The 116,961-nt window shown below is 38.1% G+C and overlaps 4 protein-coding genes and 1 pseudogene across 6 annotated transcripts; 4 read left to right on the forward strand and 1 right to left on the reverse strand.

Moving 5' to 3' along the window:
- Positions 1-5,280: 5,280 nt before the first annotated feature.
- LOC144977378 (charged multivesicular body protein 4b-like) lies at positions 5,281-18,142 on the forward strand. Its single transcript, XM_078922532.1, has 5 exons — positions 5,281-5,815; positions 6,371-6,548; positions 9,519-9,633; positions 9,938-10,070; positions 12,606-18,142. Exons 1-5 carry the CDS (start codon positions 5,638-5,640, stop codon positions 12,656-12,658), a joined length of 657 nt encoding a protein of 218 aa, XP_078778658.1. The 5' UTR covers positions 5,281-5,637; the 3' UTR covers positions 12,659-18,142.
- A 3,110-nt stretch (positions 18,143-21,252) lies between these two features.
- Positions 21,253-30,519, reverse strand: LOC144977379 (charged multivesicular body protein 4b-like; annotated as a pseudogene). Its single transcript, XR_013646298.1, has 6 exons — positions 30,382-30,519; positions 29,675-29,877; positions 28,920-29,097; positions 28,355-28,469; positions 27,910-28,042; positions 21,253-25,871 (listed from the first exon to the last, which is right to left on the reverse strand). The product of XR_013646298.1 is annotated as a charged multivesicular body protein 4b-like (transcript).
- A 50-nt stretch (positions 30,520-30,569) lies between these two features.
- LOC144977388 (small nuclear ribonucleoprotein-associated protein N-like) lies at positions 30,570-90,973 on the forward strand. Of its 2 annotated transcripts, none has more exons than XM_078922553.1 (5): positions 30,570-30,889; positions 43,037-43,300; positions 44,244-44,433; positions 47,837-47,920; positions 90,045-90,540. In XM_078922553.1, the coding sequence occupies exons 2-5, from the start codon at positions 43,058-43,060 to the stop codon at positions 90,077-90,079; spliced, it is 552 nt and encodes a 183-aa protein (XP_078778679.1). In that variant the 5' UTR covers positions 30,570-30,889; positions 43,037-43,057; the 3' UTR covers positions 90,080-90,540. The 2 variants fall into 2 exon arrangements, with proteins under 2 accessions (XP_078778679.1, XP_078778678.1); XM_078922552.1 differs by lacking the exon at positions 30,570-30,889 and adding an exon at positions 31,889-31,991 and having other exon boundaries at positions 90,045-90,973.
- Positions 90,974-100,737: 9,764 nt separating this feature from the next.
- LOC144976557 (uncharacterized) lies at positions 100,738-112,330 on the forward strand. Its single transcript, XM_078920851.1, has 2 exons — positions 100,738-100,870; positions 110,544-112,330. The coding sequence occupies exons 1-2, from the start codon at positions 100,738-100,740 to the stop codon at positions 112,328-112,330; spliced, it is 1,920 nt and encodes a 639-aa protein (XP_078776977.1).
- A 161-nt stretch (positions 112,331-112,491) lies between these two features.
- On the forward strand, positions 112,492-112,878 carry LOC144976558 (uncharacterized). Its single transcript, XM_078920852.1, has one exon. The coding sequence runs from the start codon at positions 112,492-112,494 to the stop codon at positions 112,876-112,878; it is 387 nt and encodes a 128-aa protein (XP_078776978.1).
- The last annotated feature ends 4,083 nt before the right edge of the window (positions 112,879-116,961 follow it).

The following is a 116,961-nucleotide window of genomic DNA, read 5'->3' on the forward strand; positions in this document are numbered from 1 at the left end:
TTCCCTATCCTAGGCCCCCACGACGATCTGTCCTCTGCTTCCCTCATGTGTGTTGGGATGTTGCTTGTTGATAGAATCAAACTGGTCAAAAACGTCAACCTCTGATGACCATGAGCTCTTTTTCCCTCTACATGAGTCAGTCGACTCGACTGGAGAACGAACCTCAGACCTTCTAATTACCGTGTAATGATAGAACGTCTGTTCAGTAATCAGAAGGTCTGAGGTTCGATTCCCAATCGAGGTCGAATGATTTTTATGGGATGATTTTTTTTTTTTTTTTTTTTTTCTTGTATTTTTTTTCTTGCTTTGTCTGGCAGCTTTCATACACACTTGTTCAGATCTTTATTTTGCACCGTTGCCTGCTCCTTAATTTCTTAAATTGATATCTCTACATAGAGGGAAAAAGAGCTTGTGTTCTTTTCAAAGCTGTTATATTCATATTTGTTCATCACTTTTTACAGTCCAAAGCCTCTAGCAGCTTTGTATCTTTTAAACTATAATGTAACTTTAGTGGTAATATCTGGCTTCAATTACTAATAAATGCATTTGGACTGATGATAACCCTGGGTGGGGTTCCTGATCTCCCGTATTGGGCAGGGAGGCACTTACTGTGTCTTCTATCCCTATATCTGTTTTCCAACATGCTTTCTGTCTTTGTCTTGGAGTGAGATTACTTGGTTTTGTCCAGGCACTGGCCGGATACCCTAGCTGGGGGTAAACAGACAATTGTATAGTTATAATTTTGGGAGATGATATTTTTTTACTTGTAAATCATCTCTCTGTTATGTACTGTATTATGTTTTGTTTACATATTATATATGATTTGTTAACATTTGAGTGTATTCCTCTTAGTGGAGACCTGTGCTTGTGTCTGGATGAGACTTTCAATTGATCTCGAACGAAGTACTTTGATCGTGTGCTCTTGGAATCTACATCTAATCTGTTTCCTATTTTAACCAATTCCCCTTTGTCTTACCTTTTCTTGGGTGCTTTAATTGTAATTCTAGAACTTTTTACTATCACATTTTCTTCCTTTTTACTGGTGCTGATATGACCTTAATGTGTTGCAAGCGCCGTAAAACCCTTAAAAACACAAAACACATAAGTTGAGTGGTACTATCTGGCTTCAATTGCTAATTAACACATTTGGATCTACGATAACCAAACGCAATGTATGGGACTTGATTTAACGTTGCTGTCACGGACATTCAATGTGTTGGTTCAAGAGAATAGAAATCCATCAAACCAATGAGACCATAACAATTTGACTTGTAAGACTTGTATATAAGTATGCAATGATTTCGAATAAACGGGGATGTTACTTTATCAAAAGTTTATTTATTGCAGCATTTTATGATCTATTGCATTTGAATTTTAATGAGATTTTTAATTCATGCATTTTCTCGGTAATAAAGAATTCCAAACATAAAAATTCAGTGTATTTTTTTTCTAATTTATTTGTTTTTTGTTTCTAAAGTTCATTTTGATTATTCTGGGCAGCCTCCCATTTCATCATAAACTAGTGGTGCCTAAATGATAAATGAGTCAATAAAATGGATATAAAGATAAAAGGAGTAAATCTGACTCATAAATAAGGGAACAACACAAAACAAATGACGTTTCGGCCTTTGGCCTTCTTCAAGTAAACACAAAATGTATGTATCTATATCCCATAACATCCCTTTGTAGGTATACGTTTTCTTTTTTTTTTCTTTTTGGTTTGTTTGTTTTTTTTTTTTGTTTTTTTTGTTGTTTCTTTCGTTTTTGTTTTTTTTTTTGTTGCAGGGGAGGGATTGTTTGTACTTTTTTTTAAACCTTTATATTTGTATTTTGTTCAATACTTCAATCAGATTGGTACACTACTTGCTTTCACTTATTTTTCTAATTAAATTCAAACAGGAATCAGAAGATTCCTCAAGCAAATCTATTAATGTACCTATTTTGATATTACTTTAAGTCCCATCCAGGCGCAAGCGAAGGATCCCGAGATGAAGGATACACTCAAATGTTTACAAAGTACATATATACAGGGATGCCAATTCAGGAGGCAAAAATTTACCGAACTTTACTCAAACACATCGACTGGCCCCTTTCTGAGCGCTGAACCCCAGTAAAAATACATTATGTTACTTACTTTTTTCCCCGCTTAGCAGGCGATTGGAAAACATACTGAGAGTTTATAACATACTGAATTCCGTAAATATACGGGAAATTGGCAATCTTGAATATATTCAAAACTGAAAACGAATAGAGTACATAACAGAGATGATTACAGAGGAAAAGAACATCATTTCTAAAAACAATAAAAGGAACTACATATACATTCAACTGCTTGCTTCCCTCTCAGCTAAGAATTCATGCCAAAAATTCTTAAAAATAGGAGTCTGATTGTTCCCATACACTGGGTGGGGTTTCTGACCTCCCGGAACCCCTCCCATAGTGGGCAGGGGGTACATACTGTGTCTTCTATCCCCTTATATCTGTTTTCCAACATGATTTCTGTCTTTGTCTTGGAATGAGATTACTTGGTTTTGTCCTGGCCCTGGCCGGAGTCCTAGCTGGGAGGGAAACAGTCAAATGCATAGTTATTGTTTTGGGAGATAACTTTTTCCTTGTAAATCATCTCTCTGTTATGCATTATTATATTATTTGTTATTTTGAATGTATAATGTAAGCATTTGAGTGTGTTCCTCTTTCTTGGATTTTGCGTTTGTGTCCGGGTGAGACTTATATAGGTGATCTCAAACTGGCGATTTTAGAGTCGCCAAAATATCACTTCGGTGGAATAAAGGGACATAATCGAAGAAAATAATGATGAGGAGGAATGAGGCTGATGATGATGTTGGTGGTGGTGGTGGTGGTGAGGATGAAAGATAACCACGACGACGACGATGATAATCATGATTATGATGATGATAATGATGGAAGTTGTAAACATGAATATTCGGGCGTCTTTATCATAGTGGTGACGCATTCGGCACTTTATTTACCCCCCCCCCCCCCCTTTTTTTTTTTTCAGACTACATTATGTTAACGATGGCTACGGGTAAAGACAACTGGAATGCATCGCATAATAGAAAGCCTACCATTGTAGTCACCTGATGACTCACGTGCGGCCTTGCGGTCCTAAGTCCTATGGTATGACACTTACCTACTTTTATTCGGACAGGTCTGTCACAGGTTCGAATCCCGCTCTGAGCGGCGAGAAATTGAATCCTTGGAAAAAGGCTCTTTCTTACATTCACTCGTCGTGTTCTAGGTTGAACGTTTATAGTCTTAATTGGTAACAATTCTTGAGAACATATCACCTAAATTGATATGATATATTTTAAAAAATGTTAAATAACAAAAATACTGAATAACGTCTATTTCGTTCTTTCTATAGGGTTGGGAAACTTGATTTTTAAAAAAAAAAATTAAATTATGCCCTTCCGCCACGACCAATGCCTAGCTAGGCATTCCATGAAAGAATGTACCTAGATAATTCATCAAACAAGATGTCTGATGTCCGGGACCTTCCGGGTCACAGTGTAATGCCTTAACCACTCGGCCTCTTCGGGAAACTTGATAATCTAAAATAACAGCTGAAAGGGAAAAGAGCAGCTGTCCTGTAGTGACAAGAAATATAATGATGGACAGTGAGTGTGTCTGCCTGGCTGGGAACTGGTGAGGGACAACGACACGGCACAGAAGATAACAACAACAACAACAACAAAAGAACAACCCCAGAGCATTTATTTAGTGCAGTATCCATTAAACGTGCTCAAAGCGTTTTACAAGGGGTCCATAGCCAACAGCAACACTTAAACTTTTAGAATGGACATGACGCCTGTTAGGCGATAGTATAGGAGAAAGTAGGGTGGATAACCTTGATCGTCAACGCTGTGGAGAACTGCATCAGTCTTCTGCGGAAGCTGGCAGGAACAACATGGGATGCTGATCAAGCACTTCTGAGGACTTCCGCCATGCACTATGCTATGCCACCGCTACAGTGTGGGATAGGAGCAAGAACATCGAGGAGGGTCGGTGTAAAATGTCGCAAGTCCATGTACATAATATAGTGTCGGGAACACTGGCAACAACGCCTAGAGACGATTACATCTGGCTGGCTTAAAAAAATAGAGAGGGGACGTGGGGGGAAAACCCCGCTCTAGCGCACAATGGACGATGTCCTCGTTTCGAGACGAAGTAAGTTCCGGCAACCCTTGTACTTGGCTTTCCTGAAAGTCCTTTTGGACGAATTCAATCCTTCAAGGGGGCGGTTATATGGTCTTGTGGTATGACACTCGCTTTCGGATAGGACGGTCCTTGGTTCGAACCTCACTCGGCGCATTGTTCGGGGTCTTGGAAAAGGCTCTTTACTCACAATCTCTCACCGTACTCAGACGTAAAATGAGTACCTGGCCGTTAACAGCGTTGTAGCCTATCTGTCGGGAAAAAAAATTTGTAATATCGCCTAACTGGCGTCATGTCTCGTTCTACATGGTAACAAAAGGGCTATAACCGCCACTAAAAAAGAAAAAGAGGTGTTGGTGGTGGTGGTGGAAGAGGAGGAGGAGGAGGAGTTTACACTTCCCCGCTCAAGAGTGGATGCCCCTTTGTACTCGTTCATACCACCGACATTGAGACAACAGCTTCTAATGGTTCTCACACTAGACCTACCATGTTATGACGATCTATCCAGGACACAAACTCATCACCGCAATGACATTGAGACAATCGAATAGTCTCACATTTATTACTGAAGTCACAGAAGAAGAAGAAGAAGAAGAAGAAGAAGAGAAGAAGAAGGAGGAGTAGGAGGAGTGAGGGGTTTATCAGACCTGCCTACTATTACGAAAACTTAGTAGAATTGCGAAATTTTGTTTCTAATTTCAGAACTTCACCAGCATCTCAAAGTCATTAAAACGTTGAAACTGAAAGTCAATGCCAGAGTGAATAATTTAAAGGATTTTGAAGTGTTATCTAATCCTTGTGAGGGTAAATTGTTGATTTTAAAAGATAACTAGACTCTATAACGGCTATTAACATTACAACAGGTAAATAATGTCAATTCATTGTGCGCCTGCCCAATGGCCAAGACAATTAAAAGTAAAAGGGTTACGCTGGATATTATGTTCGACTAGCCATAAGTCTCAATCTGTATCTAGTGAACGATTTTTTTTTTTTTTTTTAATGTATTGCAAAATATCTGAAAATAAAGCGGGTTAGTCAGTCTCAAGTAATTACGTATTCTCTTAAAATAGCAAGTCACATGAAAGCAACAACTTCCGTTTTTTTAGTTACGGCCGAGGAACTCTTTTGTACGTAAACATTGGCTAATAACAGCCTTCATTCTTCCTTCTTTGGTCAGGATTGAGAAATAAACACAAACACAAATAAAGCCAATTTTCATAGTTTTGAGGGGTTGGAATCCAAAAGTTGTTTTAGAACAAGTTCACGGGTAACTTGCTTTTTTCAAAAAGCTAAAGTAGTTGTAAGGAAACTCTAGGTAAAAATTTGTTGGACTCGCCCAGTAGGACACAGTCACTTCGACTTCGTTGACTTCACTCACTCAAGGGGCCCACAGCCCAACAACTGAATCTAAACTTCTTTCTTAATTTTTCCTTTAGACATACCTCGAGACTAATTCTGAAGATGAGTTTTATTTCTAAAATTTTCGGTGGTAGCAAGGAAAAGCCTCCTTCTACACAAGACGCCATACAAAAATTAAGAGAAACAGAGGAGATGCTCATGAAGAAGTCGGAATTCCTGGAGAAAAAAATCGATCAAGAAGTTTCAACAGCCAAAAAAGCTGGAACCAAAAATAAGAGAGGTATTTTATCATCAATTTCTATATCATTTCTTAAAATACTGAATCAAAAATAGATTTTGAGGTAGCACTAATGTGCGCGTGCATTGTGAATATACAAATACAAATGTTATTGTTACAACAAAACGAGGTAGTCCCTTGCTTAACATTTTTATTAATTTGATTTCAACACACCCAGACACTCAGAATTTTGATTTAAGTATTTCTTTTATCTACTTATTGACTATTTTAGATGGATTTGCTTATTGCTTATCCTGTTTGTCATTCGATGTCTTTCTTTTTATTTTGTGTTCCAAATTTTCAATGTTAACTCTACACAATTTCAATATTTTAAAATATATTTTCAGGATTCTTTTTTATAAAAATCAGTTTTACCCGTAATTATTCACACACACAAAAAGCACCAAATGATCATCATCATCATTGGTATTATTATTATTATTATCATAAAAATAACATTTTAAAAAACCCCAATAATGATCAATTTAATGCTGTCCATTTCTTAAATGGCTGACATTTTGTATTCAAGATCTTGAACATTAAATCTTCCACTTACAGTGGCCTTGGCTGCCTTGAAGAGAAAAAAGCGTTTGGAAAAGAATCTTCAACAGATTGATGGCACATTGTCCACCATAGAGTTCCAGAGAGAAGCCCTAGAGAATGCCAGTACAAATACTGAGGTCCTGAAGGTCATGGGCCACGCAGCCAAGGCCCTCAAAGGAGCTCATCAAAATCTGTAAGTATTGATGCTATGCGCTTAGGTAATTACTCATACACTCCACCAGCCAAATATAACGTACCAAGACCCAAAGCTGTGCGTAACCTTAACCGTTTATAGTCCGATCGATACACAAACAATAACAAAGAGCTAGGTGGTGTCAATTTCGTTCCTTCTATTGTTGGATTAGCATGAGGTGGAAAGATGGAACATATGTTACCAATCATTTCAATCAAAATTAAACTTTATTGGCATCGCGGAAAATTGCCATGCCATTTGAAATCCCACATTTTGCCATATTTTGCCACCAAAAAAAAAGACATTTTTGCCACAAAAACAGAAATTTTGTGACATTTTGCAAATTTCAGGCCTTGAAGTGGGCCGGGAAAACCAGGAAAAGCCGGGAGTTTTATTTTGAAAATTCCTGATCGGGAAAATCAGTGAAAATTGCCTTGGGCCGAGAAAAGATCTTGAGAAAAATCCAGGTGAACAACACAGATCTGCCAACCAGTACGATTTCGTAGCGTATTTTAGTGTACGATTTTTGGACCCAAATACACGGATACGATTCCAAAGGATTTATGTGATGTGAATGACGTTGATGATACATTTGATGCAATGATACACACATGTCGTACACCAACTGTTGGCATGTTTCTGAATGAATGATGCATCACATTTAGTACTATAGTTATCATTTCAGTTAGTTATATGATGCCAGTTTTCACCAATACTTTTCTATACATTTTTGAGGATTTGCATAGAATTATGCATATAAGCTTATTTTATACTTTAAATAGTCTCAGACCAAATTTAAGCTTTTGCCACTTATTAAATTGAAAATTCTAAGTGAAAATTAAATTAAACTAGCATCTTTTACTCTGAAGCCTTCAATTAAAAACTGTATTGCTCATAAGCTTAAACATAAATGGATTATTTCCCTTTATAATAACTAAAATTACTCTCTTTTGATTTATAAAATTTATAATGATCTTTTTTTCCTTAATTGTTTTGTACGAGTCTTGAATTACAAAGTGGGCGGCTTTAGGAACAGTATTTGGTTCAAAATGAATTCTCTAGAACCGTTTTAGTATTTAACTTGTCTTTGCATATTACATGCTTTGGTAAAAGTAGTAGTAATAGTAGTAGTAGTAGTAGTAGTAGTAGTAGTAGTAGTAGTAGTAGTAGTAGTAGTAGTAGTGAATGCTCAAATAAAAAAGAAAAGAAAAAAAGAAAGAGAGAGAGAGATGGATAATTATATAACATATATACATGGAAAATATCTTGCCACTTGCAAAATGCCATGTATTGAATTGAAGACCACTCTATTATATCTCAAAACTTAGTCATAACTGATTTACTGGGCTAGCAGATATCACCATCACAAGTTCATTTGGTACATCAGCATCATCCCCACATCATCATCTCTTACCACCACCGCACCATCATGGCATCATCACTTCTACAACCGCCATCACAGCATTGTCACGGCCACGACCACCACCACATCACTTCTACCACCATCACCACCACCACTAGAGCACCATCGCTATAACAACCACCACTTCTTCCACTGACACTAGCATCAATACTACCCACATGTTTAGGGCCTTTTGGTCATTTCTTTGAGTGTTTCGAAAGCAATTTCCTTAGATATTTCAATTTTTGAGCCTTATGCTAATTTAAAATAGGCATTAAGTTCCAGAACCTGGAAAAAGCAGGGGAAAATATTTTCCTGAATCACTTCTAGGCCTGAAATTTAGTTAACTCTTCGTATTCAGATTCGGATAATTTATTCCCAGAGGCCAGTTCAATATTACACGATATAAAGATGCAAACTAAAAGTCACTCAGGAGCAAATCAGAAAGAAAAATGATTGAAAACATTATCTTATATCAAAACAAGATTACCGAAACCTGCAAAGAGAAGCTTCAAATTTTCATTACGGTACCTAGCATCGCGGAAAATTGCCATTTGAAATCCAAAATTATGCCAAATTTTACCCCTGGGGTTCTAAAATAGTAAAAAAAAATTGTAAACTTTGCGGTAATAAATAGCGAAAAAGTGTGAATTTTGCGGCCGAGAAAAACCACGATGACAGATTAAAATTTGACAATTTTTTTTGTTGACTGAAAAACGTTTGAGCCCAAAACACTCCATGACTCCATGTTATTTATTTTGTCTTTTTTTTTTTTTTTAACCCATTGCCGCCCAAATCGCCCGTAAAAGGCCGCTAAAAAAACATCTGCATAAGTCCGGATCGCCCGATATCGCCCGCCAGGTACCCAGTGTCATTGAACCCGTATATTAAAAATGTGTGTAGAACCACTTCTTTTTAATTGAAAAACGAAAGTAGAGAAAGAGTAAAAGCGAAACTAGCCGTTTCTCGATTGTTTTTATCTCAATTCGTTTGTCTGCTGTGATTTTTTGAAGTTTGTCGACCAAATCGGTTGTGGTAACGTCCTTTTTTTTCTTTTTTTTTTTTTTGCTGAAATGGCGTTTGAATGGATAGTGATGATGACAGTACTCATTCAGACACTGAATCAGACATTGAGGTTGAGTTGGATGCGTATTTTGATGACATTGACAGTGGATTTCATGTGTTTTAATATTATTACATATTTTTCAACTTTAACATTTTTTTTTTCAAATCAAAATATGAATCAATAGTCCAAAACAATACATCAAATTAAAGGCCATTCATTCTTCTTTCCAAAACAGCTTTTATTTTGTTTCTGGCATGCCTCACATTCTTGCAATTAATTTTTTAATGAAGTGTACTATGACATTTGGAAGAGTTATCTCCCCTTGCACGGTCTGTGAGAGACATTTTTTCAGATTATGCCCGGGCAGTAATGGGTTAAAGCTATTGTTATATTTGTTTTTCATTCAATGCTTTTCATGGGTGGTCAGACTTAAGTCTAAAGTTTTAGTCAACTGATGATTGGAAGTTGAAAGCTATTGTTTTTTTTTTCCTTTAATTCTCAGGGATGTTGACAAAGTTCACGACCTTATGGATGACGTCGCTGAGCAACATGAAATCTCCAATGAAATATCAGAGGCCATCTCCAACCCTGTCGGTTACAACCAAGATGTTGACGAGGTTAGTTTAATGCAAGTCACAGGAACCAATATTTTATTTGTGCTGAATCCCCACCCCAACCCTATACAGTTCTTTAGCACATGCGTTTATGAAATTCTTTAACTCTCTCTGTATCAGGCCATGTTCAGAATTTTCTCCGAATCTCCACAACCACCCGACAAACAAAATTAGACTTTTCTTGCTCAAACAGAGAAACAGCAAGTTCCATTCTATACATTATATTGTTCAGCTAAATGAGCTCTACAACACAGTGTCAATTTTTTCCCCATCAACTACAGCATATTTCTTTGTCCTTTTGTTTCAGGATGACCTATTAGCGGAGTTGGAGGAAATGGAACAAGAAGACTTGGATAAACAGTTGCTGGAGGTCGGTGGAGAGACCGAGAACTTGCCAAGCGTTCCCACTGCTGAACCCAGTGAGAGAGTTCCAGCCAGAGGTAGGAAGGTCAATTTACAAAACTTAAGCTTTTATAGAAGACAATAATATTCACTAAATGTTACAGTGAATGACATTATCAGTCGGATGGTGAAAATGTTTGAACTGAGATTTTGCCAAGTTTAGTTAGAAGGTCAATTTTTATCCCCAAAAAATGAGTACTTGTCATAAATGATTAAATCAACCCTTTTTGTACATCTTCAGGAAATATCAAAGCTTAATTTCACTTCTAAATATTTTTTACAGCTAGTCAAGTTGAAAAAGTATGAAATTTGAGAAAAGTTGCGGGGTACCTTTCTCATACATCTGACCAAAACTTTATGAAAAATCACCCAATGTACTTCAAATAAACATTAAAATTAAAATGCTCTGGAGAGCATATTCTTTCAGAAAATGCAAAAAATTGCAAATCCAAAATTTCACCTTCCGACTGATTATGCCATGTGCTGACACATATGTATGGAAATGACCATTGCTCAAAGCACCGTTAACAAGGGGTCCCTGACCAACAGGAAAATTTAACATGTAGGATATGACATGGTGCCTGTAGGGCGATATTACAATTTTTATGGGACAGAGACAACACTGTAAACGACCAGGTACTCATTTTACACCTCAGTACAGGGAGAGAATATGAGTAAAGAGCCTTTTCCAAGGACTCAACTATGCACAGAGCGAGGCTTGGACCCAGGACCTGTGAAAGCGAGTGCCATACCACCAGACCACGTAGTTGCACTATTGGGTAAAAGTAATTACTCTTAGAATTCAACTCATTGAACTTATTCTCAGTTTCCAAAATGGCTCCATCAGAAAGGTAAGAGCTCATTGAATACATATTGGCACGAAGCAGAATTTATATAGCTTGTTGGAGAAATAACAAAGTACAAACAAATCGAAAGAGCTTTTTTTTTCTTTTTTTTTTTGGACCTTACTTAATATTTTGCGAATTGTTTATATTCAAATGTTTTATACATCGATGGAAAAGCATTCGTAGAATGTCTTACTTTTGCATATTCTTCTTGAAAACTTGATTGCAATGATCTTTTTCTGTCAACTTCCCTCAAAATTGTGCAGTTCATAATCGTAGAGATGACAGAACCAGTGGTTTCATTCCAGAGGGAAAGAGTTATGAATATCGTCCATCTCTTATATTATATTATGCATCACCACCAGAATTGACCAATATTGATAATATGGGAACCATTCAACGCAGCACTTGATGCATATCAGAGAGCTAACATGAATGGTTTATGTTAGTTTAATTCATGGCTGATTTGTAATTTTTAGGCGATGGGCCCCGTAGGTGATGTTTTGGGGCCCCATAGGGGAGATGATGGGCCCCGTAGGGCCTTTTGAAAAAATACTTGAAGATTTGGAAGATGCTCAATCTGGCATTTTTAATACAATTTGTCAAACAAATTATATTATCATGGAAAAAAGTGATAAGAAGGGGGTGGGGAAGGGGTAAGGGACACATGCAAAACACTCATCCTTGCCCTTGTTACCAGCCGCTAGGATAATTGTAACTCTCTCCTGTACGGCCTACCAAAAACATCGCTGAATAAACTATAGTTGATGCAAATCAAAGCTGCTCGTATAGTTACAAGGGCAAAGCCTTGGGACTATATAACATCGGTCCTTAAATCACTACTCTGGCTTCCAATAAAGAAAAGAATAATATACAAAATCGCATGTTTTGCTTCCAATTGCCTTCAACATACATCACCTAAATACCTTGAATGCCTTGTGAGGGAATATAGATCAACTCGATCTCTTAGATCTGCCAGTTCTTCGCTAATGGGGAAATACATCCCAAGAACAAAGTTTGCTGAGCGTGGCTTTGCATTTTCAGCTCCAATCATATGGGATTCTTTACCACCTAAATCTGACCATGTGAAGGTCTACCGGTCTTCAAATGGTATTTAAAAACAAATCTTTTTCATTCTTCTTTTCGTGATTCTATGTGAACTTCGAACAAAATGTGTGTGTGAATTAATGAATGAACTTGTACGATACCAAAAATACTATTGTAAAGCACCTCTGAGCACTATTTGTGGATACTGGTGCTGTATCAAATAATAATTAATTTTTAGTATTATTATTATATTATTATTATTATTATTATTATTATTATTATTATTATTATTATTATTATTATTATTATTATTATAAGGGAAACAAATTTATTCATCAATAACTTTTTTGTTGGAAAAAATATATTGTGTTTAATGATGGCTCAGTTTGTAGAGCTTTCGCTTCTCAAGCAAAGGGGCCGAGATTGATCCTGGGTGCAGTCAAGGTTTTGTTTTTTTTTCTGATCCCCCTTAGCACCCAGTACAGATTGGGTAGCTGGGTCTGTTAGATCTGGTGGGAAGTACCTGCGATAGAATTGTGTCCAAAGGATAGCAAGCAATTGCTATTGTCTGTTTAAACTGGGATGAACTCTGGCTCCATGGGCCTAATAGATAGCTCTGAAGGACTACTTTAAAAAAAAATTATTATTAAATGATAAATTTTTGTTTTTATTCTTTAACAGCTTCTAAAGAGGAAGACGACGACATGAAGGAGTTGGAGATGTGGGCATCTTAAAGCTGCAGTGAGATACACGCCGCTAGTAGACGAATGGCTATCGCTATCACATGCAATTCTTGATAATAATAATGTATAGAATGTTTTATGTGTGAGACTACAGCAAGTCTTGATTGATCTATTTAGAACAACAGCCTATAAGACAATACATGTCATATAACTATTTTTAAAAGATATATGTATGTTACAGTGAATGACATCATCAGTCAGATGGTGAAAAAGTTTGAACTGAGATATTGCCAAGTTTACTTAGAAGGTCAATTTTGATCAAAAATGAGTTCTTGTCATAAATGGTTAAATCAACCCTTTTTGTACATCTTCGGGAAATATCAAAGCTTAATTTCACTTCTAAAATTTTTTACAGCTAGTCAAGTTGAAAATGTATGACATTTGAGAAAAGTTGCTGGATACCTTTCCCATACATCTGATCATAACTTCATGAAAAATCACCAGATTTACTTCAAATAAAGATTAAAATGCTCTGGGGAGCATATTCTTTCAGGAAATGCAAATTCAAAAGTTTCACCTACCGACTGATTATGTCATGCACTGACATATATATCTATATGATATGGATACTTTTCTATACAGTTAGGTGTTGCTTAGGATTACAAGTTTAAGTTAGATTTTGATTTTGAGTTGCCTCATCATATATATTAACGATTTTGTAGTGGGTTTACGCTAGTTACTGAGGTTAAAGTTAGCTTCAATTTCAAGTACATCGATGATATCCAATAATTCATTTAAGACGTAGATGACGATTGCCGTGTTAGAGTGATATGGATTGTTTTGGACACAATTTCTCATACTCATGACTCATACTGAGTCATACTGAAACGAGATAGGATTGCCACTTGTGATTTTTTTTAAACGTTCTTTTTTTTAAAAAATTACTACATGGCGGCCAACAGCTGTCCTGATAAAATCTCAACTGTCCCGATTTGGCAATCTGAGATAAATATTTGGACTGTTTACATGCAGACCTGCCTTGTGCTACGAAAAATTCTTAGAAAAACGAATTTTTGGCTCCAGCCATTGAACTGCATTCCCCTCTTTGACTCAATAAATCTTGTTGAAAAGAAAAGTTTAGTTCCTTAGAACCAATATTTAGGACTTTGGGCAGTTTTGGATCTTGCTAAGGGCAAATTATTTATTTCTAAAGCTATTTCAAGTAGGCAACTCTGTATGTGTTTGGAAATGACCCTTGTATGTCCCAGGATTATGCTTTTTTGTCCAGCATATTAAAACAAGGAACAGAAAAATCTCTAAATCTAGATTATATTATATAGTAGTCTAAGCATACAGCTGTTTTGGGTCATGACGGTATTGCATGTTAGAGTGTCCAGTTTTAGCCCTTTGAAAATTTGGCTGCTGTGATACTAGATAAAAAGTCTTGTCATTTATTTGTCAGTTATCAAATTAAAATTTTACACAGAATGAAGCGATATTGAAAATAAATAAGGTAAACTACTCTTTAACTTATTCACAGACGTGAATCAAATGGTGCTTTTTTGTGTGAAATCGATAACAATTGGAAAGCACTTTGAGCATGCTTAAATTGGTACTGAGTTGCTAGAAGCTGTGGACTGTAAAAAGTAATCATCAAAAATGAATAGAACAGCTTCAAAAAAGAACAAAATACCAAAACACGGAACGTTTTGGGCTCAAAACACTTCTTCAGCCAATAAAAACATTGATAAAACACTAAAATCCTGACAGACATCAGACAACTCTGTCTGAATTTTAAGTAATGAAATACTGTCTTTGTTTTTTGTTATTGGCTGACGAAGGATTTTGAGCCGGTAACATACTTTGTTTGGAATTTTGTTCTTTGTTTTTGAAGCTGTTATATTAATTTACGTCCAATTCTTGAGCACATTTAGTGAATATTGCACTATATAAAAGCTCAAGTTTAAAAAAATAAAACAATGTACTATGCTTCACCAGCTTGCTGTTGACTGTAGCAGCCTTTGATGTAGTTTATGATGATATAAAGAAATAGAATAAATTAAGGTTTACAGGACAAGTCTGTTTTCTAAATGTTTTAATGGTGATGAAAAAATTGTTTTAGAAACCGACTTGCTATCTGTATTTATTTTTTTTCTTGTTTTTCTTTTTTTTTGGTCTAAACCTGAAGATGTGATGCTGTTTTATATAAAAGGGGTGACTTTATTATTCCTGTTGGGTTCTGTTCTAGTTATGTTTTGGAATATGAATGTTATTGATAATGTTTTAATGCTTGTGTGGATGTTGTGCTAAAAATTTTCAAAAACATTTTTTTTCACGGTGTAAATAATGAAGTTATGAATGTTGATGATAATATGCAGACATTCTTGTATCGTGTGTTTACTCTGATAGTATTGTATTTGAATGTGTTGGAGATAGAATATGTATCAATAGAATCTGACTGTACTGTATTATCATCATCGTTATTATTATTATTTTTATTTTTATTATTATTAATTTAGTTAGGCTACTCACACTGTTTTGTTTTTATTGATTGATAAGTTATTGTTCTGAAACATGTGTGATAATCAGTGCTGTCAACTCATCTAAAATTACGTATTCGTACATATTTGTTCCAGTTGTACGCTTGTATGTATTTTGCTGCGTCTCTCCTGCATTAATCAATTTCTATTATATAATGTTTTTAAAAAAACATACACAGACCTCCCTCCTATTACGAAATATTAGTAGAATTACGAAGTTTTGGCTCCAATTTCAGATGTTCGTGATAATCTCTAAGTCATTAGAACTTATTGAAAATGAAAGTTGATGCCAGACTACATCATTTTAAGGATTTTGAAGTGTTTTTTAATCCTTGTGGTGGTAAATTGTTGATTTTTAAAGTTAATTAGAACGCCGACAATTTTGATATCCTAAAATCACGAATTTTAAAAAATTTCAAGTAGACTGGTCTGCATACAATTTTTTTTTTAGTGTTCTTCAATATTATAATTTGTTTAATGACCAGGCAGTTAATATTGAAAATTCAATAAAATATTATCTGGCTGGGTCATATCAGATTTATAAGTCGATATTACTTATACCGTCAATAAAGAGTTTAGTTTATTCATTAATATAAATATCGATGATAATACTGCAATCTTACTCATTTTGGCTCTCCATTGTACATGCTTTCATGGGCTTGGGAAAGGCAGCACTGGGAAAGCTGTTAAATTGAAAGTACTGGATCTAACCTTTTAAGGTTCTATGACAATGCGCAAAACTCATTTGTTGCAGAGATTATTTTAAAATGTTCAAAACGGCATTTAGCACGTTGGCACTTTTGTCAACCAAGATTGTATGAATGTGATAAAAATCCCTGCATTGGGAAGAATGTATCACAGGGATAGTTGGTTTTGAAATCCCAACCAACAAAAAAGATGAAAATGTTTATTTTTACGCGCTATTTTTAGAAATACTTGTGACTTACTAAAAATTGTAGAGATTTTGTTCTAATCAATGTCTGATTTCTCCCATGAAACAACTCCAATACAATTCAATGCAGGATATTCGCATTAGGAAATGAATTTTGATTGAGTCATAATTTCACAAATTACGAAGTGTTTCTTCTCATCATTTTCTTCATTATGATATTTATTGATATTTGTCTATGTTGTGATATTTTATTACGAGTTATTTGTTTAGGTTACAAATGCAGTTTTTGGACCTTCACTGTTAGTTACTATGAATTTACTCAGATGTTAAAATGTGTTAAAATTACAGGCATGTAAATGCAAAGAGAGCAATGGCGTGTCCTTACCTGTTCCAGTACACTGGGTGACACGGGTAACTAGATGACGACGCGTCAATGGATTTTCACATGAGTCGATGTTTGGTCTTAGTCTCAGTCCAATCTCTCTGTTTATGTAATATTACAAAACAAAACCACCCCAGGATGCTTGGATGACGCTTAACTGAATGTCATTTTATGTGAACTCGTAAATGTAATGTGTTAAGAAGTTAAGGAGCAGGCACCGGTGTAAGATAGAGAACTGAACAAGTGTGTATGAAAGGTACCAGACAAAGCAAGAAAGAATAATATAAGTAAAAAGCCATCCCAAAAAATCTGTCGACCTCGACTGCAGATCAAACCTCAGACCTTCTGATTACTGGTCAGACGTTCTACCACGGTGAAGTAGGGAGTTGGAACTTGCTCATTGCTACCTTTTGATCACAAAGCAAGGCCAATAATGTTGAGCCCCCAGGGATGGATTGGAAGTTCAGTGTCGTTGTTCACATGTAATAATTTTTTTCCACGTCATTGTGTTAAGTTGCGGGTGGTTGGATGGGAGCATCACCCTTGAATCGTATACTTATGATGTTGGCATGGGTGTACGATCCGATAGTGATGTCGTTTCTTCTTCTCTTTACTAGCCTATCCTGCTTCTTTGGTTTGTGATTGTATTTTTGACAGGGGATATTTTTTTTTCTGTAAATCTTCTGCCTGTTTGTTCTTGGTTATTTATAATTTAGCTTATGATATCTTAAGGTTATGATTTTGATTTACATTTATACTATTTTTGTTAGATTGCTTGTTTTTTTGTTTCAGCGGTCTCTCATATAACCTCAATTGTGTTGGAAGAGACCTAAAGCAACAAACAAACAAACAAAAAAATCTTCTTTATTTTATCATTTGTAATAGCCGCGCATTTTTTCTCTCATGAATTATTTTATAATCTCTCATGCCTTTTTTTGTTTTTTTTTATTCGTAATTCAAAATAATCAAGCTTCCTCATCACAGCATTGTGTGATTGTCACAGGCTATTAAAGACATCTCTCTTTTTGTTTACATTTCCTGGTTTATCTCTCTCTCTCTCTCTCTCTCTCTCTCTCTCTCTCTCTCTCTTTTCTTTTCTTTTCTACCCTCTCTCTCTCTGTTTTGTTTTTTTCTTCTAAATTTCTTATTTCCAATTTAATTAATTAATTAATTTGGATTTGGACGGAATGAATGCATTTTGTCTTCTGATTTTAGACCATTTCAATGTTCTATGCGCATTCATATGTACGTACGTACGTAATTTTCGTATGATGTAAATGTTTTATAACCATAATGGTTGTTTACAGTTACCCTTTAGCATTTTAAGTAAGTTTCATCCTGTGATTTAGTATGTCGTTATTTATAAATACTTTTCAAAAATCAATTCTTTCTCTTGTACTTGTATTGTTCCTGTTTTGTTGAATTTTCATTAATTGAAAAAAAAAATCGTTTATCCACTAATCATGAATTTGTTAAATACAGTTCTATTTTTTTTTTCATTGTTTTTTTTTTTTCTTCTATTGAATGTTTTTTTTTTTCATGTAGTCAGTGGTTTGAAAGATGAAATATTTGGTCTGTTATCAACTATCTTCTTTGAAATGTGTATGTCCGATCATGTGTGTGTGTGTCGGAGAGAGATTATTTTAATGGTTATTGTCATTGTCATCTGTTTTTTGAAATTATTTTCCTTCATCTTGATAAATAAAACTGATATAAATCAATTTCATTGAGAAGACTTGGTTTCTTTAAATATGAATATATCTGAGTGGGGTCTCCTGGAACAACTAAAAAAGACGTCCAACTTCTACATCATGTCATAAGACCAAAGGGCTAGAGCTCAGGTGGTTGCTGGTTCGGATAAGTAAGTAAGAGTGGGGTCTTTTGACCTCCTGAGTTAGGCAGCAAAGTCACAACTGCTGTCTGGGTGGGGTTCCTGACCTCCCATAGTGGGTGGGGAGGCACTAACTGTGTCTTCTATCCTCCTGTATCTGTTTTCCAATTGCTTTCTGTCTTTGTCTTGGAATGAGGTTATTAAGTCGCCAATAAGTCTCATCCGGACACAAGCACAAAATCCAACAAAGAGGAATACACTCAAATGCTTACATTATACATTCAAAATAACAAATATAATAATACACTTACAGAGAGATGATTTACAAAGGAAAAAAATATCATATCCCAAAACAATAACTATGCATTTGACTGTTTCCCTCTCAGCTAGGACTCCGGGCAGGGCCAGGACAAAACCAAGTAATCTCATTCCAAGACAAAGACAGAAAGCATGTTGGAAAACAGATATAAGGGGATAGAAGACAGTATGTAACCCCCTGCCCACTATGGGAGGTCAGGAACCCCACCCAGAGAGTGAGAAATAAACCAGGAAATACAGAAAGATGTCTTTAAAAGCCTGTGACAAGCTGTGATTATTTTCAATTACGAGTCAAAAAAAAAAAGAGAAAAGGCATGAGAGATTATAAAAAAATTAATGAGAGAAAAAATGCGCGGCTGTTACAAAAGATAAAATAAAGAAGAATTCTTAACACACTGACGTAAAAAAAATAATTATTATTTTATAATAGGTAAACAACGACACTGAACTTCCAACCCATCCCAGGGGGCAGCGTGGCTCAATGGTACTGGCCTTGCGTTGTAACCAAAAGGTAGCAAGTTCCAACTCCCTACCTCACTGTGGTAGCACATCTGACAGGAAGTCAGAAGGTCTGATGCTCAATCTCCAGTCAAGGTCGACTGATTTTTTGGGATGGTTTTTTTCTTGTATTGTTCTTTCTTGTTTTGTCTGGCACCTTTCATACACACTTGTTCAGTTCATCTTACACCAGTGCCTGCTCCTTAATTTCTTAATACATTACAAAAGATGACTTTCAGTTAAGCGTCATCAAAGCATCCTGGGGTGTTTTTGGTTTTGTTTGTTTTCTAATATTACATAGACAGAGGGATGGGACGGAGACCAAGACCAAACATCGGCTCATGTGAAAATCCATTGACGCGTCGTCATCTAGTTACCCGTGTCACCCAGTGTACTGGAGCAGGTAAGGACACACCACTGCTCTCTTTGCATTTACACGCTTGTAATTTTAACACATTTTAACATCTGAGTAAATTCATAGTAACTAACAGTGAAAGTCCAAAAACTGCACTTGTGACCTAAACAAATAACTCAAAATAAAATATCACAACGTAGACAAAACAAATATCAATAAATATCATAATGAAGAAAATTATGAGACACTTCGTAATTTTCGAAATTCATTTCCTAATGCCCATATCCTGAATTGAATTGTATTGGAGCTGTTTCATGTGAGACATCAGACGTTACTTAGAACAAAATATCTCCAATTTTTAGTAAGTCACAAGTAATTCTAAAAATAGAGAGTGGCGGGGGCTGTCCGAAGCCCGGGCTTGTAAAAATAAACATTTTCATCTTTTTTGTTTGTTAGGATTTCAAAACCAACTATCCCTGTATTAAATTCTTCCCAAAGCCGGGATTTTTATCACATTGTTTTTGTTTGTTTTTAAGGGTTTTACGGCGCTTGCAACACATTAAGGTCATATCAGCGCCAGTAAAAAGGAAGAAAATGGGATAGTAAATAGTTCTAGAATTGCAATTAAAGTACAAAAGAAAAGGTAAGACAAAGGGGAATTGGTTCAAATAGGGAACAGATGTAGATTCCAAGAGCACACCGTCAAAGTACTTAGTTTGAGATCACCTAAAAGTCTCATCCAGACACAAGCACAGATCCCAACTTAGAGGAATACACTAAAATGTTTACCAATCATATAATATAAAATGTAAAATAACATAATACAATGCATATAAGAGAGATGATTTACAAGGAAAAGAATATCATCTCCCAAAAACTATAACTATACATTCGACTGTTTCCCTCCCAGCCAAGGAACTCCGGCAAGAGTCAGGACAAAACTAAGTAATCTCATTCCAAGACAGTGACAGGAAACAATTGGAAAACGGGTATGGGGGGATAGAAGACACAGCATGTACCTCCCTGCCCACTATGGGAGGTCAGGATCCCCACCCAGTTGCCCATTGTCATAGAACCTTTAAAGTTAGAAGGTTAGTTCCTGTACTTTCACCTTAACAGCTTTCCCATTGCTGCCATCCCAAGCCCATGAAAGCGTGTATAATAGAGAGCTAAAATGAGTAAGATCTTGAAAAACAAACGATAATGAACACTATTTCTGGTGAACGCAACTTAGACCGTACTAGCAGTATTATCATCGATATTTATATTAATGAATAAACTAAATTCTTTATTGACAGTATAAGTAATATCGACTTATAAATCTGATATGACCCAGCCAGATAATATTTTATTGAATTTTCAATATTAACTTCCTGGTCATTAAACAAATTAAAATATTGAAGAACACTAAAAAAAAAAAGAGTATGCAGACCAGTCTACTTGAAATTTTTTTAAATTCGTAATTTTTATGAGATAAAAATTGTCGACGCTCTAATTAACTTTAAAAATCAAAAATTTACCACCACAAGGATTAAAAAACACTTCAAAATCCTTAAAATGATGTAGTCTGGCATCAACTTTCATTTTCAATAAGTTTTAATGACTTAAAGATTAACACGAACATCTGAAATTGGAGGCAAAACTTCGTAATTCTACTAATATTTCGTAATACGAGGGAGGTCTGTGTATGTTTTTTTTTAAAACTTTACATGATAGAAATTGATTAATGCAGGAGATACGAAGCAAAATACGTACCAGTGTACCAATGGGAAAAAATATGTACGAATACATATTTTTAGATGAGGTTAACAGCACTGATTATCACACATATTTCAAAACAATAATAATAATAATAATAATAATATATACTTTATTCATCCAAACAAATGGAAATACGTTTACAGACATGGCATACATAAAAATGTATAAACACAAAGTTGAGAATCTATGGCGACAATTTATACATATATATATGCAAATGTACAAAAACGTAAAAATATACAACCAATAACCAATAGCAACACTTTATATATAAATTTGATAAATTGAGTCTGAACTTGTGTGTATACTTAAAAGATAGTATTTAATTTAAATCACAGTTGCGCATTAAAAATTCGAACACCATGTGGCAAAAATGAATTAAGGTGATGTGTTGTCATTGTTTTTCTAGATGTAAGGCGACGGCTCCTCAATCAATAAAAAATAAAACAGTGTGAGTAGCATAACTAATATAATAATAATAATAATAATAATAATAATAATAATAATAATAATAATAATAATAATAATAATAATAATAATAATAATAATAATAATAAAATAATAATAATAAACATAATAATAATAACAATAACAATGATAATGATAATAGTCAGATTATATCGATACACAGTCTATTTCCAACACATTCAAATACAATATTAGCAGAATATACACACGATACAAATATGTCTGCATATTATCATCAACATTAAAAACTTCACTATTTATCACAACATCCACACAAGCATTAAAACATTACCGATAATATTCATATTCTTTTTTGTTTGTTTGTTTGTTTGTTGCTTTAGGTCTCTTCCAACACAATTGAGGTTATATGAGAGACCGCTGAAACAAAAAAACAAGCAATCTAACAAAAATAGTATAAATGTAAATCAAAATCATAACCTTAAGATATCATAAGCTAAATTATAAATAACCAAGAACAAACAGGCAGAAGATTTACAGAAAAAAAAATATCCCCTGTCAAAAATACAATCACAAACCAAAGAAGCAGGATAGGCTAGTAAAGAGAAGAAGAAACGACATCACTATCGGATCGTACACCCATGCGAACATCATAGGTATATGATTCAAGGGTGATGCTCCCATCCAACCACCCGCTATTCATATTCCAAAACATAGCTAGAACAGAATACGACAAACATAATAAAGTCACCCCTTTTATATAAAACAGCATCACATCTTCAGGTTTAGACAACAAAAAAAAAAAGAAAAAGAAATCAAGAAGAGAAAAAAAATACAGATAGCAAGTCGGTTTCTAAAACAATTTTTTCATCACCATTAAAACATTTAGAAAACAGACTTGTCCTGTAAACCTTAATTTATTCTATTTCTTTATATCATCATAAATTACATCAAAGGCTGCTACAGTCAACAGCAAGCTGGTGAAGCATAGTACATTGTTTTATTTTTTAAACTTGAGCTTTTATATAGTGCAATATTCACTAAATGTGCTCAAGAATTGGACGTAAATTAATATAACAGCTTCAAAAACAAAGAACAAAATTCCAAACAACGTATGTTACCGGCTCAAAATCCTTCGTCAACCAATAACAAAAAAACAAAGACAGTATTTCATTACTTAAAATTCAGACAGAGTTGTCTGATGTCTGTCAGGATTTTAGTGTTTTCTCAATGTTTTTATTGGCTGAAGAACTGTTTTGAGCCCAAAACGTTCTGTGTTTTGGTATGTTGTTATTTTTTTGAAGCTGTTCTATTCATTTTTGATGATTACTTTTTACTGTCCGCAGTTTCTAGCAACTCAGTACCAATTTAAGCATGCTCAAGGTACTTTCCAATTGTTATCAATTTCACACAAAAAGCACCATTTGATTCACGTCTGTGAATAAGTTAAAGAGTAGTTTACCTTTTTTTTTTAACACGCTTCATTCTGTATAAAATTTTAATTTGATAACTGACAAATGACAAGACTTTTTATCTAGTATCACAGCAGCCAACTTTACAAAGAGCTAAAACGGGACACTCTAACACACAATACCGTCATGACCCAAAACACCAGTATGCTTAGACTACTATATAATATAATCTAGATTTAGAGCTTTTTTTTATGTTCCTTGTTTTAATTTGCTGGTCAAAAAGCAAAATCCTGCAACATACAAGGGTCATTTCCAAACACATACAGAGTTGCCTACTTGAAATAACTTTAGAAACAAATAATTTGCCCTTAGAACAATCCAAAAATGCCCAAAGTCCTAAATATTGGTTCTAAGGAACTAAACTTTCCTTTTCAACAAGATTTACTGAGTCAAAGAGGGGAATGCAGTTCTGTGACTGGAGCCAAAAATTCGTATTTCTACGGATTTTTTTGTAGTACTAGGCAGGTCTGCACGCACACAGTCTATTTCTTTTCTTTTTACTTTAAATTTATCCCAGATCGTCAAATTGGGACAGTCATGATTTTATCAGGACAGCTGGCTGCTATGTAGTAAGAAGGGACTTTCTTGATGGAAATCAATTCCTTTTTCCAAAACAGCAAAGTGAGAATAACCCAAAGCAGACGTAGCCAGAGATAATGGATGGCCCAGCAGATTAAAAAAAAAAACCCCAAAAAAAAAAACAAACCACATGAATAGGAACCAAGAGATGTCCTTTTTAAGTGACTCTTTTTTTTTTTTTGTCATTGGTATTCAGTTTTTAATTTTTTTTAAACCAGAAATTTTGGAGTCCCCGCAAAATCTATTGCATCTCCAAACAACCAATGAAAAACTTTGTGATTGATTACAAAATAATAAAACAGAGACTTTAACACTTCATACCGATAGATAAACCCTGCACCTGAAATAGGCAGGGCTATCAGCCATATCACATTACCATCCATTACATTACTTTTTAAATTATTTTCATAAAATTTTGTTTCAGTCTAATTATGGCAAACCAATAATTGGAATACAGGATATGTACGAGTACCATTTATATATAATACAGTAGAACATGAAAGTAACGTACTCGGAAATAGCGAGAACTCGGAAATAGCGAGTAAAATCTAAATCCCCGTTTTTTTCCCTTATTTGAGTCAATAAAATTAGCATGAAAGTAGCGAGTATGAAAAAGAGGTCAACTCGGAAATAACGAGCATTTCCTGCCCAGCCTAGGACTGCGAACGAAGTAAAGCAAAACAAGAGACAATGGCAATTTAAATATTTTTAGCCTAGCCTCTTTTCTTTTCTTATTTTTCGTTAGAGTAATATTACATAGTAGCCTAGTCTGTAGTAGTACATAATAGGCGAAACAAATTTGGGTGGGGGTTGGGTTTGTGTGCGTGTGTGTGTATTGGGGGTGGGGGTCAATTATTCACCCAATGTGGTGCCACGCGACGTGCGAGGTAAGCACATGTCAACAACATGCCTCACTTCGCAGCATCGGTCAGCGAGTAGCATCGTTAACGAACGACACGATCAGCGAGAGAGGGGAGTGTGGAACCATTATTTCAATGGGTCAGTGATTGAGTGATGCGCTTGCTTACCTCATCAAACATGCCGAGTGCATACAAACACTCGCGCGCGCACACACACACTTCTATGTTCTTGTTTTTTTTCTAGTCATGATTTTACTTGAAAAAAAAAAAACACAAAAAAACAACAAAAAACCAGGCATTCTGCCACTTCTGTGAAGAAATTGAAATAGGGGCGACGGCTTTTACTCGAATTACACACTGAGGGGAATAATCAGCAATATTATAACCTTTCCTGGCAACTTGGGAATAGCGAGAACTCGGAAATAGCGAGTAATCAGGAGTGGACCCGTCAAACTCGCTATTTCCGAGTTCTACTGTATAGATATATTATATATTTAAAAAAAGAAAGTTTTCAAAAATCAAACTTGGCAATCATAGCTCGTTTCAGTAAGAGAGAAGTTGTGTCCATAACAATCCATATCACTCTAACACGGCAATCATCATCTACGTCTTAAATGAATTATTGGATCATCGATGAACTTGAAATTGAAGCAAACTTTAACCTCAGTAACTAGCGTAAACCCACTACAAAATTATTAATATATTTGATGTTAAGGTATCCATATAGATATATATGTCAGTGCAAGACATAATCCGTCGGAAGGTGAACATTTTGGATTTGCATTTTCTGAAAGAATATTATGCCCCCCAGAGCATTTTAATCTTTATTTGAAGTAAATCGGTTGATTTTTCATGAAGTTATGGTCAGATGTATGGGAAAGGTATCCAGCAACTTTTCTCAAATTTCATACTTTTTCAACTTGACTAGCTGTAAAACATATTTAGAAGTGAAATTAAGCTTTGATATTTCCCGAAGATGTACAAAAAGGGTTGATTTAATCATTTATGACAAGAACTCATTATTGATAAAAATTGACCTTCTGAGTAAACTTGGCAATATCTCAGTTCAAACCTTTTCACCATCTGACTGATTATGTCATTCACTGTAACATTTATATATCTTTTAAAAATAGTTATATGACATGTATTGTCTTATAGGTGCGCTGTAGTTCTAAATAGATCAATCTAGGTTTGCTGTAGTCTCACACTTAAAACATTCTATACATTATTATTATCAAGAATTGCATGTGATAGCGATAGCCATTCGTCTACTAGCGGCGTGTATCTCACTTCCGCTTTAAGATGCCCACATCTCCAACTCCTTCATGTCGTCGTCTTCCTCTATAGAAGCTGTTAAAGAATAAAAACAAAAATTTATCATTTCATAAATTTTTTTGGCAGTCCTTCAGAGATATTTATTAGTCCCATGGAGCTAGAGTTCATCCCAGTTTAAACAGACAATAGCAATTGCTTGCTATCATTTGGATAGAGCTCTAGTCTATTGTAAGGCACTACCCACCAGATCTAAAGACCCAGCTACCCAATCTCTGCTGGGTGGAAAGGGGGGATCAGAAAGAAAAAAAATCTCGACTGAACCCAGGGTCGATCTCGGTCCCTTTGCTTGAGAAGCCAGTGCTCTACAAACTGAGCTATAATTAAAACTATTTATTTTTTCCAACAAAAGAGTTATTGTTGAGAAAATTCTTTTTCCTTACCCCCTCCCCAACCCCCTTCTTACCACTTTTTTCCATGATAATAAAATTTGTTTGACAAAATGTATTAAATGCCAGATTGAGGATCTTCAAAGTTTTCAAGTTGTATTTTTGCAAAAGGCATTACGGGGACCATCACTTCACCTATAGGGCCCATCACCTGACCTCACCTATGGGGCCAATCACCTGACCTCACCTATGGGGCCCATCACCTAAAAATTACAAATCGTCCACGAATCCAACTAACATTAACCATTCATGTCTGCTCTCTGATTTGTGTCAAGTGCTGTGTTGAATGGTTTCCATATTCTCAATATAAGTGATGGACGATATTCATAACTCTTTCTCCCTGTTTCTCTCTGTAATGATAATGGTTCTGTCATGTCTACAATTATGAACCGCACAATATTGAAGGGAGTTGACACAAAAATAGTAAAATAGTAAATTAAATTAGTAAATTTCCCTTTATTCATCTCATATGGGAAATTTGTTTCTAGGGTCTATTCCAAGGGATGACTGGAATAACCCAGGCGTTAGCCGCAGTGTAGCGCCACAAATTGAGCTAGGGTGAGGTGACTTGCTCAAGGCCACACAGAGCAGCAATGGATAATCGAACTCGGTACCTTTCGGGTACAAAGCAAAGACCGTACTGCTGAGCCATGCTGAACATTTTAATCAAGTTTTCAAAGAGAATACACAAAAGTAAGACATTCTATGAATGCTTTTCCATTGATGTATAAAACATTTGAATATAAACAATTTGAAAAAATATTAAGTAAGGTCCCAAAAAAAAAAGCTCTTTCGATTTGTTTGTTCTTTGTTATTTCTCCAATACGCTATATAAATTCTGCTTCATGCCATTATGTATTCAATGAGCTCTTACCTTTCTGATGGAGCCATTTTGGAAACTGAGAATAAGTTCAATGAGTTGAGTTCTAAGAGTTATTACTTTTACCCAATAGTGCAACTATGTGGTCTGGTGGTATGGTACTCGCTTTCTGATGCCATCAGATGGGAAGGTCCTGGGTCCAAACCTAGTTCTCTGCATAGTTGAGTCCTTAGAAAAGGCTCTTTACTCACATTCTCTCACTGTACTGTGGTGTAAAATGAGTACCTGGCCGTTTACAGTGTTGTCTCTGTCCAATAAAAATTGTAATATCGCCCTACAGGCACCATGTCATATCCTACATGTTAAATTTTGTTGTTGGTCAGGGACCCCTTGTTAAGTGCTTTGAGCACATTTGTGTCAGTGCATGACATAATCAGTCAGTAGTTGAAAATTTTGGATATTTTTTGTGTATTTTCTGATAGAATATGCTCTCCAGAGCATTTTCATCTTTATTTGAAGTAAATCAGGTGATTTTTCATGAAATTATGGTCAGATGTATGGAAAAGGTATCCAGCAACTTTTCTCAAATTTCATACTTTTTCAACTCGACTAGCTGTAAAAAATATTTAGAACTGAAATTAAGCTTTGATATTTCTCGAACATGTACAAAAAGGGTTGATTTAACCATTTATGACAAGAACTCATTTTTTGATAAAAAATTGACCTTCTAACTAAATTTGGCAATATCCAAACCTGTTCACCATCCGCCTGATTATGTCATTCACTGTAACATATAGTGAATATTGCCCTCTATAAAAGCTTAAGTTTTGTAAATGGACCTTCCTACCTCTGGCTGGAACTCTCTCACTGGGTTCAGCAGTGGGAACGCTTGGCAAGTTCTCAGTCTCTCCACCGACCTCCAGCAACTGTTTATCCAAGTCTTCTTGTTCCATTTCCTCCAGCTCTGCTAACAGGTCATCCTGAAATAAAAGGACAAGGAAATATTCTGTTAGTTGAAGGGAAAAAAATTGAAACTGTGTTGTTGAGCTCATTTAGCTGAACAATATAATGTATAGAATGGACTTGCTGTTTCCCTGTTTGAGCAAGAAAAGTCTAATTTTGTTTGTCGGGTGGTTGTGGAGATTCGGAGAAAATTCTGAAACTGGCTTGGTACAGAGAGAGTTTTAAAATTTCATAAACAAGAAGACGCATGTGTTAAGGAACTGTATAGGGTTGGGGTGGGCATTCAGCACAAATAAAATATTGGTTCCTGTGACTTGCATTAAACTAACCTCGTCAACATCATGGTTGTAACCGATAGGGTTGCAGATGGTCTCCCATATTTCATTGGAGATTTCATGCTGCTCAGTGACGTCATCCATAAGGTCGTGATCTTTGTCAACATCCCTGGGAATTAAAGGGGAAAAAAAACACAAAAACAATAGATTTCAACTTCCAATCATCAATTGACTAAAACTTTAGACTTTAGTCTGACCACCAATGAAAAGCATTGAATGAAAAATAAATATAACAAAAGCTTTTTTAAAAAAAGAACAAAATAAATAACATGGAGTGTTTTGGGCTCAAAACGTTTTTCAGCCAACAACAAAAAATAGTCAAATTATAAAGGTTAATTTTGATTGAAATGACTGGTAACATATATTCCATCTTTCCACCTCATGCTAATCCAACAATAGAAGGAACGAAATTGGCATCACCCAACTCTTTGTTATTGTTTTTGTATCAATCGGACTATAAATGGTCAAGGTTACGCACAGCTTTGGGTCTTGGTACGTTATATTTGGCTGGTGGAGTGTATGAGTAATTACCTAAGCGCATAGCATCATCAATACTTACAGATTTTGATGAGCTCCTTTGAGGGCCTTGGCTGCATCGCTCATGGCCTTCAAGACCTCAGTATTTGTACTGGCATTCTCTAGGCCTTCTCTCTGGAACTCTATGGTGGACAATGTGCAATCAATCTGTTGAAGATTCTTTTCCAAATGCTTTTTTCTCTTCAAGGCAGCCAAGGCCACTGTAAGTGGAAGATTAAATGTTCAAGAACTTGAATACAAAATGTCAGCCATTTAAGAAATAGACAGCTTTAAATTGATTATTATAATTATTGGGTTTTTTAAAATGTTATTTTATTATCATTATCATTATCATCACCATCATTATTATTACAGTTTGGTGCTTTTTGTTTGTTACTTTTTGTGTGTGTGTGAATAAGTACCGGTAAAACTGGTTTTTAAAAAAGAATCCTGAAAATATATTTTAAATATTGAAATTGTGTAGAGTTAACATTAAAAATTTGGAACACAAAATAAAAAGACATCAATGGCAAACAGGATGAGCAATAAACAAATCCATCTAAAATAGTCAATAAGTGGATAAAAGAAATACTTAAATAAAAATCTTCCAAATTCTGAGTGTCTGGGTGTGTTGAAATCAAATTAATAAAAAAAATTAAGCAAGGGCCTACCTCGTTTTGTTGTAACAATAACATTTGTATTTGTATATTCACAATGCACGCACACATTAGTGCTACCTCAAAATCTATTTTTGATTCAGTATTTTAAGAAATGATATTGAAGTTAATGATAAAATACCTCTCTTATTTTTGGTTCCAGCTTTTTGGGCTGTTGAAACTTCTTGATCGATTTTTTTCTCCAGGAATTCCAACTTCTACATGAGCATCTCCTCTGTTTCTCTTAATTTTTGTATGGCCTCTCGTGTAGAAGGAGGCTTTTCCTTGCTACCGCCGAAAATTTTAGAAATAAAATTCATCCTCAGAATTAGTCTCTAGGTCTGTCTAAAGGAAAAATTAAGAAAGAAGTTTAGATTCAGTTTTGGGCCTGTGGGTCCCGTTGAGTGAAGTCAACGAAGTCGAAGTCGAAGTGACTGTTGTGTCCTACTGGGCGAGTCAAACAAATTTTTACTTAGAGTTTCCTTACAACTACTTTAGCTTTTTGAAAAAAGCAAGTTACCCGTGAACTTGTTTTGTTCTAAAACAACTTTTGGATCCCAACCCCTCAAAACTATGACAATTGGTTTTATTTGTGTTTGTGTTTATTTCTCAATCCTGACCAAAGAAGGAAGAATGAAGGCTGTTACTGTTGAGATATATCATAGAATAGTTTTGATCTCTCTCTCTCTCTCTCTCTCTCTCTCTCTTACACTGCACACACACACACACACTCTCTCTCTCTCTATTTCACACACACACACACACACACACACACACACACACACACATTTACAAATTTTCGCCTAATCTAATAGTAATAGTATAAATATATATGTATTTTGTGTTTACTTGAGAAAGGCCAAAGGCCGAAAAGTCGTCTATTTTGTGTTGTTAATTCATGAATCAGATTTACTCCCTTTTTAATCTCCATTTTATTGACTCATTTAGGCACCTCTATTTATAAGTTTTACTAAGAGATTTTTCCTATTTCGATGGTTTTACTACTGTTATTTAACGTACAAAAGAGTTCCTCGGTCGTAACTAAAAAAAAAGGAAGTTCCACCAGAGAGATTGTATAGCTAACGTTAGCTTCTAAACTCTCTGGTTCCACTGAGTTACTTTCATGTGACTGTTGCTATTTTAAGAGAATACGTAATTACTAGAGAACTGACGAACCCGCTTTCAGATATTTTGCAATATAGTTTGACGTCAGTTTTTTAAAATTTTGTGCACCGTCTCGTGAGTTGGCGTTAATAATGCTCAAGGAAACAAGTGATCTCATTGGTTGAACAATTGAATACAACTCACGATTTGTTTTCTTTTGAGGCCAAGACTTGTCTTTTGGCGTCATTTTCTGGTCAGTGTCAGGCTATAACGCTTTACCAGTAATTGAGCATTTAATTTTTTTTGCAAAATATCCACTAAACGTGCCCAAATCGCTTTACATGGGTTCCCTTAGCCAACAGTAGGACGAGACACGACACCCGTTAGGCGATATATTTCGGAAAGAGACAAAGTTCTTAACGTTAACAGTCAGGTTCTCATTTTCCACATGAGCACGGTGACGGAATGTGAGTAAAGAGGCCTTTTCCAAGGACTCATCTATGCACAGCTCAGAGCAAACCCTGGACCTTCCGATCCTAAGGCGAGTGTCATATCATTTGACCACATAGTTTTACCGCAATTTGTGATAAATCTCTGCACGTATTTACTAGGTCTTGAATACTTATTTTACGTGTCACGTGTTGCTGTTGGCCAGGGACCCTGTGTAAAGCGCTTTGAGCACGTTTAGTGGATATTGCGCTATGTAAAAGCTGATTTTTAAAAATAATAATTTTTTAAATACTCTTACAAGGCGGGCATCCCTTGTTGGAACAATCCGCTCTGCGTAAGCATACGCCAGGCGCTTTTCATAGTATAGTAATGATAGAAATAAGCTAGTATTTAGTATCAGTTTATATTTTAATTTGTACGCTGATACTTGTTGCGCAGCACTCTTCTCAAATCAGAAGGGGGAGTAGGGGGGGGGGGGAAGCATAGCTTTTATTTTTATATGTTGAAGGGGGAAAAAAAAGGGGGGGGGGAGGTGGGGTTAAGGGGTAGGGGGAAAAAAAAGGGGGGGGGAGGGGTTAAGGAGTAGGGGGGAGGGGGGGTAAATAAAGTGCCGAATGCGTCACCACTATGATAAAGACGCCCGAATATTCATGTTTACAATCTCCATCATTGTCATCATCATAATCATGATTATCATCGTCGTCGTCGTGGTTATCTTTCATCCTCACCACCACCACCACCACCACCAACATCATCATCATCAGCCTCATTCCTCCTCGTCATTATTTTCTTCGATTATGTCCCTTTATTCCACCGGAAGTGATATTTTGGCGACTCTAAAATCTCCGGTATAAAACTGAATAGAAGTGACAATACAAATCTGCGATCATCATTATATAAAAATGGTAAATTTTCTAATACATAGGTTATATTTATCACACATATTGTTTGCGTCGTCGAAACACATGTATTGCTTACTTATTTAAAGTGTAACCTTGGCTGGCCCTTATTCCTCTTTGTTTACATTGAAAACGAAAGTTGAACGTTTATGATAAGTCCCAACTACAAAATCTCTTAAATATTTCGATTCTTTTGCGCCTCGAACCTTGTTTTTATGAATAACAATGCGTTCTAAGTTATTTTCGAGCTATACCCCTTCTCACTATCCGTTTTCATCCACTTGCATGGGCAGGGATTGTCTTTTTAATTCCTCCCGCAACCTCCGGCTTTTTTGTAGGCACTTGCAAGAAGTAGCTCTGGCGAGGATTTCTGTTTCCGTTTTTGAGGGGAAAAAATTTAGGAGTGATTTTAAAATGTTCATTCTTCTTTCTCAGTGGAATGAAATGGCATGTATTATATTTCATTGGAAAGGGCATAAAATTCTACATACAATGATGCTAATATTATTATCTTTTTATATCATGATTTTGAGAAATCTTTGTGTAAAGAGAGTATAGAGAGCCTCGCCTTTGGCCGACCAACCTCCGCTGCACGTCCAACTCGCCTTGAGCATGCATTCACGTAAAATATAAAGATTTTTTTTAAAAACCTACCTCTGTTTCAAAAACTAGCATCTTTCACCTTTCTAAGAAACATTTTGATTTTTCAGAACTTTAGTTCGTTAAAAAAATACCGGCCAATCTGACCCGTTGAGTCGAATGAAAACGAAATTTTGTTGTTTACACGGTTCAAAGGAAATGCCGTAAATAAGCTTTCATGGACTTCCTGTGTTGTTTTTACAGTGTCACGTGACCGTTTTGAGAAATTTGACGTCTGCTACAAATAATTAGACCGGTAGGGGGTAGATATTTTCGTTGGAGCAGAGAAAAAGTGAGTATTATTTCTTGGACTTGTAGAGAGGCCTAGGGTCCACCAGCAGTCAAGTTGATTGAATAAAAGAAAAAAAGGCCTTTTTTATCCGCCGCCACCACCACCATGAGAGTGGAGGGTGAGGGGGGGGGGGTGTTGCATGAAGACGAAAGGGAGACGTGGTGACCTTGGATGACGTAGAGCATCTCAAGGATGCTGGCAGCAGTTGCAGGTGTTCTTAACCCCTTAACGGCGAAGCTAATTTTTTGCTTTTAGATAATAGTTTGCTTTTATCTTTATTATTGTTAACGGGGAATACAGAGTAAGATTGATATTCGCCTTTAAAAGGTTAAGTTGTTTTGGGTTTTTTTCAGGTTTTTGTTTTTTTTTCAAATGCCTAGTGAGAGAAAAAACAAAACAATCATACATGTATCTGCAAACAGCAGAACGTTTTCATTTTACAATGAGATGGGAAGGGGAAGGGATAACATTATGACAAGAGAGAGAGAGAGAGAGAGAGAGAGAGAGGGGCGGGGGAATGGGGGGGGGGGGGGGGGGGATAGTAAGGGGGAATGGGAAAAGATGAAAGAAACAATGGGTTGCCTGATGATGTAGATCAAAGGAATGTTACAGCGGTGTTCACGGAGCGTACTTCGTGAAACTTTAACCTTTTACAGTGACAGTTTTTTTTTCTGCAGATTGCTTATGCAGAATAAATCGTTTCCACCAAGAGAGCAGTAGTAAGAGTATATTTCGACTCGGGCTTCAATTAAACTATAAATCGCAAAGCTTGTCTTTTAATGATAATATTAAGACTAAGATCTGGAGTTTGGGGAGTGTAAGATGGAATCTCGCCAATAATGGTTAAAATTGTTTTGATTTTTAAAAATATAACACACACACACACACACGAGCGCGCGCGGTCACGACAGCGAGGACCATCTATTGCATGTGTTGCAACGGTAAATCAGTTTACGTGTACGTAGATCCTGAGGCGAGATGCCCCGTTACCGTGTACGCACCCCCCCCCCCCCCAAAAAAAAAAAAAAAAAGAAAGAGACACACACACATACACACACACGCACACACACACACACGCACGCTGTCTCGCATCCGCTACGAACTAATTTTGCGCACCAATTTTTACTGCACTAATGCACCAAATTGCATTTGGTTTGGCCACTTGGCCTCCTGTAACCAACTGTTTGGCTTCCTCTGACTTTCCCCGTTATATCGTGTTACTCTGGTACCGGTAAAACTTATTTTATTTGGCAATCTAAATATCTAAATGCAACACGTGCTAACGCCACAGATTGCATTTGCTAATGCTTCTATATATACGAATTTTCCTTATCCCATCTAAATTGTTTAACAAATCTAAAGAGTTTTCGCGAGGCTAAGGTGGGTTTGGTGGTATTTGGGCTCCTGCCGAGGAATCTGGCCTCTTGCTATAGCTAGTTTGGTCTCTTACTCAAAAATGATCTGGCAACCCTGCCTGGCTAGGCGGAACCTTGATAACAGAAACGGGACCCAGGCGATTTCGCGAGGAATTAAAAATGAAAACAATTAGGTTATAATTTCAACACAACTTTTGAAATTCATCAAGGATTGTCCATTACCGAATGTTTTTTGATAGAAAACAAATGCATCTTCAAATCTAAACTGCTTTTGACGGTAAGCGGTAAGTTTTTATTTATTTTTCTGTCCAAACGAATGATTTGTCCTGGTTATAGAAGCTAAGTATTGGTAACACCGGCGCAGCTCTCTATGTGACCCTCCGCCTCGAAACGGTATTAAGTCGGATTTTTCAATTTTGGGTTTTTGGTACCCAATCACAGCTTATTTTATGCTTAAAATTTGATACCAAATTTATACAATTCTGATTATTCATTGCCGAGATATGACCGTTTGAAGTAGGGAGAGTGTGAAAACCAAGTTTTAACCCTCTCGTGTTCAGATTCTTTTTGGGGGAGTAGATAATGAGTTCCCTATATGGCCATGTCAATCATGTAGACATCCTTTGATGATATAAGCCTACTCTTTGATATCTGTAGTCGCCTTTTCGTTTTCTACGGTCACTCATGGCTAAACTCCGCCCAGAAACGATTTCATAGGTCCGTCCATCACCAAATTTCAAACTTTTGTTCTCGTGAGTTCATAAGTTTTTTGACCGAAGAATGATTGGCTACTGAGCATCTTGACCCTTCAACGATTGGTCGTTCTGGCAGCTCACGTGTCAACAGCCGTCAACAATGAATTGAATCATCGTCGATGCAGTGGAAGACGGCCATGGAATAGTTGCGTCACATCGCCACGTTGTTGAATAAATTATCCAGGCATGGTCGATAGGTAAAAAAGCCAAATTATGTTCTAGTTACATTTGAAACAAACAAAGTATATCACTCATCCCGTCTCATTGAGATATAAAGAATGATATAAAAATCAAGAAAATCGGCCGATAAATAAAAAAGTTGCTTAAAAAAGCTAAAATAAACAAAAGCAATTTTTAAAATCAAATTTATTCGTAAAACAGTTGGTTTTCAACCGATTTTTATGAAACAAAGACCAATGTACTTCTTTTTTCAAGCTGATTTCAGCAATGTGACTTTCAAATTCCTCAGACTTATATTTTTTACTTTTGATTTTAGCTTTTAGGCCTACTCCATAAGGTGTTATATTCCTTGCATAACAATAGCGTAATACATCGACGGGGAGAAGCGTCTTTGTTTCGGCCAGCTGGATAGATAGCCTGTGATTGGTCGAAGACTTTGAGACGCTTGATTCACAATTCTACACGAACGGACCCCGGCGGTCTATCAAAGAGGTGTAACAAATTTATTTACCGACTATTTTTCTTGGTGCTAAAATTACAAAGTAATAATTTCGCATCAGAAAAAATAACTCTGAAGTTCCTATCTCTTTATTACAATAAAATTGATACCACGAATGACAAAATCGACCCACAAATAAGGGAGTTATAAATTATTCATAATATTTTTAAAAGTTTACAATAATGGTCTTCAAAGTCATTTTTCATCACCAAAGTCGTAATTTTTTACCGATTTTTACCAAACAAAGTGCAATGTCAATGATTTTCACCCGCAAATAAAATAGGATTTAAATCGCAATTTCTGAAACGTATTTTCTTTTCTGTCGGCAAATTTATAAAAATCAAAGCTGAAAACACCCTGCGGCAGTGACATGGCCTGTCATTTCCTTCACAACGATTGGATTTTACTTACTGAGGCCAGTCTTGACTACCCCGCCCATGAATATTATGCCGTTGTCGGTTTTTGTCGGGTTGAATCTTAAAGAGTTAAGAAAACCAACTTTGAAGTGAGGCACCGTTTTCACGCACAGTTAAATCAATGGGCAAAGATAACTCCTTAGATACGGACATCGAAAATTTGACGAGAATAGTGAAATTTGGCATGAGCTTAGCTTATACATTTAATAATGTACATACAAATTTTTGAAACAATCCAATTATTACTGTGAAATTTGTGTCTTATTTAATAGAGAAAATACGATTTCAAAATGCCAAAAGTTAAAGAAGGTTGAAATTTGAAAGTACAGTTTTGAAACTACGTGAAGCCGGGTGGGCAGGGAAAGAATTATCAGGAAAGAGGATTAGAGAGGAAGTGAGAGAACGAGAGAGTAAAATACACACACACATACACACACAAAAACAGACACACGTGAGAGACAGAGACACACACAGAGAGAAAGAGAGAGATATAGAGAAAAAGAGGAGCGAGAGGGGGAGGGGAGAGAGACTGCTTGTGTTAAGAGGACGCGAGGGAAATATAATAAAGATTGAAACCGGTATGTGTGTGTGTGTGTTTGTATGTGTGAAAGAAACAAAAGGGAGGTGGAGAGAGTGAGGTAGACATGAAGAAAGGGATGGAGGCGGAGCAAAGAATTGTAGGGATAGTTTAAAGAAAGCATTTTGTTACAAAGTAAGTCATAGTCAATCAACTGGAAACATATTGACCATTGAGATTGCAATTAAAGAAATGGGCTGGTCAAATCAATCATTTCATTGTTTCCATTTTGAGTCAGATGACAGCTCGAGGAGGAGGGGTGGGGCTTATTGTGTAGTGACTTACATGAAAACCGGTTATTGAATCTCTCAAGTTTTCCTTAGCGTTTCACCACATTGTTCATTGTCTAAAAAGACCCCCCCCCCCTTTCTTTCAGTATACAAAGAAAGCACAACAAAACGAGCATCCATCCATCCATCTCTCTCTCTCTCTCTCCTCTCTCTCTCTCTCTCTCTCTCTCTCTCTCTCTCTCTCTCTCATTCTCTCTCTCTCTCCCTCTCTCTGTTTGTCTCTCTCTCCCCTTCATCTACCTATCTATCTATCTATCTATCTATCTACCTATCTATCTATCTATCTATCTATCTATCTATCTATCTATCTATCTACATATCTATTTATCAATTAATAGGTTTGTCTGTCTGTCTGTTTATCTATCCATTTCATTTTTTAGTTACAGTTCATTAATTGTTGAAGGCTCTATCTATTATTCTGCTTTTGTACTTAAAATTAAATGTTTATCCTACAACAATCTCTGTAAGTGTAAGATTAGGCAACTGTTGTCCTATTAAGTCTTAGCATATTATCCTATAATTTCATGAATAATTAAAGAGGGACAAAGGAGGACCTCCACATCAATCATTACCCAATGCAACTAGACAAAGATAAAAAAGCACGTGGTGTGTATCAAAATGCACAAACACACACGTATGTAACACACGCATGCTGACGTCATGAAGCATCGCCCGAGCATTATGGCCTACAGCCACAGCGCATGTGATGAGCGTTGACCAATCAGAATCATTCATTGTAAGGTTGTCAGGGAAAAACCTAGACTTGTTTACAGTTTTTAAAGTTCATTATTGGTTGAAGCATGAAATTGTGGAAACAGTCATGCTTTCTCTGAGATAGATAAAGACACGCCCTTTGCTGTGATATCTTACATCTTATTGGTGGAGAAAAAGACTCGGTATTATTAAGCTTTGGAAAGGGTGGCTCTCTGAGAGAATGTCAACTCTCGTTTTGAATGTGTCACTGATAGTTGCATTTTTAAACTTGAAATTTATATAACTTATCGTCAATGTTTATGTTGAATTATTATGTTTTCATTTAGAAAAATGATTGTAGTTTCTGAAACAACCAAAAACTGAAATTTGATAATTTTGACCATTTCCACTTTAAAACCGGTTTTCTTCGTTTTCCAAATCCCGACTTAATACCGGTTCGAGGCGGAGGGTCACATATGTGTTTAAACGCTTATAACTTTTAAACCAGAGATGGTCCTTCTTAATAAAAACAAGTCCTTCTGAGATACATATTAAAGTAGCTTCTCTAAAACTAAAAATTTCAGAGCAAAATATGTTTGCACTCAAAAGTTAGAGCTCCCCAAAAAAACAGTAATTGGCCTCGATTGTTTACAGAAGCTGCCATTTTCTTATACTGATTCACTTCCTGTCGTCTGCTGCGTTTGTGAGATAACTTCGTCAATCACCACATCAAAACTTTACATTTTTATATCTTACAATATATTCCATTTATGGAAGTTATTTTTGTTTTAAATTATTTAATAAATTGGCGTTTTCATGTCCATGCATTCATTTTATAATTTACAATTCTCTTCCTTTTTTTCCGATTGATTTTTCACTGTTGATTTTGACGTTTTTCATCCTTTGACGGACGTCTGTCCAATTTAGGGGAACGGGGGAGCGGAAGTTTTTAAAATCACCTATTTTCGATCATTTTAAACACTAATACACCACCTCAAACATTTATCAGTCCATATCTCTGCTTTTATGAGGTCTATTTTCATTTTGAAAAGTTCAAAGTGAATAACTAAATGACGCCGATTCAGTGGTGTATTTGGTCTATCTACAAGTGAATAAATATTTAATTGTCGACTTTTCCAAAATTCCAATCGGTCATTCATTTGCATGTCGTGATCTATTTTTCCTTGATTTCAGCTGTTTCAGCTCTAAACTGTACCTTTCTCTCTCAATAAATAATTATTTTTCTGTTTGCAATGTATTACAGAGATGTTGAATTACCACATGTAAAAATTTCAAAGTTGTATTTGAAGCCGTTTATGAATTATACTTGATTATCCATTGGGTTGCTGTGTTTTGGTCACATATTTTCCTATAAGCTTCTATAGAGATTTTTCACAACATAAAAGGTCATAACTTTTTAACTAGTTGAGATAGAGCGATAATTTTTTCACTTTAGTAAATGTTTCACTCCCCTTTATTTTTCTACGCTAAATTAATACCGATATCACTATTTTGAAAAATTCTTGCAAGTGCCTATTTTTTGCATAGGAAATAGCTGACTGATACACTGATGATAGTGATAGTGATAGCGACAGTGACTCAGTCAGTGACAACTTCTTCTAACTTCTAACTTACTGTATATCACTATCCACTCCCTCCACTTAATATGTTGTGACGAAGAAGTCTAAGATAAAAAAGAATTCATCTCTAAAATATCGGGCTGTCATTATCCGATTATCCCCGCCCAGACAGTGTCTGGGGACCGGGGATAATGAAAATTCGTTATCCCCTTTAAGTCTGGTAGCAGTAGCGTCAATTGCCATGGACTCGTCAATTGCCAAGGACCATGTCAGTTCATCAACTACGCATATATTATTAGTACCATAACTATAACTGCCATTAGGGTACCTAACGTTAGTAGTAGGTAGGCCTACTCTGGTAAAACATTAAAATTGGATTGCGCTCAATTGTTGACCAATGAAACCTAGGCCTATATCATTATAATTATAATGGTAGGTACTTTGGTAAAAAAAATTCGAATTGGATTGAGCTCAATGAAACCTATATCATTAAAAAGTGATAAAGTGCTTTTCAACACGATTCTAATGATACCAAAATTGTGAAAATCAGATAAGCAGAAGACAAGTTATGTTAGTTTAAAGTAAGGTTGAAAAATGGTCTTCTATTTCTATTTGCCTTTGTTATATACTGACGTACTTTGTGACCTGAAACTGTTGCATTTCCTGTAGTAACTACCAGTTGGTTTTCTAAAAATGGCCGCTAAGATTTGAGTAAGGATTTAGCTGGATCGAATTTCATGGATGCTGTATACAGCTTTGCCCTGAATTTAATTTTATAAAACAAAAATTAAGATAAATAATAAACATGCCGTCACGAAATTTTGATTCACAATTTTCTATTTTTTTAATTATCCAAAGCTAAATTATACCCTATTTTATCCATGATCCTAAGATATACTAAATTGTCATTGATTTTAAAATAAGGTTTAGGTACTTTGGTAAAAAATTGAAATTGGGTTGAGCTCAATGAAACCTATACCATTATATTTCAACATGATTATAATGATACCAAAATTGTGAAAATCAGAGTAGCAGAAGAAAAGTTATGTTAGTTTAAAGGCTGAAAAATGGTCTTCTATTTGCCTTTGTTATTTACTGACGTACTTTGTGACCTGGAACTCTTGCATTTCCGGTAGTAACCACCATTTGGATTTCAAAACTGGCCTAAAATGGCCGCTAAGATTTTGAGTAAGGATTTTGCTGGAACGAATTTCATGGATGCGGTATATAGCTTTGCCCTGAATTTGATTTTATTTAAAAGTTAAGATGTTAACCTATCGTGCCATCATGAAATTTTGATTTACCAATTTCTTGTTTTTTAATAATCCAAAGCTAAATTATACCATATTTTATCCACAATCAAAAGATATACTAAATTGTCATTGATTTAAAAATAAACTACACCAAACGATAGAGTAATTCCTCCTGAAGAAAATAAGACATAAATCATTAAAATCCATCCATGAACATAAAATCTATGGAACTTTTTCTGAGACCCATCACTCAAAAGTCCAAAAAATTGGGTCATGGCCACTAGGCCATTTATCAGCTCCCTGCTGGAGGGCCAAATGGACGTTTACCAAAGTACCTAATAAGGTGGGTTTTTATGCACCTTCGTTGGAGGTGTACAAAAACGCACCGTTTTTATGCACCTCATTGGCGGTGATGGTAAATTAATGAAAATATTGCTGCATACGTCCATGAGGTTTAACTAGTTTTAGATTGTAGTTTAGCACGTTGCTTAGCGATTAACGATGTATTATAGAATAATAACAATAATTTATAAAATCAAAGGTAAAAAGAAACATGGCACACAAATAATGATCTCAAATAAATAATTTTAGAAAATTAAAATCAAATTTTTTCTTTGACATGATATAAAGATTTTGAAAAACAACCAAAAAAAAAAAAGTAAACTTTAAAAAAAATATGTCCACAACGGAATCGAACCCAGTACTTTCAAAGTTAGAGTCTGACAGCTTGTCCACTGCGCTATGGAGCCACCTGACTGTTCATCACATTTAATGTCTTTCTAAAACATTATTTTACAATAATTATTATTGTTATTATTATTATTATTATTATTATTATTATTACAGTAGACTCCGATAAGACGATGCCCAAGGGAACCGGGGAAAAAATCGACTTATCTGAAAATCAATTTAACCGGAGAGTAACCAAATGAGCAAAAACGCATGTGAACAAAGCAAACCAATCTAGAATAAGTATGGCCCTTCATATCGCGCGCTATTTGCAGTCGTGTTGAATTAACCAGAGAAGTAGAGGTCCCTGTAGTGGTCATCAGAGGCTCCTACCCCCAATAGCCCCAAAGAGGAATCAGAATACATAAAAATTGAAATTTGAGATAATAAAGCGGAATCAACTTACTGTTATTGACTATGACATGCTTTGCAACAGAAAATGTAATAGACAATCCAAAAGTACTCAAATGATAAAATATAAAATGTGTAAAAATGCACAGATTGTGTAAAGACTAAGAATGGTGTCAAATGATAATAGAGAACACACAGGTCCTAGAGCAAAGCATTGAATGGAATGGATGGATTTAACCTTGTCAGGACCCCTTCCCCCCTTCCCCCCCCCCCCCCCACACACACACACACACCTAATCAAACAAACTACCCCCATGCACACACCTAATCAAACAAACTCCCATGCCGGTACACACACGCACAGGGCTAGAATTATATAGAGAAAGAAGCTGACACACCACAGGGCTAGAATTATATAGAGAAAGAAGCTGACCGCACTCAATAATATTACTACCTATTGAAGCCAACATATAATATTACCAAGGTCATTGACCTCACAAATTGGAGTCACCATAATAATAGTAATACTTCAGTCAACCCCCCTCCCAAACATATAATAATAATTTTCCTTGATTCATACCAGTTAAGTGATATTATTGATTCATACCAGTTAAGTGATATTATTCCGAGAAAAGCTGAAGGGTAGGAGCCTCTAGGTCAAGGTCATGCTTCTTGTAAATCGTGGAGACAGAAATAGCTGGTATGCCAATTTCCTATGGGATGATTTGATTTTCTGTTGCATGCCAGACTTTCCAAATGCATCGAATCTACCTTTTCCGCGATAGGTTTGCCATTGTAGTTGTAGACTTGACTTGAATTCTTGATAAAATAGATACTAATTAAGAGGGCCATTACATAGGATGGCCTGGGATTAGAACCAAAAAAAATCTTGAGCTTGAAGATGCGACAATGTAAAATTTGAGATGGAGAAATTAAAGTTTTTCAATACTGTTTATGTATATTGAACACGGATGTCAGGCAAAGCACCTACATCACATCGATGTGCGCCAATCATTCGCGGATATTATTAACCACTGGAAATTCTTACTCGTAGCTTTTTTAACTAATGGAAATACTTATTTATTTGTGATTTTATTGTAGTCATGAGTGATAAGAACATCGACTTAAGCGACATCGACTTATGTGGAGTTTTTTATATTTTTTACTAATGTTATATAGGAAGGAGGGGGGGGGGGGGCCAAGAAAAATAATCGACTTTGCCAACGTATCCAGAGTGCACTGTATTATTATTATTATTATTATTATTCATTACTATTATTCATTGCTATTATTACTATTAAATTCATCATCTTAACACATTACTGTTCTGAAGTGACGGGCCTTGTGTATATGATTCATTATCTTATGAATGCTCCAACTAGAATAATTGACATTGAAAAATTGACATGTTCATTTTTCAGTCAGCGCCAAGGAGTTCCAAGATGTTGGCTCACATCAACTACAGAATGCGTTGCCAGCTGCAGGATGGACGCATCTTCATTGGGACCTTCAAAGCCTTTGACAAACACATGAACTTGATTCTGGGTGACTGTGACGAGTTCAGGAAGATCAGACCAAAGAATGTGAAATCAAATGAGCGGGAGGAAAAGAGAGGTTTGGGTCTCGTTTTGTTGAGGGGAGAACACCTGGTCTCGATGACCATTGAGGGTCCCCCTGCTGCAGAGGTGAGTCATTTTTGTGTTGAATCCAACATTTGGGGCTGGGTGGGGTTCCTGACCTCCCAAAGATAGTGGGCAGGGAGGTACTTGCTGTGTCTTCTATCCTCCCCATTATTGCTTTTCCAATTGCTTTCTGTCTTTGTCTTGGAATGAGATTACTTAGTTTTGTCCTGACCCTGGCCGGAGTCCTTGGCTGGAAGGGAAACTGTTGAATGGATAAATTATAGTTTTGAGAGGTGATATTTTTTTCCTTGTGACTCATCTCTCTGTTATGTACTGTTACTGTTATATTTTTTTTTAGCATATGATTTGTAAACCTTTGAGAGTATTCCTCTTAGTGGGATCTTTTGTTGGTGTATTGGTGAGACTTTAAGGTGATCTCAAACTGAGAACACTGATAGTGTGCTCTTGGAATCCACATCTGTTCCCTATTTGAACTAATTCGCCTCTGTCTTTTAATTAATTGTACCTCTAGAATGTTTTTACTATCCAATTTCCTTCCTTTTCATTGGTGCTGATATGACCTAAATCTGTTGCAAGCGCTGTAAAACCCTTAAAACACAAACAAAAAACCCAAACATTTGGGGTGGGGGGGTGGGGGGGGGGTGTCTTGGGTTCTTCTGCAATTTCAAAGTGAGTGTGAAGAAGAGATTTACTCTTATTTTCTTCAGATTAACTCCTAAATAGATTCTACAATCTGGTTTTTGAAGGAAAAAGGTTTAAGTTAATAACTTTACTTAATTTAGATTTAGAGAGAAGTTTATCAAAATCTGAATTTCGGGGTTGTTAGTTCTATTTCCCATGGACACAAGTATCCAATCGATTAGCAAAATTTGTGATGATTATGGTTCTATCAATGAACCTGATTTGTTCTGTTTTGTTTTCTCTTTACATTTAAAGATAAAGTATTGTTGATTAAGTGGAAAATACCTTTGTTTCACCATTGCAGGAAGGCGTTGCAAGAGTACCCTTGTCAGGTGCCAGCCAAGGGCCAGGAATGGGCAGAGCTGCTGGTAGAGGAATGGGTGGTGGTGCAGGTGTCGGCGGTGCTCCAGGCCTGCAAGGCCCAGCCAGAGGAGTGGGTGGACCCTCACAACAGATGATGACCCCTCAGCCTAGGATGGGAGGACCTCCCATGGGTAAGTAAAGTAGAATTGAAGGCTGGTCCTCCAAAACTTGATCTACTACTTTTTGAGATTTTCCACCCATTAGATAAATTGAAATGTAAATTTTATTTAAGCATCAATAGCCTTCAACAGTCTTGACATCACTTCCCTCGTAATGAAGCATAGTAACTTAGTAAGTTGCTCTAAACTATTGGAAAAATGGCGAACGCCCTTATGAAATATTTCTCTGACGAGCATAAATGTGTATCCAGAGGAGAAGTACATTATAAATATGATCGTGTTTTGACTTGTATACATCCTGATCACATGACATGAAAAGCTCTTGCCAGCATGAAGAATAAAATGCACAGATTTTCTTTGTTTAGAACCCCGCTGCTCGCCATTGCTGGGCAACGTGACATCAGACTATTGAATCCAATTGACACAAGAACTGCCCCAGATTTGTGTGAATTTGAACGTTAAATATGATAAAATAATAGTCTGAATGAGAAATTTTAGAGGAAATGCGTAATCCACAATATTTCAAAATAGGAAAAAAGGGTCAGGGAGTTTTGGAAAACTACTTCAATTGATACAAACAGCTTTTTATCTTGGAAGGAGTTTGGTTGGATATGGAAGATAAAAACTCAAAGGTTCTTTACGTTTTAAACCTTTTGTTGTTGTTGGTATTTAGGTCTAATTTTAATCTGGCAGTTAATATTGTAATAAGTATAAGCAAAAATTAATGTAACAGCTTTAAAAAAGCCAAATCCCCAAATTACCAATCACAGTACATTTTGGTCTCAAAACCCTTCTTCAGCCAACGAGAAAAACAATAGAAAGGCAAATAGGGTACCATCTATCTGGTGTAAAAGTAATGTATTTATATTTTCATTTTTGTTGTTGACTGAAAAGGGGGGTTTGAGCCCAAAACTTTCTGTATTTGTTAATTTGTCCGGTTTTTGAAGCTGTTATATAAATTTTTGTTCATTGCTTTTTATATTCCACAGCTTCTAGCAGTTTTGTATCACGTTGTCTAAAGATTAGATAGTAATATTTTACTTTTTGAATTATTTTTTTAATTGATGATAGTGTCTGACAAACTCTGGTTCCACTATCCTTTTCCCATTCATGGAACTGACATGACCATAATCAATCATGAAGGGTGAAATATGTCAAAAAGCCCTTTAAATACCCTGTTGTTTTTGCAAATATAAATATATTATATTAATGCAAACAAAAGAAAAGATCAAATTGATGCATGGATGATATTAAAAAGTACTTCTTCTTTCAGCTTATCCCGCATTTTGCAGGGCTGCCATGCCATAATGAATACTACATCTCCATGCATTCATCATCTTCCTCCAGGCCCAGTTCTTTCATATATCGTCCTTTACCCAATCCATCCATGTGGTCTTCAGGCATTCCTTTTTTCTCTTTCTCCGCTGATTGTATATCCACTACTTTCTTTCCCACGCACTCCCTCTCTCATCTCTTAACTTGTCCAAATATAAGGTCAAGTTGCAGACCTGCCAATAGGTACGATTAATCGTATTTTAGTACGATTTAGACTCAAATTCGTGGATACGTTTCCAAAGGATTTAGTACGATTTTTGTTGTTTTAATATTTTGATTTTTTTTTTCTCAAGCATGAATGATGTTGAAAATGCAACATGTCATACATCAATTGTTGACCGTGTATCTGAATAAGGCATCACAGTTAGTACTATTTACTATTGTTATCATTTCAGTTAGTTATATGTTGCCGGTTTTCACCAATATTTTTCTCATAACTTTTTGAGGATTTGCATAGAATTATGCATTTAAGCTTATTTTATATTTTAAATGACCTCAGGCCACATTTAAGAATTTACCACTTGTTAAATAGAACATTTTAAGTGAAATTTAAATTTAACTAACATCTTCATGGGTGCAAGAGTGCCGGCCGATTGGATTACCGAAAAAAACGTCACCGGCTTTTTGCAATTTGGATTTGATTGATTTTTTATTTTTTTTTGTGACAAGAAACTTAACAAATTACTCCATTACAACCTTTGGATTAAGCATACAACAATTGTGGACGACAATTATGAAGACTAGATGCTGAGAACAAGACTTCAAATGACGAGGTGAAGTCCGTGAATCTTGCAGGCTTTTTCAGATTATTTGTCTGGTCATAAGTAGACTTGCAGGCTTTTTGAGGTCCAGTTGCTTGCACCCATGCATCTTTGGCAGTGAAGCTTTCAATTTAAAAACTGTATTGCTGATAAGCTTAAACATAAATGGATTATTTCCCTTTATAATTACTAAAATTACTCTTATTTTGTTTTTAAAAATTTAATGATCTTTTTTTTAAAGATTTATTATTTTGTATGAGTGATTTTTTTTTTTTTTCATTACCAATTGGGCAGCTTTAGGAACAAAATGGTTCAAAATGAATCCTCTAGAAGTATTTAACTTGCCTGTGATATGTGTGAATTTCCCATCATTTGACCAACAGTAATAGTATCAGTATGTAGTAGTAGTAGTAGTAATAGTGGTAGGAGTAGTAGTGGTAGTAGTAATAGTACTAGTCTAGTAGTGGTAGTAGTAATAGTACTAGTCTAGTAGTGGTAGGAATTGTTGTAGTTGTAGTAGGAGGAGGAGTAGTAAATGCTATAAAAAAGGGAGAGAGAAACATGGATCATTTGATTACATAATGGAAATTATCTTGTCACTGCTGCAAATTGTCTTCTCTGTTAGATTGAAGACCACTCTCACAAATATTTTATCTCAAAACCTTCAACTAATTTACTGAGCTGGCAGATGTATATCACCATCACAACTTCATTTGGGACATCAGCATCATCATCTCAAACCATCACCACCATGGCATCACCACGGTTACAACCACCATCACAGCATTTTCACTGCCACAAACACCACCACCATATCACTTCTTCCATCACCACCACCACTAGAGTACCATCGCTACAACCACCACCTCCTCTTCTTCAGGCACTAGCATCAATACTACCAACATATTTGGAGTCTTTTGGTGATTTCTTTGAGTGTTTCGAAAGCAATATCCTTAGATATTGCAATTTCTGAGTCTTATACTGATTTAAAATGGTGGTTAAGTTTTAGTTCCTCGATAAGCCGATAATTTTGTAATTAGTAGTGATTGCTGCAAACGAATGTTTGAATGATGAAGATCGGAGTTTACTTTTTATTTTGGTTTGATGTTAGCTTTTATATAAATTTTTGTATTTTGCGCACTTTTATTTTCCATACATGCATACAAAATACACTTTTTTGCTAAAAAATATTCTTTTTAGGATCATAGATTAGACTTTTCATTCTGGGAAGGTTGGCAGGTCTGAAGCTGGTGCAACTGTTTCACTACTGATATTTGACTGTTTTGTGTCAACTCATGATTTGTCTTTTATTCATTCAGCTGGTCCACGTGGTCCAATGATGATGGGTGGTCCTGGAATGAGGCCACAAGCTATGCCAAGAGCCCCAATGCCCCAGATGAGAGGTAAGGATATTTGCGTTTTTTCTTGGCTTGATTAGGGCTAATTTGACCCTTGGAAAAGAATGGGTTATCCAATTGGCATTGTGCATGAATTGAATACTGCTGTTTCACATTTTTATTTGGGGATTTTTAGGAGTTGCCATGATAGATAAGTTTAAAAAGAGTTTTTGGACAGTTTGGATTTTGCATTTTATTTTATTTTTTTTTCATCTGTTATGGTTGCAATCATTTATGATAGAACAGTTTTAAATATAATTTTTTTGATATTTTCTAAGAATATTCCTCATTTTGCGAAATGTTTTGTTCTTTTTCTTTTTTTTTTTTTTTAAACCCCTGCTTCTAATCCTTTTGTTGTTTTCAATAAAGCGTTTTATTTTGAAATAGTAATGCATAGCTGTCAACTGTCCTAATAAAATTGAGACTGTCCTGATTTGGCAATCTGGCAAAAATACTGCGAAGCCATGCTGCCCCCTCATTTGCTACTGATGAATTTTGTGTTGATTACTGATTTTGAACTTTTTAAGTAGGCAGGGATGCAATAACTATAACTCAATTAGACCCAGTTACTGATATAATGCAACCCTTTGTCCTGTGACGGTAGACCTGTTGCAATTTTGGAATGAAACGTAACCTTTATCAAAAATTGAAACTGAACAACTATTGCCATTGCTTGCAATTGCCAAAATGGTTCAGGAAAACTTATGAAAATAGTGTTAACGGGTAAATTTTATTTAATGACTAATTTTTCTAAACAGAAATGAATATAACAGCTTAAAAAAAGAATTTAAAATATCAATTACGGAAAGTTTCAGCTCAAAACCCTTCTACAGCCAACAACAATAAAAAAAATTGAAATGTAAAACAGTACATTATGGCCATCTATCTGGCTTCTTAAAAAGTGTATTTACTCCGAGCAGGACTTTCCGATCCGAAGGCGAGTATAATACCACAAGACCGTATAGGCGTAATTTGACTCATTCTCGAGATCATGGAATTTATCAGTGGATTATTTTATCAATCATTCCTACTCATTGAAAATAGGAAGAAAAAAAAAGCTGGTCCATTCTTTTGTAAGATAAGTTATGACCAAAATGAAGTCATACATCGGATGTCAGTTGTCGAGTCTGGATATTTTGTTGTGTCATTTGAGTATATGTGGGGAAACACTAGAAGAGATGGATCCCGGGTGCAGTTGGAGAGATTTTTTTCTGGAGAAGGATGTTCCAGATGCTTTCCCTGTCTACGTTGTCAAATGCTTTCTCAAAGTCTATAAAGCATACATATAGGGATGATTGCCACTCAATCGATTGCTCAACAATGATTCCTAGAGTTGCAATTTGGTCTGTGCATGACCATTCTTTTCTGAAGCTTGCCTGCTCATCCCGTAGTGCTTTGTCCAAAGTAACTTTCATCCTGTCAAGCATGATTCTTGTGAGCACTTTGCTTGGTATGGACAAGGTGATTCCTCTCCACTTGTCACACTGGGACAGATCGCCATGTTTGGGTAATTTTACTAGCAGGCCCTTCTTCCAATCAGATGGTATTTTCTCATTTGTCCAGATCAAGTTGAACAGGTGGTGGAGTTGATCCCCGACTATGTTTCCACCCTCTTTCAAGGCCTCAGCAGGGATGTTATCTATGCCAGCAGCTTTTCCATTTTTCAGACTGCCAAGTGCCCTTTAATTTAGATCTTCGTCTTTGTGATTTCACCTATATTGATATTGAGGGGTTCTCCAGGGTTCAGATTATGGTTTTAGTACTGGGGGTGGTCTGGTGAGCACTTCATGAAAGTGTTCTTTCCATCATTTGAGTTGTTCTTCTATTGATGTGATTAGTTTCCCCTCTTTGTCTCTGACAGGTCTATCTGGGTTGTTTTTCCGACCGCTCAACAATCTGGTGGTGGCGTAGAGGATCCAAAGATCTCCTTTCCCTGCAGCTTCCTCTGCTGTATCAGCAATTTCATTTATGTAGGACCGTTTGTATGCCCGCAGCTGTTTCTTCACTTCGTTTACCACTGTGGTGTATCTGGTCGCTGCCATTTGCTTTTGGAAGGGCTCGACTCAGACAATTAAGGAACTACCTGCCAGTATCAAATCTATCTTTCCTATCAAAGTTGCTCGAAAAAATAGTCCTCACACAATTAACAAAACACCTTTTGAAAAACGGACTTCAAGAACAGTTCCAGTCAGTGTATCGCAAAGGACACAGCACAGAAACTGCCCTTATATGAGTAATGAATGATCTTTTAGGTGTCCTCGACAATGGGGACACCTTGTTTCTCTGTCTCCTGGACCTTTCTTCTCCATTTGACACAATCGACCACTCAATTCTTGTTGCACGGCTAAAGAACTCTTTCGGCATTAACGGACCGGTTCTCAGCTGGTTCCAATCATATCTCCAAAAACAGAACCAGATAGTTATGATAGGAAATTAAAAAATCCAACGAAAAATTATTCGTGACCATGGGCTTGATTATCATTTGTATGCCGACGACAGTCAAATTTATGACACCAATCCAACCAAAAAAAATTGCAACATCGATCAAAAAATGTGAACAATGCATAAACAACATACAGACTTGGCTGTGTAGACATTGTCTCAAATTAAATGGAGAGGAGACTGGAGTTCTTGCTATCGGAAGCAAAAACATTTAAAAAATTGAAAACACTATGATCACAATCGACAACAGCAAAATAAATCTTGTATACAACGTAAAAAATCTAGGTACCATTCTGGACTCTGAGCTGCACATGAAAGATCAAGTGAAAGGCCTTAAAAGAAAAATTGTATTTGAATTGAAAAAGATCAGCTCCATCTGGGACTTTATTACCCAACAAGCGTGCTAGCAACTAGTAACTTCTATTTTATTCGTGCGGCTATGTGGTCTTGTGGTATGACACTCGCTTTCGGATCGGAAGGTCCTGGGTTCGAGCCTTGCATTCGGCGCATAGTTGAGCCCTTGGAAAATGCTCTTTACTCACATTCTCTCACCGTTCTCAGGTGTAAAATGAGTACCTGGGCGTTAAGAGAGTTGTCTTTGTCCGAAGAATTGTCATATCGCCTAACAGGCGTCATGTCCCGTCCTACATGTTAAATGTTGCTTTTGACCAGGGACCCCTTGTAAAGCGCATTGAGCTTATTTAGTGGATATTGCCCTATATAAAGCTCGATTTTTTAATAAAAAAATTTTTTAATTATTTTTTTTAATTCTCAAATTGGACTATTGTAATGCTCTTCGGTGCGACGTCAGAAAACATCAAGAGTCTGTGAGCGAATCGATTACAAGGCAGCCACTTGCATTTACAAATTGCCTCAACAATCATGCCCTGAATTACCTCCTGGAACTGTGCACAGTTTATAAACCACCTCAGACACTGCGGTCGGCATCAAACGACCTTCTTGAAATACCCAGGACCAAATTAAAGGCTGGAGAAAGATCTTTCTACCATTTTGCCTTTCTTCCTTGGAATGAACTCCCTGCTCCATTAAGAAGATCCCCATCACTGAACATTTTTTAAAAATCGGTTAAAAACATACAACTTTCAAAAAGCCTATGGTTTGTGATCAGCTGTAAATGCTTCTTGCGTATCTGTCATGAATGTGTTGTGTTGCAAGTGTGTTTATTTGGTACGTCCGGATGAGTGTGTGTGGTATTGGTGTGCTTGGGGGAGAGGGTGGCTGTTAGTGTGTATTTTTCTCTTTCGAACCTACAATTTTATTTGTAATGCGCCCAGAGCCTCCAACCAGGGGGATAGGTTGTGCAATATAAATGTGCATTATTATTATTATTATTATTGTTATTATTATTATTATGTTTCTCCTTTCTCATTTCTTCTAATTTCTGCCACATCTCCTCTCTGATCCACGGTTTCTTTTTGGGTTGTGGTCTTCCAAGCACTTCTTGACATGTCCCTGTGATAACTTCTTTCAGTTGTCTATGCTGTCTCTGTTTCCTCAGGCTCGTGTGTTTGAAGCACTTTAAAGCGGTTTTGGAGTGAAATCTTAAATGTTACTTTAGTGTCTGGTTGTTTTAGCTTGTTGATATCATATTTTACTCAAAGGTTTTGAAATTTATATTTTGCTGATAGTCGCATCATGATCTTTGCAACCACAAGTTGATGGTCTGAACGAATGTCTGCGCCTCGTCTGCTCGTACATCTGGTAACGAGCCTCTGTTCCATTGTCTCACCATGACATGATCTATTTGGTTTTCCGTCTGATGATCTGGAGACACCCATGTAGCTTTATGATAACGCTTGTGTGGGAACCGTGTCCCGCTAATTACAAGGTTGTTTGTAGTACAGAAGTCGGCCAAAAGTTCTCCATTCTCATTATTCATCTGGCCGATGCCATGCTTTCCCATTTCATTTTCTCTACATTTGTGCCTCCAACTTTTGCATTCATATCCTACATGAGTATTAGCATATCCCTGTTTTGGATCTTATCTACCACTGCCCAGAGACACCCATGTAGCTTTGTGATAACGCTTGTGTGGGAACAGTGTGCCGCCAATTACAAGGTGTGCATAGAAGTTGTCTTTAATTTCTTCCTCTGCTGTGTTTGTGGGAGCATAGCACATGACTCGGGGACACCTTCTGGAAACGAGAAGAGAAGCGTGCGTTAATGATACTATCAGACACGGGTTCCCATTCCAAGAGGCTTTTAGCAGCTGCTTTGGATAAAAGGAGGCCCACTCTGCTTCATGGTGATCACTAATGTCTTTTCCAGAATATATCAATGTTTCTCCTGTTTGTAATTTTGTTTCTCCATGGCCGTTTCAACGGGCATCACATATGCCCATAAGGGTGAGACTGTATCTGTTCATCTCTGCCACTGCTTGAGCACATCTACCAGACTCCCAGAGCGTTCTCACATTCCACTTCCAAATAGGATGGGCTTTTTCTGTGATAACAATCTTGGAGGCTTTATCAAGGGTGTTCTTGGACTAAGAGGGGTTGTCAGCTCTGCAGCTGCCTGGTGGCTTTGGCTGTAGCATGTCATCATTCTCCTGGTTGGAGCCCCTGGTCTCCCAAGAGCTGAATTTATGGTTTTATTGCTGTTGTAGGTTTCAGCAACTTGCTATATTTTTTATTGGACGGGTAGTTGGTCCATCGCATAACCCCCTGACTTGGAAGACCAGGATTAATTTTGGAGATTCACTCCTAGATTCGTTACTCTCCGAAGTTAGTGAGCCCAGTCTACCCATGGTTGTCTGTTGGGGTTTCCTTCCCTTAGACGATTGTCTACCGTGACTCATGAGCTCCATCTGCCCAGGTTTGAAATCAAAGAGTTTTCCTTCTAGGTGAATTGTCTCAGTCGAGACCAATGAGCTCCACCTACCCAGGGTTGGAATCAGATTTTCCCTCTCCTAGGTGAATTGCCTCCCCATGTGACTAATGAGCTCCACCGACCCTATGAATCCCTTGGTCTGGCTTCTTTACGGAAGAGGTGTTAACCCTTCGACAACCCCCAACCTGGAGGACCGGGTGACTCAAAAAAGGGGGAGTCACACACCATCAGTCGCCTTGTATGACACGCTGGCTTGGCGTTGGGCTATTCTTGTACTCTCTCAGTTGAGGGACCCCGGACACCACACAGGGGTGTTAGTCACGCGTCTATGAAAAATCATATAAGGCGAGTGTATGGAGTCCAAAAAAACATTGGATGGAACAGAACCAAATCCTTGCATTTCCTTTGGTGCATTTTGCTTCCAACCAGAACTTGCCGCCTTGTTTACCTTGTAATACACTTACATTACAATCATCATCACTGTCTGTCTTTCCAATGTACACAGGTCTATCATCCCAGTCACATTTCCAGTACATTTCGATTTCCCCATCCCCATCCTGTTTAAACCTAACACAAAACAAGTAAACTCCATTCCATTTCAACTGAATGGAGCAATCAGTAAGGTCGGCCGTGCCCTTCTTGAACATGTTCACACAATTATCCATTTTAATGTATTTACTGGAAGTCAATTGTCCTTTGTGAACTACACGAATCACAGTAACACTTTGTGACGTGATGTTTTTTCTTTCTTCGAGTGACTCAATCTTGGCAATCAGACCTTGGAGCTGGACCTTTGGAACCAGTTCTGCCATTTCATTTTTGATGAGATGGATGTCATTTTTTTCCAGAGACGTCGCTTTTTTCTCCAAAGCTGCTGCTTTCTTGGCCTTTGGAACCAGTTCTGCCATTTCATTTTTGATGAGATGGATGTCGTTTTTTTCCAGAGACGTCGCTTTTTTCTCCAAAGCTGCTGCTTTCTGGGCCTTTGGAACCAGTTCTGCCATTTCATTTTTGATGAGATGGATGTCATTTTTTTTCTAATAATTCCAATGTACACAGGTCTATCATCCCAGTCACATTTCCAGTACATTTCGATTTCCCCATCCCCGTCCTGTTTAAACCTAACACAAAACAAGTAAACTCCATTCCATTTCAACTGAATGGAGCAATCAGTAAGGTCGGCCATGCCCTTCTTGAACATGTTCACACATTTATCCATTTTAATGTATTTACTGGAAGTCAATTGTCCTTTGTGAACTACACGAATCACAGTAACACTTTGTGACGTGATGTTTTTTCTTTCTTCGAGTGACTCAATCTTGGCAATCAGACCTTGGAGCTGTACCTTTGGAACCAGTTCTGCCATTTCATTGTTGATGAGATGGATGTCATTTTTTTCTAGAGAATCCACTTTTTCCTCCAAAGTTGCTACTTTCTTGGCCTTTGGAACCAGATCTGCCATTTCAGTTTTGATGAGATGGATGTCATTTTTTTCTAATAATTCCAATGTACACATGTCTATCATCCCAGTCACATTTCCAGTACATTTCGATTTCCCCATCCCCGTCCTGTTTAAATCTAACACAAAACAAGTAAACTCCATTCCATTTCAACTGAATGGAGCAATCAGTAAGGTCGGCCATGCCCTTCTTTAACATGTTTACACATTTATCCATTTTAATGTATTTACTGGAAGTCAATTGTCCTTTGTGAACTACACGAATCACAGTAACACTTTGTGACGTGATGTTTTTTCTTTCTTCGAGTGACTCAATCTTGGCAATCAGACCTTGGAGCTGGACCTTTGGAACCAGTTCTGCCATTTCATTTTTGATGAGATGGATGTCATTTTTTTTTCAAGAGAATCCACTTTTTCCTCCAATGCTTCTACTTTCTGGGCCTTTGGAACCAGTTCTGCCATTTCAGTTTTGATGAGATGGATGTAATTTTTTTCTAGAGAATCTACTTTTTCTTCCAACGCTTCTACTTTCTGGCCTTTGGAACCAGTTCTGCCATTTCAGTTTTGATGAGATGGATGTAATTTTTTTCTAGAGAATCTACTTTTTCTTCCAACGCTTCTACTTTCTGGGCCTTTGGAACCAGTTCTGCCATTTCATTTTTGATGAGATGGATGTCATTTTTTTTTCAAGAGAATCCACTTTTTCCTCCAATGCTTCTACTTTCTGGGCCTTTGGAACCAGTTCTGCCATTTCAGTTTTGATGAGATGGATGTAATTTTTTTCTAGAGAATCTACTTTTTCTTCCAACGCTTCTATTTCTGGGCCTTTGGAACCAGTTCTGCCATTTCAGTTTTGATGAGATGGATGTAATTTTTTTCTAGAGAATCTACTTTTTCTTCCAACGCTTCTACTTTCTGGGCCTTTGGAACCAGTTCTGCCATTTCATTTTTGATGAGATGGATGTAATTTTTTTCTAGAGAATCCACTTTTTCCTCCAATGCTTCTACTTTCTGGGCCTTTGGAACCAGTTCTGATTTCATTTTTGATGAGATGGATGTAATTTTTTTCTAGAGAATCCACTTTTTCCTCCAATGCAAAAAAACTCAGCCCTAAAAAAACCGAGAGGCCCCCAACAGGGCCTCCTTCTCCTATGGAAGTCTCTCCTCCTAGGAGAATAAAAGTAAAAGGGTTGAAGGCAGGCATACTGCCTAACCTCCCCACAAAAAATTAGGATACCTAGTCAGACAAGATTAATTTCCTGGAACATCAAAGGGATCAGATCAAATAGAACAGAATTGGACCTCCTCCTCCAGAGGAATCCTGATGTAGTCTGTCTGCAGGAAACAAAATTACCAGCAGACGACTACACAGTAAAAGGATATACGGCCAATCATCTGATTCACTCTGATGGCCAGATAGCGTGTGGGGGAGTTTCAATTCTCACGAAGAAGAGCATCCCCCACCGCTTGATACCAATAACAACAAATCTACAGGCAATAGCAGTGAGAGTGACATTGCACAGACCAATCACCATCTGCTCTGTGTACATCCCACCAGATCATCGCCTCCAGTCTGCCGAGCTAGAGGGAGTTCTAAACCAACTCCCCCCTCCCTATGTGATAATGGGAGATTTCAATGCTCACAGTCCTCTCTGGGGAAACACAGACACAAACCAGAGGGGAAAGGCAGTGGAGGCTTTCATAATGAAAATGGATGTATACTTGGCAAACGGTCTCGAGGCAACACGGGTAAATATTCACAATCTTACCACGTCTGCCATCGATCTCACTTTCTGTGATCCTACATTAGCTCCAGAGCTCTCCTGGACTGTGATCGATGACGATCACGGTTCTGACCATTTTCCAGTCTGCCTCGACATCACCCCGACTTCAAGGGCCCCACAGCCCAAACGTTGGAGTGTACGGCGAGCAGATTGGGAAACTTTCTCACAGGAGTGTCACAGACTCCTTACGACAGAGGTGGACAGCTATGACAAATTCAAAAATATTTTAACAAATATCTGCAGCTCGACAATACCAACAACCTCTGGTAGACCGAGAAAACACAATCCCTGGTTTTCAGAGGAATGTCGAGCGGCCCTACGGGAGAAGAAAAAAGCATACAGGAAAGCGATGAGATTCCCAATCCCTGAGAATTTCGCAACATTTAGGAAACTACGAGCAAAGTGTAGGAAGATCTTCCGAGAAAACAAACGGAGATCCTTCCAAAACTTTGTCTCAAAAATAAATAGCCAGACACCCCTGAATAGGGTGTGGAAGATGTTACGGAAACTGAAGGGATCCGATAGTGATTCACTAAATCACTTGACACGTCCCGATGGATCCGTGGCTGAAACAGAACAAGAAATTGCCAACACTCTGGCCGAGAGGCTGGCGCACAACTCCTCGTCTGCACACCACACACCACAATTTCTGCGCCATAAACAAAACGCAGAAAACACACCAATAAACTTTACATCTACAAACACCGAAGACTACAACAAACCATTTACACTTGAGGAGTTGGGTGCCTGCCTCCGTGACACAAATGTCACAGCACCGGGTCCTGACAACATCAGTTATGAAATACTCCGACATCTTCCACAAGATAGTCTGGTTGTCCTTTTGAATATCTATAACAAGATATGGACAACACAGACTTTTCCACCTAGTTGGAATCTGGCCACTGTGATTCCAATCCCAAAACCTGGGAAAGACCATTCGGACGCTTCAAACTACCGACCAATCTCCCTCACCAGCTGCCTATGCAAGCTGATGGAGAAAATGGTCAACAAGCGTCTGATGTTCTACTTGGAACACAACAACTCCCTCTCCGACCTCCAATGTGGCTTTCGAAAGAACAGATCAACTGTTGATCACCTTGTTCGACTAGAGAGCTTCATTCGTGAGGCCTTTGCCAAAGGTGAGCACTTGGTAGCAATCTTCTTTGACCTTGAGAAGGCCTTTGACACAACTTGGAAATTCGGAATCCTCAAAGATCTGCACAATCTTGGTCTGCGAGGAAACCTTCCAATGTTTGTCAGAGCATTTTTTTAAACAACAGATCGCCCCGTGTGGTCTCCGGGGTCCCTCAACTGAGAGGGAAAAGAATTGAGCCACCGTAAGCTCATGCGTGTCGTAGAAGGCGACTAAAAGAGCCATTCTGGTTTGGTGGTAACCAACGAAAAACCACCCGACTGGTGAGAGAAAAATGGAGAGACACAGTGGCTCCACAGACCCCCACACCCCAGCCCTTTTTATGAGAATGGCTTCATTCACCCATTTTGCTATTTTTCTTGTCCTGGCAATCATCCCCAAACTTTTTCTCCCCCCAAATCCCAAGAACGTAGTATATAAAAGATGTTTTGAGGAATGACGGTTTCAGTTTAAAGAGAGCAAGGGAAGGCGATGGCATAGCACAAATCCCACCCCCTTTTACCATATTTGAGCTATGATTTCCATTCCATACCCCATTTCCCCAATGATTCCAAATTTCCCTTCCTTATCAAAATTGAGTTGCCAGGACAGAGAGAGAGAAAGAACGGAGGAAAACAAGCCTTCTTAACTGTCTTCTATCCCCCAGTATCTCTATACCCTGTACCGTTGAAATAGGTTCAACAAGGAGATATTCCTTTCCAAATCCTGCACAGCAGGCACCTTTCTGCTGAGGGTGCGCAGTTCCGAGAGGACCCCGATAAGGAGGAGCTATTGATCCTGGAGGCTGAGGGGGTTCACCTTGCGAGGTGTTTGTACCCCAACACTCCTCTTTGGCTTGACGCTTCTCTAAAGACGGGTGGGTAGCCTACCTTGTAGATGGCCCGAGCTACCCAACGCAGAGATGCCAAATCTATTTTTTGGCACTCCCCTCCATTTAGGCAAAGAGATTGGAAGGACTAGATTTAAAACCATATCTAGTTCCTGTCCCCCATGAAATTTCTTTTTAATCATGGTTTGTCATCTCTGAATCAGCAGTCAGTCTTTGTGCAACGCAAAGATTAGGGTCAATCCGAGAGAAAGGCCTGGAGACGGGACGTCCCCCAACTCCACCCCTCGAGTCCTTTTTTTTTTTTTTTTTTTTTTTTTTCCCAAGGACCATGAAAGGACAAGAGGAGGCCAGACTTGAGGAGTATAGCTTCGGTGAGTGCCTTACCCCCCAAGTGTGGGACTGAGCCGTGCTAGTGGGCACAATATAGCCGGGTTGAATAAAAACTTATAAATATCATGGCCAAAAACAATAAAAACTCTCCCCTTAAAGCCCCACCCCAGACAGGTAAAAAAAGAAAGATAACTGCCCCGATGACTCTTGATGACTTACCAGGAATGGCAACCCCAAAATTCTCGCCGTTCCTGGTAATTCAACCGAATGAGGAAAACATAAAACTGAACACTTTGAGTATCTTCACCATCAGCAAGGCACTCAAAGCAAATGGCGCCGGTACACCAAAGGCAGTGAACAGGAACAACTCTGGCACTTTAATGATACAAGTGCAGGGTCGACAAGAGAGTGAGAACCTCTTGAAATGTACCAGATTCTCTGACATCCCAGTCACCGTTGAGGCTCACAGGAGCCTCAATAGGTCAAAAGGTGTCATAAGAAGCAGAGATCTGGTAGGCTGTTCGGAGCAGGAGATGGTTGAGGAACTGGAGGGTGTTGTCGAAGCTCGGCGGGTTAGCATCCGCCGCGGCGACAGCACAATCCAGACCAACACCTGGATCCTGACTTTTGACAGCCCGAGACCCCCGTCGAGAATAAGAATTGAATACCTCGACTTGGAGGTTCGGCCTTACGTCCCGAACCCCATGAGATGTTTTAACTGCCACCGGTACGGCCATACGAAAACAAACTGCCGCCGTAAAGCTACATGCCCCCGCTGCGGCAAAGAAGACCACAATGAGGAAAACTGCAAAGTGGACCCTTGTTGTCTGAACTGCCAATGCAAGCATGCAGCACATTCGAAAGATTGTCCTAAGTGGCAAGAAGAAAAGGCAATCTTGACATACAGAGCCACTTACGGCGGTACGTTTGCTCAGGCAAAAGCAGTGATCTGCCCCCCTCGGCAGGTCGCTGCTTCTGCCAAGAGTTATGCAGAAGTTGCCAGGGCTGCTGGTAATAACCAAAACAGCCATGGCAAAATCGCACAGACTAGAAAAGACAGTCCTCAAAAGAAAAAGCCATCAAGACCTAAAAACAAGGTCGCAAATGTGTCAAAAAATCTTTTTGACACATTGGAGGTTCAAGATGTGGAACCTGCAGCCCCCTCCACATCCACCTCCAAGGCGACCTCCACCCCCCCTCCTTCCCCAAACAAAAAAATTCTCCCCCTCATGGGCGTGGATGTTGGACCCACCCCCCATCTCCATTCCCGTGAGCCCTCTCTATCCCCCCAAAAACAAAACTCCACCCCTTCCCAGAATATGGAGCCACCAACACCAGTCGGGGGATCCACAAATCCCCCTGAGGGGCCTCAAAGCCCCAAAAAATCTAAGAACCCAGAGGGACCTAAAAATCCCAAGGGTTCAAAAAAACTCAGCCCTAAAAAAACCGAGAGGCCCTCCACAGGGCCTCCTTCTCCTATGGAAGTCTCTCCTCCTAGGAGAATAAAAGTAAAAGGGTTGAAGGCAGGCATACTGCCTAACCTCCCCACAAAAAATTAGGATACCTAGTCAGACAAGATTAATTTCCTGGAACATCAGAGGGATCAGATCAAATAGAACAGAATTGGACCTCCTCCTCCAGAGGAATCCTGATGTAGTCTGTCTGCAGGAAACAAAATTACCAGCAGACGACTACACAGTAAAAGGATATACGGCCAATCATCTGATTCACTCTGATGGCCAGATAGCGTGTGGGGGAGTTTCGATTCTCACGAAGAAGAGCACCCCCCACCGCTTGATACCAATGAAAACAAATCTACAGGCAATAGCAGTGAGAGTGACATTGCACAGACCAATCACCATCTGCTCTGTGTACATCCCACCAGATCATCGCCTCCAGTCTGCCGAGCTAGAGGGAGTTCTAAACCAACTCCCCCCTCCCTATGTGATAATGGGAGATTTCAATGCTCACAGTCCTCTCTGGGGAAACACAGACACAAACCAGAGGGAAAGGCAGTGGAGGCTTTCATAATGAAAATGGATGTATACTTGGCAAACGGTCTCGAGGCAACACGGGTAAATATTCACAATCTTACCACGTCTGCCATCGATCTCACTTTCTGTGATCCTACATTAGCTCCAGATCTCTCCTGGACTGTGATCGATGACGATCACGGTTCTGACCATTTTCCAGTCTGCCTCGACATCACCCCGACTTCAAGGGCCCCACAGCCCAAACGTTGGAGTGTACGGCGAGCAGATTGGGAAACTTTCTCACAGGAGTGTCACAGACTCCTTACGACAGAGGTGGACAGCTATGACAAATTCAAAAATATTTTAACAAATATCTGCAGCTCGACAATACCAACAACCTCTGGTAGACCGAGAAAACACAATCCCTGGTTTTCAGAGGAATGTCGAGCGGCCCTACGGGAGAAGAAAAAAGCATACAGGAAAGCGATGAGATTCCCAATCCCTGAGAATTTCGCAACATTTAGGAAACTACGAGCAAAGTGTAGGAAGATCTTCCGAGAAAACAAACGGAGATCCTTCCAAAACTTTGTCTCAAAAATAAATAGCCAGACACCCCTGAATAGGGTGTGGAAGATGTTACGGAAACTGAAGGGATCCGATAGTGATTCACTAAATCCACTCACCGTTTCCTTCTGGAGAGGGATGAAAAACCCCTCTGCAGAACATGTAACTGTGACCTGACAGTTCAACACATTTTAATTGAATGTACAGAATTAGAACAGATAAGGTCACAACATTATGATAACAGAGACTTGAAGTCACTGTTCCAGTCGGTCGATCCGCTTACAATTTTAAAGTATCTGCAGGAATGTGAACTCCTGCAGAAATTGTAAATAGATATTTTTACTTAACAAACATGTAACTATTATGATTTTATAAAGATTTTATTACAACAGTACACGTTTTGATCAGCTGTGGCCCCTCGGGGCCGATAAAAGATTGATGAAAGACAGAAACGGGCGCTTAAATGACCTAAATAGTGTCGAAAGTGCCGTTAAACACCTAAAAACATAAACAAACATAAACAGATTCACTAAATCACTTGACACGTCCCGATGGATCCGTGGCTGAAACAGAACAAGAAATTGCCAACACTCTGGCCGAGAGGCTGGCGCACAGCTCCTCGTCTGCACACCACACACCACAATTTCTGCGCCATAAACAAAACGCAGAAAACACACCAATAAACTTTACATCTACAAACACTGAAGACTACAACAAACCATTTACACTTGAGGAGTTGGGTGCCTGCCTCCGTGACACAAATGTCACAGCACCGGGTCCTGACAACATCAGTTATGAAATACTCCGACATCTTCCACAAGATAGTCTGGTTGTCCTTTTGAATATCTATAACAAGATATGGACAACACAGACTTTTCCACCTAGTTGGAATCTGGCCACCGTGATTCCAATCCCAAAACCTGGGAAAGACCATTCGGACGCTTCAAACTACCGACCAATCTCCCTCACCAGCTGCCTATGCAAGCTGATGGAGAAAATGGTCAACAAGCGTCTGATGTTCTACTTGGAACACAACAACTCCCTCTCCGACCTCCAATGTGGCTTTCGAAAGAACAGATCAACTGTTGATCACCTTGTTCGACTAGAGAGCTTCATTCGTGAGGCCTTTGCCAAAGGTGAGCACTTGGTAGCAATCTTCTTTGACCTTGAGAAGGCCTTTGACACAACTTGGAAATTCGGAATCCTCAAAGATCTGCACAAACTTGGTCTACGAGGAAACCTTCCAATGTTTGTCAGAGCATTTTTAAACAACAGATCCTTTCAGGTCAAAGCAGGATCCACCTTTTCTGATCCATTTGATCAGGAAGAGGGAGTTCCACAGGGTAGCATTCTGTCTCCCATTCTGTTTGAGATTAAAATAAACTCAATAGTGAATGCAATGAGACAGAATGTTGACTGTTCCTTATATGTTGATGACTTTCTTGTATGCTATCGAAGTAAATCGAGTATGGACACCATTGAGAGACAGTTACAACTCCAACTAAACAAACTGTCGGAGTGGGCAAATCTCAATGGTTTCTCCTTCTCCCCATCAAAAACAGTAGCTGTCCACTTCTGCCGAAAACGCACCTGCATTAGACAGCCTGACCTTTATCTCAACAATTCCAGAATTGAGGTAAAGGACGAAGCCCGATTCCTGGGTTTGATCTTTGATAGGAAACTAAATTTCCTCGCCCATATCAAAGATCTCAGACTGCGATGCATGAAAGCAATGAGAATAATGAGAGTTCTGTCGAGCATGGAATGGGGTTCGGACAAAAACACTCTTCTAAAGATATACCGAACCCTTATTCGATCAAAACTGGACTACGCATCTTTGTATACGGCTCTGCAAAACCATCCTACTTAGGCATGCTGGACCCAATTCATCATCAGGGACTGCGCTTGGCACTCGGGGCTTTCCGCACTTCTCCAGTGGCAAGCCTTTATGCTGAGGCAGATGAGCCACCTCTCCATCTCAGGAGGAAAAAACTGGCTCTCCAGTATGTTACTAAGGTCACATCGCTGCACGACAACCCAGCACACAAACATGTACACTACACGAATAGGACACTAGAAGAAAAATTTCGCAAGCACCCAAAAATGACACCACCATTAGGTTGCAGAATAAAAAAAGACATCGCAGACATGAACATCAGTCTAGATAGGATACATCCATACGTCCAGGCAAAGACACCACCATGGTCCATACATAGACCAAACATAAATTTGGACCTAACAAAACTGGAAAAATCACAAACAGACCCACATATTTACAAACAGACACTAAAAGCAATATTACAAACATACAAAAACCATACTCACATATTTACGGATGGTTCAAAGAGCGCAGATGCAGTAGGATGTGCCTATCACTCATCGGAAGGCACAGGATCACTTCGCCTGGATAGAAATGTTTCGATCTTTACAGCGGAATCGAGAGCAATCCTAAATGCTCTCCGTTTGGCTGAGAGATCGAATAAAAATAAATTCTTGATCTTGTCTGACTCGCTGTCCGTACTTAAGGGGATCTCAAATTTTTATTGCACCGATCCAAGACTCATAAGTATCTTGGAAGGTGCAAAAAATTATTTATTAAGAAAAAGAAAGTTTGTTTTCTCTGGGTACCTAGTCATGTGGGTATCCAGGGGAACGAAGAAGCGGATCGACTGGCAAAAGAGGCGGTGAGCCAAGAATTACAAGAGGGCAGTAAAATCCCACACGCGGATTTAAAGATCAATATAAAAAAACATGTCCGAAAGGAATGGGAACGATCCTGGAGTCGAGATGTACATAACAAATTAAAACAAATTAAAAGTAACCTCGGCCCCAGACCCAACTCGGGGCTAAAAAGAAGAGACGAGGTAAAAATAACTCGACTCCGGATCGGACATACTGCCCTCACTCACCGTTTCCTTCTGGAGAGGGATGAAAAACCCCTCTGCAGAACATGTAACTGTGACCTGACAGTTCAACACATTTTAATTGAATGTACAGAATTAGAACAGATAAGGTCACAACATTATGATAACAGAGACTTGAAGTCTCTGTTCCAGTCGGTCGATCCGCTTACAATTTTAAAGTATCTGCAGAAATGTGAACTCCTGCAGAAATTGTAAATAGATATTTTTATTTAACAAACATGTAACTATTATGATTTTATAAAGATTTTATTACAACAGTACACGTTTTGATCAGCTATGGCCCCTCAGGGCCGATAAAAGATTGATAAAAGACAGAAACGGGCGCTTAAATGACCTAAATAGTGTCGAAAGCGCCGTTAAACACCTAAAAACAAACAAACAAAACAAACAACAGATCCTTTCAGGTCAAAGCAGGATCCACCTTTTCTGATCCATTTGATCAGGAAGAGGGAGTTCCACAGGGTAGCATTCTGTCTCCCATTCTGTTTGAGATTAAAATAAACTCAATAGTGAATGCAATGAGACAGAATGTTGACTGTTCCTTATATGTTGATGACTTTCTTGTATGCTATCGAAGTAAATCGAGTATGGACACCATTGAGAGACAGTTACAACTCCAACTAAACAAACTGTCGGAGTGGGCAAATCTCAATGGTTTCTCCTTCTCCCCATCAAAAACAGTAGCTGTCCACTTCTGCCGAAAACGCACCTGCATTAGACAGCCTGACCTTTATCTCAACAATTCCAGAATTGAGGTAAAGGACGAAGCCCGATTCCTGGGTTTGATCTTTGATAGGAAACTAAATTTCCTCGCCCATATCAAAGATCTCAGACTGCGATGCATGAAAGCAATGAGAATAATGAGAGTTCTGTCGAGCATGGAAGGGGGTTCGGACACAAACACTCTTCTAAAGATATACCGAACCCTTATTCGATCAAAACTGGACTACGCATCTTTTGTATACGGCTCTGCAAAACCATCCTACTTAGGCATGCTGGACCCAATTCATCATCAGGGACTGCGCTTGGCACTCGGGGCTTTCCGCACTTCTCCAGTGGCAAGCCTTTATGCTGAGGCAGATGAGCCACCTCTCCATCTCAGGAGGAAAAAACTGGCTCTCCAGTATGTTACTAAGGTCACATCGCTGCACGACAACCCAGCACACAAACATGTACACTACACGGATAGGACACTAGAAGAAAAATTTCGCAAGCACCCAAAAATGACACCACCATTAGGTTGCAGAATAAAAAAAGACATCGCAGACATGAACATCAGTCTAGATAGGATACATCCATACGTCCAGGCAAAGACACCACCATGGTCCATACATAGACCAAACATAAATTTGGACCTAACAAAACTGGAAAAATCACAAACAGACCCACATATTTACAAACAGACACTAAAAGCAATATTACAAACATACAAAAACCATACTCACATATTTACGGATGGTTCAAAGAGAGCAGATGCAGTAGGATGTGCCTATCACTCATCGGAAGGCACAGGATCACTTCGCCTGGATAGAAATGTTTCGATCTTTACAGCGGAATCGAGAGCAATCCTAAATGCTCTCCGTTTGGCTGAGAGATCGAATAAAAATAAATTCTTGATCTTGTCTGACTCGCTGTCCGTACTTAAGGGGATCTCAAATTTTTATTGCACCGATCCAAGACTCATAAGTATCTTGGAAGGTGCAAATAAATTATTTATTAAGAAAAAGAAAGTTTGTTTTCTCTGGGTACCTAGTCATGTGGGTATCCAGGGAACGAAGAAGCGGATCGACTGGCAAAAGAGGCGGTGAGCCAAGAATTACAAGAGGGCAGTAAAATCCCACACGCGGATTTAAAGATCAATATAAAAAAACATGTCCGAAAGGAATGGGAACGATCCTGGAGTCGAGATGTACATAACAAATTAAAACAAATTAAAAGTGACCTCGGCCCCAGACCCAACTCGGGCTAAAAAGAAGAGACGAGGTAAAAATAACTCGACTCCGGATCGGACATACTGCCCTCACTCACCGTTTCCTTCTGGAGAGGGATGAAAAACCCCTCTGCAGAACATGTAACTGTGACCTGACAGTTCAACACATTTTAATTGAATGTACAGAATTAGAACAGATAAGGTCACAACATTATGATAACAGAGACTTGAAGTCTCTGTTCCAGTCGGTCGATCCGCTTACAATTTTAAAGTATCTGCAGGAATGTGAACTCCTGCAGAAATTGTAAATAGATATTTTTACTTAACAAACATGTAACTATTATGATTTTATAAAGATTTTATTACAACAGTACACGTTTTGATCTGCTGTGGCCCCTCGGGCCGATAAAAGATTGATGAAAGACAGAAACGGGCGCTTAAATGACCTAAATAGTGTCGAAAGCGCCGTTAAACACCTAAAAACAAACAAACAAACATCTTTCTTCGAGTGACTCAATCTTGGCAATCAGACCTTGGAGCTGGACCTTTGGAACCAGTTCTGCCATTTCATTTTTGATGAGATGGATGTCATTTTTTTTTCAAGAGAATCCACTTTTTCCTCCAATGCTTCTACTTTCTGGGCCTTTGGAACCAGTTCTGCCATTTCAGTTTGATGAGATGGATGTAATTTTTTTCTAGAGAATCTACTTTTTCTTCCAACGCTTCTACTTTCTGGGCCTTTGGAACCAGTTCTGCCATTTCAGTTTTGATGAGATGGATGTAATTTTTTTCTAGAGAATCTACTTTTTCTTCCAACGCTTCTACTTTCTGGGCCTTTGGAACCAGTTCTGCCATTTCAGTTTTGATGAGATGGATGTAATTTTTTTCTAGAGAATCTACTTTTTCTTCCAACGCTTCTATTTCTGGGCCTTTGGAACCAGTTCTGCCATTTCAGTTTTGATGAGATGGATGTAATTTTTTTCTAGAGAATCTACTTTTTCTTCCAACGCTTCTACTTTCTGGGCCTTTGGAACCAGTTCTGCCATTTCATTTTTGATGAGATGGATGTAATTTTTTTCTAGAGAATCCACTTTTTCCTCCAATGCTTCTACTTTCTGGGCCTTTGGAACCAGTTCTGATTTCATTTTTGATGAGATGGATGTAATTTTTTTCTAGAGAATCCACTTTTTCCTCCAATGCTTCTACTTTCTGGGTCTTTGGAACCAGTTCTGCCATTTCATTTTTGATGAGATGGATGTCATTTTTTTATAGAGAATCCACTTTTTCCTCCAAAGTTGCTACTTTCTTGGCCTTTGGAACCAGATCTGCCATTTCAGTTTTGATGAGATGGATGTAATTTTTTTTCTAGAGAATCTACTTTTTCCTCCAAAGCTTCTACTTTCTGGGTTTTGGCGCCAGATCTGACATCTTTGATTTGAGAGTCCTGATTTCGTTATTTTCAAAAGAAACCAATTTCTCCTCTAGTGCCTCCATTTTCTTTTTGAAGGATGTGTATCTAGTGCTTGACACGATCAGCTTTCTGGGCCTTTGGAACCAGTTCTGCCATTTCATTTTTGATGAGATGGATGTAATTTTTTTCTAGAGAATCTACTTTTTCCTCCAAAGCTTCTACTTTCTGGGTTTTGGCGCCAGATCTGACATTTTTGATTTGAGAGTCCTGATTTCGTTATTTTCAAAAGAAACTAATTTCTCCTCTAGTGCCTCCATTTTCTTTTTGAAGGATGTGTATCTAATGCTTGACACAAGAAGCTGCGTATCTTCGCTCCTGTTTGTGTGTGTTTAATTTTTAAGCTGATTCTTTCGTTTATTTGGATTAATTCTTATAAAAGAAGAAGAAGAATAATACGAAGAAGAAGAAGAGGAGGAGGAGGTGGTGCGCTCGTGTGTGAAGAGGAAAAAGAGAAAAATTCTCGTTTAAATCTAGTGGTAATCAATTTGCATGAAATTGAGCAATTGTAACGTCTTTTTTTACAATTCTCACCGATGGATGTATTTCCAGAGACTCAATCCACAACACTGTTTCTGAAAAATGACTTGTTGCCAAATAACCGAAATTAAGGCTGTCATTCGCTTAAGAATTATGACAGATGTCTGAACAACAAACTTTGAATGCATAGTTGCCAATAACTATGAAATGAATTGTCTTTATATGACAAAATCTGTCATCAAAAATCAGCTTTAGATGTTCATTAATTAAACAATAAAGACCATTATCTAAAACAGCAAATAGAATGCGATTTTAAAGACATGACATAAACATAGCAGACCTGTCTAGTACTACGAAAAATTCGTAGAATTACGGAAATTTGGCTCCAATTTCAGAACTTCATGAACATTTCTGAGATAACTTATTGAAAATAAAAGTTGATTTCAGATTACATTTTTAAAAAGGATTTTGAATTGCTGTGATGGCAAATTGTTGATCTGTTAAGTCATCTATGGAGACTACAAATTCGCTCTCCTAAAAACTACGGATTTTCTAAATTTTCAAGTAGGTAGGTCTGACAGAGTTGTCAAGTAGGTTGTAAGAGTAATGTTGTGCTACTTCTATCACATCAGTAGAGTTATGCTCTCCCCGGCCAGGCGGAGTTGTACCAGTAAGGTCGCGGTTCGAGCCCCCATCGCCTCAGCGAAATTTTTATTCTCTATTGTCTTCTGGCACTTTACTACTCACTCATTTCTTGTTGTTTACTTCTATTCCATGAATCATCGCCTGAAATTCAGCTAAATTAGTCTACAATTGACTGTCCAGCTATAAAATTATTATTTATGGCTCTGGTTGTAATACAGCTGAATTAAAAAAAAATTTTTTTTCTCATCTCAATAACAATTTTAGATGCTGTACTTTAAAAAATTGAAGCATAATGATTTTGTTTTGTCTTGAGTCTATTGCTCCAAAGTGGGTAAATTGTATGTCACGAATCACAAATGACAGTCCATGCTGCTGTGTCGCCCAATTTCCTTTTTTTTTTTTGTCTTTTCTCGATTATGTTGTGAAGCCGATATTTTGAGTTTTGATAACTACTTGATAAATTTTGATTTTCAAACATGTAAATTAGAGAACAAGTGAGGTAATTTTCTACAACTTTTGTTCTCACACAAGATATGATTTCTCCACATTTTGCTAGATTTTGTGATATATGTTTTACAAACCTGCCTAGTACTTAGAAAAATTCGTAGAAATACGAATTTTTGGTTCCAATTAGAGAGCTGCGTAGGTAACTTTGACTCAATAAATTTTGTTGAGAAGGAGAATTTAGCTCCTTAGAAACTCTATTCAGGATTTTGGAGCATTTTTAAAGATATTAAAAGTGAAATTTTGTTTGTTTGTTTTTTTCTCTTGGAAACTACAAATTTTTGAAATTTCAAGTTGGCAGCTCTGATATTGTCCCAGATTTCTCTCATCCTATTTGCAACTAGTGGTATTTAAAATATTCGTTTTATTATATTAATATTGGTTATAAATAATAACTAATAAAGCCAATGTTTTATATATTTAATTTTAATGTACAAGGAATAAAGCCATGCATTTTGGACTTATATCAAAAATATACAGGTTGTTAGTTAAATGTCTGTTGCAGATCTGTGTGTATGTCTTATTTTTCTTTTTTTTTTGTGTATGTCAGTCTCTCTCTCTCTCTCTCTCTCTCTCTCTCTCTCTCTCTCTCTCTCTCTCTCTCTCTCTCTCTCTCTCTCTCTCTCTCTCTCTCTCTCTCTCTCTCTCTCTCTCTCTCTCTCTCTCTCCAGCAAACCTATAAATATATATGGAGAGAGTGAATATATATATATGTTACAATGAATGACATAATCAGTCGGATGGTGAAAAGGTTTGAACTGAGATATTGCCAAGTTTAGTTAGAAGGTCAATTTTTATCAATAATGAGTTCTTGTCATAAATGATTAAATCAACCCCTTTTTTTTTTTACATCTTCGGGAAATATCAAAGCTTAATTTCACTTCTAAATTTTTTTTGAAAAAGTATGAAATTTGAGAAAAATTGCTGGATACCTTTCCCATATCTGACCATAACTTCATGAAAAATCACCCGAAATAAAGATTAAAATGCTCTGGTGAGCATATTTTTTCAGGATTTGTAAATTCAAAATGTTCACCTTCCGACTGATTATGCCATGCGCTTGACTAAGAAGCCCACAACATTGCCACCAGGAAGTATAACAGACCAAACACAAAAACATGTGTAACCTTGAACGTTTATAGTCGGGTTAATATACAGTTTAATGAGAATTACTCATAAACGCTGATGGCAATTACAAACACCTGAGTAACGTCAACTTCATACTATCTATATACATATATATATATATATATATATATATATATATATATATATATATATATATAATATATATATATATATATATATATATATATATATATATATATATATCCGCTTTCCCCAAGCTGTTATGCTTTGGATTTCAAAGCTTATTTCCCTATGGTTGCAAAATATCTTTGGGGGGGGGGGGGGGGGGTGTCACTTTTCATTTTCTATTTTCGTCTGATATAATATGCCCTGGTGTACAATGTCTCCATTTTCTTTTAATGGGAGAAACCAAAGTGGTTAACAATATATTTTCAACCCCCCCCCCCCCCCCCCAAAAAAAAAAAAAAAAAAAAAATATATATATATATATATATATATATATATGGTTGTACATTTTTGATATTAAAAGAATAATAATATAAAATTAAAGTTTTATTCGATGATGATGATGCTGATGATATATTTGATGACATAGCTGATTCATTTCGTAATTAACCTTTATGTCTGTCTGTCTGGCTGACTGCCTCGGGGCATCTTTTTCGAGGTTTTTTTCTTCTTTTTTTTTCTCCTTTTTATAATGGAATGAAATCTGCCCTCAAGTCTCACTATTTCATTTCATCTTCTCATTTTCTAGAGAGAGTGGAATGTGTTTGAAAACCTGGTAATTCCCATAAGGTGGAGTGTTTCATCACTAGATTGTCTTTCTCTCTTCTTCATCCCCCCCCCCCCTCGCAGTTCTCTTCTATCTATGTAGTATTTATTAAGAAACTTAGCCAGATAACTACTCTGGAAAGACACTTGTTTAAAAACAAAATGGCCAGAAAATTCGTCCTTCAAATATCGATCGATTTAAATGACCCTCATCTTGGCAAAAACTCTCAAACCTCGGACATCGCGAGGTCTTTCTTAAAGTCTCGGGTTTTCAGAGTTTTTGGCAAGATGGGGGTCATTTAAATCGATGGATATACTGTATTTGAAGGACGAGTTTTCTGGTCAAATTTTTTAAACACGTGTTTTTCCAAAGTAGGACAAGTTAGCTGGTTAAAGCTCCAAGAGCATGTTTTACTGTTCTTGTTTTTTTGTTTTTTTATGGGGTTTTTTTCTGTTTATTTTTTTTTTAATGATTCCGTACATCAGGGACATACATCCTTACCCTCAGGCCATGTTGGTTTAAAAAGATAAAACAAAAACAAAACCATATGATTTATTTTTTAATAATAGAAAGTTGCATTCTCACATTGTAATGCCAGGGATGAGGTAATCATGGTGTCTGTGTATCATTTATAGCAATGATACACAATCAGAGAGGGTGTCCCCAGACCTGCCAACCAGTACGATTAATCGTATTTTAGTGCGATTTTTTGACCCCAAATACGCGGATACGATTTTCGTGGATTTAATACGATTTTTTAAAAGATGTGTGATGTGAATGATGTTGATGATACATTTGATGCATTGATACACACGTGTCGTGTCGTACACCAACTGTAGACCGTGTTTCTGAATGAATGATGCATCACATTTAATACTATAGTTATCATTTCAGTTGCTTATATGATGCCGGTTTTCACCAATATTTTTCTCATACATTTTAAAGGATTTGCATAGAATTATGCATAGAAGCTTGTTTTATACTTTAAATAGTCTCAGACCACATTTAAACTTTTGCCACTTATTAAATAGAAAATTCTAAGTGAAAATTTAATTGAACCAATATCTTTGACTTTGAAGCCTTCAATTAAAAACTGTATTGCTAATTAACTTAAACATAAATGGGTTATTTCCCTTTATAATAACTAAAATTACTCTATTTTGATTTATAAAATTTATAATGATCTTTTTTTCCTTAATTATTTTGTACGTGTCTTGAATCACAAAGTGGGCAGCTTTAGGAACAGTATTTGGTTCAAAATGAATTCTCCATAACCGTTTTAGAAGTATTTAACTTGTCTTTGCATATTACATACTTAGGAATTTCCCATCATTTGACCAAAGTAATAGTATTAGTAGGATGTAGTAGTAAAAGTAGTAGTAGGAGGAGGAGGAGGAGTGAATGCTCAAAAAATAAAAAATAAAAAAAAAAATAAAAAGAGAGAGAGAGAGAGATGGATCATTGGATAACATATATGGAAAATATCTTGCCACTGTTGCAAAATGTCATGTATTGAATTGAAGACCACTCTCCCAAATATTATATCTCAAAACTTACTCATAACTGATTTACTGGGCTAGCAGATATCACCATCACAAGTTCATTTGGTACATCAGCATCATCCCCACATCATCATCTCTTACCACCACCGTCATGGCATCACCACTTCTACAACCGCCATCACAGCATTGTCACTGCCACAACCACCACCACATCACTTCTACCACCACAGCCACCACAGTTTCATCATCATCACCACCACCACTAGAGCACCATCGCTACAACAACCACCACTTCTTCCACTGACACTAGCATCAATACTACGTACATGTTTTGGGCCTTTTGGTCATTTCTTTGAGTGTTTCGAAAGCAATTTCCTTAGAAATTTCAAGTTCTAAGCCTTATGCTAATTTAAAATGGTCATTGAGTTTTAGTTTCTTGATAAATCGATAATTTTGTAATCACTAGAGATTGCTTGAATGACAGACCTGCCAACCTGTACGATTAATCGTATTTTAGTACGATTTTTTGACCCCGAATACGCGGATACGATTTAAGTGGATTTAATAGGATTTCTTAAAAGATGTGTGATGTGAATGATGTTGATGATACATTTGATGCATTGATACACACGTGTCGTGTCGTACACCAACTGTTGACCGTGTTTCTGACTGAATGATGCATCACATTTAATACTATAGTTATCATTTCAGTTGCTTATATGATGCCGGTTTTCACCAATATTTTTCTCATACATTTTAAAGGATTTGCATAGAATTATGCATATAAGCTTGTTTTATACTTTAAATAGTCTCAGACCACATTTAAACTTTTGCCGCTTATTAAATAGAAAATTCTAAGTGAAAATTTAATTGAACCAACATCTTTGACTATGAAGCCTTCAATTAAAATCTGTATTGCTAATTAACTTAAACATAAATGGGTTATTTCCCTTTATAATAACTAAATGACTCTATTTTGATTTATAAAATTTATAATGATCTTTTTTTTTTCTTTATTATTTTGTACGAGTCTTGAATTACAAAGTGGGCAGCTTTAGGAGCGGTATTTGGTTCAAAATGAATTTTTTAGAACCATTTTAGAAGTATTTAACTTGTCTCTGCATATTACATACTTTGCGAATTTCCCATCATTTGACCAAAGTAATAGTATTAGTAGTATATAGAAGTAATAATAGTAGGAGTAGTAGTAGTGAATGCTCAAAAAAAAAAAACAGAGAGAGAGAGAGAGTTATGGACCATTAGATAACATATATGGACAATATCTTGCTACTGTTTCAAATTGTCATCTATTGAATTGAAGACCACTCTCCCAGATATTTTATCTCAAAACTTTCTCATAACTGATGTACTGGGCTAGCAGATATCATCATCACAACTTCATCAGCATCTCTTACCATCAACACCATGACATCATCACTTCTACAACTGCCATCACAGCATTGTCACTGTCACAACCACCACCACATCACTTCTACCACCACCGCCCCACAGCTTCATCATCATCACCACCATCACCACTAGAGCACCATCGCTATAACAACCAACACTTCTTCCACTGACACTAGCATCAATACTACCAACATGTTAAGGGTATTTTGGTCATTTCTTTGAGTGTTTCGAAAGCAATTTCCTTTGATATTGCAATTTCTGAGCCTTATGCTAATTTTAAATGGCCATTAAGTTTTAGTTTCTCGATAAATCGATAATTTTGTAATCACTAGAGATTGCTTGAATGATGAAGATCAGAGTTTATTTTGATGTGGGATTGATGCTAGCTTTTATATAAATTTTTGTATAGTGCGCACTTTTTTTTTCCACATGTGCGAATAAAATACACTTTTTTCCTAAAAAATACACTTTTTAGGGTCGGTCATGAAATACACTTTTCATCCTGGGAAGGTCGGCAGGTCTGGAATGATGAAGATCAGAGTTTATTTTAATTTGGGTTTGGTGTTAGCTTTTATATAAATAAATTTGTGTATCGTGCGCACTTTTTTCCACTCACGCGGACAAAATACACTTTTTAGGGTCATAGAATACACTTTTCATCCTGGGAAGGTTGGCAGGTCTGTGTTCCGATAGCTCAGTGGGTAGAGCTCTCACTTCACAATCAAAGGGACCGAGATCGATCCCTGGTGCAGTCGAGATCTTTTCTTTCTTTCTGACCCCCCTGTCCACCCAGCAGTGAATGGGTAGTTGGGTCTGTTAGATCTGGCGGAAAGTATTTTGCGATGGACTAGAGTCCTATCCAGATGGTAGCAAGCAATTGCTATTGTCCGTTTCACGCTTTAGAAACCGGGATAAACTCTTGCACCATGAAGGACCTTCTTTTTTTTTTCTACTAATACCAAATCTGTGTAGTCTCGTTTTGAAAACAGTTAACTGACGAGTAGTGAATAATTGGACTGGTCTGGGAAAGAAAAAACGTCGGCAAGTCATAAATATTATATAGAAGGAACGAACTTGACGTCACTCAGCTCTTTGTCATTGTTTTTAGCCAGCCATTTTAAATATTAGTACCGTACTCGCTAAACTGTATTAATCAGACTTTAAACATTCAAGGTTACACATATTTTTGTGTGTTGGTACGTTATATCCGGCTGGCGGATGTTATGAGCTTTTTGACTAAGCACACATCATCAGTCACATAGCCTTCTCTATTATCCGTCCCACAACCTGTGCGCACGGGCTGACGTGGATACTTTCACAACCCTCTGATGGATTTTAATGATAATTAGCTTGAATACTAGAATTTGTTAGTGACGTTAAGCCGATTTTCTTTTTCATCGGGTACAGTACCATATTTTGGGACTTTTCTTCTTCTAGTACATATATATAAAAAAAAATAGAAGGGTCTGGGATGAGTGAACAGTTGGATGGTTTACAATAATAGTATTATAAACAGTGAATTATGTCGTGATTACGATCACTGAACTCTCCACAGGCCTGACCAGGGGTTTACTTTTCCCGAGATTCATGTGCACTTCTCACTAACATTGCCAGTCTGGGTTCAAAATGACAACAAATTGTACAATTTGTACACCCTTGACATAAACGGTTGTTACATTTTTATAGTTGAAATTCAGATGCATTGCTGCCTGTTGTGATTTCTACATTCATAAAAAATAACCGATAACAAAATGGACTGAACATGCAAATTTTTCACACTATTGTTAGCTGTGGGTTTTCGTGGATTCAATCAGCCAACACCTGCCGTATAGCCCTTGGGTAGTTGTACAACGACCGTCTCTGACCTGACAACTCTACCAGATTTAAATGTTATCGGGGAAATTTCTGATATTGTAACTTGTTTTTCCTTCCCGCCGATTTCCTTCATTTTCTTATAACATTAAAGCAACTTCAACAAAATTCAACAACAATATAATCATCATCATCATCATCATCATCATGTCTTCATTTAGCACATAGACTCGTCTCAAGAATTTTCTCGAAGTTTGTTTCCGATAAGTAGGCATATCAATCTGAACGAACGACCGGCGTTTAGATATTTAGCTCTGATGTCCAAATGGGAGGGGAAAAGGGCGAGATGAATAGATGGAAGAAGAATTTGAGAAAAAGATACCAGTTACCAGACCTATCAGCGCACATGAAAAGAATTTATGTGCGTCTGCCGCCGCCGCCAGTACAAACCCAGAGGCCATTTTCAGCTAAAGATGTGAAATTTTCTCGGACCAATCGGTGGAGCGTTGGGATGGGTGGGGTGGGATGTTTGGAAGTTGAATGTAAAGAGTGGGCCGGAGACTGAAAGGGAAGCAAGGCTACCTCAGTTCTTCTTCTCCCTTCCTATCCCCGGGGCCATTTTTAGTCTGTACTTTTTCTTTCTCTCTCTATTTATATTATAATAACTTGATCGAAAGCCAAGGTGGATTGGAGAAAGGGGCTGTTCCGTTGGCGAGGCAAGGCGAGAGCTTGACTGACGCTTCCATGGTGATAGAACGGTCACATGAGGGTTGCCAGTTCGGTGTTTTAAGTGCCAGATTCCAACAACTTGGATTTTTGAAATATTTATCATTCCATTCCTAATTCCTCCCTCGAACTAATTCTTATCTTGAACACGGTTTCCTCGGAACTTATTTCACCCCGCCCGCGTAAAAAAAAAAAAAAAGTAGAGAGAGATTAATAATAGGTTGATTTTTTAAAATGCGACTGGTGATTTCGGCCGCTGACGATTGACAGTTACGTATGTGTGTATCTTATCTAGATACGCAGGCACTCACAGCCACTCACACACTTCATCCCCGTTTCGCATTACCGACACCTATCTATCTGCTTTTCTTATCACTTCGCCATTCGTTCTAATTTCAATGCCACGCGCCTTGATTTGCTAATGGTTGGCTACGACGGTTAATGAATGTTGTGATATAGCACTCACTATAGCACTATAGGTCGCAGGTTCAAACCCCACCACCGCCGCGAAAAATTTTTATTCTCTATTGTCTTCTGGCACTTTTCTATTCACTTCATATCTTGTTGTTACCAACATAAGTGCCTGCTCCACTCGCTTTTCTGAATTAAAAAATTCACCCCATACACCGGAGCATACTCAATGTCTCAATCGTTTCTATGTTATATGTTTGTGTTGAGAATATTGGCTATTAAGCTTAACTGCTGGTCAAAATTATTCGCGATGGTGGTGTACGAACGAATCTGCGGTCTCAAGAAGTGGGTGAGAGAGGGATCTAGTAATGACTTTGAGTTTGAAACGAATATTTTTATGTGTTCGTGGATAGCTCACACGGTAGAGCCACGCTCTCACCTGCCAGGCGGAGTTGTCGTACCAATAAGGTCGCAGGTTCAAACCCCACCACCGCCGCGAAAAATTTTTATTCTCTATTGTCTTCTGGCACTTTTCTATTCACTTCATATCTTGTTGATATAGCACTCACCCCCCTTACACACACAGCGGGTGGTTGGATGGGAGCATCACCCTTGAATCATATACCTATGATGTTCGCATGGGTGTACGATCCGATAGTGATGTCGTTTCTTCTTCTCTTTACTAGCCTATCCTGCTTCTTTGGTTTGTGATTGTATTTTTGACAGGGGATATTTTTTTTCCTGTAAATCCTCTGCCTGTTTGTTCTTGGTTATTTATACTTTAGCTTATGATATCTTTAGGTTATGCTTTTGATTGACATTTGTACTATTTTTGTTAGATTGCTTGTTTTTTTTTGTTTCAGCGGTCTCTCATATAACCTCAATTGTGTTGGAAGAGACCTAAAGCAACAAACAACAACAACCTTACACACACACACACACACACACACACACACACACACACACACTAACCCCTTTTAACATGCCATGTTATACTGTTAGTTTCCTCCTCAACATACTTTATAACGTAAATAAATGATAAAGTTTCCTTTATTCCTCGAGGGGAGATTTGTCATAGGGTCTTTTCCAAGAGCAGACTGGAATAATCCGGGTGTCAGCGCAGCTCAGCGCCGCAAATGAGCTAGGTAGAGACGGCTTGTTGAAGATCGTATAACGCGGTGAATATTAGAACTAGGTAACTTTCGGTACGAAGCAAGCAAAGACCATGCCGCTGAGCCACACTGCCACCCCCATCCCCTTTCTCCATCAAGCCGTTTCGGCAAGTCACGGTTTCCTTAAACTTTTTTGTATGTCCCGAGGAGTTGAGGAAACCGTGCTGTAGTGCTCTTACTTTCAGTTTTTCTCTGAGTGATTCAATTGATTAATATTATATTACTAATATTAATATATATCGCGTGTGCCGGCTATTTATATTTATACACACACACACACACATTTTTAAAGAAAATTGTCATTGTATAGATAGAATGCGCTTGGCCAAGGAGTTCACAACATTGCCATCCGGAAGTATAACGGACCAACACACAAACTCTGTGTAACCATGAACTTTTATAGTCTGGTTAATACAGTTTAGTGAGAACAACTCACAAACGCGGATGGCAAAAACAATAACAAAGGCCTGAGTGACGTCATCTTCGAACTATCTATAAGCGCTTCTTGGTGGAAATGGGCGCTATAGAAATTACGCGTCATTGTTACTTTCTTAGTGAAGAATTTTGGTAATATTCAATCCTAAGCTGACAAGACAAGGTCAATTTTTATGGCTGCTTTTCAAGACAATATTTTTTTTCTCTCCTTTTTGTGATGGCCGACTGGGCTCTTGAACGCTTGTTCAACGCCAAGCGCCAGCTTAAATAGGCAGCGTTTTGTCTCGCTTTGCCTCACCCGCGGAACACGCCTCGGGATGTTGTGCGGATGGATGGAATGAATGGCAACGACGAGTCCAAAAGGGATTCCTAGGTTGTGTGTATGTGTGTGATTCGGTGCCTGCAAAAGGGCCCTAGGGCCATGGTGGTATAAATTCAAATCCCTCTGATCTGATTGGGGGCCTCTAAGGACCCTGGGGCTATGGTGGTATACGTTCACAATCCTCATATCTGATGCAGCGCTCGATTTGCCTGATGAATTGGAATGGAAGACTTGACTACCGAATTCTGTCCTTCCTTCCATTTGGGTGTAAAAAACAAAAACAATCAAAAAAAAAAAAACACAAGATAATGAAAAGAAAGTAAATTAATCAACAAAATGTTAGAGAACACATGTACCAAATACAATACATAATTAGAATTATATCCCCCCCCCCCTCCCCTTTAAGTTTTAATTTATTTTATTTTAATTTATAAACACTTTTTGTATTCGATATCCACGTTTTCCTCAATTATTGGTTGATTCCCTTTAGCGACACAGCTTTTAGCTTATTCAGTGATGATGGTTTTCCTCGGATCCGCGGAAATACACGATATTATTATTATTATGGCTCCAAGGGTGTGTGTGTGTGGGGGGGGGGGGGGAGTGCAAGCGGTAGACCAGTATGTATTTTACTAAGACACATACCATCGATAGTAAATCCTGTGCAGTTTGCTATGTCAACCAATCACGGCCATTGTTTACAGTATAAGACTGTCTGAGAGGCGTGGTTATTTAAGTGTCTATTGTTCAAAATATTCCTTCTTTTTCACTTAGGAGTCCTTCAGAGCCATTCGGCACATAGAGCTGGAGTTTATCACGGTTTCTATAGCGTGAAACGGACAATAGCAATTGTTTGCTATCCTTTTCATAGGACACTAGTCTATCGCAAAGTACTTTCCGCCAAATATAACAGACTCAGCTACCCATTCACTGCTGGGTGGACAGGGGTGTCAGAAAAAAATCTCGACTGCACCCGGGATCGATCACCGTCCCTCTGCGTGTGAAGCGACTGCTCTACAAACTGAGCCTCCTTTGGCACCTTGATTTGACCTGATTTACCCCACGTGGTCTGATGGTACTGTAGACTCCGGCAGCCATGCATATGATGTGTCCATTTGACGACATACCAACCATTCTATTGCTTGGGTCCAAAACTTCGGACACATTGGACAGGGGGTTCGAACTCTTAACCTTAAACCTCAATTCTCTCAGCACCAAGAGCACAGTTTCCCTCCATTTGCTCCGGTCCCTTGCTTCAGTTCTTGCTGGCTGCCAGGAGTGTAGTATGTATAGATAGAATGAAGTTGACGTCATTCAGGGTTTTTTTATTTATTTTTTTTTTTTTTGCCATCCACGTTTATGAGTAATTCTCACTTAACTGTATTATCCAGAATAGAAAAGTTCACGGTTACACATAGTTTTGTGTGTTGATCCGTTATCCAGATGACAATGTTGTGAGCTTCTTAACTTCTATAGATAGCATGCGCTTGGCTAAGAAGCTCACAACATTGCCACCCGGAAATATGACGGACCAACACACAAAACTATATGTAACCTTGAACATTTATAGTCTGTTTAATACAGTTTAGTGAAAATAACCCATAAACGCAGATGGCAAAATAAAAAACAAAACATTAACAAAGACCAGAGTGACGTCATCTTCGTTCTATCGAGAGATAGATCGAAGTTGACGTCACTCAGGTCTTTGTTGTTTTTTTTGCCATCCACTTCTATGAGTAATTCTCACTGAACTGTATTAACCAGACTATAAAAGTTCATGGTTACACAGTTATGTGTGTTGGTCCGTTATACTTCCGGATGGCAATGTTGTGAGCTTCTTAGCCAAGCACATACTATCTATAGCGATGGGATGGACAAGAGGGGGGGAAAGTGGGTTCAAACTCACATGCACACGAGTCATAGTCTGAACTGACATTCAAAAAGTGCCTTAAAACACACCTGATGAATTTTTCTTTGTCTTAATAATGTTATGAAAGGAACTGTATGTATATAAATATGTAGTCCATAATATCTGAGAAGTATAATTGTTAAATTATGTATGTTGTATGATTTCCCCTCCTGTCAATGTGCGCTTAGAGTTGCGGTCACGCGGGATTTGCGCTATATAAATATATTATTATTATTATTATTATTATTATTATTATTATTATTATTATTATTATTATTGTCGCCAACTGCCATGATAAAATCGTAACTGTTAATTAAAATTTGAAAAAAAAAATCACTTGAAACATGCTGAGGTGGGGGACAGTTTGTATCATTCAGCTCAGTAATGTGTTGTACCAGAAAGCTTTTAATGCAGTAAAAATGGGATTTGGATTTAAAGGCAATCGTCACAATTTTCCTCCCCCTTCTCTCTCTCTCTCTCTCTCTCTCTCTCTCTCTCTCTCTCTCTCTCTCTCTCTCTCTCTCTCTCTCTCTCTCTCTCTCTCTCTCTCTCTCTTTCTTTTTTTTTTTTTTTTATATGTCACCATCTCTTGATTAAAACTCTTGCTTCGACTTAGATGGTAGTTTGGAAAGTAGGGAGGAGGGAAAACTGAATTTTGCTCCTGGCGATGTTAGGCAAGAACCGAGAGGAGAGAGTGAGTGAGTGGGGTAGGTTTGAGATCAATACTGTAGGGATGTAGGAACCACAACCATCTATTCATATGGAAAAGAAACAAAAAAAAACAACACGATTTTAAACAGTTTGGCCAAAATACTCGTCCTTCAAAATTGTCTCTAATTTTCTGTATATTTACGGAATTCAGTCTTATTATTATAAACTTCTCAGCATATTTGATATTTTCCAATCACCTGCTAAATGGAGAGAAAAATAGTAAGTAGTTTACATAATGTCTTTTTACTGGAGTTCAGCACTCAGAAAAAGGGGGTCGGTCGATGTGTTTGCATAAAAGTTCAGTAAGAATTTTGCCTCCAGAATTGGCAACCCTGCTTAAAATATCGATCGATTAAAATGATCCTCAACATGATAAAAAAAAAATCCCAAACAAACCCCCCCCCCCCCCAAAAAAAAACAAAACAAAACAAAACAAAAAAAAACCAAAAAACTACCTAACCTGGGACTGCAAGGAAGTCTTCCTGGAAGATCCAGGTTTGAGATTTTATTTTTTTATAATTTTTTTTTTTTGCCAAGATGAGGAAAGTTTTAATCGATTGATATTTGAAGTACGAGTTTTATGGCCAAAAATTGAAAAGCGTGGATTTGTCTTTTTTCTTTTCTTTTTTTTTTTTTCTTCTTCAAAGTACGATAGTATTACTGATGAAAGCTTTTCTGGTCCGCCCTGCTAGAAAGGCAATGACGCCTCGGGCAGTTGATGAACGGGGGTTGCTGGATGATGGTTGCTGGTTGCTGCCGCTAGTGCACACTCGAGTCGTTATTACATACCAGTCTCAATGCTGTGATAGTATATTATTATTATTATTATTATTATTATTATTATTATTATATTATTATTATTATTATTATTATTATTTATATATTATTATTATTATTATTATATTTACACGGTACCAACGATAAGGTGAAAATGGAAAAGCTTCGGGATGGGAAACGCTACGGGTAACAAACCCTTCGTCAGCCAAACAATAAACAAAGGAACGTTAAAATGTAACAATTGTAGTGTCTGTTTTCTTTGGTAATTTTAACTGCCATTTTATTGTTAATAATGTTATGTTTGACTGTACTGTTCCCATCCCGAAGCCTTTTTAGCTTCACCTTTTCGTTAGCATTTTCACGATCCCAGTCCTCAGGCAGCCCCCCACCGTCCCCTCTTGATTAATTCAGAAAAAATGTGAGTGGAGCAGGCACTTATGTTGATAATAACAAGAAACGAAGTGAGTAGGAAAGAAAGTGCCGGAAGACAGCAGAGAATAAAAACTTCGGGGCGGCGATGGGGGCTCGAACCCGCGACCTTACTGGTACTGGTACGACCACTCCGCCTGGCCGGGGAGATCGTGACTCTACTACCGTAATATGAGCTATCCACGACTCACACCATCCGACAGTCGGAAACAATGTACTAATACACAAAGCTGTGTGTAACCTTGAACGTTTGTTATAGTCTTAGGGGGGGGGGGGGGGGGGGGGGGGACACTAAAGGGTCTTTTTTTTTTTATTTGATGAAACATCCTAAACTTCTATGCACAGTCATAATGTATATGTTTGGGAAGGATGATTGCATATAATTTTTTTCGAAAAAAGTTGCCCGTTGCTATGGAAACGACGCCATATTGGAAAATAAACAAGTCTTAAAAAGTCAAAGGCTTTTTTGTTTATCAACCCATTGCCATAATATTTTGGCCAGAGGTAGAAAAAAAGGAAAATAAAGAGGCTCTAGAAGCCCGATTTTTAATTTTTAAATTAGAAACTTTAAAAATTAAGTTCAAAGTTATTACTCGATTATTCCCCTTGAAAAAAGTTACATCATTTCAAATTACTCATAAATTAATTTTTGTTTTCAAAAATCCGGCTCCTAGACGACCTGCGTATTTGTATGACACTCATTTATAGAAAGTTTGAAGACGATTGGTTGAAAACTGAGTGAGGAGAAAATTGCAGTTTTGAGAAAAACGCATTTAAATGTCAAAGTAAACGAGTTTAGGGAAAAACTCTCCTCTCGCTCTCTGATTGGATTGTGACCACATGACATAATTAAGAACAAAGTAATTGGTTGTTGAAGATAGAGGAGAGTTTTTACTTTTCATTGATATGTTTTTGCCTTTACTTAGTTATAAAGACTATTTGATATTCTTTCATGAAATCAGTCCACTGAAAGTAAAAATGGGCAGGATTTAACCATACTATGGGTCACATAATACGTTATTTTGAGTTTTAAAAAACTGAAGATGAAGTTCTCATGCAATTTTTTATGCAGACAAATGGTCACATGACAACATCCCACCAAAATCTAATTTTAGCAAACTGGGTAAAAATTCATCATTTTTAGTGTCGCTCTCTCCCCCCCCCCCCCCCCCCCCCCCCCCCCCCCCGTAATTGATCCAATTCAAAAGTGAGAACTAGTTATTAAAATGTATGTCTACGAACAATAACAAAGAGCTGAGTAACGTCAATTTCGTTCCCTGTATACCGTGTTGTAAAAGGTTTTAATGAAAGGCTTATCCGGTTGTATGGGCTATTGAATTGTGTATATGAGGATTTGTTTTTGGTTTTTTTTTATTAAGAGGAGGTGAAGGAGGATCATAGAGGCTGGCGCCGATGTGGTGATTCGTTATCTTTATTTTTATGTTCTCTGTTCCCGATCAGGTGATGGGTGACATACCCACCCTGTGTAATCTGTGGACATACCTCCCAATCCTTCCGCTTTTGGCGGAATAATTCCTATTTTCACTCTTCCTTTCCACTATTCCGCCATTGTCTCTAAAATTTCGATTTTCAATAATGATGGATAAAGGTAAGAAGAGGGGGGAAAAATGAAGGGATAGGGGGCGGGGGTTAAACGGTGAATTTTTCTTTTTAATGATTGCCAAAAGGGAGCTAAGTGGGAAAATGAACGGCCCGTAAATTAATTGCACTGCTTTCCCCCTTCCCGGTTCCATTACTACATATCGAGGGGTGCCTGCGCAAAAGCCGTAACGATGGTTTCGTTGATTTTTCAGGAGAGCAAATCAAAACTTTGCGGATGGAATTTAAATAGTTAACTAAAGACTATCGTGATGATTTTTATACCAATACAACCGTGATTATATAGTCTGCTTGATTGTCAGGACCCCGGTCACTTTTAGATGGTCATTTTTAATAAAACGACGCATTTTACGTAGCTATTTTCTTACGGCTTTTGTGCAGGGACATTTTTTGAAAAATGCCACAGTATCGCTCTGCCCGTTTACTGTATATCATGTTACTTGCATAGTGCATGCCGCCTATCCCGTTCTCAGGTGGAGGTTTGGCAGCCCAAAAGCCGTAACCGGGAATAAGACAGAGCTGTCAAGAGAAATTACCCTGAACACATTCTGCTCAAAAGCTGTAACTAGTGATACGGTGCAATAAAAACCACAACTAAGCGTAATTCTGGCCTGCCATAACACAGTAACTTGCGATACGGTGTTTGGGCAGGAGTGAATGACTGATGTACTTTGTTTTAAAAATACGAAATGACACCGTAACACTGAGAAAATAAAGAAAATAACAGAGCTCTAAACACATTTTTGACTTAAAAAATTATAGTAAATATTCATTCTGATGCAAATAATCGTAATTCGTCCATAGAGGGACTCAACAACTCACTCTCTCTCTCTCTCTCTCTCTCTCTCTCTCTCTCTCTCTCTCTCTCTCTCTCTATCTATCTATCTATCTATCTATCTATCTATCTCTCTCTCCATTTGTCTCCTCTCTCACTAACTCTCTCTTTATCTTTCTCCTCTCCCACTTACAACCTCTCTCTCTCTATCTTTATCTCTCTCTTTCATTCTCTCTCTCTCTCTCTCTCTCTCTCTCTTTCTTTCTTTCTCCTTATTCACTAACTCTCTCTTTCTCATCTCTCACTCCCTATCTCTGTCACCTCTCTGACTAACAGACTCTCTCTCTCTCTCTCTCTCTCTCCCTCTCTCTCTCTCTCTCTCTCTGTCTCTTTCTCCTCTTCCACAAACAATCTCTCTTTCTCTCTTTCTCCTCTCTCACTGACTCTCTCTTTCTCTTCTCTCATTAACTCTCTCTCTCTTTCTTTCTTTCTTTCTTCTCTCTCACGAACTCTCTCTCTCTCTCTCTCTCTCTCTCTCTCCAAAGTCTCTTTCTCTCTCTCTCTCTCTCTTTCTCCTCTCTCACTGACTCTCTCTCTCTCGCTCTCTCTTTTTTTTTTCTTTCTTTCTTCTCTCTCACGATCTCTCTCTCTCTCTCTCTCTCTCTCTCTCTCTCTCTCCTTATCACAAATTCTCTCTCTCTTTCTCCTCTCTCACTAACTCCCTCTCTCTCTTTCCTCCCTCACTCTCTCCTCTCTTTCTCGTCTCTCTCCCTCTCTCTCTCTCTCTCTCTCTTTCTCTCTCTCTCCTTATCACAAACTCCCTCTCTCTTTCTCCTCTCTCACTAACTCCCTCTATCTGTTTCCTCCCTCACTCTCTCCTCTCTTTCTCGTCTCGTCTCTCTCTCTCTCTCTCTCTCTCTCTCTCTCTCTCTCTCTCTCTCTCTCTCTCTCTCTCTGAAAAATTGCAAAACTGCAGCATTAATGAGTTATAACACGACATGATTACTAACTTTGAACCAGAAACAATAAACTGGCTGGCAAATACTATGACAGACATCATGGACAAGGGCACATATCCACAAATTTGGAAACATGCCAAAGTAATAGCCATATTAAATCCAGACAAACCAATGACTGAACCATCCAGCTACAGACCAATATCTTTACTTTGTTGCTTATACAAGCTCCTGGAAAGAATTGTACTAGAGTGAATCAACCCATTTGTAAATCCCTGCATACCACCAGAACAAGCGGGCAAAGAATCAGACGTGAACAGGTCCTTGCACTGACCTCATACAATGAAGCAGGCTTTGAGAGAGAAAAAAGCCCAGAAAACTGGTGCAGTCCTAATAGACTTATAACTGCAGCCCACGAATCTGTTTGGATAGGCGGACGATGTTAAAACTTTCAAAAATGATTCCCTGTTGAAAGACGCTTAAACTGCTGTCTACCATGACTGGAAAAGACAATTTCATGTCATATTGGGAGGAAACAAAAGCAAAATATCAAAAATTAAAAACAGGGCACCACAAGGTTCAGTTTTAACACAACGTTCTTCAATATTTATATCTCTGACATGCCAAACTTCCAAGTACTCAAACTTGGATGCCTTGACGACTGGGCCTTAGCCTATCAATCGAAAAACTGTAAAGAGATTGAAGAAGTTTAACTCAAAGACACCTCCGCCTGAAACAATACTTGGATAGGTGGTACCTAAAACTGAACACCACCAAATCAGTATCCACAATCTTCCACTTGAATAATCGAGAAGCAACAAAGGAATTGAAAATCATAGTTGGTAACTCAATACTACCTTCAAACCCCAATCCTAAATACCTAACATTTGACAGACAGCTGATTACCGAAAACATTGAGGGAACTGCAAAGAGAATCGCAAGAAGAAACAGCCTGCTGAGAAAACTCACAACTACCACCTGGGGAGCCTCACCACAGGTACTGAGAATGTCTGCTTTGGCACTGTGCTACTATGTGTGAGAATGCCTTTTGGATGAGGAGCCCACATGTAAGCCGCATTGACATCCGATGAAGAGAATCAATGAGAATAATAACAGGATGTCTCAAGTCAACTCCAACTCAGTGGCTCCCAACACTGAGCGGCATTGCATCGCCAAGTCTTAGACAAGACGTTAATCAAAGGATATATGCAAGAATTGATGAAGCCACGGATAACACTCCTATACAAATAATCATAAAGGGAGCACCTTCAACAACAACCACTCAAATCAAGAAGACCTTTCCACTTAACAAAAATGGTAGACTTCAGAGTGAAAGAGAACTGGAGAGAAATGTGGAACAGGGAAACACCAAAAGGAGGATACATCATAAAAGATCCCATCAAAAGAATGTCTGCATTCCAAAATGCCAGGAAATACTGGGTTTTCTCAAATCGCCTTAACAGGACATGGCAGAACTGCATCAAATATGTGCAGATGGAAAAGTGGCAACAGTGATGCCTGTGAAAGTGCCGGGCAGCTCCAGAGACCAGCAATCACAGCGTCCTCCACTGTCCAGTAACGAGAACTGTAGGTGGCTATGAAAAAGTTCTTAGGGCGGAGGAAGACTTCCCAAGATGGGTTGAGGAAATTAATTTGGAGTTGCAGCCATACGCAACCACTACTCCTCTCTCTCTCTCTCTCTCTCTCTCTCTCTCTCTCTCTCTCTCTCTCTTGCTCCTCTCTTACTAACTCTCTCTCTCCCCTCGCTAACCAAATATCTCTCTCCCTTCCTCCTCTCTCAACCAACTCTCTCTCTCTCTCTCCTCTCTCTCTCTCTCTCTCTCTCTTTCTCTCTTCTATCTCACTAACTCTTTATCTCTCACTCTCGCGTTCTCCTCTCTCACTAAATCTCTCTCACTCTTTCTCTTCTCTCTCTCTCTTTTTCTCCTTTCTAACTCTCTCTCTCTCTGCCTCCTCCTCTCTCTCTCTCTCTCTCTCTCTCTCTCTCTCTCTCTCTCTCTCTCTCTCTCTTTCCCTATTATGAGATCTATGCATACGAGGTGAAAATTACATTTCAGAGCAATGATCAGGATTGCTTTCCTTAATCATCAAAACGCAGATTCAATCAAGTAATAGTTAACTTATCAAGTTCATTGGTGGCCAAAGGAAAAAAAAACCGTTTCATAATCCAGAGCTTGACCCATCCCTTAAGTTGTGATGTCTTATCCTGTAATTGATACTGGCAGGTAGGGAATTTCAAGACTTGGATTAAGTGTTACCCAATTGTCTTTCACCATCAACCTTGAACGTTAAAAGTCGAATTTTACAAGATTGTAACACAATATTGCATCAAAGTCATTGTAGAATATCATACAATGTCACATTACGGTCTTCCAGTTGATCTAACTCTCATTTCCAACCCCATATTTTTCACTGCTCTAAGACCGTAAAGTCAGTCAAGGCCATTGAGCTCGCCATCGTAACCACGTTGGCATAATTCTATGCCTGCCCAAACGCCTTATTGCTAGATACGGTTTTTGGGTAGTCAACTTTACCTTTGCATTTCCACCTTTTCGTCAGGCGGTAAAACGGTAGTTACTGTTAAGGCTTTTGGGCAGTGGCTGATAGGCACTGTTTAAAGAATCTTATAGTACTTATAGCCGTATTTCAAGCTACGGCTTTTGGGCAGTCACAATATTTGTCTAAAAACGTTACGGTGTTCGGGTTTTAATTAATAAAAATTAATTAATTAATATTTTTTGCATATTTTTTTTTGTTGAAATAAACCTTACTCCAAACCAAGTTGATTTATGTAAAAAACGAAAAATTGAAATTTTTGACGTTACGGCCTTTGCGCAGGCACCCCTCGATATGGTGTGTAGTTTTGCCAGGAGCTGTGCCGGAATACTGTCTTTACTTTTATGTGTTTGGTGGCAAAGATGGTGGGCATTTGGATACAGATTACCCATTGTTAAGAAATTCCTACTTTTTTTTGGTCTCAAATTCCTATTTTCTGACGTTCTGATTCCACTTTTGGAATGTGAAGGGTTGGAAGGTCTGGGTGCTTTCTCCGTTAAGTTTCAAAAGTCGAGTCGCAACACTGGCGGGATGGCTCAGTGGCTAGTGCGCCTGCTCGCAGATCTCTCTCTCTCTCTCTCTCTCTCTCTCTCTCTCTCTCTATCCATCTATCTCTCCCTCCCCCCCTCTCCCTCTCTTCTCTCCTCCCTCTCCTCCCTCCCCTCCCTCTCTCTTTCCCTCTCTCTCTCTCTCACCCCCTCTCTCTTACCCTCTCTCTCTCTCTCTTACCCCCCCCTCTCTCTCTCTCTCTCTCTCTCTCTCTCTCTCTCTCTCGCTCATCCAGGCGGACGGTGCCGCATCAATTGGTTCCAGAGTTTGGCTCTCCCCCACCGTGATATTTTTTATTCCCTACTCTAATCTGCCACTTCTCTATACCAAATATTATATTTCCCATCATTAAATAATATTATTATATAAAAGACTAGATATTATGCGTTTGGCTAAGATGCTCACAACCTTGCCATCCTGAGGTATAACGAACCAACGCACAAAACTGTGTAACCATGAACTTTTATAGTCTGATGTCACGTCCGCCCAGCATCTTGGTTCTAAACAAAGAAAATCGGTACTTTTTATTCTTCATGCTGGCCAGAGTCTTTTCACACGTCATATGATCAGAATGTATAAAAGTCAAAACATGATCAGATTTATAATGTTTTTCTCCTCTGGATACACTTTTATGCTCGTCGGAGAAGTATTTCGTAAGGGAGGCCGCCATTGTTCCGATAGTTTAGAACCAGTTACTATGTGTCATTACGAGGGAAGTGACGTCACGACTGTTGAAGCCTATTAATCATAAATGTGGATGGCCAAATAAAAACAATAACAAAGAGCCGAGTGACGTCAACTTCATTAATTCTATCTATATCTCCCTTCATTTATTCCACAGGTCCCGGACCACGTATGGGAGGCCCTCCGATGTAATAGTGGGGTGTTGTTTGATTTTATCACCTTCGTCTCATCATTATCGTCATCGTTAGTTAACACGGTCATCATCGTTATCATTACTTTCATCATCAGTGTCATTGTTATCATCAATGATTCCATTTTTATTTTTTTGTTGTTGGTTATTTCAAAATACACAATCGTATAAAAATGTTGTCACTTTTAAATTGTTCAGACTACTACTATACATCATTGCTCATCATTTTTGTTGTTGTTATTGTCAAAAGTGTACCGGAATGCCAAGAAAGGGAAAGAGACAGATGCAGTATGGGAGGAGAAAGGGGACGAAGAGAGGGGGAGCGGAAGATGGAGGGACTGTGGTTGAATATACCTTGTTGGACATTTTGAAAATAAAATAATGTGCAAAAATTGATGTATAACAGTTACAGCTTCAAGAAAGAAAAGAAAAAGAAAAAAAGAGGAAAAAGAACAACATTTAATACAAACGTTTCGAGCTTAAAACCCCTTCTTCAGCCAATAATAAAAATAAATTAAGATTTAGTGCATCTCATTCTGACTATTTTGTAATTGGGTGAAGGAGAGTTTAGAGCCCGAAACGTTCCGAATTTAGGTTGTTTTGTTTTCTGTTTTTTGGGGGGTTTTTTTGTTGGGGGGGGGGGGGGGGGGGGTTAAAGCTGTTTTATTCAATTTTGTATATTATATTTGTTTTTCCAGTCCACAGCTTATTTGTATCAGCTCAGTGTTACTGTTGGCTTTGGATATTTGAGAGAATAGCATTTGTCATTGTTGTCAAACGTTTTCTTGTTTTCATTTCATTCGTGTAAATATATTTCACTTTTACGTCTAGATGTAACAATTCACAATTTGATAAAATTTAAAGGGAAAAAAATAAATAAAAATGATGCGCAAGAACTTATTGACTTTGAGTTGAATTTTGGTTACGTTGTGTCTTTGTTCGAACCTCGCTCGGTGCATAATAGTTGAGTCCTTGGAAAAGGCTCTCTACTCACATTCTCTCACTGTACTCGACTCAGGCGTAAAATGTGTACTTGGCAGTGAACAGCGTTGTCTCCTGAATAAAATGTAATATCACCTAACAGTCGTCATGTCCCGTCCTACATGTTAAATGTTGATGTCCAGGCACCCCTTATAAAGCGCTTTGAGCACGTTTAGTGCGCGTTATAAAAGCTCAATTGAAAAAAAAAAATTATCAAAAATTTACAAAACGTGCAGATGTTGCGGTTGGAATGCAAATCAGAAAATTTTCCCTAAATTTGCGGCCGCAAGCTGTGCAAACAAACCGCGGGGCCAGCGTTACCTCTTCACCTACTAACTACTGCTACTCTGTGGCTGGTGGAATTCCCCTTAAGACTGAGGGCGGGGGGAGTGGACTCCTTGGCCTATGACTTTACTTTATCGGCCCCAAGCCTTGCCATATCTCCAAATCATTTATTGTCCTTTCCATGTTTACATATATTTGTTGTTCTGCTGGTATCGAATCATTTGGTTTCTTCACCTCTATGGATGGAGTCTTGTGAGGTGAAACAGTCTGCTGGACATAGGGCAATTTATTTATTTATTTATTTATTTATTTATTTATTTATTTATGTTTTTTTGTTTTTTTTTTTGGTGAGAGATGACACTGGGCTGGGTCTTTTGACCTCCCATGGTGGTAAGGAGGTCAATTTCTGTATCTTCTATCCTGTGTCTGGATGAGACATTTAATCATTTAGTGATCTTAATAAACTAAGTCCACTGATAGTGAGCTTTTGGAATCTACATCACTTTCTGTATCTTCTATCCCCCTATATCTGTTTTGTTGGGGATTTTTTGTTTGTTTGTTTTTTTGAGTTGCTATCTGTCTTTGTCTCGGAATGGGATCACTTGGTTTTGTCCTGGCTGAGAGTGAGAGGGAAACCGTCAAATGTATAGTGTTAATAAAATGCAATATGTAATGTCTCGTCCTACATGTTAATGTTAAGTGTTGTTGGCTAGAGACCCTTTACAAAGCGCTTTGAGCACGTGTTTAGTAGATATTCTACTTCATAAATGCTCACGTTTTTTGTTTTTGTTTTGTTTAGTTTTGAAAATTAGTTTTTAAAAACAGTTGCATTGGAATTCGGTTAAAGTCAATACCTATTCTGCCGTACTCTGGAAAAACTCATATTTTAAAATTTGGCCAGAAAACTCGTCCTTCAAATATCGATCGATTTAGCTCACTCAATCCTAGAGTTTTGCTACTTTCACAATTTGAAAAAATGTATTAAAAATGAGCATGCACATAGATAGTTTTATTCAACTATAAAACATTAGCTTTGATACTACGCCTATAAATTGTCTCAGAAAAATGTAATAAATAGGCATGGGGTAAAAGTAACCCGGTAAACTACGGATATAGTCAGGTGTTAAGGTTGAGTGAGTTAAATGACCCTCATCTTGGCAAAAAAAAAAAAAAAAAAAAAAAAACACTCTCAAACCTGGGACTTTGCGAAGTCCCAGGTTTCATAGATTTTTGCCAAGATGAGGGTCATTTAAATCGATCGGTATTTTGAAGGACGAGTTTTCTGGCCAAATTTTGAAATACGGGTTTTCCAGAGTACGGCAGTATTATGTGTTTGCCAGATTTTCTGTTCTTTAATCGTGTGTTCCATTGATGATGAGTTATATAGCGCGGTATTCATTTTACACCCGGGTGCGGTGAAAGAGAGGAATGTGGTGAGTAAAGAGCCTTTTCCAAGGACAACTGTGCGCGGCTGAGAGCGGAAAAATGTACATCAATTGATAGATTTCACCCTTCCCCACACTTTAGAAAAAGAACATGGACGAGTTATTAAGATGTTTAAACAAGTGGACATTTGGCACGTTGATGCTACTTAAAAATAAGTAAAATGAAATAACATTCCCTTTATTCATCCCATAGGGGAAATTTGTCTTTAGGGTCGATTCCAAGGGAAGACCGGAATAACCCAGGCGTTAGCCGCAGACTGAGCTAGTGCGAGGTGACTTGCTCTAAGTCTAAGCAACACAGCGCAGCGAGTAATCGAACTAGGTACCTTTCGGGTACGAAGCAAAGGCCGTACCGCTGAGCCACGCTTCCCCATAATGTACTCGTATGTTTACTGAAGAATCTGAAACCGATGCACTAGCAGGGTTGGTTGCCAGGTAAATAATTCAAACCATTACAAAAAGTAATCCTCATTTTTTTTTTTTAATAATCCAAATTTCAGAAGAAAAAAAACAACAAAAACGTCTAGCTAACCTTTAGAAATAGAGAAATGCCATCCACAAGACAAATATGATTAACTATTGTCATCCAAATTGTGTTATTGTAATTGCCTGAAAGAAAAACGTATCTGAAAATTTCTTACAACATGTAGAATAAACCCTAATTTAATATTTAATTCTCAATATTATCAATTTATAATTGTTATTGAATACTATTTATATAATCCATGAACTGTATCTATGCATAAAAGTTACACATAGCATGTAAAGGTTATTGGAATGTATTAGCTCTTAAAATAATCCAATGGTCTAAACTTAAAATGACAATCCAGACGTCATTTTTTTTAAAAAGGCGGTTTGGATTAAAATAATCCAACCTGGCAACCTTGTACCCGAGTAGAATCGTTCCGTGAATTGTTAAGTGAAGTATGTTAGTCTTGTAAAATTATAATTCTTCGAGCTTCGAGCAGCAACATTTACATAAAATAATTCATAACATTAACATACACCATGCCATCAAATCATCATTATTTAACACAGAATGTCGGTTCGAAAGTGTGAATGGAAATCAATTGGGACACGTGACGTGTATCAATCCGATTGCCCCGGGGGGCGTGCGGCAGCTTTATATTTATTTTATCTTATTTTTTATTATTTAAATTTTTTATTTTTTTTTATTCGTATTATTATCAGAAATGCTTCTGACAGATTTGTCAACGCAGGGTATTTGGGTGCGCAGCGGCAAATGAACAAAGAAGCAGCAGAAGATGATGATGTTGATGAAGTGCAAAAGAAAAAAAAAAAACAGGCTTACGGTTGCATCGTATCACAAAATGAAGGCGAATTTCCATTAAATAAAACGAAAAAACAAAAACAAACGAGCATTTGTATAGCATAAAATATACTACACGTGCTCAAAGTGCTTTACAGAGGGTTTCTAACCAACAGCAACATTGAATATGTGTAAGACAAGGCGACATTACAATTATTATTTTTATTATTGTGCGGCTATGTGGTCTTGTGGTATGACACTCGCTTTCAGATCGGAAGGTCCTAGATTCGAGCCTCGCTCGGCGCATTGTTGAGTCCTTAGAAAAGACTCTTTACTCACCGTACTCAGGTGTAAAATGAGTAGTAGTAGTAGTAGTATCGTATGGTGGGGTCACACTTTCAGATCTGTCGCGTCGAGCCAAGCCTTGAATTCATCTTCACATTTGTGAATGGTTTCGTAACCTCCATTCAGCTTGGTAACAGGACAGTGGAGCACAAGGTGATCTACATCTTGGGGGTCAGTTTGGCATTTGGGGCATTCTGTTGAGTTGTTTAGACCCCATTTGTTCATTTTTGCGGCTGTTTTCGCATGTCTGGAGCGTAGCCTATTTGCAGCCACCCAGTATTTCCTACCAAGCTGTGAGCCAGGAATTTCATTGGGAGGGTCTTCAATAATTGAGTACATGGCCATCAACAGTGTTGGCTCTGTCGGAATACAATTGTGATATCGCCTAACAGGCGTCATGTCTTGTTCTACATACTACGTGTTGCTGTTGGTCAGGGACCCTTTGTAAAGCACTTTGAGCACATTTAGTGGATATTGCGCTATAAAAAAGCTCAAAAGAAGCTCAATTTTCTTTTGTTCGACTGAGACATCGCTGTTAACAACAAAATAACTTATTTTACACCTTACTGCGGTGAGGATTACTGTTGAAGCCCCATGTTCCACAAAGAATGTCAAGGATTACTGTTGAAGCCCCCTGTTCCACAAGGAATGTCAAGGATTACTGTTGAAGCCCCCTATTGCACAAGGAATGTCACGGATTACTGTTGAAGCCCCCTGTTCCACAAGGAATGTCAAGGATTACTGTTGAATCCCCCTGTTCCACATGGAATGTCAAGGATTACTGTTGAAGTGTTCAAAGCTATGTCACGGATTACTGTTGAATCCCCCTGTTCCACATGGAATGTCAAGGATTACTGTTGAAGTTGAAGCCTCATGTCACGGATTACTGTTGAAGCCCCCTGTTCCACAAAGAATGTCAAGGATTACTGTTGAGGCCCCCTGTTCCACAAGGAATGTCAAGGATTACTGTTGAAGCCCCATGTTCCACAAGGAATGTCAAGGATTACTGTTGAAGCCCCCTGTTCCACAAGGAATGTCAAGGATTACTGTTGAAGCCCCCTGTTCCACAAGGAATGTCAAGGATTACTGTTGAAGCCCCTGTTCACAAGGAATGTCAAGGATTACTGTTGAAGCCCCATGTTCCACAAGGAATGTCAAGGATTACTGTTGAAGCCCCCTGTTCCACAAGGAATGTCAAGGATTACTGTTAAGGCCCCCTGTTCCACAAGGAATGTCAAGGATTACTGTTGAAGTTGAAGCCTCCTATTGCACAAGGAATGTCACGGATTACTGTTGAAGCCCCCTGTTCCACAAGGAATGTCAAGGATTACATTTTTAAAAAATTAATAAATACATGCTGGCGCACTCGAGCAGAGTGCCAGAATATTAAATTAAAGATTTAATCCTCGAAGTGACCCTCTCTCTCTCTCTCTCTCTCTCTCTCTCTCTCTCTATCCATCTATCTCTCTCTCTCTCTCTCTCTCTCTCTCTCTCTCTCTCTTCTCCTCTCTCTCCTCTTTCTCTCTCTCTCACTCTCTCTTCCCCCATCTCTCTCCCCCGCTCTCTCTCTCCTCTCTCTCTCTCTCTCTCTCTACTCTCTCTCTCTCTCTCTCTCTCTCTTACCCCATCTCTCTCCCCCCTCTCTCTCTCTTCCTCTCCCCCCCCCCTCTCTCTCTCTCTCTCTCTCTCTCGCCCTCTCTCTCTCTCTCTCACCCCCCCCCTCCTCACACCTCCCTTTTAACTTCAGCAACGTGACATCCTAAGGGCATATTTTTCCACACGGGAAGTCTGACAAGGCAAAATCTCCCATTTCCATCAACCACCCCCCCCCCCCCCCCCTCTTCCCAGTCTTCCTACTGTAATTTCAACACTGAGATGCCCCTAGGGCATGCCCGGGACATCCCTGTACTGGGACACGAGCCAAAACCCGCCTCGACGCTTACAGTTACAGGCAGGAAGGCAAAGTTGGCTAATGCTTTCGACGTATCGTGTTTAGCCGTGGGGAACGACAAGGCAACTCAGCCATACTATTTTCGCATTCGACTCGACACGACCAGGGGGGAAACCGGGAAAAACATTCACAATCTCAAGCCCGGAGGGGATTTCAGTACATTCATTTTCCTCGGACGCTGATGGGGAACAGAAAGATACTAGACACCGCCCCTCGGCTCGTCCAATCAGAATTGCTGCCTTCAGGCGGTTGGCGGATGTTAAATATAACCTTTACCGCGGGGTGTGCTGGGAATGTTTACATTGGCAACCCTGCTAGGCTGCCTGCCTGCTTGACTGGTTGGTTACGATGAAGACAAGAGGATAAGAAATGTAAAATCGGAAAGATTTCACGTGGATCCCTTTGGGCGATGTGATTATTATTATTATTATTATTATTATTATTATTATTATTATTATTATTATTATTATTATTATTATTATTATTATCATTATCATCATCATCATCATCATCATAATCATCATCATCATCATTATCATCATTATTGTTATTATTATATTATTATTATTATTATTATTATTATTATTATTATTATTATTATTATTATTATTATTATTATTATTATTATTATTATTTCACTTTATGGACGGAGTACGTTGTCCTGCTATAACCCCCAACCCCTCCCACCCCCCAACCATGCACACACAAAATAAAACCCTAACAAAACAACAACGACAACAACTCAGAACCAAACAATCATGTAAACATTTTGACCATATAAATATAACCCGTCCTTCAAAATTCGATCGATCAAAATAACCATCATCTTGTCAAAAACCTTGAAACTTGGGACTTCGGCGAATTCTCAGGTTTGAGAGTTTAAACCAAGATGAGGGTAATTTTAATCGATCCATATTTAAAGGAGGAGTTTTCTGGCCAAAATTTTAAACACATGTTTTGGATTTGTTTGTTTTATTGTTTGTTTTTGTGGGATTTTTTATTTTATTTTGTTATGTTTTTTGGGTTTTGTTTTTTTTTTGTATTTTTGTTGTTTGTTTTGTTTTGTTTTATTTTTATTTTGCTCTGCTTTTTTCTCCATAGTACGACAGTACAGTTTGGTGGTTGTACACGTATTGGAAATGATGTAGGAAGATGATGTAATACCTATAAATTCCGTACTCTGGAAAAACCCATTAAAAAATCTAGAAGTCCCAGGTTTGAGAGTTTTTGCTAAGATGGAGGTCATTTAATTTAAATCGATCAATATTTGCAGGACGAGTTTTTTTTGGCCAAATTTTCAAATAAGTGTTTTTCCAGAATACGGTAGTTCTATTCTGTATTTTATTTTACGTTCACGACAAAGACAAGGCCCAAGACAAGGATTGACCAGTTGTTACAGAGATGGACTTGAAGCAACGTTCGCTTATTAGTGGCAGGTCTAGTAACCGAACGGGGGTCCCGATAGCTCAGTTGGTAGAGCACTCGCTTCACACGCGAAGGGACCGAGATCGATCCCAAGTGCAGTCGAGATTTATTTTCTGACCCCCCTGTCTACGCAGCAGTGAATGGGTAGCTGAGTCCAAAGGATACCAAGCAACTGCTATTGTCCGTTTTACGCTAAAGAAACCGGGATAAACTCCGGCTCCATGGGCCGAATGGCTATGAAAGATTACAACACAATTATTATGGGCTTGATCTAACGTTGAACTGTACAACGTGTTACGTTGGGTTTGAGGGTATTCCCTTTATAATAATGGGCCCAAAACAATATTATAGGTTATCAGACCTTTAAATAAGTGCACGTTGGTTTGTCAGTATTTCCATTACAACAATTAGACTTAAACAATTCAGGTTATGATCATCATAGTCGTCGTCGTCATCATCATCATCATCATCATCATCATCATCACCTCCATCATCATCATCATCATCATCATCATCATCACCACCATCATCATCATCATCATCATCATCATCATCATCACCTCCATCATCATCATCATCATCATCATCATCATCATCATCATCATCATCATCATCATCACCACCATCAACACCATCGTCATCATCATCATCACCACCACCACCACCACCACCACCATCATCATCATCATCATCATCATCATCATCATCATCATCATCATCATCATCATCATCACTTCACACAGTACTAAATGATAAATTCCTAGTTTATCCATGTTTGTATGGCGTTCAGTCAAAGGAATCGAATCTATCAATATGTATGTATTCGGCCTGAAGCAACTTGCGTCTTTAATCATCTCCAAATCCATGCAGATTGCCCGTGGCCAATGGAAACTGCTGAAACTGTAATGTGTAGTCTTCAGACTGATGTAACTGTGTAATGTGTTGTCTTCAGACTGCTGTGACCGTTTATATATATATATATATATACACACACACACACACACACACACACATATATATATATATATATATATATATATATATATATATATATATATATATATTATATATATTATGTATATATATTATAGACGGTGTAGTTAGGCAGTGTTGCCAAATTGGCGGATTTTTATCATCATGTGGCGGTGAAAAATGGCCTGGTGGATGGCGGATTTTTGATGGTTTGTATACGCTTTAATCAAGTAAATGTATAGCAATGAAGTCTAATTATTTCTCCCCCCCCCCCCCTTTTAAAGTGACTTTTAGTAGCACCTATTGTGAGTGTACTGTTGGCCTAGATATATTTTACACAATCTAATTTAGATTAATCGAAAGTGAAAACAATATACGACATTCTAACTACCGCTCAAACAAAATCGAAACTCTTCATGCCTTTAAAAAGGAAACAATTGTAAATAGGTGAGTAGTGTTTATTAATATAATTTTTATTCTGAGACACAATACACTAATGTTGATTATAACTGTTTTAAATCAAATGGCGGATTTAAAAAAAAATATTTTTTTTTGCGGATTTTGGGAAAATGTCGAAGGTGAAGTAGGAAAAGTTGGCGGATTTCTGGAATACAATTGGCGGAATAATTGAAAAGGTACCTGGCAACACAGTAGGGTGGGGTAGATAGGTCTACTAGCAGAGTCTACTTATAAAGACGTCACTGTCTACAAGACTAATCATATCTAGGTCAGGTAGGTAACACAAGATTTTAAAAAAAAAGAACATCTATTGATGGTCTTGATCTCTGGCTTAGGTAATTTACTTATAGATAGTTCGAAGTTGACGTCACTCAGGTCTTTGATATTGTTTTTTGCCACACAGTTTTATGCGTTGGCCGTTATACTTTCGGATGGCAATGTTGTGAACTTCTTAGCCAAGCGCATTTTACTTATATAAGGGTATGTATGAGAAGCAAAATAGGTCTGGTTTGCTGTGAGGTTTTGGTGTGTGTGTGTGTGTGTGTGTGTGTGTGTGTGTGTGTATGTGTGTGTGTGTGTTTGTGTATGTGAATGATTATGTTTCAGCCAAAGTAATTTGTAATTTAAGCGCTTAGAGTCTGGTGTCTTGGAGTTATAGCGCTATATAAGTTTTCAGCATCATTATTATTATTATTATTATTACTTACAACGTTCCTCCAGCAGGATATAAATAGTATGCGCTTGGCTAAGAAACTCACAACATTGCCATCCGGAAGTATAATGGACCAACACATAAAACTCTGTTTAACCATTACCTTTTATAGTTTGGATAATATAGTTAAGTGAGAATTACTCATAAACGTGGATGGCAAAAAAAACAATAACAAATACCTGAGTGACGGCAACTTCATTCTATCTATAGTCTGAGTGATATAATTTAGTTAGAAGTACTCATAAAAATAGCTGGCTAAAAACAAAGTTTACAAAGTTTCAAAGTTTATTTAATCTTAGGCTTCCGCCAATAATTTATACAATAACAAAGAGCTGAGTGACGTCAATTTCGTTCTATTATATGCATGGACGGATTATGGATGATGTAAAGGGTAGAAAGAGAGGTTGCATGTGAGGGAAATAAAACATACACACACAGCACACACACACACACACACACACACACACAGTACAGAGGAAGAGAGAGAGAGAGAGAGAGAGAGAGAGAGAGGGGGGGGGGGGAGACAAAAAAATTAAGAGAGAGAGAGGCAAAAAGAGAGAGACTACAAGAGAGAGAGAGGGGGGGGTCAAAAAATAAAGAGAGAGAGAGAGAGAGAGAGAGAGAGAGAGAGAGAGAGAGAGAGAGAGAGAGAGATACGAAGTGAAGTCAACAGAATGTGACATTTTTTTGACCAACCAGAGATGTAGGATAAAAATCCGAAACGGAGTGTATGAAACAGTGCCAGACAAAGCAGATAGAAAATCAACAAGGAAAATGAATCTTTAGGCCTTTAACATAAAAAATAATAACCAAAAATGAAAGAGAATACCCTCCATTTTGTCCTGCTCTGTGCCATCTTCCCTGGTTGTTTCTTTGTAGATGGTCCTTCCTTCAACGCCCCAGGCAAACAAGGTTCTTCTCCAACAACCCACAGGATGGTCTCCAGGGGTGTGGTCTTCTGTATCTATCTATCCCTCCAGCAGAGCTCACTGTCATGTGTTAAGGGGCGGTTTGGGTCTTTTCTTTAAAAAATAAAATAATTACCTATACTGGACGGTTTTAATCATTCTGTATCGTCATTATTGATTTAAAAACAAGATTTTATGTGAAAAATATACATTATCTGTGTTGATACCCGTTTTGTGACCTAATTTGGGGGTCTGGCATTAAAAAATACCAAACAGTCTTGTGACAAACGTGTCACAAAAACTAATGAAGGGATTGAATGACCTCCATATTCTTCCCTCTTATGACAAGAGGCATTTTGGCATAGTGTGTCACCATAGAGAGATTTTACAGCTTTAGTTTATGGACTTTTTTAAAGAACATTACAAAGTTGAGAATCAAAATGTTATGACAAAATTGATGTTAAAAATTTATATTAAAATACACATACCTTATTTTAAAAGAATCTTTCTATGGTGACATAAATACATTATCTCTGTGATAACTGGAAATTTTCAGACAATTTCATTGAATTGATTTTGAGAAACGTTTGACACAGTATCCCATACCCTAAGAAAAATGACATATTGAGAAAATAGTAAAATAGCTGTCCGTTTTTCACACTTTTTTTTACTACCTGTACCCTTTTCGACTAGATATGTGTCTTTATATATAGAGCCTATTTTAAGAAGTTGGACCAATAATATTATTTCTAGGATAATAAAATTTCGTTTTCCACAAAAATCTCAAGATCATTTTTTGAAGGATTTTCCTTATAATTAGATCCAAACCGCCCCTTTAATGATAGATAGATAGATAGATAGATAGATAGATAGATAGATAGATAGATAGATAGATAGATAGATAGATAGATGAATAGATAGGTAGACAGATAGATAGGTAGATGAATAGATAGGTAGACAGATAGATAGATGAATAGACAGGTAGACAGATAGGTAGATGAATAGATAGGTAGACTGATAGATAGATTGATTGAAACATGGATAGATAGAAGATAGACGATAGTCAGAGAGAGAGAGAGAGAGAGAGAGAGAGAGAGAGAGAGAGAGAGAGAGAGAGAGAGAGAGAGAGAGAGAGAGAATGATTGATTATTAATTTCCTTTTGTCTGCTTTCCGAGTTTGCATGAAAAATAAAACAAACAATTACTCCAAGAATTAAAATACAGAGATGGCAATAGCTGCAATTACACAAGATGCATCCAATACAACTTGCTCCAAGGGAGGTAAGATTGTGCTTCCAATTTAATTTCCCTTCATTTATTCTCTCCCCTTGTATTATCTTCCCTTGCTAGGGGATTTGCTCTCGGCTGTTTGTACCGGCAGACATCTTGAATATATTTTTGTTGTCATTATTTCAAACGTACATTCCGTGTATTGTAGAAATCCGACGCGGGCGGGAAAAGTCTATTTGAAATAATGAGAGGATTTCATGTTTTTTCTGGAACATTCGATATTTTTCAGTTCGATTTCGACCGACGTGCACTTATTTGCAGGTCTGATAACCCAATTCCTTATGGGCCCATTGTGTAATGGAAATCTCAAAAAAAAAAAAAAATGACGCAGAATGTTGTCCATTACAACAATGGACAATGTTAAACTAGGCCCATAAGCGGGTTCGGATGTCAGACCTGCATATACGTATACGTCGATTTCGACGTCTCCGTGAGGTAATAGATAGAGGTGTTGTCTGAAGTAAATTATGTGTCATATTGGGATTTAAGCATGCAGTGGCAATTTCCAGTTTCCTGTGATATTTGCGCCTTCCGGCCCCGCTGCTCTGTCTTCGGCGTGCTGTTTTTCAGGATTTGCTTCCTTAGCCTTTGAACATCCAAGGTCTGTCCACAAGGCAGTGGCGGTTTTGCTTCAGAGTGTCCTCCTAGATCGATTGCGGTCCCCTGTTTGCGAACTCGATCTGTCCGGGTTTTTGTTCGGAGTGTCCTTCTCTTCGATGGATTGCGGTCCCCCGTTTACGAACTCCATCTGTCCGGGTTTTTGTTCGGAGTGTCCTTCTCTTAGATGGATTGTGGTCCCCCGTTTACGAGCTCCATCTACCCGTGGTCAGATGGTCTAAGTTGGGAATCCGGAAGGTTGTCCTGTAGAGAGTCAGTCCCTTTTCACCCCTCCCCCACGTCGTGGACAACACCCACACCCAAGGGTGTGGACTAGGAGAAGCTGAACTCGACGGTTGATTTCCTCCCTTCTTCCTTCCTTGTTGACGATGCTGACCGTTGTAAATTAAGTGATTTTGGAGACCTTGCAATGTCTGAAGGAGGTATTAGGACTAGTTGATTAGTGGAGGTAAGGCGGGGGAAGAAGAAGAAGAAGAAGAAGAAGAAGAAGAAGAAGAAGAAGAAGAAGAAGAAGAAGAAGAAGAAGAAGAAGAAGAAGAAGAAGAAGAAGAAGAAGAAGAAGAAGAAGAAGAAGAAGAGAAGAAGAAGAAGAAGAAGAAGAAGAAGAAGAAGAAGAAGAAGAAGAAGAGAAGAAGAAGAAGAAGAAGAAGAAGAAGAAGAAGAAGAAGAAGAAGAAGAAGAAGAAGAAGAAGAAGAAGAAGAAGAAGAAGAAGAAGGAGGAGGAGGAGGAAGAGGAGGGGAAAGGATGAGGATATAAGAGAAGGGGTAAAAAGGAGGTGGTGGTGGCAGAGGAGGAGGAGGGGGAGGAGGAGGAGGAGGAAGAAGAGGAGCAGAGGAATAAGCGGAAAGAGAAGATAGAGGAGGACGTGGTTGAACCTGATGAAGAGCAGAAGTAGTAATAAATGATCTTTTTGAATGTTTTTACACAGGAATGTGTAAAATTGCACTGTATCACGATTACAATACCACGCGCTTTCATCTCGAATTAAGAAATGAAGGAGCAGGCACCAGTGTAAGATAAAGAACTGAACAAGTGTGTATGAAAGGAGCCAGACAAAGCAAGAAAGAAAAATACAAGAAAAAAACAAAACAAAAAAACAATCCCGCAAAAAATCAGTCGACCTCGACTTGGGATCGAACCTCAGACCTTCTGATTACTGGTCAGACGTGCTACCATCAATGACTGGTAATCAGAAGGTCTGAGGTTCGATCCCCAGTCGAGGTGGACTGATTTTTTGGGATGGTTTTTTTTCTTGTATTTTTCTTTCTAGCTTTGTCTGGCATCTTTCATACACACTTGTTCAGCTTTCATCTCGCCTGTGTCAAACATAATTTGCAAAAAGTGTTCACAATCTGGAGGGTTCCAACTATCGGCAGGTCACCATGTATAGAAGGAACGAAACTGACGTCACTCAACAGTTTGCAATCGTTTTTCAACAAACATTTTGGTGATTAGTTCTCACTACAGGATATAATATTAATCAGACCATAAACGTTCAAGGTTACACACAGTTTCATGTGTTGGCACGTTATATCCGGTTGGCGGATATTGTGGGTATTTTCCTAAACGCATAGAATCAATTCAGATTTACTACGTATGTGTGTGTTTGTCCAAAAGTCCATGTCCGGTCTTTGAAGGGAGGGCAAAGCATAGATCTAGTGATCCAACCTCGATTCTTCTTCTTCTTCAAGTACCAAGTCTGTGCCAGACATCGGTGATCACGATACGCCATTCATCTCTTTGATCAGATAACCTCAGAAAACTAACATTACTCTTCTCTTTCTCTGTCACCCAGCTGTTCAAACTATTCAAACATGTTTTTCTTGGTCTACCTTTACTCTTTTTACCTTCTATCTTTCCTGTGAGAGCAAGATGTTCAATATATTTATGTCGATTTAAGTGTCCTAAAAATTGCATTTGTCTTTTTCTTATTCTTATTGCCTTTTAGTTTCAGCTTGCTCTCATACTTCTTCATAATCGATAATCAAACAAAAATCTATAGAAATAGGCTTCAACAGTCATGACGTCACTTCCCTCGTAATGACGCATAGTAACTTAGTAACTGGTTCTAAACCATCGGAACAATTTCGGACGCCCTAATGAAATACGAGCATAAAAGTGTATCCAGAGGAGAAACACATTATAAATCTGATCATGTTTTGAATTTTATACATTCTGATCACATGACATGTGAAAAAGGTCTAGCCAGCATGAAGAATAAAATGTACCGATTTTCTTTGTTTAGAAACACGCCGCTCGTCGTTGCTGGGCGACGTGACATCAGGCTATTGAATCCTATTGTAACAATTAGCACCTGTTCTCTCGGTAGGGAGAAATATTTCCTGAGGGAAATGCGATGCATGACGCGTATTGAAAGAAAGCCCAAGGGAAACTACTCTGACAAAAAAAAAAAAGAAATCTTCTGTCGACACGGATAACAACCAACAAAGGACATGAAAAATTAGAACTTACGTCCACATAAGTGGATTACACGATGGGCTTGATTTAACTGTGTTACAATGTTGTGTGGGACTATGTGGTCTAATGGTGTGATACAAGTTTTCTGATCGGAAGGGCCTGGGTTCGAGCCTCGCTCGGCGCATAGTTGAACCTTGGAAAAGGGCTCTTTACTTACATTCCCTCACCGTACTCCGATGTAAAATGAGTACCTGACAGTTAACAGCGTTGTATCTGTCCGAAAAAAAAAGTAATATCGCCTAACAGGCGTAATGTCCCGTCCTAAATTATGTTAAGTTTTGATTTTGGCCAGGGACCCTTGTAAAGCGCTTTGAGCACGTTTAGTGGATATTGCACACTATAAAAGTTCAATTTTTGATGCAGAATATCTTGCGTTGGTTGAGAGTATTTTCATAACACCAATGAGACCATATATCCTATAATACTTGAGAATCAGTACAATGGTTGCGATCTTTACTATTTCTTAACAAATATAAACACGCTGCTGTGTGCTTATGAAAGTTGAAAACATGCCCATGTGTCAAGCTGAACAAAATGACCAATCGTGATGTTAGATTATTTCAATAACTGTGAACACTTTTGAGCACATATTATTATTATTCCAATGTGACCAATGACATCGGGCACATGAAAATGAAATTATTATTATTATTATTATTAAATATAGATAGTATGCGCTTGGCCAAGGAGCTCACAATATTGCCATCCGGAAGTATAACGGACCAACACACACACAACTTTGTGGAACCATGATCGTTTATAGTCTGGTTAATACAGTTTAGTGAGAATTACTCACAAACGCGAATGACAACAACAAACAAAAAAAACAATGACAAAGACCAGAGTGACGTCAACTTTGAACTGTCTACAGATCATCCCTTTTGAAAACAAAAGACAACATCAGAGTGCTTAACGTGTGAGAATGGATGGAGAATACACACCGGCTCCAAAACACAGATTTAACCAATGGGCATGATCTATATTAACTTTCCATGTGCTCGAGGTCATTGGTCACATTGCAAAATGTGTTCAAAGTGACTTACATAGTGAAAAGTGTTCACATATTTTGAACTATCTAACATTACGATTGGTCATTGTGTTCAGCTTGACACATGAGTATATTTACAACTTTCATAAACAAAGCAGTGTGTTTACATTTGTTCAGAAATGTCCAATCGTTGGACAGCAACAAATCACGTGATTGATGACTCGGTTGGACGAACACATGAATATAGATAGAATGCGCTTGGCCAAGGAGTTCACAACATTGCCATCCGGAAGTATAACGGACCAACACACAAACTCTGTGTAACCATGAACGTTTATAGTCGGGTTAATACAGTTTAGTGAGAACAACTCACAAACGCGGATGGCAAAAACAATAACAAAAGCCTGAGTGACGTCATCTTCGAACTATCTATCGATCGCTCCCATTAACTACTGTACTCTGTAAAGTCACGTATTCAAAAATTTGGCCAGATAACTTGTCCTTCAAATATCGATCGATTTAAATGATCTTCATCTTGGCAAAAACTCTCAAACTTTGGACTTAACGAGGTGGTCCTTGAAGTCCCACGATTGAGAGTTTTTGCCAAGACGAGGGTCATTTAAATCCATCGATATTTGAAGGACGAGTATCCTGGCCAAATTTTTAAATACGTGTCTCTCCAGAGTACGACAGTGAACTGGTTAAAACTGTTGTCATTATTGTTCTTACTTTTACTGTTATTATCACACCTAACACTACCCACCACTAACTAACAACAAAAAAAAAAAAATCTAAAAAACTTGGAACTTTAAATAGCGCAATATCCACTATATGTGCTCAAAGCGCGTTACAAAGGGTCACTGACCACAGCAATACGTAGCATGTAGAACGAGACACAACGCTGTTAACGGCCAGGTACTCATTTTACACCTGAGCACGGTGAGAGAATGTGAGTAAAGAGCCTTTTCCAAGGACTCAACTATGTGCTGAGCGAGGCTCAAACTCAGGACATTCGGATCCGAAAGCGAGTGTTATACCACTGGACCACATAACCGCACAAAACTACACAAAATATCAACTCTTTTTTTTAAAAACTACTTTTAAGAATAAAAATTTCGCGGCGATGGGGGCTCGAACCCGCGACCTTACTGGTAAGACAACTGCCTGGTCGAGGAGAGCGTTGCTCTACTGTCTGAGCTATCCACCACACCATTCTCTTTCTTATTACTAACGCAAGAGTGAAAATGGAGAGGAGAGGCTTCGTATGGGAACAATACAGACATTGAACGTTTAGGATACAAACCCTTCGTCAGCAAATACACAAATAAACGTGGAAAACAAATAAAATAAACACAATACCTACATAAAGCAAGACGAGGTAACACTGATGGGGACAGTCCAAAAACACGGTATGGCATCAAAAGTATAATTCAAATGAATCAGCGAAGAAACTCAAATGAATCAGCACGGTGTGCTGACGAAGGGTTTGTACCCGAAACGCCAATTGTCTGTATTGCTCCCATACGAATCCTCTTCCATTTTCATTCACTCTTTCATTAGTATTTTCACGATCACCGGCTTCAGGTAACCGTTCTCTCTTTCAAATTATAATATTGTTGTTGTGATCTTTCTTTCTTATCTTCTCTTGGCGCATAGCAGCATCTCTATAATTATAAAAGTGGTCGATAGCTCATACGGTAGAGTCAACCCTCTCCCCCGGCCAGGCGGAGTTGTCGTACCAGCAGTAAGGTCGCGGTTCGAGCCCCCATCACCACCGGGAGGCCTTCCGAAAGCTCCTACATCCCCAGTATTTTAAAAAAATATAATGTTCTATTAGGGGGTTTGGGAGGGGGGAAACTTTTTTTATAATGTTCTAGTTGGGGGTTTTGGGAGGGGGGGGGGCTTTAAAAAAATAATTCCCCCCTCCCAAACCCCTTACTAGACCATTATATATTAATAAAATACTGGGGATGTAGGAGCTTTCGGAAGGCTTCCCTCACAACCGCGAAAATTTTTATTCTCTATTGTCTTCGGGCACTTTCCTACTCTCTTCATTTCTTGTTCTCTTTCTTATAATATTGTTGTTGTTCTCTCTCTTAGTGATCTTTCATTCTTATCTTCTCTCGACGCTTGGCAACATCTCTATAGTGATCAAAACAAACTTCTGTAAGATACTGCAGTTCTTCCAAGCTGAGCCAGATTTCTCAACGGTGTGCCCACCAACAAAACGTGCTCGCTAGATTGGGTAATAATTGTGGGACGCCGCAGGGCAAGCCCCAAAAATTCGGAGCTGTCACACGGAAAAATTCCCTCTTCAGAGGCACTTCTAATTTGTTCAAATACTCCAAGGGCCCGGGGGGCACAGGTTTTGGGCCCAAGTGGCGTGGGCCATAGAAAGGAGAGAGAAAAAACAGGATCGGATTGGTGAACAGGGAATGGAATAGTCTATGATAAAGGGTGAAAAGAAAGGAGAGAGAGACAGAGAGAGAGAGAGAGAGAGAGAGAGAGAGAGAGAGATACGGACAGATCAATAGATGGGTAGAGAGATATATAGATAGATAGAGATAGAAAGAGAGAGAGAGAGAGAGAGAGAGAGAGAGGGGGGGGGGAGAGATCGAGAATGAGATAGAGAGAGAGAGAGAGAGAGAGAGAGAGAGAGGGGGGGGGATCGAGAATGAGATAGATAGATAGATAGATAGATAGATAGATAGAGAGAGAGAGATGGACAGATCAATAGATGGATATATATATATATATTTTATATATATATATATATATATATATATATATATATATATATATATATATATCCTTTCTTAAAAAAATATAGCATTGTGGAGAACATTGTGCTTATTTGAGTCAATAAAAAAATTGACACGGCGCACAACTCTACTGAAAGATTTGAAAATTAGAAATGTATTTTTTACTGATAGATAAACAGATAACTTGATTTCCTTTTATAATTTAAAGTCAGTTTGAAAGTTCGTTGAGTCAAACAGATATCATAAAATATGTACCAACGACGACACTTGACTCCCAAAATCAACTAATTTTGTCACTGTAAAAAGTTGTCAATTTGCGTCATCTATTTATGACATCAAGTATTATTATTACTTCCGTTGTGTTGTTGATTTAGCGGATTTCAGTCGCCATTTTGATTCTTTTTTTTTTACTATTAGGGTTAGCTCGAGAGGTTAGTCATAAGTATTATTAAAGGTGCTAGGGTGTTTGTTTTTCCATAAGTTAAGTAAAGGGGAGACATTCCGAAAGCTCCTACATCCCCAGTATTCTTTAAATTTGTATTTTCACTGTTGATATTTTGTCAGGCATTTATTTATTCAGTTAGTCATTATATAGAAGTATTTTTAAAACTCTAGAACAAACCTGCAGTCCGAAAGTTGTTTTTTTTTTCTATTAGGGTTAGCTCGAGAGGTTAGTCATAAGTGTTATTAAAGGTGCTAGGGTGTTTGTTTTTCCATAAATTAAGTAAAGGGGAGACATTCCGAAAGCTCCTACATCCCCAGTATTCTTTAAATTTGTATTTTCACCGTTGATATTTTGTCAGGCATTTATTTATTCAGTTTGTCATTATATAGAAGTATTTTAAAAACTCTAGAACAAACCTTGATAGATTTGTGAAAGTTTAACATTTCCTTATTTGACCATTGTTTTGATTTTCGGCCGCCATTGTGATTTGTTAAGTATTGAAAGGTAGTGCAAAGCAGTCCGAGAGTTGTTTTCTTCTATTAGGGTTAGCTCGAGAGGTTAGTCATAAGTGTTATTAAAGGTGCTAGGGTGTTTGTTTTTCCATAAGTTAAGTAAAGGGGAGACATTCCGAAAGCTCCTACATCCCCAGTATTCTTTAAATTTGTATTTTCACCTTTGATCTTTTTGTCAGGCGTTTATTTATTCAATTTTTCATCATTTTTTCTATTAGGGTTAGCTCGAGATCGGAGGATTTTTTAAATATAAGGGTTAGTCATAAGTCTTATTAAGGTGCTAGGGTGTTTGTTTTTCCTATTGGGGTTAATTAAAGGTACTAGGTTGAATTTTTTCTTTGGGTTAGTTGAGGGAATATATTATTAAAGTTGTTTCCCTTTGTAGGGGCTTTCGGAAGGCCTCCCAAGTAAAGCGTAGTAAAGACTTGGGACGTATTGATATAGATATCTACTGACTGATAAACCAAAATCATGCCGAATAAAGCATGGCAGCGACGACAAGCACGTCAATTAAAATTTGCATTCAGAACTAGATCTACTAATACTACTACGACTACTACTTCCGCTACTTCTACTACTAATACTAATAATACAGAAACTGCTCCTCAACAAAATGTAGCTCAAACAGTGGAAATTACATCAGCTGCAGATCAAGAACAGGATACAACTACAATAGCTCTTATCTCACCACACAACACAGGACGCATGAACAAAGTTTGTCGTTTTTGTTCAGCAAAACTATGGCACGGTGAATCAACCTCGCTATGCGGTGCCAACGGGGAAGTATCACTGGCACCTTTACAACCCCTTTCGGATAATATAAAGAGTCTTTACACGGGTAACGACACAAATTCTAAGCATTTTCGAGAACACATCCGTGCTTACAATTCTATGTTTGCATTCGCCTCCTTGGGTGTACACGAAGATTTCTTGCCTCCTGGGATATACTGTTTCCGAGTTAGTGGTACCGTCTACCATAGAATAGGTCATATTCAACCCAACAGTGATAATGATAGACCAAAATTTGCCCAACTTTACATTTATGACACTGAACACGAAATTCAAAATAGGCTTTTTTGGAATAGAAGTCTTAATACTGATATTTTGACAACTATATCTACCATCATGGCTACTGTTAGTCCCTTTGTTGAATTATATAAGCATGCCGCTGCAGCTATTGAAGATGCTGGAGATCAAGGGAAGGATATTAGAATGGTGCTGCGAGCAGATTCATCAAAAGATCCCCGTAGATATGATTTACCGACTGCTTCAGAAGTTGTTGTTTTACTCCCAAATAACCCTATCAACTGTAGTAACCGGAGGGATATTGTATTATACCGCAAATCAGATGACCATCCAAACCAACAGTCAATTATGCGTATCAGTGAAACACATCCTCACTTTGATCCGTTGCATTATGTGCTCTTCTTTCCAAAAGGAGAAGAAGGTTGGGTGCCCAACATTAAATTCAACAGAAAGCGAACCGGTCAGGTCAGTCCATCATTATTTTATGCTTATCGACTTATGGAGAGAGATAGTTTTAATGTAATCTTGCACGGAGGTCGTCTCCTGCAACAATATTGTGTTGATCAGTATGCTAAAGTTGAAGAGCAACGCCTGCAATACATTCGATTTAATCAACAGTCATTACGAGCAGAATTGTATCAAGGACTGGTGGATGCAGTGTATCGAGGTGACGCACATGGAGCTACAGTAGGGACCAAAATTGTTTTACCATCTTCATTCACAGGGGGTCCAAGAAACATGCTCCAATTATACCAAGATGCAATGTCAATTGTTCGCAGATATGGTAAACCAGACTTATTCCTTACTGTGACCTGTAATCCATGTTGGCCAGAGATAACAAATGAACTGCATTCACGACAAACAGCTGCAGACCGACCAGATTTAGTCGCAAGGGTCTTTAAAATGAAATTAGGGGCATTGATGGAAGAGATAATTAAAAAAGAACTTTTTGGCAAAGTCTTAGCATATGTGAAGGTCATTGAATTTCAAAAGAGAGGCCTACCACATTCTCACATCCTGATTATCCTTGATCGCAGTGCCAAACCCATAACTACTCAAGATATTGATAGGTTGGTGTGTGCAGAAATTCCACAAAACAAAACATTACAGAATTTAGTTTCAAAACACATGATGCATGGTCCCTGTGGCCTGGCCAATCCCAACAGTCCATGCATGAAAGATGGCAAGTGTTCCAAGAGATTTCCAAAATCATTCAGTGAGACGACACATACAAATGACTCCACTTATCCCCTGTATCAGAGACGTAATGATGGAAAATCAATCTTCAAAAGAGGAATTGCCCTAGACAATAGATGGGTTGTCCCATATAACCCGTATCTCCTCAGCAGATATATGGCACATATCAATCTTGAGGTGTGAAACAGCATAAAAGCGGTGAAATACATGTATAAGTATGTGTACAAAGGACATGATAGAGTCATGGTAGAATTCCAAGGGAACAAGATGATGAAATTAGGAGATTTGTTGATGCACGTTATGTTTCAGCAAGTGAATCTTGCTGGAGATTATTCCAATTTGACATGCAAGACCGATACCCGGCAGTCCAACGTTTAGCTTTGCACTTGGAAAACCAGCAGTCTGTAACTTACAGAGAAGGGCATGCGGAAAAAGCTGTAAGGAGACTGAAAGACACCACACTAACAGCATGGTTTAAGGAGAATGCAATAAACCGTGAGGCTAATACTCTACTGTATACTGATATGCCGGAACATTACACGTGGGATAGTAGAACGTGCATTTGGAAGAAGAGACAGAGAAACCGCCTGGCAATCGGTAGAATGTACAGCGCCCATCCAGCAGAAGGGGAGCGCTTCTTTCTTAGATTATTGCTGCAGCATGTAAGGGGAGCAAAATCATTTGAAGACCTAAATAGATCAGAAGTAGGACAATTACACCATACTTTTTGACAGGCCGCGTCTGCTATGGGTTTATTGGAGGACGATGATGAGTGGATAAACTGCATGGCAGAATCAGCATTTGTTGCCTCAGCAAGTCAACTCCGACAGCTTTTTGTCACGATTTTGATCTTTTGCAACCCCACAGATCCTTTTTCCTTATGGAATACTTTTCAAGACCAGCTAGCTGAAGATTATTCTCATGTTGAAAGTATGACTGCTGAAGCTTGCGTTAGTAAGACACTTGAAGACGTTAACAGGTTTCTTATGATTCACAATAGATCATTAAAAGATTATCAACTGCCTGAGCCTACAGAATCATACGCAACTGCCTGTCAAGTATGGGATCCAAATGAGCAACGACAAATTGCTCACAGTCGAAAAATGAAGATGAATCATGACAAACAGTTAGCATTTACTGCCATTTTGGAAGCAACTGACGTACCTGAACAAGACCGGGTGAATAATGTCTTCTTCATAGATGGCCCTGGTGGAACTGGCAAAACCTATGTATATAACACGCTGCTTGCAGAAATCAGAGGTCGAGGACTTTCAGCTACACCTGTTGCATCATCTGGAATTGCTGCAGAATTATTGCACGGTGGTAGAACAGCACATTCAACGTTCAAAATTCCAATTCCAATAACGGATAACAGCACCTGTAGCATCAGTCGCCAATCAGACACAGCTAAGTTACTAAAGAGTAGTTCTCTCATAATTTGGGATGAAGCACCTATGATGGACAGGCGTGTGTTTGAATGTGTGAGCAGGACATTTTGTGACATAATAGGCAGTTCAAAACCTTTTGGGGGCAAAGTGGTTGTACTTGGAGGGGATTTTCGGCAAATTCTACCTGTTGTTAACAAAGGAAGTGAAGCCGATATATTAAGTGTCACACTTAACAAGTCAATTATTTGGAATTTTGTCACCATTTTTCACCTGAACAAGAACATGAGGGTTACTGATGACAATAACTGGTTTGCAAATTGGCTTCTCCGCATCGGAAATGGTACAGAGCCGGTTTTCAGCGAAATAGGAAAGTATTCTGTTAAATTACCTACAGCTCTATGCCTTCCTGAAAATAACCCAGAATGCTTGATAAATGCTGTATACAATGATTTGAATCTGAACTTTGCGGATGAACGTTATCTATCAGAGAGAGCAATTTTGACTACAACCCATGAAAATGTTGACAAAATAAATGCAGCCGTTCTGTCCAGGTTGACCTCATCAACTGAACAAATTTACCGCAGTGCTGATTCCATTCAAAGTGACTCTGACATCAACTTATACCCGATTGAATTCTTGAACGAACTTACACCTCCCGGACTTCCTCCACATGCATTACATTTGAAAGCCAACACGTCAGTCATGCTGCTTAGAAATATAAATCCTAAATCAGGCCTCCTAAATGGCACCCGTTTGTTAATAATTAAATTAGGTTCAAAAGTATTAGAAGCCAAGATAATTACCGGTAGTAGAGCTGGCGACATAGTGTTTATCCCTAGAATCAATCTGACGACAACAACGGATTCGGGCTTACCATTTATTCTAAATAGAAGACAGTTTCCGGTACAATTGTCATATGCAATGACAATTAACAAGTCTCAGGGGCAGACATTAAGCAAGGTGGGGATTTTCTTACCACAACCGGTATTCACACACGGACAACTGTATGTTGCTGTGTCACGGGTCAGAGGCTATAGTGGCTTACACTTCATGTTGGGCCACACAGAAAAATCAACCGAAGATATACCGAATTACACAGACAACGTTGTTTACCAATCTGCCCTCATTAAATGATGGTGAGTACAGTTTCGAATGAAAATAGTTCTTTCCCCGCGAAATTGCGTGCTTTTTACTAGTATATATATATATATATATATAAGGCCATTGGTCTTGTGGTATGACACTCACTTTCGGTTCGGACGGTCCTGAGTTCGAGCCCCGCTCGGCGCATAGTTGAGTCCTTGGAATAGACTCTACAAAGGGTCCCTGACCAACCGGAACACGTAACATAAAAAACGAGACATGACACCTGTTCGGCGATAATACAATTTTTTGTCCCCGACATATTGAAGTGCACATTGATGTGCTCAAGATTTGTTTTACTGTAATTTCATATCCTATCATTGCTGTAATTAAAAAAAGATTAAAATTGAGCTTTATATAGCGCAATATCCACTAAACGCGCACAAAACGCTTTACAAGGGGCCCCTGGTCAACAGCGACATTTAACATGTAGGAAGGGACATGACGCCTGTTAGGCGATATTACAATTTTTCGGACAAAGACAACGCTGTTAACGGCCAGGTTCCCATTTTACACCTGAGTACGGTGAGAGAATGTGAGTATAGAGCCTTTTCCAAGGACTCAACTATGCGCCTAGCGCGAGGCTCGAACCTAGGACCTTCCGATCCGAAAGCGAGTGTCATACCACAAGACCACATAGCCGTAATTTCATTCACATAACTTGTCAAAACCATAACCCCGAATCTCATATCCACGGTTCGTGGACTATCCAGTGGACTATCCAGTTGCTGTTATTGGTACGTACCCAGTGACGTCTTATATATCATTACAGCCTGACGACAGGGGTACTGTTATATAGAGAAAAAAACGAAAGGCCCCGTAGAGTGTATCGAGCTTTGGCTGTGAGCAGACCAGTACTATCAGTAGACAATGTACGTACCCATGACGTAACTATAGTACTCTAGTCGGCCATGTACGTACCCCATCAGTCGTAGCTAGAGATCAGTTAGCAGTGGCGAGCAGGCGTTTCCTTCCTTGTTCTTTTTCACTGACTTTTCGTCTGCTGCTCGTCTCTGTCCTTCGTGTCACTAGCTCTCGCCGGAGCCATCGTTATGTTATAGCCTGATACTGAAATCCAAAAGGACTGGCAGTTTGACGTCATTATTTGTTTTTTGCACCGCCTAGTGAGTTGTCGTTAGTAGAGCTCACGGAAACAAGTTATTTAATTGGTTGAACTATTGAATACAACTCACGATTTGTTTTCTTTTGTGGCAAAAGACTGGCATTTTGACGTCATTTTTTTGTAAGTATCAGGCCATAACTTTACGAAGGCCACGCTCTCGCGCACCTTGGCCGCGTCGTGAAGCGACGTCTGTGGAAAGATCCTGGTTTTTTTTCCTCGTTGTTGGTCAATCGTTTAGGTTCGGTCGGGGAACTTGCCAGCTTTCAGACGTTGTTGGGGAGTGGGGAAGCAGACATACGATGCTGGATCAGCAGCAGCAATGGTCGGCAGAACTATGAATTATTAGGGCAGTCAACCCCTTGATCGAATATCAATTAATTGTTCCGGCCTTTAGCCCGCCCCAAATAAAAAAAAAAAGAATTAAGATAAAATAATGATGATGATGATGATGATGATGATGATGATGATGATGATGATGATGATGATGATGATGATGATGATGATAATAATAAAATAATAATAATAATAATAATAATAATATAATAATAATGATAATAATAATATAATTAATAATTAAAATAATAATAATAATAAATAATAATAATAATAATAATAATAAATAATAATAATAATAAATAATAATAATAATAATTAATAATAATAACAATATAAGTATTATCATTATTATTATCATGATTTTTCTTCTTCTTCTGAAACTGAAAAAAAAAAAAACATAAATATTTTGGCCAGAAAACTCGTCCTTCAAATATCGGTCGTCTAAAACGACCCACATCTTGTCAAAAACTCTCAAACCCGGGACTTCCTTTAAATCTTCTGAAGTCCCAGGTTTGAGAGATTTTGCCAAGATGTGGGTCATTTAAATCGATCGATATTCGAAGGACGAGTTTTCTGGCCAAATATATATATATTATATATATTAATCGTGTTTATCCAGAGTATGAAAGCACAGCATACCTTGCCATCAGCAACAAGTCTTACGTCCTTTATCCGGCCCTTCAAGTCTGTGATCAACTGAGTGCCCCCCCCCCCCATTCCCCCGCCCCCTCGGGGGCATGGAGAAAAAGACCCTTGTCTAGTATTTCAATAGAAAATCAGAGGTAATAATAATGATGATGATGATGATGATGATGATGATGATG

The sequence above is a fragment of the Berghia stephanieae genome, chromosome 7, assembly GCF_034508935.2.
Source record: "Berghia stephanieae isolate SIO BIC M18660-M18661 chromosome 7, UCSD_Bste_1.3, whole genome shotgun sequence".
Classification (NCBI taxonomy): Eukaryota; Metazoa; Mollusca; class Gastropoda; order Nudibranchia; family Aeolidiidae; genus Berghia; species Berghia stephanieae.

What these genes read in the sequence shown, in the direction of transcription:
- LOC144976557 (XM_078920851.1), top strand. Translation starts at nt 100,738, where the DNA reads ATGAAAGAGAATACCCTCCATTTTGTCCTGCTCTGTGCCATCTTCCCT. An exon ending in CCACAGGATGGTCTCCAGGG is followed by an intron (nt 100,871 to 110,543) that starts GTGTGGTCTTCT and finishes AACAAAATGTAG; the next exon opens with CTCAAACAGTGGAAATTACA.
- LOC144977388 (XM_078922552.1), top strand. An exon ending in GATGGGAGGACCTCCCATGG is followed by an intron (nt 44,434 to 47,836) that starts GTAAGTAAAGTA and finishes TTATTCATTCAG; the next exon opens with CTGGTCCACGTGGTCCAATG. An exon ending in CCCAATGCCCCAGATGAGAG is followed by an intron (nt 47,921 to 90,044) that starts GTAAGGATATTT and finishes TTTATTCCACAG; the next exon opens with GTCCCGGACCACGTATGGGA.
- LOC144976558 (XM_078920852.1), top strand. Translation starts at nt 112,492, where the DNA reads ATGCAAGACCGATACCCGGCAGTCCAACGTTTAGCTTTGCACTTGGAA.
- LOC144977378 (XM_078922532.1), top strand. Translation starts at nt 5,638, where the DNA reads ATGAGTTTTATTTCTAAAATTTTCGGTGGTAGCAAGGAAAAGCCTCCT. An exon ending in TGGAACCAAAAATAAGAGAG is followed by an intron (nt 5,816 to 6,370) that starts GTATTTTATCAT and finishes TTCCACTTACAG; the next exon opens with TGGCCTTGGCTGCCTTGAAG. An exon ending in AAAGGAGCTCATCAAAATCT is followed by an intron (nt 6,549 to 9,518) that starts GTAAGTATTGAT and finishes TTTAATTCTCAG; the next exon opens with GGATGTTGACAAAGTTCACG.